This window comes from Panthera tigris, chromosome B1, assembly GCF_018350195.1.
Source record: "Panthera tigris isolate Pti1 chromosome B1, P.tigris_Pti1_mat1.1, whole genome shotgun sequence".
Lineage (NCBI taxonomy): Eukaryota > Metazoa > Chordata > Mammalia > Carnivora > Felidae > Panthera > Panthera tigris.
The window spans coordinates 147,899,675-148,043,853 of NC_056663.1; the positions used below are offsets into that span (position 1 = coordinate 147,899,675).

General features: G+C 35.5%; 1 protein-coding gene, 2 long non-coding RNA genes, 1 other non-coding gene and 1 pseudogene across 6 annotated transcripts; 1 reads left to right on the plus strand and 4 right to left on the minus strand.

Annotated features, from left to right (window-relative positions):
* Positions 1-12,860: 12,860 nt before the first annotated feature.
* On the minus strand, positions 12,861-29,912 carry LOC122237724. 3 transcript variants are annotated; one of them, XR_006216343.1, is made up of 4 exons: positions 29,748-29,912; positions 26,042-26,184; positions 14,785-14,833; positions 12,861-12,949 (listed from the first exon to the last, which is right to left on the minus strand). It is a non-coding gene; the product is annotated as an uncharacterized LOC122237724 (long non-coding RNA). The 3 variants fall into 3 exon arrangements; XR_006216342.1 differs by lacking the exons at positions 12,861-12,949; positions 14,785-14,833 and adding an exon at positions 22,899-23,025; XR_006216341.1 differs by lacking the exons at positions 12,861-12,949; positions 14,785-14,833 and adding an exon at positions 25,455-25,813.
* Positions 29,913-30,887: 975 nt separating this feature from the next.
* LOC122238090 (alpha-S2-casein-like) lies at positions 30,888-64,327 on the minus strand. The gene is made up of 8 exons (XM_042984777.1): positions 64,232-64,327; positions 39,208-39,336; positions 38,668-38,694; positions 37,437-37,463; positions 35,272-35,295; positions 34,170-34,298; positions 33,361-33,404; positions 30,888-31,085 (listed from the first exon to the last, which is right to left on the minus strand). Exons 1-7 carry the CDS (start codon positions 64,325-64,327, stop codon positions 33,393-33,395), a joined length of 444 nt encoding a protein of 147 aa, XP_042840711.1. The 3' UTR covers positions 30,888-31,085; positions 33,361-33,392.
* On the minus strand, positions 50,634-50,750 carry LOC122238296 (annotated as a pseudogene).
* Positions 64,328-72,246: 7,919 nt separating the features above from the next.
* Positions 72,247-80,564, minus strand: LOC122237725. The gene is made up of 6 exons (XR_006216344.1): positions 80,420-80,564; positions 78,394-78,457; positions 77,024-77,044; positions 76,920-76,949; positions 75,711-75,827; positions 72,247-72,660 (listed from the first exon to the last, which is right to left on the minus strand). It is a non-coding gene; the product is annotated as an uncharacterized LOC122237725 (long non-coding RNA).
* Positions 80,565-94,301: 13,737 nt separating this feature from the next.
* On the plus strand, positions 94,302-94,409 carry LOC122238229. The gene has a single exon (XR_006217188.1). It is a non-coding gene; the product is annotated as a U6 spliceosomal RNA (small nuclear RNA).
* Positions 94,410-144,179: the final 49,770 nt, after the last annotated feature.

Sequence of the window (144,179 nt, forward strand, 5' to 3'; positions counted from 1 at the left end):
AGGAAGGTGAGAACCAAGACAAGACCACTGATTTGGTAGCATGGATATCACTGGTAACTGGCCAGAAATTTGGAGTGAGGTTTAGTTTAGAAACCCCAATGGAGCATGCTTAAGGGAGATTCAGAAGCAAAAGGTCTAGGAAATATTTCAAGTGACAGAATGGCCACAGATACGTATCGAGCAGGGTCCAGTCAGAAGAGAAAACACAAGGATTTGAACAGAAGGAACATAATATAACTGATCGTGTTAACCAGGTAATTAGAGAAGTGAAAAGGCAAAAAAGAAACTTTAGGAAGCACCTACCATCCATGGGTTTAGGGGAACTGAGAGAAGACATGGTTTTAAAAGCTTACTGTTTTGGACTTAGACTTTTTGGGGCTGGGACCCAGAATTCTGATGATGAGGCACAGACTGGCTACTGTCACTACCTCTGAGAGGCAGTGATGAGATTGGTTTGGGGTGTAATGGAAAAATTGCAAACGTGGACCAAACGTGTTGCTACTACAATGATTTGTCGCTGCTGTGATAAAGATACATTGTTGGGGAGAGCTGATAGGCAGAGAAAGGAATAGAAGGAGTGTCTGTTACCTCTTTCTGAGTACCCGTTATGGAAAAAGTCTAGTAGATCACTGGCAGAAGGAGGAAAGGAATATGGTTTGGTAAGGTGTTCAGCCTTACCTTCACAAAGAAGAGTACAGAAGGATGGTTGTGAGCTGAGAGAGTAGCTTAATGACAGTTACAGTTCATCTCTTTGGTTGCTCAGCATTTAACACTCCCTTATACATATATTTTAATTTCCATACAACAAATGAACTTCATGCCTTCACTTAAGAAGGTCCAACTGTCCTGCATGTTTATTTTGCTTTCTGCTCAGGCTTCAGGTGATTGGGGCTCTTCACCTGAGTTGGGGAAGTGACCTAGACTTTTGTTTCTGGAAGGTCAGGATCCTCACTGGTCCCATCTTTTCTCTTTCATGTTATATAATTTTCAATTAGCTTTTCCTATTAGAAAAGAAGAAAAGAAGCACCAAAACCCCCATCCCCACCCCTGGGCTGTAGGCTAAGTGTATCTTGGGTCCATTGTCTGGGGAGACCTGATTTTGTGTCTCTCTGTGTGTGCTTATAGATTCAGTGGTAGTCTGGAGTCATCCCAAGTTCAAACTCAGTTGGAACATTTTGATTCTCAAGCATTTATTCTTCTCATGGGACGTAAGATCTCTGAATCAGCAGAGTGCAGAACTATGGAGTTGAGAAACAACACTTCTATTGACTGGGTTCCTAAGCATCAAAGGTAGAGAAGCTACTCACAATTCCACCCCACTATTCCAGAAGCTATGTAGTATAATCATGGTGGAAAAGAATCATATATTTGAAGCCAATACTGCAGCTTATACTGCAGCTTATAAGATAGAAGCTCATCTTTTGGGGAATCTTTGTCTACCAACCGGCACCATAACTAGTTGCTAGTAGAACATTCTATCTACCATTCTATCAGACCAGGTGCTTTTGACGATGGGTTACCTGGCAAGACCTGTGAATCCCTTGGCTGTTCTTCTTTTCCTGTGAAATGAGTCCTAGAAGGGAGACAGTATTATGTAGAATATTATTGTGGCAAATAAGGTATTTTGTAAGTCTGTGGATGACGTTGCTGGCAGAATATTATGAGACTGGAGAATTAGTAGCTATCAAGGATACAAACCTATGTCTGTGAGAACAAAACGTTGCTCCTTTCATAATGGGAATAGTCTCATAGAATCAGTCTGTCACCAGCTAGGCCCATTGATTTCTTTGGGGACTGATGCCGTAGTGAGGTCTCACTTTGGTCTCTACTGAGGCCAGGAGTAGTTGAGTCACATCAGACTATATATAAGTGAAAATCCATGTTTTCAACGCCTTGTCGGCCTCCATCTGCCATTGTGGTCACTTTTGCCTGAGCCTCTTAAATAAGCTTGTGATGACTGGGGGAAAATGATGGCCAACGTTCCCAAGCATGCCGTCATGTGCTGTTGAATATTGACAACTTCAAGCCCTTGATTAGCATTCACATCATTTTCCAGAAGCTAAATGGAACAATATACAGCAAAGAAAACTATAAAATCGAGATAACACCCATAGGGAACCCTGCAAGTGTACTTTTCTAATAGTGATCAAAAGAAGCAAGAGTCAAAATAGGTATGTAGTAGCATTTGTTTTATAAAATGTTAAAAAATAGGCAAAACTAAATGATAGTAGTTTAGGGAATGCATCCAAGGTGGTAATATTAAAAAGAAAAACAGAATTAATTACCTTAGCCCACCAGGAGTTTTTAACTCTAGAGATAAGGAAGGGGGTAGATTGATAAAAGGACACATAAAGGTGTCCCATGAGGTGGTAGAAATGCTTTATAACCTGATGTGAAATTCCCAATTGGTGGTGGCTTCATGTGTCTTTGTGTTAGAATTGTTTACTGTAATGTATATCGAATGGACTTTTTTGAAGTGCCATGGATCTCAACAACAACAACAAAGCTTTAAAATGTAAAGCTAAAATTTTTGACAATTTGAATGTAATAAAACAATGAGGGAGACAAAGAATTGGAAATTCTTTGGAAATTGGAAAAGTTCCTAGTCTTCTGGTTTGGAGGAATTTCCTGTGTCTCAGACCTGATCCCTGTCTTCTCACTCCATGCTTTGTGCTTCACAAAGGACCTGACATCAATTCAGAACATGAGCATTTACTTTTCACTCACCTAACCCCCGTCAATACAGTCAAAAGAGAAAGAGTGAACAGTAATGAAAGAAACCAAAATATTATTGTAATGATAGGTGTAACTCAAATTTCATACACTCGCAAATAATGAATCAGAACATTTCACAGTACTTTGCAATAAAAGCATAAAAAAGATGACACTTCCTCTATGATAAAATGTCATGTTTGTTCAAAAATGCCACGTTCTGTTGGATGAAAACTTTTCTTCCACCCTATGAAAAGCTCAACGAAAGACTGTGTTCCAAAGGTGATACTATTATGTCACATAATGTTCCACTAGCAATTATGATTTGAGAAGGTTTTCTATTGTCTTGATATTTACACTTTAGTTCATCTTCTTCAGCTTGTCTTTTAGCTACTCACATTTGTAAATTCTTTCACAGGGCTGCAATTTATACCGAAGAAAAGAGCCCGAGTCTTGACAACAAAATCATTAAAACTGACTTCAACGTGTGATCACAAATGTATCGTAAAATATTTAGAAGTGGATAGTGAATATATAATGAAAGAAAAGATACCATTACATTGGTCTTAGTGTCAGATTATTGGCTAATTCAAATTCAGATTAGTCCCTATTTGACTCTAGGATGGGGAGGCAAATTTATCTCAAACAAAAAATTTTCTTAGTTTCTCACTTAAAAAAAATCTATCTCCTAATGGCTACACAGAATATTAGTGCTAATATTCTGATCCACCATAAGATTTGGGGCAAAATTACATACACAAGAAATGTTCCTAAGAAATTATTTCAGACTAACTATACGATAAAGGTTTTTAAGAATCCCTTCCTCCTTCATTCCTCAAGTCCTTTTTATCTCATTCTCTCTCTCTCTCTCTCTCTCTCTCTCTTTTTGTTAATAAAAAGATTGATCACCCAGTATATCCCAGGCATTGTTGTCGACCCTGATAACAAAATGGTGAATAAGACACAGAAATTTCTACCTTATGGAGCTGATTTTTGTGGAGGGTAGATGAGGCTGACAATAAGACAAATACGCAAATAAATAACAACTTATAAAAGGATACTCATAGGGGTGCCTGCCTGGCTCAGTTGAAGAACAAATGACTCTTGATCTTCGAGTCATGGGCTCGAGGCCCATATTGGGTGTAGAGATTACAAAAAAAAAAAGTAGACTTTAAAAAACAGAGAACTACTTGGGCACCTGGGTGGTTCAGTCACTTAAACGTTGGACTTCGGGTCAGGTCATGATCTCAAGTTCAGGAGTTGGAGCCCCGCATCAGGCTCTGTGCTGACAACTCAGAGCCTGGAGCCTGGTTTGATTCTGTGTCTCCCTCTCTCTCTGCCCCTCCCCTGCACTCTCTCTCTGTCTCTTCAAAACAAATAAATAAACTTAAAAAAGAAAAAAAAAAGATAAGACCACAGGTGGAAAAGAGGAAAAGAGAAATCCACTGTTACTTCTTGCTTCTACTCTTACCCACCATAACTGCCCCCACATGAGCCTAATCCACTCTGCTGTAGAAATAATGTTAAATAAAACATTATTCAAATCATATCACTTCTCCACTTATAAGCCTCCTATGCCTTCTCTATTAACACAGAAGATACGTGAAGCCACTCACCATGGACACAAGAATTACCTGTTCTAATTAATGACTTTTCTGACTTCGATTTCTGCCATATTTTCCATCTGGCTCAAGGTCTGAGGGCTCTCTGTCTTTCTCCAACTGTTTTGTGTTTGAGCTTATCCAAGAATCTCTGCACTGATTTTTAAATGGCCAGGTGCCTCGTTACCTTTGGGTCTTGCATAAATACCTTGTTTCTGAGGATCTCTAAATAAGTACCCACCAATCCAGCAGTTTTATGTCACTGCCTTCTTTTCCTCATTGCACTATTAGTAGTTCTCTTTTTTTTATTAAAAATTTTTTTAATTTATTTATTTTTTACAGCTAAAGAGATACAGTGCGAGTGGGAGAGGGGGAGAGAGAGAGAGAGAGAGAGAGAGAGAATCTGAAGCAGGCTCCGGGCTCTGCTCAGACACTTAACCTACTGAGCCACCAGGTGTGCCATAGAAGTTCTTTTTTCTTTTCTCTTTCTAATGTTTTTATTTATTTTTGAGAGAGGGAGAGAGAGAGACAGAGTACAAGCAGAGAAGGGTCAGAGAGAGAGGCAAACACAGAATCAATCGGAAGCAGGCTCTAAGCTGTGAGCTGTCAGCACAGAGCCCACTGGGGGCTGGAATTCTTGAACTGCAAGATCATGACCTGAGCTGAACTGCAATGCTTAACCCACTGAGCCACCCAGGTACCCCCGAGCAATGACAGTTCTAAAGAGGTAGAGTTTAGGTTGAGAAAATCATTTTCTAGTGACATGACCTTATCCATTACTTAATTTGCTCTCATCTAAAAAGCTCGTAAGTGAAGTGCTTTGGGAAATAAGGAAGTCTAGGTAAAACATTGTGTACACATGAGACCATTTCATTTTCCTTTCTTATTTTAACTCTCCCTTTTGTGTTCCTTGTAATCAGATGATTTGCTGCCGGTATAAATTTCCACTTTATTGAAGCACATACGTTAATGTTTTTCCCCCACAGAAATCTACAATGAAATTCCTGGTCTTGATTAGTATTTTGAGTGTGCTCATGCAAAGAACAGTAAGTAAAAGAAGAATATGAGTGAGACCTTTACAACTGTTTTTTCAAAAATGTCTAAGGAGGCAATTTGTGTATGGTGAGACCGTGTCTTAAGTTATAAATTCAGTAATGAAACGTGCATTGCTTTGACCTGAATATTTAAAAGGAATTTCTAAAAATCCATTTTCTCACCACTTATATTGTACAAATGTAAACAACTTACCACATTGAACTTTATAGTTCGTGGTGAAAGAAACATATGTTGTCGGCCCTGCTGAAGTTTCCCCCGGAAATTTGATTGTCCTTTGCCTCATCCCAGATGTCAACCATTGTGAAGTCTGTGTAGATGCCCCCCTGGCTTGTTTGTAGCATTTTAGCATGTGTGTATATGGCACTTAAGGGGACCATTTTACCATGCATGTATATGGCACTTAAAGGGGGGTTTGTGAGGGCTTAAAATTTTACATAAACAAGACATGCAATTGTATGTGTCTTTCTGCAACTTGCTTTTTTCCCTCAATCTTAATGTTGTTGAGACTTATCCACGTTGACGAATGGATCAATACTTTCACTTTAATTGATCGTTGTTATGCTAGATCAAAGATATAATGCATTATATCTGAGTAAAACATGGACTGTATTTCCTATATGATCCTATCAATTTGATGATCCTTATTCAAGACCTTTGCAGGTATCTAAAAACATTGTGTTAATTATGTCTGCTATCAGCTAAAAAGTGGAGTATTCAATAAAATACAATAGGTGTGTTCATCCATGTGTGTATTATATTTATATATGTGTGTGCGTAGTCAAAATCTTAATCCAAAATAGAAATTAAAAATTATCAGAGAAAATACTATTTTCTATCAGCAACACAATGCATTATCTTTTTTTTTTTTTTTTTGAGAGAGAGAGAGAGTGTGAGGGGAGCAAGGGGAGAAGCATAGGGAAAAGGAGAGAGAGAATCTTAAGCAGGCTCCATGCCCGGAGTGGATCCCAAATAGGGGCTCGACATCACGACCCTGAGATCACAACCTGAGTTTACATCAAGAGTTGTTCACTTAACTGACTGAGCCACCCAGGTGTCCCGAGATAATCTTTTTTAATGACTACACAATGTAATTAATTATGAGACCCAGACAAGTGTATTTTGTTAACAATTTCTTCTGTAACCATTTTCAATATAAAATAACTATGTATTCGGGACACCTGGGTGGCTCAATTGGCTAAATATCTGACTTCTGCTCCAGTCATGATCTCACAGTTCATGGGTTCAAGTCCCAGGTCAGGCTCTGTGCTGACAGCTCAGAGCCTGGAGCCTGCTTCCGATGTGTCTCCTTCCCTTTCTGCCCTTCCCCTGTTCACACTCTGTGTCTCTCTCAAAAATAAATAAACATTAAAAAAATAAAATAACTATATTCCAATGACAAATATTCTAAAAAGAAAAATATTAAAATAACTAAGTGAAGAATACCACTTTTTTCTTTTTCCTTGGTGGGGAAATGTTCAAAGCAACTATGTTCCCTTCAGTGACAAGGCAACATTTTAATATTATTATGTTTAAATATAACTTTTAGTTTTAGTTTTTCTAATGCCACATTTGCAGCAACTCATTTTTTAAATCTCAAGAAAATCATTTTATTAAAGCTGATGTATTATAGTTACTGTAAAAATTTTAACTAATGTAGTATTAATGCTATCTTCATACACCTTAAAAACTTTAAATTCAGACAGTAGAGTCCTTTTACTTTTTTTCCACAGAGCATTCGATTGCATTTATTTGGCACTCTGAAATAGGCTCATTCTAGTCCATTTGCTTCTTTTTTCTTTTTAAAGTAATCTCTATGCCCAGTATGGGGCTCAAAATCATGACCCCAAGATCAAAAGTCACCTGCTCTATTGACTGAGCCAGCCTGGCACCCCCATTTGCTTCTTAGAGTCCTTTACTTTTGATTGAGCTCTTTGTAAGACAACATAATCTATAAATTCCTCCTATTTATGCCCTCAAATTTAAATCAGAGGGTGCAAAGTGGTAACATGAATGCTAAATCCTACCTGTGTGTTTTGATGTTTTTTTTTAATTGAAATATTAATCTACCTATTTTTGTGACTGGCTAATGGATCAATGGTACATCTTGCTTAGAAATATACTAGTAATTACAAAGGGCTGAACTTTACCACTCCTCTGTTCCTCAATGATGGGATATCTTTTCAGGTCATCTTTATTCAAATCTGGATAAGGAAGTATATTCACCTATAAAAATGATTACTTAGCCTCAAATGAAACTATGAAGTTATTGCAAAAATACTGTAAGAGATACAAAAGGATATTGACATTGTAAAGCAAGTATATGGACACTCTCCCTTTCAACTGAAGGGATTATTAAAAAATGTCCTCATTAAAAAAATGTTTATTTATTTATTTTGAGAGAGAGAGAATGAGCAAGCATGTGAGCGGGGTAGAGAGAGAATTCCAAGTGGGCTGTCAGAGCAGAGCCTGAGGAGGGTTTTGATCTGACAAATCGGGAGATTATGACCTGAACTGAAATCCAGAGTTGGACACTTAACCGACTGAGCCACCTACATACCCGCAAACAAATGTTTTAAAGTAATTCAGGAAAAAAAGTCAGATTAATGGTGTCATATTTCCACATATTTTCCTTCAAGACTTTATTGAAGTCACCGACAAATTAAGAGAGAGAAGCAGAGGGTAACAAAATTAGTTTAGAAAAGGGCATTCAAAAAAAAAAAAAAAGAAGGAAGAAAAAGGGCATTCAATATAGTCACTGGTATGTATAATTGACTAGAGGCAAATAGATCATATTCCTACAAGACTTTTTATTGAATTGGATTGTCAAAGAAATCTTGAGCTCAGACTAAAAAAAAATCATTTGGCTATTTGAGACCTAAAATAACAAATTCCACAGCAGAAGACAGGCATTGAAAGCCACCAAGAATGGAAAATCCACTTTAAGTATGACTGAAGAGAACAATGGATCTAGTATTTATTTCCAGAGTGAAAGAAAAATCGGGGAACTTTCCTCATCTCAAGTCTTTATAATTTCTGCTGAGTGAGATTTTACTATTGTTATGGACAGTGATCATTATATCCAAATGGAGGTGGGTTTTTTTGGTATTTTTTTTGTTTGTTTTTTTTAATGCCCATCTCAGTTTTATCACTGTTTGTTGGGTATGTTTGTGGGGCAGATAACTTGTCTTTTCGGTTCACTTTTCAGGAGCAGAAGGAGTCCTGAGTTTTGGTAGAGAGTTGGAATCCTGAATTTTGTCTTACTTGGCAAGAAAGTCACAGTGCTTTATGCTTGGGAGGAAGAGTAAAATGGATGCTTTTTATTTAGTGAGGGGAGGTGTGCAGATACAGGTTCTATATTTACCAACTAGTTTTTCTTAATCATCATTATTATTACATTGGGAACATGTGACTGCCTAATAAATAATCGAAGATGGGCAGAAGCGTAGTTCCTTTTTCAGTCCCGGCCACAAAACTTCTTGAAATCTTTCACTTCCTTCCCCTATCAGCTTCTATGGAAGCAGCATATTTTGAGATAATGACATACAGTGAAAGGAACACAGATTTTTCGATTCACTATTTGAAGGAAAGGCCCCTACCAGAACCATCCAACTTCCAATGGACTGTGGTATAATTGAGAAAAAATTATTAGGTGAAACTGCTGAGATTTGGGGTTCTATTTTATAGGAATCAGTTTAACTATTGCTGGAGAGAAGCCGTAAGGTAAACAAATATATAAAATCATAAGGGTAGTGACAAGTCCTGTTATTGCGGATAAGGATTAGGAATTATTCTGATACTGGGAGTCATGCAACTCTTTAGGTAGGGGAGTGACACGATCTAACCTAGGGTTGAAAGAGAGGATGGATGGACAAAGGTGTCTGCAGGGGCAGCAGTTAGGAATCTGTTGCAGTAATTCAGGTAAGAAATGATGATGGCTTTGGACAGATGGTAGCAGTGGAAATGGTGAGAATGTGTTCTGTTGTGCATGGATCCCAAAGGTAGAACTGACAGCACGTACAGACAGCCTAGATGTGGTTTATGAGTGAAAGGGATGGGTAAAGGAGGCCCCAAGAATTGTGTGGCAGTTTCCTGACATGGGAAGGATAGCAGGAGAGACAGTTTGCCATGTCTTTAGAACACGAAAGGTGAGCAGTTCCATTTTTATTCCTAGAAGGCTCAGGAATAAGTCAAACTGAATGTTTCTCAAGCCTACCTAGTTAAGGTTGACTTACGATCAGTGATTAAAAAACAAAATTGCACATTGGGGCGCCTGAGTGGCTCAGTCCGTTGAGTGTCCAACTTCAGTTCGGGTCACGATCTCCAGACAGTGAGTTCGAGCCCTGCTTAGGGCTATGTGCTGACAGCTCAGAGCCTGAAACCTGCTTCGGCTTTCCCTCTCTCTCTGCCCCGCCCCTGCTCCTGGTCTGTTCTGTCTCTCAAAAATGAATAAACATTAAAAGAATTTTTTTAAATGCACTGAAATTAAGTAATACAAATTCCTTCAAGTTAATAAGCTCTCAAAAAATTAAATTTCTTTCTCCTTATAAAGTTATCTTTAAAATTAAAAATAAGGCTCCCTCACTTTTTTATTGCAGTGAGTCTGAGCATTGCATTAGCCCTGCTGGATGGAGTTAGATCTTGTCCTCAGCAACAGCAATCAAGGCCATAAATTCTCATTCTTACAGGTTTCCAAGAGAGTTCCCAGAAGTGAGTGTAGTGTTGATCTCTGTCGTATTGCTTTTGCTTGTCAAAACTTAGTATGTCAGAGGGTAGAGAGATAATGAAAAAGCGGAAAAGACTAATGTTACCACTATTCTGTAGGCTAGTAGCTAGTTTGTGCCAGTTATTTTAATTTATAACTATGTAAGTGCTGTCATCAGGAGTTTCTCAGATGATTGTCATTTGTAGCTTCATCTATTTCATTGGGGGAAATTTTACCCATGCATAGGGTCTTTTTAGACAGTGGCATTGAGATTTCAAAATTTTTGAGTATTTTTGCATGTTGGGACATTGATGTTATTTAACTTTTATCCAAGGTTTCCTTTGTCCTTTTAGCATTCCTCCCTCCATCTTTTTCTTTAAATTTTATTTACTAACTTTGAAAGGGAGAGAGAGAGGGCAAGAGAGAGCACAAGTCGGGGAGGGACAGAGAGAGAATCCCAAGCAGTCTCCAAGCTCAGCGCAGAGCCCAATGCAGGGCTCACACTCACAAATTGTGGGATCATAACGTGAGCCAAAGTCAGGAGTCCAATGCTTAATCAACAGAGCCACCCAGGTGCCCCTTAAAGATCTTAATTACATGTTTGTTGCTCCTTTTGTGTTACTAAATACACAATCCTACGATGAATCAAATTAAAGAGATGTCAAAGTTTGTGCCCTTTTGGGCCCCAAAGAATCAAAATTCAAAATCTTTTTCTCAGCTTCTGAATTTTCTGGGTCACTAGAAACCCATGTCACCATATGAGCAGCAGGAACCTCACTTCTGGCACACTTTTCCACCAGAAGTAGTGTATGACTCCAGCCTCCCTGTGCCCTCAATTCTTCTACTATTGTACGCAGTTCCAGGGGAGCCTTAAAAATGTTAACTGATTTCTTAATTAAGTTCTTTTTCTTCCTACCTCATGTAGGATCAACTCTATTTGCAGGCTCTCAGTCGTTCACATTTTCTTTCCCCTGATTATCAGGTTCAAATAGACTTCACTAGGAACTGATTTATGGGGATTCGCGTATTTGTAGATATGACACTGTGAGTTTGCCAAAGCATTTGTTCATTGCCCAAATACAGTCCATCTTCTCATGTCTGAGTTACTCTTATCAGCCCAATACCTAATTTCAGCCTGATTTCTATCTGTTGTCACTGTGGTAGGGTGTGAAATGGCTCCAACTTTGTTCTAATCCCTAGAATCCGTGAATGTTACCTTATTTGGCAATTCGTAGGTCTTTGAGAGATGTGATTAAATGGAATTGTGAATTTAAATGTTGAAATGGAGAGACTGTCCTGGATTATCTGAGTGGGTCCTAAATGTAATCAGAACATATTCCTATAGAGGGAGGCAGAGGAACATTTGAACACACCCAGGAGGGAAAACCTTGGAAAGCACAGAGCAGACAGAGGTTTGATGGTGCATTCCTTGAAGACTGGAATGATGCAGAGGCAAGTTAAAGAATGCTAGCAGCCACAGGAAGAAGCTGGAAGAGCCAGAGCTCTCCAAAAGCCTATCGAGGGGTTCATGGCCCTGCCAATACATTAATTTCAGCCCAGTAAAGCTGATTTTCGACCTCCAGAACTGTGAGAGAATGAATTTTTGTTGGCTTATGCCTCCAACTTATTGAGAATTTGTTGCGACAAAAAAATGAAGATAGCCATCATGTTTAACTTCATGCCAGTTTGTGTGTCTTCTAATTTCTAACAAAGTTCTAATTCCATGTACTTTGGTATGCTTTCTCATCCTCCTGCTGATACTTTTCTAAATGAGTAATCTTTGGTAAACCATTTATCTTCTCTGTGACTCATTTTCCTAATGTTTAGGATGGGAGTGATAATAATATCTACTTCATGGTTATTATACAAGCTTAAGTTAATATTTGTTAGGAGCTCAGAACAGTGCCTAGCACTGGCAAACATTATGTAAATTGATATTAAATACATGTTTTATTTATATATATATAAAATGTATTGTCAAATTGGTTTCCATACAATACCCAGCGCTCATCCCAACAGGTGCCTTCCTCAATGCCCATCACCCACTTTCCCCTCTCCCCACCCCTCATCAACCCTCAGTTTGTTCTCAGTATTTAAGAGTCTCTTATGGTTTGTCTCCTTCCCTCTCTGTAACTTTTTTTTTTTTTCCCCTTCCCCTCCCCCCTGGTCTTCTGTTGAGTTTCTCAGGATCCACATATGAGTGAAAACATATGGTATCTGTCTTTCTCTGCCTGACTTATTTCACTTAGCACAATACTCTTCAGTTCATCCATGTTGCTACAAATGGCCAGATTTCATTTTTTCTCATTGCCAAGTAGTATTCCATTGTATATTAAACCTCATCTTCTTTATTCATTCATCACTTAATGGACATTTAGGCTCTTTCCAAAATTTGGCTGTTGTTGAAAGTGCTGCTATAAACATTGGGGTACAAGTGTCCCTATGCATCAGCACTCCTGTTTAAACAGTAGATGAAACATTTGGAGGGAAGGATAATGGGGGAGAGCCGTGGAATGATGGTTGTCTCCCCTTTAACTGCCTTATGTCACATTTTCAAAAGAAATAATTTGGAAACAAACAATTAAAAAATTCTATTTGTATGTATGGGGTTTTTTTAGATAGTGTTTATTCAAAACAAAGACATATTGCCATTATATATTTAAATCTCTAAAAATTATTTACATATTTAGGAAATAGCCGTTTAAAATTTTGGATGGAAAAAGTACATCATAAACATCATTTCTATATAAATGAAGTCTGATGAAAAAAATACCACAAGCCAATCAATATGTGAGACTGGTGGTTTTAATATACTAAATAAAAGTCTTTGGAAAAGAAAGTAAATATTTGTAGATTTCATTGATTTCTGCAACAGAATCTGAAAAAAAGGAAAAGAATATATTAGTTTTATATAATAAAATTACAAAATTACTCACACAGCAAAATTGCTTTTGTTTTTTTTATGATTTTAATGTTAAAGGACTCTATTGAAACAAGTCCATGTTATGATTAAAATGCACATTTAAGACAATCAAGTTTTTCTTCTATCTTCTTGTATATATTATGCACAGTCTTATAACTATTTTACAATGTAATTTTAATTCAATATTTTTTATTATTAAAAAAATTTTTTTTAATGTTTATTTGTTTCTGAGAGAAAGAGAGAGAGAGACAGAGACAGAGACAGAGACAGAGTGTGAGTAGGGGAGGGGCAGACAGAGTAGAGGAAGACACAGAATCTGAAACAGGTTCCAGGCTCTGAGCTGTCAGCACAGAGCCTGATGCAGGGCTTGAACTCAGGAATGGCAAGATTATGACCTAGGCCAAAGTCAAACACTTAACCAACTGAGCCACCCAGGAGCCCCTTAATTCAATATTATGCTTTATTTGCATGCATGTATGTATTATACAGGATTCCTTTGTGTGAGGTCTTGGGTTCAGATCAACACAATCTTCTGATACTGAATGATTTGAAATAGAATTCCTTCTCTGCCTTGAGAGACTTTTAGAAAATAGCATACTTTCTAAGTTAGAAACTAAGTGAATATAGTAAGAAACTAAACATAAATGCTTACTGAAAATGTGACATTATTAAATTTGTCTAATATCTTGAACTAGTTCATCAACAATAATCTTTGTCTTATATAATAATAAAATAAGTAAAAACCCAAGGAATATAGTAGTATTAAAATTTGGAGTCTTTTAATTTCCTTGGCAAGAGCTGTCATTAAGAGGCATCACCAACAGTATTAACTCCCATCACATTTGATTTTCAATTCTACTTTAACTGCTGATATCACTTCAGTAGAAATTCTGATTTGACTGACAGTAAAACAAAGCCTTGCCATTTTCCTGTCCAATTTTATAACAGTACAATTAAAGCCGATTTGGGAAGGAATGGAAGAGAACTTGCAACGAGGGTAACCAAGTTTTTTGTTCAACAAGAGTAACCAACTCAGGTGGAATGAGTCCAAATGAGCTTTTTGAACAATGCCTTTCTTCCCAGGACAATGTTTAATGGGGGATGGATGTAGTTTTGTGGAGGAAAGGGGTGGGGACTGGGAGATTTCAGATCTAAATTTTTGTGTTTGTTTTCTGAGACAGTGGCTTTTGGTGTGGGGTAAGGATGGAACTTGATTGGATAGCATACAGAACGATCTGTGACAACTTTAGCGATGGTTCCTCTTCTCCACAATTCAACCCCCATACCTCCTATGGAAGTTTCTTCCTTATACAGACCACTATTATTTTAGAATATTTATCGTAATCAATTTGGTTCAGTTTAAGAAAGATCTATCTATGCAGTTCCTGAACTTCTTACACAGGACATGAGTTCATAATTGCAGAGATTTTCAGATGCAGGGTATCAATGCCTCTCCACACTCCACTTTCTTGGTTTCATGTCATAAAAATATATTCCCAGGTGATTTAAAATGATGAGATTTAGTCTATTTAATGTGTGATTTATTTATTTTAATGTTTATTTATTTTTGAAACAGACAGAAGGTGTGAGCAGGGAAGGGCAGAGAGCTAGGAAAACAGGATCCAAAACGGGCTCCATGCTGTTAGCAGAGAGCCCAATGCGGGGCTCAAACTCTTGAACTCATGAACTGTCAGATCATGACTTGAGCTGAAGTCAAATGCTCAACGGACTGAACCACCCACGTGCCCCATAAGGTGTGATTTTAAATCTCAGTATCATATATGACTTACAGAAACAAATGATTGTTACTCTCTTCTCCAGAAAATTTCATTTCTTTACCTAAAAAATAAATGTCATGCATGCTAAATATACTTTATTTCATAATACTGGGCCTACATTTTCTGAATAATCTTCATTCTCTAAGAAATTGTATCCTGGTGATCTCTTTATAACTCGTATTTAGAATACTGTATATTGCCATCATATTTAGTTTTTGAAAACAGAGAGTTGTTCAAAGCATTCTTCTCAATGAAGCTCCTTGATAAATTCCTTTGACTACAGGATAAAGTCCAAGTATTTGGCAGTGTTTTCAAGTCCCGTTTTTATCATACGTCTTATTTCTTTTTATCCATACGCTCCAACATTTCCCCTCTACCCCCATGTGGGCCACAAGCCTATGCTTGTAAATGGAACGTGCTTTAGGTCAAAGCAACCCACTGAATGACTATGTTAACGTGTGGAGCATTGTAGAATAAGGCTAGCTCTTTACACTCCTCTGGTGCCATGTCAAACCAGCTTTTAACTTGATCCTGATCTTTATCAAAAACAAAGGAACAGGAAGAGAATTTGTATCTCTTTGTAGGAAGCAGATGCTAAGAGTATTCCATTAATGGCAATGTACTGAAGAAATTATTCACTGGTGGATTTAAGCTCCCATTTCTTTTCTGCCTGTGCCCAGAATTTAGAGTATCTTCTACGTAGTTTGGAATCCCACTTTCCCTTTTATAAAATAGGCCAGTTGCTTGGACCACATATACTAAAACTTAGGGAATAGGTGTTTCCTAAAGATTTTTTAAAGACTGATTGTCTTAAAAAAGTCTAGAGAACTATACTTTAGGTCAAGATGAGTAACAGGAATTGGATTTACACCCTTACTTGAAGTAAATTTTAAAAAATGTACCACATATATGAGAAACAACAGTTTCTCGAGATCTGAACATTAAGCTAGGAAAGACAGCGATCCCTAAGAGACGGGAAACAAATGAAGTGAACCCTACGATCGCCCTAGCTTACTGCCTGGAGAGTTTCCAGGCCTTATTAAGGGAGATGGAGCTAGGAGCCCAGGAAGACAAGGTAGCTGAAATTCACAGGGCAGAGCATTGGAGCAGAAAAAGAGGGACAAAGATATACATACAAAGATCTAAAGAGGTTATCCTCATATTTTCAACTAAGTATAGATTATTCATATGAATATACCACCTGAGGCCAGGTAAAGAACCACCTGAAAGACAAAATGGAACAATATCTGGTGTTCACATAGGGCAGGGGAAAGTTTTTGATCTCATAAGAGTAAAAAAAAAATCTCAAAATTCACAGGGCATAAGCTTGAGTACTCAGAACGGTTTGATCCCCGTAATGGGAAAAATTAGCCTTAGATAAGAATATTCCTTTGTTCCTGCTTAATAAGGCTTGTAACCTAATGCCATCTTAAAATAAGGCCCTTGAATATGTGTATATGTGAAGACCAATGGTTTCCCCTAATTTCAAAATAATTACACTGAGTGAAAGAAGCCAGACACAAGAGTATTTACAGTCTTGTCCTACTTCCGTGCAGTTCTAGAAAATGCAAACCAACCTGTGGTGACAGAAAAGAGGTTGGGGATAAGAGAAAGGGGAGGGTGGGATTTTTTTTTCTATTGATATGTACATATGTGAAAACTTATCAAAGTGTACCTTTTCAGTACCTATAGTGTGCTGTATGCTAACTGTATCTTAATAAAGCTGTTCAAAATGTTTAAGCTGATATTTGTTTGCTTATGGAGAGATTCAGTTTCTTTCTCTCTCCTTCAAATTCCGTGCATCACAGGAGTTAAGACTTAGGCAACCCACCTAGTCAAAAGTGGAAGGCTGAGGTTCCGGGGCAACAGGTTCGGCATCATCAGGCTCAATCGCCCCAGGGTCAACTGCAACAGGTTCTGCGTTTGGAGGTGGTGTAGTACGTGTGCATACTTGAGGTATAGCTACATAAGGTTCGGCAGCAGTAGGCAGGGGAGCATTGAGAAGAAAGGTCCTTCGGGTTTATGTGAGTTAGGGACAAAGTGGGGAGATTCCCTAGGAGGAGGAGAGGGGATCCACCAAGTAGTTGCAGGAAAACTAGGAATGTGGTGGAAGGGGTCTCCAGGAGAGGTGAGAATCCAGGGAAATGAGGGCACCCCTGTATCAGGGTCAGGATTCCCAGGGTAAGGGGGGATTTTATTCTCTGAAGGACGAAAAGGAGGAGCAAAATCCCTGTCTGACAGGGGATAAGGAATATTCAGAGATGGGTTAAGTGGGTAATGATTGCCACCATAATCCTAAAGGAGCAGCAAAGAAGTCAAAGTTGATTGTTTTTATCTATCCTATCTATATATTACTTACATTATGACTGTAATGATATATGATGAGTGAAGATTATTTTTGTAACAATTCCAATGGAATCTCTTTCTCAAGGCTAATACGCTTCTGTAATTTTTGAATTAGGAGACTAATAATTTCTGGAGAAAAGTGAATAAATCTCAAATTAGGGAGAAATATTTTGTGTTTCGGCAAATCAGAGTGTTTTAAACTGCACAATATGCCAGCTTAGGCCAGGACAAAAAGAGAAGGAGAGAGTGTGTGCAGTATAGGATTGGTATTTCCAGGCCTCCTTCTCTGTACCCTCCGCCCAGCCCACTGATCTCATTGCCGGCTCCCGAGAAGTCCAAAGTTCTCCACCAAAGCATTCACTTTGTTATACCTCTTCCAGGTGCCCTTTTGATCTCCTTCCCATCCAGCAGCATCCAATTCCACTCATCAAAGCCTAATATCTCAAACTGTTATTAAGAAGGAAAGCAGACTGGATGTGAATGAGTGACTACTGGCGTTTTTTTTTTTTTAATTGAGATATAATTGACTATAGTTAATACTGTATTGTATATTTGAAAACTGTTAGGACAGTAGAGCTTAAAAGTATTTGTCACACACACACACACACACACACACACACACACAAAATAAATAAATAACAAAAGCTTTCACCACAAGGAAAAAATTGTAACTGTGGTAATGGATGTTAACTCAATGTGGTGATCATTTTGCAACATATACTGCTGGCTTTCATATTTAGTTTTCCCTGTGGTGTTTGTGTTTTAAATGAGATTATTAATGTTACTGATGCATTTACTGTTAAATTTCACATGATTTCTTTCAGTATAAGTGTTGACACATTTTCCTCCAGTTGCTATCCAGATTTGTCTATTACATGTATGTAAGATTATTGGGGCGCTGCAAGGTCACAAAATTACGTAGAAATTTACAAAAAGTTAAGACATGTCTTGGTCTCATCTACATGACATTTTATTTCCTATCATAAATTTGTCAGTTTCCATGAGCAATTTTGACACATATTGGTTTATATATCAAGTTCCTAGATTCTTTGATACATTGCATAGTTCAATTATAATTTAAGGAATTTTAAATGTGTATAACATAAATATTTTAAAATATAATAAACTATATATATAATATTTTTAATGTGTTTATGTTAATGCTAATCAGTTGATGAACTTATTTCATTTACATGTATGCCAAGTTAACTAGTCAATGGCAGACACCATTTATGAACTAGACCCAATTTCATATTTGTTAGAAGATATGTTAGATAAATTCTTTATCATCAGTACTTTTCTATTATATATAACTTTATACAGCTAATTTTCAGTTTAAAGCATTTAATCTTAAGTGCGGGGAGTGTAACTGGGCAAGATATCAGTATGAATAAGAAAATTACAGGATGTATAAATATACATGTGCCTATATTTATACATGCATTTTAAATGAGCCCATCATAGCAAGAAAAGAGAACATGTTTCTAAATTACTTTCCAAGCCTGTCAAGGAAAAACATAATACTGAATTACAGTAAAACCTTGGTTTCAGAGCATAATTCATTCCAGAACAAGCTAGTAATCCAAAGCACTTATATATCAAAGAGAATTTCAAAAACCATTGTGATCATGTAACATTCAGCATCACGTACTATTCGTATTGCAAGACTTCTCTCGTTTGTTAAGTTAAAATTTATTAGAAATGTTTGCTCATCTTGCGGAACACTCGCAGAACAAATTACTCGCAATCCAAGGTTTTACTATATTTAACATCATTAGAAAATACTATTTTAAAAAGAAAATAATAGAGAATACATTTTAATATCTTACAAGCAAATATGAATATATTTTTTACCCTTTCACCAGATGTGAGAAATTTCTAAAACAACAAAGAAAATAGTGTTTTTAAACTTCATGCCCCTGAAAAATATTGTTCTTTAGATCTCTACCTATATTCAGTGATCATAACTGACAAAACTCTCTAAGTAACTTAGGATTTTCTTTCTTAAGTGGTACAGTTATTTGCCTTGTTTTCCCGTGACTATGTAGACTCTTCTGTTATTCTAAATACTTCTTAAAAACTAGATACTGAATAACCAATATTAATGTTCTATTAGTGACAATATTTCATACAATCATTAAATTTCTCATACATATTTATTTATAAACTTTCATACATAGGGCACCAAATATTTTGATTCAATTTTGTGACTAGTTGCTTGTATATACCAGTTATTTACATTAGAACATTATTTGTGTTTACCACAAAATCCCCTGTGACTAAACTAGGCTTTGCAATATAAATTCTCAGAAAATACAGATGTTTCCTCAGCAGCTTTGGGATATTTAAGCTTTTTGTCGATGGATATTCAAGGATTTATTTTTTAAAAGTATAAAATGAGTGCCTACTATGTGCTCTCTGAGTGCTAGACATTGGGTTCCTAGGTACTGGAAAGAACAAACAAGGTTTCTTTGTTCAGGGATGATTTCTAGGCCTCCCAGCTAGTCCAGCTTCCTCATTAAAATTTAATATTGTATAAAAACAAAACACATGAATAAAAAGTAAAGTCAGGGGGCGCCTGGGTGGCGCAGTCGGTTAAGCGTCCGACTTCAGCCAAGTCACGATCTCGTGGTCTGTGAGTTTGAGCCCCGTGTCGGGCTCTGGGCTGATGGCTCGGAGCCTGGAGCCTGTTTCCGATTCTGTGTCTCCCTCTCTCTCTGCCCCTCCCCCGTTCATGCTCTGTCTCTCTCTGTCCCAAAAATAAATAAAAAAACGTTGAAAAAAAAAAAAAGTAAAGTCAGATCTATAAATACAGAGAACAAATTGATTCTTGCCAGAGGGAAGGGGTAGAAGGGATGGGTAAAATGGGTGAATGGGAGAGGCGCCTGGGTGGGTCAGTCAGTTAAGCCTTGGCCTTTGACTCAGGTCATGATCTGGCTGCTCATGGGTTTGAGCTCCTCATGGGGCTCTGTGCTGACAGCTCAGAGCCTGGAGCCTGTTTTAGGTTCTGTGTGTCTGGTCTCATTTTGCCCCTCCTCTGCTCATGCTCTGTATCTCTCTCTCTCTCTCATAACAGTAAAAAAATTAAAATAAAAAAATGGGTGAATGGGAGAGAGAGATAGAGACTTATGAAATGAGTAAGTCATGGGAATCAATGGCACAGCATTGGGAACATGGTGAATGGTGTTACGTAGCACTGTGTGGTGACAGATGGTGGCTAACCCTGCAGTGGGCACAGCATAGCATAAAGAGAAGTTGACTCACTATGTTGTATACCCAAAACTAATGTAACATTGTGTGCCAACTATACTCCAATAAAAAATTGACGAAAAAGAATTTAATATCGTATCTGATATTTCTTCCCAATTTTAGGTTGGTTTCTTGAATTACTGAGTTAAAAATGTTTGCTTATGCATCATATTTTCATCTTAAGGTATGATGCGTGATGCACAAGTGATACATGTTCCAGAGTGTTCACACAGACACATGTCAGTGAGTTGTATTTGTGACCACACAGCCCTAGACTCTTATAATTAAAATATCAATTCTTATAAGAAATTCAAAGTAACACCTCCTACTGTTCTCATTTTAATGATTATTTCAAAACCTTTCCATTCCTTTGCCATATATCTCATGGAAAAGTGTGCACATCCAGACCGTATCTCTTGGCTTTCCTTTGCTGGATTGTCATGTTTCTCTACAGCATACTTGTAGATGGTACAAGTATAGTTTTTTTAGCACACTCCTGTTATCAGCCCTTGAGGCAAAAATGACAACTTACAAAAAGTCATATACTAGTCAATCAATGAATGCTGTGGCCTCATACATAGGGGTAATTTGTGGGTATTTTCTGCACAGAAATCATCTAGCTGTTTGGGACACATTCTTCCTATTAGTAATTCCTAGATCATGCTATCTTCTACTGTAATCTTTCATACAGGCAAAATCTTTCTGGATTCATTCCTTAATTTGTTCAAATAAATTTAGTACCTTGTCATAAATTTTATTGGGCATAGGAAAATATTTATCACTCTGCAGAGGGAGTGCCCTTACTTAATACTTCTGCTCATTGAAAAGAAATAAAGACCCCATGGGAAATATGTTAAACACAAATATATTTGTACTCCATAAACATTTTTCAATCAAATTTAACAGCAACAGCAACAGTAGTCATAAAATTGTATTGTAAAGAAATCCAAGACTTTTAAAATGTAAGATACACTTTAAGATAAAAACAAGCACATTCATATGCAAATTAAAAAAGTTTTACCTCATGAACATGGAAGAAGCACTTCTAAAACAAAGGAAAAATTAATTCCCTATGGTTATTTGACAACATCTGCACCCAGATTTCCATATTACTGAAGAATTTGTACAGTCTTATTAGTATAGTTTCTTTATTTTTGAAGTATGAATCACTAGTATAAATTGTTTGTTATTGTTATCAACATATGGTTTAGAACTAGGTACGTGCTCTCAAAAGTTTTACTTTGGCTGATGGATTTTGGTTTGTAATTTTCTACGTGTACATCAGTCTTCCCAACCAACTGAAAGATGATTCAGCTGTTATTCATATACCTTTCACCTCTCAGGTTTTGCTTGCATTAGGTGTGTGTGTGTGTGTGTGTGTGTGTGTGTGCACTTGCACTTGTGTGTATATGTGTCACTTCTTTACAGTTGCAGTTGTTCTTCAATATTCAGTTGTTCTTCAATTAAGCTTCAATATATTTTAGAAATTCACCACAGATTATGCACAAGATAAGAATAAAAAATAGTGGAAAACTCATCATTTGCTATTTTAAGAATTAGAATTTAATTAATTTTAAGAGATAGGATAATATCTTGAAATTTGCACAGGATGACAATAATAATTGTAAAATAGTTAACAATATCAAATAGCATTTAAGTTCCTATTGTATCCTAAGTATTCTGCCAAGCACTTTAGGTAATTATTTAATTCCCAAAATGATTCTATGAGGTAGGTGTCATAATTTTCTCCTTTTACAAAGGACAATGTTTAGCACACTCATTGGCTAGGATTAAAAATTTTCCTACAGCTATTTTTTTTTTTTTTTTGCAGCACAGTCTCATTTGTTTATGCCATGTTGAAGGTTGCTATGTCCATTTAAGCATTAAGTATATTTAAGTATACTCCACCAAATATTCCTTATGACTCTACCTAAATACCTTCAGCAATGAAACATCACTCCCACAGGAAGCCCAAGCCAGCTTTCCATAATTTGAAGACATAGACTCTTAAAATAATCTACATGGGATTCTGATTCCATGTAAGTTTATCTTCCTGTAGCCCAGTGCATTTTTGTACTAACCTCTTCTCCTTGCTGGGTAGCCATTTTCAGTTAACACAACTTTATTATTTTATTTTTTAAAATTTCTTTTGAAAAGTTTGTCACAACACAGGGACCTGGCTGGCTCAGTCAGTTAAGCATCCAAATCTTGATTTCTGCTCAGATCATGATCTCTCTGTTCCTGGGATCCAGCCCCGTGTGTTGGACTTTCGCAGAGCCTGCTTGGGATTCTGTCTCTGTCTCTCTTTTCTCCTCCCCCCACTCCTATGTGCTCTCGTTCTCTCAAAATATATAAACTTTTTTTTTTAAAGAAAAGTTTGTTATAACAAAACTCATGCCTATTAACATGTCTCTCTGCTGCACTGTTATCAAGACTATAATAACTTATGTCATTAACATGAATCTCTCCTTATCTACAATTATTCAATGGTTGTACTGTGGCTATAATTTTAGGAGTCTATTTACTTGCCTTTGTAAAAGCAACACACAAGATGCAAGACCATAATAGAAGCTTCATTTTGAGTGATCTTATGAAGATTAATTTTATAGTGGTTGTTTCAGAAAATATACAATATATATCTTAGTTATTTCTCTTTTCCTAGAGAGAGACAAAAGAATGCATGGCTTTATTAGTCTGAGTAGAAGCACCCTTAGCAGAAAATTTGGTCCTGCTATTAACTACTGTCCCCATGACCTAACAGGAATGATGCTACAACTCAAATTACCTGCTTTTGCAAATGTCCTTCAATAATTAATTGGCTTCTATCCAAACTTCTTTAAGTGGGAGTGAATTGATTTAGTTACATAGGGATACATTTTTGCAATTAATTTGTCATGGAGGGCTTAGCATAAACCATAACCAAGGTATGTGCCTTGGTTAGGCTCAGTCTTCTTCAAAGATAGTAAACTCAATCTCTGGTTGGTTGAATATTGGTTTATGTCTTCTCCCTTCTTCAAAATCATAAATTATCTCCCCTCTTAACAAAAAGTCAACATACAGACTTTTATATAATTTTATATATTAATATTTAATAATATATTTAATATATTATTTATTACTTATATATACCATACATATATAATTACACATTATTATATTATATATTTCTTATTTATATATTATGTATTATTATTAATATATATTATTAAATAATGTATTATTTAATAATATATACAATTTAATAATATATATTACAATATATTACAATATATTACAATATATTACAATATACAATATGTTACAATATATTATAATATATATTATTATAGACATTTATTAATATTATTTAGTACCTCAAATTTGAAAAAATATGAATGCTCAATACGGAGTAATTTATTAGGAGTAATAATATCAGGTTCATGATATATTGCCAAATGAATATTCAGATGTTAAATATAGCTAACATATTTAATGGACTATTTCTAGTTATGGGTGATTTTAAAAATAATTTAAGTAATTCATTTTATCTTCTATAATCTATAATGTTTTTGTGAAGTGAAAATGTATTACTTGTATGCTAACTATACAAAGCATATTCTAATAATACAAAATGTTTTCAAGTTTTAGTTGAGACTGTGAATGCTTAATTACCTAATTTGTAACAAGACCTAGGCTGCAAAATTATATTCATGGGCAAAGCCCTGGAAATTATATACTCCATCCATTTCTCAAAACATATGTTTTATTTTAGGTCGCTTGTTTACATGTTCAACATGGTTTTGACCACATATTGGATGATCTTTGCTGTAATGTTCTTTGGTATTATACATCTGTTTTTTTGTTTTGCTTTGTGGTTTTTTTTTTTTTTTGAGAGACTATGTACGAAAGACATCAATAGGTTTTATATTGTTTTTAGGTAGTAAAAATATAGGAGACAAAGATCCGTGCCTCATTCTCTCTCCCAATAAGTAGCACTGAAGAAATTCCTGACAGGCCTGAACACTTAGCTTTTCTTCAGCTATGGATACACTTTCATGTCCTAGCTACATTGATATTACTTATCTCTTGTTTTTGCATTTATTTTTGTTTTTTGCTTACCATCAATTTCATAGTCAAATATCTTGGCCATATTTAGAACTCTACAGGGCATGTGGCACCTCATTTGGAGATGCTTACTTCATCTCTGGCTTTATCTTATTTCCCCCAGTCTTGTTTTGTCCTCATCAAAATACTTATATCTTTTTTAAAAAATCCTGTTTTACTTATTTTGCAAGCTGTCTTAAGTCCTTTCAAAATGGGTTATATTATAAACAGAGGAACAAATTAACCAAACAAATCTCCTAAAATTGTTTACAGTGCCAAAATTCCCTTCTGCTATATTTTAACATTTTTGTAAAAAGAACATAAAAATGTTAGTTGGTGAAACAAAAATATCATGAATGTATACCTAAAGAAGACAACATTGTAGCCTTCAATATAGACCAATTATTTTTAAAGTGGCCTGTGCTTCATGGTAGACCCTAAAGATTAACAATATAAAGTTAACTGATGTATTCATTGATCTCTCTAAAACCATTCCTTTTAGCTTTTTCTGGGTTTCTGAAACAGAGTATTTAATTGGCTGGTTCCAGATTTTCATATACATATTATATGACAAATGTCTAATTTGCCATAATACTGTCATATTGTCTAATAATTATCTAATAATTGTCATATTACATGGCACTAGAATAACTTAGAAGAACCCATCCCTTATCCCAGTATTATTTTGGGAACCTATCAATTTGATTATATACAAAGGCTCCAAAACATAGATAAATATAGATAAAAAAACTATGAAAGAAAATGCATATTCACCTTTTTAAATGTGGTTTAGAAAGAAATTCTATATTAGTAGTTCAAATAATGCTATCTTAAATTATTATATTACAGATAACCCAATAAGCATAGTTTTACTTCATTTATATTTTGTCTTAATGTGGCTATTAAGTTAACAAAGCTCTTATGCGTTAGAAATTCTATTAAAGATGAATAAGCATTTCTTCTTCATAAAGAATTTAAAGAATAAAGTTTTCCTATAAGAATAATAACAAAGGATAGCTCAATTATAATTTTAGAGTTCTAAAAAATCAAAAATGGAAAAATTCCAGATTTATCAATGTTTAAAAATCCCTCCCTTGTCCCACTGTCTAAATTTATTTATCTACTCATATATCACTTGTGATTTAGTCTTTTGAATCCTCCAGAAGAAAAAAAGAACATTTATGTCTCATTCAATTAATAATTTTCCATTCTCCTTTTCCTCAATTTTTTTTTCCTTCCAATAGCTTTTAAGTGAGAGGGGATTATTTGACCCCACTCTTCAGTTCTTCAGAACATGAGAATTCCGGAGTAGAACAAACCCATCCTTTTAGGGTTTATGTGAACTCCTGAGTCCAGTCTGAACCTAAAGAATAAAAAAAAATCCTGTACTTAGTCTTCTCTTATGTAGTCTTGAAGTGATATTCAGATATATGGTGGATTAGATTTACATACCACACTGTGTTAATAACTTCTTCAAACCTGGAGAGAACGTAAATATGACATGCATTTATAGTCACCCTATTAACTGAGACCTAAGGGAGAATCTTTCAATAATGGAAGCATCTTTATATGAGGGTGGAGGGAAGAATACCTTGTTTCCAGGATGGAAACTAATGGCTGTAGATTTGGTCTTGCTCTGGACACTGTGCCTCAGTCCCTTTCCTCCGGGGGTACTTATAAGAAGTTTTTAATTTAATGTTACTTCTTTTGTTTTGAAATAAATCAGCTTCATATCTGAAAAAATAAAAAACTATGAGTTTTACTTATTTGGCTGGAAATTATTCCCCTTATTTCACAGCATCATAAAATCAGGGAAATTCCCATAATGTGGCAGTAAAAGACAAATTGAGAACTGTATTAAACTTAAATACTAAATGCATTTTGAAATATTGATTACTGGATTGTTGACATTAGAAAGGGTGATGAAGGAATTTTATAGTTTATTTTATGTTAAATACGGAATAAAATGGTTTAACATAAATATTTTTTTAAAATACCAGTGTGGTGGGGGTGCCTGGGTGGCTCAGTTGGTTAAGCATCTAACTTCAGCTCAGGTCATGATCTTGCAGTTCGTAGGTTAGAGCCCTGCGTCAGGTTCTGTGCTGACAGCTCAGGGCCTGGTGCCTGCTTCAGATTCTGTGTCTCCCTCTGTCTCTGCCCCTCCTCTGCTTGCTCTCTCTCTCTCAAAAATAAATAAACATTAAAAAATAAAATAAAATAAATAAAATAAAACAAAATAAAAACAGTGTGGTGTATTTTTGCATATTAGTGTTACAAACATGAATTACCAACTATGAATAAATATTAAAAACTTAAAGAGCTCTTCTGTCTTGTATATTTATTATTGACAACCATGTATTTCTAGCAATATGCAATATAAATAAGAAATGATAAAAGACAGTACTGGCTGGCAGTGCCCAAGTCATAAAGTAATGTGAAGTGATTTAGCTTGAATCATAGACAGGACTGTAGTATTTGTTAGAGTGAGAGAACCCTCCTTTCCAAATATGTAACTTTCTTTCTGTGGAATCAATTAGCATAAACCCCCCTCACTAATGGCCTCACAGAAGGAAAAGTGCTCACATACAACCATAAAAATTTTAATCGTATTATCTACTAAACTACAACATATTTCTGACATTCAGCCAAAAAAAATGATGTGTGTGTGTGTGTGTGTGTGTGTGTACATGACAAACAGGAAGGCAAGAAAGAGCAGTCTACAGATTAAAAAAAGCAATCGTCAGAACATGGGTGAGTTATTACAGTGACTTGTTGGAACCAACAAACAGAGAATGTAAATAATTTTGAATAATATATTGAAGAATCTAATGGTAAGGTAGACAAGACTCAGGATCACATAGGTAATTTCAGCACAGAGAGGGAAACTATAAGAAAGAATGAAATGGAAATGCTAGAAATAAAGGTTGACTAACAAAGAAAAAAAATGTATTTGGTTAGCTCATCAGTAGGCTCAACGCAGCCCAGGAAAGATGCAGAGAACTTGAAGATAAGTTTCCTTCTTTCTTTCCTCCCTCCTTCCCTTCCTCCCTCCCTCCCTTTCTTACTTCCATCCTTCCTTTTTTCTTTCTTTCCTTTCTTTTTTTTCCTTGCTTTTTTTCCTTCACCTGATCATTCACTTAGACACATAGTACTGTTCTAGACCCTAGAGAATATGAGAAATGCAACCCAGTGGATAAAAAATAATCTGGGAACAAAATTAAAATAAGGTCTTTGGAATTTAAAGCTCCAAAGATGCCACTTTTTTATGTACGAAGAAGTTAAAAAGGCGTAACGTAATTAATCCTCTGTCTCAGACTGTTATACTAAAAACATGGGTGCTATTAATTCTACTTCATGATTCAACAGGATGGGAAACCTATGGATTATATTTGACAGTTGGATAGAATGGACATGAAAAATAAGCTTACCAGTAGCTTTCTTTTGTTATATACAATATCGTACTTCACAAACAGTAGGTGATTTTAGAATAGTGATGGACCAGAACATACCCTGTGCTTTTGTAGTAATGGAAATAGGATGCCTTTTCCTCCATTACTGACAGCTACTCTCTTGGAATGGTCAAGGTTTTTAATTTACTAGAGAAATAACAATATACTACTGGGGTATCTGGGTGGCTCAGTTGGTTACGCATTTGACTTCAGCTCAGGTCATGATCTCAGTTTGTGAATTCGAGCCCCATATCGGGCCCTCTGCTGACAGCTCAGAGCCTGGAGCCTGCTTCGGATTCTGGGTCTCCTTCTCTCTCTGCCCCTCCCCTGCTCATACTCTGTCTCTCTCTCTCTCTCTTTCTCAAAAATGAATAAACATTTAAAAAAAAAAATATATATATATATATACTACTAAGTATTATTGCTATAAGTATGCAAAAAATGGCCATATTTTTGTAATGTTTTCCTACTTCAATATTTTCAAAATCTCTTCTAATCGCCAATGAAATAAACTTCGATCTGGAGAGACTGAATCATTGACAAATCTTTGAAAATTATTTAGAAATCACCAAAAGGAGCTGTAATAGCTGCTATGTTCCAGTTTAATTTACTATAATAAAATATTAGGTCAGGGCATCTGGGTGGCTCAGTTGGTTGAGTGTCTGACTCTTGATTTTGACTCAGGTCATGATCCCAGGATGGGATGGAGCCCTGCACCAGGCTTCATGCTGAGCATTGAGCCTGCTTGGGATCCCTCACTCTGCCCTCTCCCTCTCCCTCTGCCCCTCTCCCCGAGTCACTCTCTCCCTCATGTGCGTGGCTCTCTCTCTCTCTTTCTCTCTCAAATAAATAAATAAATTTAAAAAATTAGGTCTAAAATATATAGAGTAACTGAGACTTTATCTGAATACTGGATAATGTTTTGTCTACTAGGGAGTCAAGTGAAACTCTGCTTACACATTACTCCTCATATCGCTCACATTTTAATTTGGGAAGCCAACAAATATATACATATTTAGGAGTCAGCTGGGTTCCCCTCCCTAAATTTGAGGGACAGCAGTTATAGAGCTGAATCTAGAGAACTGGGAGCTGATTTTAATTGGCTGATTACATGTGGCAATTAAAATGGTTAAAGTGGATAAGATCATATAGGAAAAAAATGTACAGTTAAAAAGAAGTGGTTGAAGTCAGAGTCCTAGAGAACATTACTGTTTTATTCAAGGAGAGGAGTGCATGCAAAATACCTGGAAGAAATAGCTAAAGAAAGATTTAAAAAAATTACCAGGAAATAAATCTTAAGCGATAGTTACAAATAGAATAGTGCCCTGGAGGCAATTTACTCATTTTCTACTACAATTTCCTCATCTGCAAGGAATATTAATCTTTATTAGTAATGTAATGGTAATATTAATGGTTGTAAGTTTAACTGAGGCAAAATATAATGTACCCTGCATATAGATGCTCAGTCGGTTTCAGATATTATAATCACCCTTATTATTTTTGCCACAATCTGTTAAAAAGGAGAGATTACAGAGGAAATTTTTAAAAGCATCAAAAGAGTTATTATCTTTGACATAGAGGAAGGTCACCATATTCGTAGAGACTTGAAGGAGACAGTTAAAGTCATATTGAGAGTTATCAAGTTATTGGTATATTGTACTAGGTAGTGGGTAGTATTTAGGCTGGATGGGCTCAATATAGTCTATGAAATAAAAAGGGAAGTTATTTTCTAGTAAGATGAATTGGAAGCGTAAGAAGAGTTGAGGAAGGCAGATAACTCTAATGCCAATAAGACAAAGTTTGGTAAGTGGTCTTTGGTGACCAAAAAAGTTTAGAAAACTAACTTACTTTAGGATTCATCTGCTTGGATGGAGTGACAGTAGAAATCAAGTTCATGTTTGGGTGTTTTCCAGGTAAGACTTAATTACAGAGAGGCAGGAGGGTTATAGGTACCATCGAGATAATATTTGAAATAAGGATAAAGTCTGGGCTGTATAAGAAAGGGAGTGAGGCCAATAGGGAATAGAGAGAATGGAATATAATCAGAGTGTTAAGGCATGGAGTATTCTGTGAAGACAAAGAACAATTCTCTTAGCTTCTTCCTGTTCCACCATTTCAAAGTATATGTCATATGTTACTTCCTTCTGAAAAAAACTTTGTGTTCGTATTGAGTAAGAAAGGACATGAGGATAAGAAGGATTGGATAGAATGGAGTATAATGGAAGGATTAAAAGATTGGAATATTCTATGAAATCAAAGGAAAAGTCTCAAATTTTCAAATCTTTTCACCAAAGACACATGTCGTATAATGTCATTATCCTGTGTACACCCCTCCCGTGTCTTCCCATCACAACCAAATGCATAACACAAATTTCTAAGCTCAATAACCTTCATCTTTATCCCCTACTTTCTGATCTCTAATGTAGTTTTCTTTAACTTTCTCTTCCCTCTGTCTTCTCTGGGTATTTTCATCCAGAGTTTTTCCTTATAATACATGCATGTACCCACTTATTTGCATTTTGTGTTTCTTCATTTGTCAGATACCAATAAAAGGGGGGGGGGTGCTTAGAAAGTTTGTGTTCCCAATGCCTGACTCCCTTCTTCAGTAAGACAATGTAAACTGAGAGGAGTGAGGGTCTGTGGTTGAGGCTATGGCAATTTATGAGCATGAATGAGAGAGATGGTAGAATTATAGCTGAATACAACTTTGAACCCAACTGTGGTTGGAGAATATAATCTGTAGTGTTCCAAGTTATCCATTATGAGAAGTAAAATCTAAGTGTACAGTTATGTCAGTGAGCCAAGCTCATTTAAAGTCAATTGTTACAGGACTCTTTATAATATTAAAAGCCTAGTGGGCCAGTCTGAACAATGGAAATGATGATTACACACCAAAGACTGCAATTGAAATTTTATTTTGGGGGAAAAAAGGCAGTTCTATAACTCAGAAAGAATGATGAAAATATCTTAAATAATCATCAGCCCAGTTTGTATGAAACCACAATACAGACCCAATACACTCAACATGAACTAACAGGAAAAGTATAAACTATTCGGGAAATATTCTGCACAGTCTTCCTTTGGCTCAACATTTCTGCCCTATTAATAGGTCTGTCCAAGCATGCTGGTAGTAATGAAGTAATATGGTAGATAAGAAAATGTAGAAGATAGATTTTCCAGCCAAACCTAAAAGAAAAAAAGACAATCCTGTATTACCTATTAGATTTATTTCCAGAAATAATGTATGTCTGTATATAGAACACACAAATACGCAACCATTCTCGTCTGGCAGAATGTTATTATTTATAAGCATTTTTAGTTATTTCCTACTACCCAAATGATATCTAGCATGTAGTAGGATTTTAATAACTATTTGTTGAATAATTAATGAGTGGATGAAAGTTAATAGCCAGGTTCTTTAATCTAGCATACAAAAGGAATGTTCACATTTATTTATTAAATGGTAAACATTTACATTTTCAGCCAACTTTAATGGAATACTTACTTTTATTTTCCAAAATGTTTATTAGTCATAAAATATTGCTGTTTCCTATATTTTAATTCTTTTGATCTAAGTGCAATATAGATTTTAGTAAAGGAATTTTATTGTGATGAATGACTTTGGGCTGATATTTTAAGAAATCACTTTACAATTATTAAAGTCTTCAGAATCTATTGTACATTTTTTTTTAGTTTCTCTGTTTCTTTTGTAATTATTGTAATTTTTCTGTCAATTCAGTATCTTCTGCCTTATTCCTGCCCGCCCCCCCCCCCCACCATTGGCTTGCTTAGTCTATTTCTAATTATATGAGAGGACTTAGTTGAGGACTTAACTCCAATACATCACTTGATCTTCCTGTACTACCATATCTTCATGCCTCTAACTTAGCATTTAGTACATTGTATTGTCATTTTTGCGTCCTTGTGTAGAACAGAGCTTAACGAGGGCAAATTTGGGATCTTATTTCTATCTCTTTCATGTGTCTCACATGATAGAGCACATGATCAGCATTTTAGAAATGTAGAAAATATATAAATGATGATAGCAAGGGGAGTATTGCTATTTATAAAATACAACTGTATTTTCAGCTCTTACCCATAGTAGTTACATTAGTATTTTGTAAGTTTATTTTTATTTATTTTGAGAGAGAAAGATAGAGAACAGGTTGGGGAGGGTCAGAGAGAGCGGGGGACAGAAAACCAAGCAGGTTCCTGCTGTCAGTGCAGAGCTGGATGCAGGTTTAAACTCACGAACCATGAGATCATGACCTGAGTCAAAATGGAGTTGGACACTTAACCAACTGAGCCACCCAGGCACTGCTGTATTTTTCTCATAGAAGATTGTTTAGTGAATCTGACTCTTTTTCATTATTAGAAGGACAAAAATGACATGACAAAGCAAATCAAGTTTGTGACAATGTACCTAAAGTTAAAGTATCCTCTCAAAAAATAGCTTATCTGGACTTTGGGTACAGTGTGGCATTGGTAGTGGAAGGTTTGAGCCCTAGGGCCAGAAATCTGTATTAGACTCTTGGCTCTTCAACTTTTGCGGGGTGATCACTAACAACTTAACTTCCATGGGCCTCAGTTTTCTTATTTCAAATTGGCTGATCATATTAACTACCTCATAGGTTTTTTTTGTAAGCATGAAAGTAGTTAATGTAGGCAAAGGACTTAGAACAGTGACCAGCACATGGTAAATGCCTTAATACATTACTGTTATTACTAATTTCTCTGAAGCCTACTTTGCTCTGTTGCGTATAAAAAGAACAAAGCGATAAACTGAAGGAGACAAAATTCTAAGACAGGAAATAACATATACTGTAAGGAAAATATAAGAAAAATTAAAGGTGAGTACATAAAAGCAACACTGATGTTCATTGGTTTCCTTGGATCTCCACCATGGCTTTAAAGCAGTGGTTACAATATCAAAAAAGTAAACTAGGAAAAGTAGGTTTTGGGTATCAAAAAAAAAAAATGATGATTTTTTCTCCAGAGAAAATGATGCAGAGAATTTATTTTAAAATGGCTTGACTTGTGCAGGAAACTCCCTTGATAATTATATATTTTCCAAACAGAAATGCTGAGTCTTCACTTCTTGGCTCAACTCAAAGATATGGGTAAACATCTTTGTGGACATTAAGTTTGTGACAGTTTCCACTCAATGCCATTGCTTCTGGCTGAATGCATCATCAGCTACAGAGAAAATTTCTTATAATTTATTTTCTTAATTTATTTATTATATGTTTTATAAAATATTTATAAAACACACGAAATAGGTACACAGGTAACTTACATTTATGAATCAACAATTCTTATACAAAGTATAAAGTATTTCACAAGCCAAATTATTATTTAATTAAAATGGAAACTACATTGCTTAACGATATTAAGGTCACATTCTTCACATAAAAATTCTATTTTAAATAATTGTTTATGTTTTAAGCCTAAAGGCACTTACCAAAAGAAGTAGAAGCTGTTAATTCAAGATTCTTAAAAGTGTCTCTTTAAAAGAGAAATAAATGACATGTTTTAGCTAAATGTTTATAATAACAAACAAAAATAATATTTAAATCTCCATGGAAATATTTAGAACAGATTTTAGGTATCTCATAGTCAAACTATAGATACCAAATTCTTATTTTCTCTAATAATGTGGAAGATATCTTTAAATGCTACATGTATATCTAAGAAACTAAATCATGTTTTAAAAATATCTGAGGAATGAAGTGACTTATTCAAAATCAAAAGCTTAGTTATGTCAGGTCTTCTGACTCTAAATTCTATATTACTTATATTAAATTGTCAGTTCTCTGGGTTCAATTTCTTGCTCTCTCATTTATTGTTCATGTTGAAAAAGAATGTTTCCTAAGTCACATTTTTAAAAAAACAATTAAATAAAGGAGAAATGTTAAATAGAGTATGGACTACTTTTTAGAATTTCAGATACTTACGTAAAATGGAAATAGTATTCTCTGTTAACTACCGCTAAAAACTGCTGTAGGTATCAATTGAAATTTTATAAGCAAATACATCAGAAATTTAAATCTAATGTAAATGCAATTTATCACTATAATTATTTTTATTATAGCTGCATTTGCACCATATCATTTATAATTCAATTTCCAGCCTAGAAATATTTAATTTTGTTTTATCTTCTACTAAATAGAATCTGTTGGAATTTTACTTCTCTATTTCATTTCCTCAGCTTATTTTTACTACAAAAGATAAGTCCATTTTTTAAATTAAAAATGAAAAGGGAGAACTTACCAGAGTAGGGGTAATTTGGTAAGCATTTATCTTATTGTGATTCCATGGTTTCAATGCTGCCTGATATTGCTGAACAGTCTTGAGATATTGGGGCAGGGTGAACTTCTGATAATATTGGTTGATTTTGTTCTAGAAAAAATGTAAGTAATTGTCTTAATATTTCATGTACCAGAGCATACCTGGACATAACCAAAAAAAAACTAAAACTTGGTTTGTTTGGGTAAATTCTAAATGATACTAAAAGACCTAAACCAAAGAAAGCTAATTCATGAAATGTTATTTCTATATTTGCATTCATAGAATGAACTATAGAATTGAGAAGATTCTTGGTTAATTCAGACTTCAAGCCCAAAATACTTAAAGAAGAAGTACTTGTAAGAAAGCAAGAGGATAATATTCTTTGCTAAAATAAGTTTCTCAGATTGTGGTTGCATTTCCAGGATCAGTAGAAAAACATGGTTTCCTTACAGTCATATACATAGAATGTGTGATTAGATTTAGTAGAATCTGTGACACTGAACCAATTATTAATCTGAGTGTCACCTTGTAGAAGTAAATGAATTCATAGAGAGCAATTTGCAGAGAGCCTGTCACCTATTTTATGATTAATATATATTTCCCTCCTCCATGTTCTATTTTGAAGCATCTATGTGGGCCTGACTGTAGATTACTATAGGGATTAAAACGGGAATTAAGCACAAAGGCATCTCCCTTCAGGATAATTTCCTGTTTTTCCAAAATGGACAGTTGGTGGGTTTTTAGAATAACCAGAGGATAATGGCTAGGTGGATACATGCAATGCAATGGTACAGTTGATTCTATGGGAGAATATTTTTCCAACAGTTTTGACAGAGTATAAGGAAGAGTTTTATTGAAATTAGAATTTATTAAAAACAGTTGTTGAGAGGAATGGAGTTCAGCGATGTTCATCTAGTCCAGTTATGTTATAAATGTTTGTATGGAAAATTTACCCAAAGTGTTAGGTACTTCTTTTCTTCTTCAGTCAGCTCAATTTTCTGTTAATGACAAAAATAAACTGTGACAAATAAAAAAAAAAATGGGATGGTATTCAGTTAATTTGGTTTGAATGAAAATTACTTACTTTGGTGAGTACTTCAGTTGACTCCTTAAGGAAAGAAAATAAGAATCAGCTTTACTTGGATAGCCCACCAGTAATTTCATCTATGTCATTACAGTAGGGAACTAGAGCTAATTATTTTAATAATTAAAGGCCAAGCCATGGCTGCCAAGAAACAAAGTGCTATTTTATAGGACTTTATTATGACTTAAGTGAGTTTTAATATTCATTATCAGAACATTCTTTATGTCAACATAAAGATCCTGGGCTGAAAATATATTTTGTTTCAGATATTCTATTTACATTGTTCATATAATGTCAAATTCTCATACAGTATAGGCAGATGCAAACTAAATAGAGGGAGAATGAGTCAGAGAGAAAGAGAGAGAAGAAAGAAAAATGATGCAGGCCTGTGGAGGTATGTGGCAAAACCTGTTTGCCATTTCCAGAAAGACTACTGTTTTTTCTTAGTGCCCACGGGCCCAAGCTTGAGTTTGAGAGAAAGGGTAACACATGCTTGTGAGGCATTGAGGAAGAAGATGTTGGACTGTGCCTCAGGTCACAAGACTCTGGGCCATAATCCATGCTTCATTTTCTCTTGAGATGTTTTCCCACTATGTTCATGGATTTGATTCATTCTACTACAGCAGGTGTTCTTGTACCTGTGATTTACATGATACATAACCCAAACCAATATTCAACCCCTAAACAATATGAGAGGGAATCAGGGTAAATTGCAAGATCCTGATTTGCCATTGACTTATTTAAAAAATGCATATTTGCAATGAACCAGAGTTCAGCTATACATTATCAAAAGTATGAGATAGAACAAAACACTTGACTGTGTACATAATTCATTTCAAATCTCTAAAATGATTTTGAGTCTGTATATATTTCTTATGAAGGTTTGTCTTTATTGCCAATATTTCCTTATTGGATATTTTGATATGGCTCTGTTTAAAAATTAGCAATACTTAATTTACTTAAAATAATTAACCAGTACCAGGGAAGCACAGTATTTCTCAATAAACTATTAGGTTATTTTATTTTGTTTTATTTATTTTATTTTATTTTTTAAAATGTTTATTTATTTTTGAGAGAGAGTGCGTGAACAGGGGAGGGGAAGAAAGAGAGGGAGACAAGAGACAGCAGAATTCCAAGCAGGTCCTGTGCTGTCAACACAGAGCTTGATGTGGGGCTGGAAACCAGGAACCAGGAGATCATCAAGACTGATGTTTAACCGACTGAGCCACCCAGGTGACCCTTGGCTGTTTCATTCTAAAAGTATCATTTCCTGGGGTGCCCAGGTGGCTCAGTCAGTTGAGCATCCGACTCTTGACTTTAGCTCAGGTCATGATCTCAAGATTTGTGGGTTTGAGACCCACCTTGGTCTCTGCACTGAGAGCATGGAGGCTGCTTGGGATTCTGTCTCCCTCCCCTCCCTCCCCACCCCTTTCTTTGTCTCATGAAGTAAATTTTTTTAAAAAGTATCATTTCCCTCACTAGATGAGCTGCTAGAAGATTTCTTAAGAAATAAGATCATCATTATACTTATCATCAAAATTTGGGGACCAAGGTAATTAAATCCTTAACAGTATATTCTTAATATTCATGAAATTAAAGATCTTTTTGGGGGCACGTGGATGGCTCAGTAGGTTGGGCTTCTGACTTCGGCTCAGGTAGTGATCTCACGGTCTGTGAGTTCGAGCCCCCAGTCTGGCTCTGTGCTGACAGCTCGGATCCTGGAGCCTGCTTTGGACTCTGTGTCTCCCTCTCTCTCTGCCCTTCCCCCACTCACACTCTGTCTCTCAAAAATGAATAAATGTTAAAAAAATTAAATAAAAGATCTTTCTCATATTACAAGCATATTAGTACGATAGGTGAAAAAGGATTGCAGTAAAATTTCAGTTAAAAAAACAATAAAAACTAGTTTTTTTTTTTTAAGAAGCAGTGGAAATCGCATATTTATGCCACAAGGAAGAGTCTTGTTTACATGCAAGAAAGAATTTAAGCTACTTGAGAAACCCAACATTAAAAGGTAGAGAGAAATTATATTTTTAAGTAACTTAAAAATATCACTCTGTTTCATTAAAAGAAGAGCATTTTATATAGGCCTAATTATTACTATTTTAATATTAGCTTTGAAAAAATATGAATTAAATATAGCTTTATATAGTATCAATACTTACCATATCAACAGTCTTCCCTGAGGTTTCCTTAAAGAAATAAAAAAAGAATTAGATACTTTATTCCCACTGTATTGATTATACATAATTTACTCTTGAATATATAGGGAAAAAACTCCTCTTTCATAAAGAGGAAGAATATAATTAAACTTATTTTTATTGATTCTTTTAATCGTGGTTACATACCTAAGATCTAAGATCACGTAAGATCTAAGATCTAAGATCACGTAAATATATATACATTTAAAAATTTGTTTTTTAATGTTTATTTACTTTTGAGAGAGCAGGGGAGGAACAGAGAGAGAGGGTGACAAGGAATCTGCAGCAGGCTCCAGGCTCTCAGCTGTCAGCACAGAGCCAGGTGTGGGGCTTGAACCCATGAACTGTGAGATCATAACCTGAGCCAGAGTCTGGAGCTTAACCAACTAAGCCACCCAGGTGCCCCTATATTTCTTAAACGAATGATGAATGACATATCTCATTAATGAAACAACAAATAGATAAATAAATCTTATCTGACTGGTATGCATAACTACATTATTTTCCTGCCTATGTAAATATAAAATAAATAATACTTATTGTATAGCCATAACAAAATAAAAAATAATTTCTTAAATATATTTAGTATAAATGGTTTTGATTTATTTCCTGAGATAAGCCGCCAGATTCCTTTAAAATTTCTTAAATTACACATTTTAATCTTATTTTAAAAATTGTTATATTTTCGTTTCTTTTTTGGACTTTTATTCATTCTCAGAGACAAAATAAGCAAGACAAAACTAGGCTATTTCTTGGATGATATGAAAATGACTTTAGTCATTTGTGGTATGCAGGAAGACATTTGGAAAATAACACTTTGTATAGATCGGAATGAACAAGAGTCCTTATCGAGAATGATACTTTGGATTGCTCCCACTTCATTTGCAAATTTTAAGATATACACCAGATCTCTTGGTGTGGTAGCAGTATTAATGAGTGACCTTTAAAAAAGTAGTAGTATTAAAATAAAGTCTCCTAGCACAAATCTAATCTTCATTATCTTTGGGTGTGTACATTTTTTTTCTGCCCTCCCCAAATTTTTCATGGAGATCTGAAGTGCCAATTCTCCCATATTCTGTAAGTCTAAATTTATTGCTTAAGAAAACTGGAACAAAGACTGTTTAGGGCAGTGCATATTAAGTGTCTAATATCTTGCTAGTTACTGAGATATTATCTTTATAGTAAAATGCCTTACCTCACTGGTGGAGAGCTGTTCTCTGTTCTGTATATATGTATATTAAAAAGAAAAAGGCCAAGGGAGATTTCGTTATTTATTTTTGAAATGAAGAAAAGCTCCTTAATACAAAACTGTTTTATAAAACAAAATGGAAGAGTACTTGGAACTTGGGCAAGTTACTTCACTTCCCTGCATTTTCTTACATTATTGTCTTTTTTGCTACATAAAGATAATGATAATCTATCTCTCTCCTACATTAAAGAATTGTTTGAGGAACCAAGAAAAATGATATATGAGCAAACATTAAGGACATGGATACTAAATTTAAATGAAATTACTTATTTTTCATTATGGTTACAATTGTATATGTTACTACAATTTGGACTGTATTGTTTGTAATTTAATTTCTGGACTATAATATTTTATTGTTCTGTGTTCTCAGAACTTGTTGGGTATCTAGCTATTTTACATATCTTTATCCTGATCTCATCCCTTACCAAAAACAAAAATAAAAGCAAATAAAAAAGAAAAACAGTAAATCAAAAAAGCAGCACTTACCACAGTGGGAATAAAGGAATAGGCCATTCTCTCAATCTGATCCCATGGGTTCATAACAATCTGAGGTTGATGAAGAGCTTGGAGATATTGGAGGAAGTTCAAATTCCGATAAAATTGGTTGATTTTGTCCTAGAAAGAAGGAAAATGATCAATATTGAGTCCAATAATAAGTCCAATATTGAACCTCCTCCATGAGTCAAAGCAGGTCTCCACAGAACCAAATTACACAGATAATTTGTAAATGGTGGCAAATTTACCTAACAAAAGAATAATCTAGTCACTTAAAACTTGTTGTAACTGTGTTTACATTTGTAGTAAATTGCAGAATTAAAGAAATCATCTGTTTAATTAAGGCCTCCAGAACAATACCTTGTGTGAAAAGAACAAATGCATAAGGAAAGAAAAAGACATTTTTTTGAATTAAAGGTAAGTGTCTGTCATTTCTTTCCCATGTGTATAAAAATTCTGGTCTGCAGTCAGATAGAACTGAAGTTTAATTCCCTTGATCCTGGTCCCTGGAATCCATGACCCTGATCATATTGCTTAATCTCTCTGAGCATTACTTACCATGCAGGATTATAGCTGGTAAAATATATAGCAGTTTTCATAGTACCTACTATTTATAAGAATATAATATAAATAAGGTAAAATGAAATATCTATCATCTATATCTATCTATCATTTAACTATGTCTATCCTGCTCAATAAAAATTCTAGTAAATGCCAAAGCCTTTGATCTGACTCTAAAGATTTTTTTTTAGAGATTAAATATGAAATGACAATAGTATCTTTCCTTAAAATTTTCATTTCATAGAGATTGAAAGTAAATGGGTATATAAAATATCATTTGGTAGAATTGCCTGAGTATAATTATTGGATAAATCCACAACATTAAGAGTGGTACAAGGCAGAAAGCTACTGGAAGCATTTTTAACAAAGTATAAGAATGGCCTTTACAGTAATTACAGTTTCCTAAAAAGGGAAGGTTTATTTGGAGGGTGCCATTTTTAGTGTTCAAAGAAAGACTATTTCTGTTTAAAAAAAGTTTAGAAGGAATGTCTATTCTGTATAGCGATATGATAACAATATTTACCACTTTTTTAGATGCATCTACTGTGTTCCAAACATTTTTAAACATAATTCATGTACATATCATCTAATATTATTCTGCAGGGTCAATATGACTATCTTCACTTATAGTTGAAGAAACTATAGCTTGGAGAAATTAAGTAATAATTTGAGAAATTATGAATGGAACACAAATTGCTGAACTCCAAAGTGTGCGCTCTTCCCTTGTGCCTATGGCAAACTTTTCTAGTTCATAGAGGATGGGTTATATGATGTATGGCATAGAAACCTTTACTCTTGAGATATCTATCTATGATGCCATTGTCAAAAGTTGAGTGGGCAATAATGTCATACTTCAATTATGCTGGTATCTAACTTCCATCATTTAAACTTGAAACTAATCTTCGAGGTTTGTAACTCTTTCAACATCGGCCGGATAATTGTTCAACACTTATTTTTCTTAAAACACATTCACAAATTTGACAAGATAGCAGCCAGAAATTAAAGTAACAAAAATAGAAAAAAAAATGCCTACTATAAATTTGAGGGTAAATATCTGATCGGTATATAATGAGTTATGTGAACATTTGGGAGAAGACATAGCCGTAGTTAGATGGTTGAAACTGTGATTTGTATGAGAAATTTACCAGTTGCTGTAGGTAGATCTTCTTTTCCACAGTGGGCTTAGCTTTCTGTTAGGAAAACAAAAGCACTTGCTATAAAAATTCACAAAAAGAAAACATTGCTAAGTGACATAAATCCATTTTGTTTGAATGAACGTTGCTTACCTCTGTGAGAACTTCAGCAGACTCCTTAGGGGAAGAAGAGAAGAACTACTGTAACTGCATGACTTCACCTTAGAGTTGTACTAGAGTGGTAAGGGTCAATTTATTGGAATATTTGGGGCCCATGCCACCGCTACTGAGAAATATACCGTTTGTATCATGAATTCAATAAATTAAAACATTCATCATCAGAGCCCTTGCTTTGTGTCAAACTCATAGCATGCAACTGAAAGTATGTTTCGTTTCAAAATTTTCAACAATTCTACATTATTCATACAATATCAAGGCCCTAGAATGAATGTAAGTGACAAAAAAAAAATGAAAATTGCAAAGTAGGCCTAGTGAGGTGTGTGGCAAAGTAAATCCTACACATTCTTTCTGGAAGATATAAAGTTATTTATAAGTGACCATTGGCTCTCCATTTGAGTTACCCATTTGCAGTTTAGGAAAGAGTAAAACATGCTTCCTAGACATATGTAGAAAGATTTCAGGATGGGCCTCAGGCCACAGGGCTCAGGGCCACAACTAGGCCTCTTATTTTCCCGGGCATGTTTTCACATTATGCTTTTTGCTTGGATATTTCTACCATATGAGTTATTTCTGAAACCAGTGACCCACACATCTTAATGCCTTCCCTTAATCACCCCCTTTAGACAAGAGGTTCTCAAATTTAAAGTATATCAGAACAATGCCTGGGCGATTCTGATGCTGCTAGTTGAGAAGTAACACTTTGAGAACTACTGCACTAAGCAATATTGAGAGGCTTTTCAGGATAAAACTATGTTGAAGGCAAATGGTAGGCTCTTGATGTGACACGAGCTTGATTTAAAATGCACTTTTCTCTGGAGTCAGATATCTGATGCCTCTATGAAAGGCACCAATGTACATTGTGGTGTAGATAGCCACTTTCAATCCATTTGGGTAAGTGATTTCTCCATTGTTTACCCTATTTGTGACTTTAATAAGTTAATGCACACTTTGCTGGAAATCTGGTATTTCTTGATGAACTTGCTATTTGATGTTAAAAGAAAAGGGCTCTTACTTCACTAGATGACCTGCTAGAATATTCCTTGAAAGATAATAATAAATATCAAAATCCAGCCACCATAAGAAATCCTCAGGATTATTCTTGAATATTAGTAGTTATTGGGGATATTTTTCATATCACCTAGATGGTCATTAATATGATAAGTTAAAAGGATTAACATAACAGCAATAAAACCAGGTTCATGGTTGCTCATTATTAATCACCTTTGGAAAACAAGTGGAAGAGATAAAAATCATCTTGTGATTAAATGGAAGTGTCTCAAAAGAATATGGACCAATTTAGGTGGATACTACTAAGGTGAGCAGGGAAAAATTGTCATTTTTAAGAACTTATATATCTCTTTCCAGTTTTATTAAAAGAGGATACTTACAGATATTCCCAATTCATTTATGTTTCTTGTGATTTCCTTGAAGAGAGAAGAAAAATAATTATATTTTTTATCTCCACAGCATTGTTTATAAACATTTTATCCTGATCATAAAGGGAAAAATTCCTCTTCCATAAAAAGAAATGTTAAATAGATTCATTTTAATTGTATGGGTTTTGTATGAATTATATTAGAATTTCCCATTTGGTGACAAACATACAATCAGCAGTATTTATTGTCATATTTATTGTATGTATTGTATCTCCAGAGAATGTTCTATTTATTATTGTATCCCTACAGACTAAACTAGTGTTTGAGACATAGTTCTTGTTCAGTAAATTGGCCAAAAGAATGAATGAACACACAAGATTAATTTAGGCAATGCATGGATAAACTTTTTTTTTTCATTTTAGTAGTCACTATTTATTTCATTCTGAATTGTAAAAAATATATCAGGTCAACTAACATTTGTCTTGGAAGTAAATATATATATGCTTCTATAGTAAATTCATTTAAGTTTAAATGAGTCAATTTCAAGAAAATATTACAATAGGAAATAGCTTTTAAAAAAGAAAATGTTAGGGGTGCCTGGGTGGCTCAGTCGGTTGAGTGTCCAACTTCGGTTCAGGTCATGATGTCATGGGTTGTGGTTTCGAGCCCCACATCAGGCTCGCTGCTGTCAGTGCAGAGCCCACTTTAGATCCTCTGTCCCTCTCTCCTGCCCCCCCCGCCCCCCGCCACTCACACACACTCTCTCTCAAAAATAAACAAACAAACATTTAAAGAAGAGAGAATAGTTTAAAAAAAAAAAAAAAGAGAAAGGCGAATGTTAAGTTTGAAGCTTTTAGGAATGAAAACCATTAAAAGATAAGTCCTCCATTCCTCACAGAATGTGGAAATCAGTGTATTAGTTGATCCATGCAAAAATATATTTCCTCCAATTTAATTATTGGTAGAATTAGGATAAGAGGGTGCAATTTTAGTGTCATTCTTTTAAAAAATCTTGGTTTTCAAATTTCATTCACTTGGAATATGTTTTCCAAATCTAGGTTAATGTCAATGTTTTTTTTTTTCAAAATAATATAATATTTTTGCTTCACATTGTCCTACAGATGTGAAATCAATATATACTTCACAGGATGTGGGACAAATGTCTCCCCCCAAAAAGAAAATAATACCAAGAAAGATCGCATTTACTGAAATGAAGTATAATATTCTTGGTCATAATGTGATATCAAGAAAAATCAACTTTGTAAACAAAGTGTACAGAATTAGGGAAGAAAGGTAAAGATGATGGACCATTAAAAAGAAACTCAAAGATATTCTGCTTTAATAGCATGTCTTGCACGTTCTAGCCCACAAATCTTTTCCTACTATCCCTTTCATGTTAGTCCACAGCATTTTGGTAAAGCAATGGAAAGCCTCGCCATTTTTACAATTATAATTAAAAATAATACTCATTTTGAGTTAATGAGAAAATGACCTATGTTTGAGAGAAAAAGATACCTCATCAATCAGGAGTAATAGATTAAAAAATTAAACTTTACCTTACTGGGATGAATGAACACTTTCTTTTCCTGTTTAAATTTCTACAGAACAAATAACTTCTTTTATAGTGTTGATTAAATACAAAAGTAAAATTATATGTAATTTAAGTTAGGACTTACTTCTTGGGAGATGCTGGTAGATTCCTTCGAAAAAGAAAAACAATATGACTTACTTACCTAGATTATATTCATACTAGCAATAAATTGTCAATCAACAACCATTAGGTAGATAACATTGAGTCTCTGCCTAGGTTAAAGAACAAAATTGATCAAAGTTTCACTCCCTGTATGTAATTAACTTACTATATTTCAGATAATGAGCTCATTCCACACTATTTTCAGTTATGAATAGCTGAATCAAAAACTTTCCTAAATATCATCCACAGAGAAGAAAAGAGAAGATTTTCTATTTTCACTGTACAATTTCCAATTTTCTTTTATTTTCATTACTTTTTCTTTGGTATTTTTTAAAGAGACAAAATATATCACAGGAGACAAGAAAATCCTTTAGTAACATTGAAAATTCTGTGGACACCTGTTATGCACCTATGGATAGAGTCATTTGGAAATTAGCACTTAATATGGATCCAGAAAAACATGAGTCTTTATTGCAGAAACATAAAGTGGATTCACAAAATATACAGTGTTTATCGTGACTTCTGAGCGAATATCATTAATATTGAGACAACTTAGGAAAAACCCAGAAATTTAATCTTGGTAGTTAGAATTTATAGAGCTTTGGTCTTGGTCTTTATTCATCTCTTTTTTTTTTTTTTTTTTTTTTTTTTTATGGTTGCACTTCCAATTTTTTTTCTGGCACTATAGTTGTAGTCTTATTGGTAAAAAAAATATTGTAAATACTTACAAGTTCAGTGCATTTATGTTTTGACTAGGTGAAAGGATTTTATGTTTTATTAAAGTGTCTTACCTCACTGGAGGAGTGATGTTCCATCTTTTGCATTAAAAAAAAAAACAAATTTCAGTTTTATTGGTTATTTTAAAGTGAAAATCTGTCTTGTTGTTGTTCTTGTTTTGGGGATATGGAGCTTCTAGAAATCCATTTCTGGGAATGCTTAGGGTTTAGTGGGATGTTTCCCATAATATTAATAGATAAATCATTTTATACATCAAATAAGTCATTGTTATGGCTTAACATATTTCTTACTTTTAGGAAATGATTGGGTTCTTGGTTTTTAAGTATTAATCCTGTCACAGCCTAAAATACAAATGTAGATGTGCTACAGAATATTAAAATGTTATAACACCATGATATTATATTTTATTTAGTTTATGTTGATTTCTAGATTTAATTAATCTTTTTTTTTTTAATTTTTTTTCAACGTTTTTTATTTATTTTTGGGACAGAGAGAGACAGAGCATGAACGGGGGAGGGGCAGAGAGAGAGGGAGACACAGAATCGGAAACAGGCTCCAGGCTCCCAGCCATCAGCCCAGAGCCTGACGCGGGGCTAGAGCTCACGGACGGCGAGATCGTGACCTGAGCTGAAGTCGGACGCTTAACCGACTGCGCCACCCAGGCGCCCCTAGATTTAATTAATCTTAAAGGAAAGTTTGAGGACAATTACTGACTTAGAGAGAAAGGGAGAAGTGTGGCTAAGACTAGTAGATTATAGGCAGAAGAAATAATCAAACTTGGTGTAAGATTGCTCATTGAAGTGTTATTATGATTATTTTTTTCTATTTACCTAAATGGAATTCTTACCCTAATTTTGCTCCCGAATTGGCTTTGAATTTAAGAAATAACAAAAAACTCTTCAAGATATATATGTGAGATAGGAAACAGAGGATGCAGAGAATTCTGATCCCCTTAACGTATGGTGCAGTTGTGGGGAGGGAGATATTGGGTATGGAAGAGGGATTGACAGTGGGGGTAGAAGGGAAAGGAAAAAATCAGTTACTTCTGAGGAATTTAGTAGATTCCACGTGTGTGTTTTCAAAGCACTTCATTGACATGACATATCTAGTCCACTGTATCATTTTGTGGTATATTTACTATATTCTCACTGGAAGAATACGATGCCTTGAGAAGTTAAGGGATTATTTTGCAGTAAGTTATTTGGCAGTGATTTTCAAAGAGAACCACTCTTTAACACATCACTGTTTCCTGTCTAAACAGATTCTGAACTACTGTAACCAAGAATAGTGAAATTCTGACTCTTCCTTGAGAGATGGTTTTTGAGTCTACATTTTCTCTGTGGCTTTCCTACACTTTTCAAGGTATCCTTGTTTCATCTCAATATATTTCTTACGTTTAGGAAGCGGTTCTTGGAGTCAAAAAATGTTCCCCAGTACATTCAAGCAGATATGGGAGGAAGTTCATGCCTTTTAACCTATAGCTGACATCTCCTTCATCCTATAAGGAGAGTACTTTATAAAAAGTGTTTTTGTCCACCTTGATACCTTGTATAAGGCAAGGCCAATGAAACCTCTGATTATAGGTTTTAAAAGTCACACACTTGTCTCTATTTCTTGCTCCCTACCCTTGCCATCGTCTGCATAAAAGATTCACTCTTCTTATATTTAAATAAGAATAGATAATCATAAACATGTCATTATACTTACATGCTTTGCAAGAGCAGTAGCCAAAAGGCAGGTAAGAAGGAAGAACTTCATGTTTACTTAGTTCTGTAAAATAGGTATATAGCAAGTTAATAAGTTTTATTCTCCTGAAAAATTACACATTTTCTCAATAATTGTACATTAATTTAGCTTTGTTCCAGGCAGTTAGGAAAGTCTAATGAAAACTTTGATAAAAGCAGATTCACTTGAGAAACACATGGATATGAATATGACAAGTTCTTTATAAAGAGAAATTTTATTAACAGAATATAATGTGAAATCTTGGTTTCTAAAATGTCGAAGTTCCTTTTTGGGTATAGCAAGTTAGTAGGGTTTTTTTTTTTTTTGCCCTATATGTAATTGGTTAGTTTACTAACTTACTCATTCAATGACTAGTTGCTACATACAACATATCAGACATGAAGATACAGTGATGAAAAATAAGTACACTCTATCAGGCCATTTATTTATAACTCTTCCTCAATCTTGTGGACAAGGACTATCAGAAATGTAAAATAGAAGAGAAACTCATGTTTAAACAGATATCAGGTGCATCAAAACATGCAGTCTGGCTCCTTCATGAGAAGTAGCAGGTGGAAATAATATTGTGATGGGTGCAAGGAGGTCTGGGTGCCTCCCAGTCTGAGACAGGCTGCTGAAGCTTGAATAAATCATTAAACATCACTGCACCTCATATATGTAGCAAAAGAGAGACTGCTAATAAGACTGATTTCTGTAATCCCTTCCAGCTCAATCTCTAATACCATGACTATGTGTTAGTCCATAAGGTTTGCTGACTACATATCAACTTCACTTTCCTATTTGTTAAACAAAGAACTGAAAAGTGAAATAATTATTCTAATGCATTGTTTATATATAACAGTGTCTTACTGTCTAGATCAACACATTAAATTGATTATTTTTAAAGAGTAAGATTTTGTTTTACTCAAATAGTATTAAATTTGCTGGTGATCTTTACCTATGCACTTCTGGGGAATGTGTACATATAGGCATTACTCTGTCCTAGGATTTACATTGCCTAAATTTCTAATTAATTTCTCATTTTTACTAAGAATATCAGGTATATTTGTTTACTGTTACAAGATGATGCATAGGATGTTCATTTTAGAAGCATTTCATAGTGATAATGCTTTATAATATTATAAACATCATTTTGCCTCTTAAAATATGAAATAAATTTATTTTATAACAGCTTACTTCAATTTTACTTAGACATTTGGTTCTCCAGGGATAAAAGAAATTGGAACGTAGATGCTGAGAGTTAAAGTAATGTTTTTAGCATATTGATAAATGAGAAACATAGAAATTGTTGCAGTTACTAAATACCTGCTATATGCCAGACATTGTAGTAGTTACATTGCAAATATTATCTCTGGTCTCCAGAGCAGCTATGTTGGGTTACTGTGTCTGATTAACACATGAAAGAAGTGATCCAGGAGTCCACATCCTAAATACACAGTACCCTGGATTTCCAAAAACCTCATTATGATGACCTAGCTCTTAAAATAAGACTTTGGCACTTCGTAATAAGATAGAGTAGTATAATAAGCATTTTACGGTGTCTATACATTAATTGTACCCAGAAGCACTGAAAAGTAGCTAAATCAGTAGCTTACGCTCTAAAACAATTTCTCAAAGGACCTTAAAGTACACTGACATTAATTTCTTTAAAAATATTTTTTAGAACTATGTTATTATATTTTACAATATTATAATGCATGTAGAATAACAAAAAGGATAAGTGAAAAATATTACCTTGCTTCTTAAATGGAAGACAAGAAGTACAGGCAGTCAGATATCTGAAATGGGTTATCACTCACTATTTAAACCTAGTTCCTCCACGATATGGTAATTCTGTGGTTTAAAATACCTGAAAAGGATTTGAATTCTGAGAAGCCATGATGATTAGAAGTAGTTTCTCCATCCAATATTTGTACCACATATTCCAAGGAGCACTTCCACTTAGCTTGATTTAGAACATGATAACAGGAAATGAGGATGTTGTAATGTGTAGTGATTATTCCGTGTTTGTGCAGCTTACCTCTGCTATGTACTGGTTAAGTGGTTCATGATAAGTATTTATTTTTTTCCTAGAGGCACACCAGTGTCCCTTCTTATCAAAAACATCTTGAATAAATACCTAAAGTGACATTTGGGATATGTTAATTAAAATTTCATTAACGTATGAAAAATAATACTCCTTATATTTATTGCTTACCATTTGCCACCACTAAACATGGTTATCGTATGTAAGTCCATGCGATATAACGGGAAATTCAGCAGTCCTACGAACTAGCGGTAACTTTAATAAGGATTTACAGTCTTAACTTGTCTCAGTAGTTTCTGAATCTGTAAAATATTAATAGTCATGCTGAATCCAATTATAAATTGTAACAATTAGCCACAATTTATGCAAAGTGAATTGGTATCTACATGGCACCTACTTTTTCACAAGTCACAAAATGAAATGGCTGTGGTAACCAATCAGATTACATGTGTACTGAAGGTAGGTCCAGGTTTAAGGAAAATAAAGTATTGTGGGGACTGTAGCCTTCCTGAAAGTTCAAGCCTAGCCTGAAGGGAAAAGCCAATACTCAGCTCCAGTCAGTTTTGACATGTAATATACATGCTCTATAGCTGCCACATCTTCCATTTTTTTTAAAGATAAGCCAAGCGCTTCATTACTTATTCAGAATTCTTTGTATATTGATTGTAACGAATTAAAATTCTTTAAAAATATTGTGTCTGCTGACAGAACCAAAACACAACTGGATCTTGCCCAAGTGCTGCCAATTTGAGATTTCTGGAGAAAATGCTAGGTCCTAGGCTCACGTAATTATTAGAAACGGAATCATTTTGGAAAACCAAGTCTTCTGATTTGCTGAAGCATTGATGTTTAAGTATCAAGAAGGTAAAATCCCTAATAATTTTGTGTAGAAATCTTTGCAAAATTTACCACACACATGACTACACTCTCAACACTAGGGAAGACCAATTATTAATATTTGGTATTAACCACAGATAGCTTTTCCCCCATGGGATTATGTTTCATGGAACTGCCATTTTTTCATCTGTTTCAGATTTTTAATTTTTTTTAATGTTTATTTTTGAGAGAGAGACAAAGCACAAACAGGGGAGGGGCAGAGAGAGAGAGGGGAAGACACAATCTGAAGTAGGCTCCAGGCTCTGAGCTGTCAGCACAGAGCCCGATGCGGGGCTCAAACTCACGGACTGTGAGATTGTGACCTGAGCCGAAGTCAGAGGCTCAACTGACTGAGCCACCCAGGTGCTCCATTTCAGATTTTTATGACTCTTTTTCTGCTGCCTATCAATCATCTTTTGTTTGTTTGTTTGTTTTGTTTTTGTTTTTGTTTTTGAAATCATTTAAGTAACTTTGTCCTCTGGAGAAGAAGAAATCGGACTTTTCATTGTTGCATATCTGCCACTTTAGTTGGTCTGACACTTGGTTGATATTTAGTAAATGCTTTCATTTCACTTAACAACCAGGACTACTTGCCTTCAGCAGCAACAGCTTCTGCTCTTATTGCTTTCAGTTTTTGAGACCATAGAAACCAGACAACCATGCTTGTTGATTTCTGTGACTCTCCCAGTAACTGTTCTATGGGTTCCTTCATTATAAGACATGAGTCCATCTGCTCCTCTCCCAACCCCTAAGAACTTACCTATATGTCTATCCCCTTCTCCTCTTAAAGTTTTATTTGCTTCATTTGTACTTGCTCCTTTGCTTAGTCTACAGGATCCTCAATTCTTCAGTCTACAGGTCCCATGTCATCATTCTGTGCCACCCACACTGGCTACATTATGCATTTCTCCTTTCACTCATCACCAAACTTCCTGAAGGACTTCATACTTGTAGCTTCTTCCTTCTAACCTTCAATCCATTGCTTCTGCACCAGTTTATCTTCCATTGGCTAGATAATTGCAATGAATTTCTTATATGTCTTCCATTTTCTTGTTATCTCTAAAATGCACTTTCCACACCTTTCTCACAAATATTCTCTTTCTAAAATGTATGTAACAAATCATGTTACTCAACCAAAACATTTGTATAGTTTCTGATAAGAACAGATACTACACTTGATCTTAGCCGAAAGGCCAAGGAGCGCTGTATGGTTTCTTATACTGTCTACGGTAATGTTCAAGATATTTAACAGAGAATTCAAGATCATTCAGAATCTTCCCAGGAGTCATTTCTGACCCCACTTCCTGACATTTCTTATGCCTTATCACAATCTTTCCAGAGCACGCTATGGATGTGTGTTAGAGCACACTATGACTGGGAATGGCCTTCTATCACATTCTCTGCCTTGTAAATGCAAATGAAATTTGAACCATCTCTGAATAGGTCTCCCAAATCTTTTATATACTTGAATTTTTCATATATGCTATCAACAAAATATTTGTACAGATGCTGAAGTTGAAAATGTAGTTAATACTCTCTACTTAATTCAGTGAACAATTCTTGAGTACTTAGTGTGTGCCAGGAGTTATCCTAAACATCTGGAAGAAAGCTATGAACAAAAGAAAACGTGGTTTTCATGAAGTTTATATTTTAATTGTTTAAGATATTAACACATGATAAATAATAAAGCATTGGTTCCATCACTGCATGCTATGGGAAAACTGAATTGAAGATACTGGATAGAAAACAGTCGTAGGGATGAGGTGTTCATTATCTAGTAAGATGGCCATGAAAGGACTCCCTGAGCAGAAAAGTAAAAATTTGAAGGAAGTGAGAAAGTAAACCTTGCAGATATTTCAGAAGGCACTCATCTGCAAAGGTCCTAGAATATAAGTATGCCTGGCAAGATTCAGAAATATTGAATAGATCAGTATGGTTGGAAAATAGTAAATTTGGTGGAAACAAAGAGAAAAAATGAGGCCAATGATACAGGGCTCTTGAGTATTGCCAGGACTTCAAGAAAGCAACTACACTGAATGGAAACTGATGTCAAGCAGAAGATAACTCGGGAAAAAGCAGACTGAAGAGGTTAAGAGAAGAGACATGGCCCATTTAGAGACTGGAATAATAATCCAGACACATGATTATGGCAGCAGTGAGGGTGATGAGAAATTGTCACATTCTAATTATACTTTGAAGTTAGAGCAAATGGAATTTAATAGATTAGAAGTGAGGCATGAGAGAAAGGAAAATTTCACTAATTACTCCAGATTTTTGGCTTGATCACCTGGAATAACCTGGTTACCATTGACTGAGATGGAAAAGATAGAGACAAGGCTGGTTTGTGGGGAAAACATGAGGAGCTCAGTTTTCTAAGAAGTTAAGTTTCAGGTGCCAATTATAAATTTCATTAGAATATAGAGTAAACAGTGTACAATTACACTTACTTACCTAATGGAATTGATGACAATACTAATGGACATACTGAATACAAAACCCTTCTCAGTGTCAACTATCAACATCCCAGCCTTTGCTGATACGACTGATATGCAGCTAATAGGAGAATGGAAAGAAAAGGAAACTCTTACCATTAGTTAGAAATAAAAGGCTCGGAATGGGGCGCCTGGGTGGCGCAGTCGGTTAAGCGTCCGACTTCAGCCAGGTCACGATCTCGTGGTCCGTGAGTTTGAGCCCCGCGTCAGGCTCTGGGCTGATGGCTCGGAGCCTGGAGCCTGTTTCCGACTCTGTGTCTCCCTCTCTCTCTGCCCCTCCCCCGTTCATGCTCTGTCTCTCTCTGTCCCAAAAATAAATAAATTAAAAAAAAAAAAAAGAAATAAAAGGCTCGGAGTAGACAAGTTCAGTAGGCTATAAATACACTGAGAGAAAGGAAGTTCTATAGTATAGGAAGTCCTATATTATTTCACTGGGAATGTGTATGTACTTGTTGTCATATGTTTAATATCTTACAGTGATTATATCTATAGTTCATCAAGACACTCACACACAGAATGTCCTTAGGTATAAGAATGAGGTGGTCCAGAAAGAAAATAATGTGTGGAGGAGTTTGTACAAAGTTGAGAGAATTAAGAGGTAGGTCATGACAAAACAGGTACAAAGGCCAACAGTTCTGTGAGAATGGAAGAAAACTCAAACACGGGTTAATAAGAGCTAGGAATAATTCAAGAAATTTCAATTATTAAAAATGTCATAAATAGATTAGTGCATAAGATTAGTGAATATCATTAAAAATGTCAATAATTGGCTAGTGAATGTTGATGCCTTGGAAATAATTTGGAACCTTTCATTAATTTCTAAGTCTGAGAGGAAGTGGCCTCCGGTAGGAAAACAAACATGAAATTAATGTGAGCGATGAAGAATGATTTGTGAGAAATATATATAACTACTTCTATTTCTATAAAGGTTTAATTCAGTATTTTTTTGTATGTTTTGAGAAATCTATTAATACATTCTTACGCACGTTCCAAAAATACTTTTAAATTAAACATCTACTGTCTATTGTAATAGCAATGTGCATGTGTAGTACAAATATAAAGTAATGCCAGGGAAGGAGACAAATTTCAGAATCATGCTTACCGCTGAGGAGCTTGGTTGGAAATGGAACTGAGTGGGGAAAACAACACTTCAGTTGTATTGATAACAATTTCTCTTTTCATTAACTAAGAGTTTTTAAAAAATTAAGGTATAATTTATGTTCAGTGAAATACACATATTCTAAGGTGTTGGAAGGCTGAGCAGACATGAAAATGAGAGAGACTGTGGGGGATCCTGGGGGCTCAGTCAGTTAAGTGCCCAACTCTTGATTTCGCCTCAGGTCACAATCTCAGGGTTCCTGAGACGGAGCCTTGCGTGGGCTCTGCACTGACAGCGTGGAGCCTGCTTGAGATTCTCTCTCTCCCTCTCTCTTGGCCCCTTCCCTGCTCACATGCGTGCATGAACATTTGTGTGCTCTCTCTCAAAATAATTAACTAACTAAATACATAAATAAATAAACATTAAAAGAGAGAGAGAGAAAGAGAGAGAGACTGACATATGGGAGAAGAACCAAGTTTGATTGTGAGAGAAAGATTGGCAGGACCTGAGGTAAAGGCCCACAGGAGCTAAGGGTTTATATTTCATTTTGGGGACAGTGGGCAGTATGAAATACTTTAAGCTGACATGTGACATGGGGAGAATTGCATTTTAAATTAATCATCATGGCATAAATATAGAAAAGGACCGAAGAACAGGCGAAACAGAGGCCGCATAACCATCTAAGAGGGTGTGAATAGATTGCTATGTAATTATAAGGGCTCATTTGTAGAAACGGCATTAGGGGTGATGATTAAGACACAGACTGGAGAAATGTTTAGAGCAAGAGGTGGCAGACTGCTAAACAATCAATCAAACATTGCACAACACTTTTTCTTCTACTATGAGAAATAGAATTGGGGAAAATTATTAACTTCTTTCTACTAATTTCTTAAAAAGAAAATAAAAACATTTTTTACTGGCTTTACTGTAGTTCTCTAGCTCAATTGTAAGCAAGGGAATTTAGAGCCAGTACAGTTAAAAATGAACCATATGTGAATTGGACATGTAAAAATTAAAAGTTAACACGAGGAATATTTTATAATTACAAAACTTACAAAACTTTTATATTTCATCTAGTTAAGAAATGTTAGAGAATAGTAAGTGGATTTCTCCTGCAATTTGTGTCGATAATGATAAAAGATTATGGAATGATATTACACCTGAAAATGGAAATATTACATTTCTGCTATCAGCATTTTTTCCATTTTAAGAGGTATTTATGTAGAGAAAAGTGCACCGTTTATAAGTATACAGTAGATAAACTTTTTATATGCATTTACCTGTGTAACCTCCACTTAGATCAAGGTATAGAAACTTTCAAGCACCACAGAGGCTCACCCCTAACCCCTGTCAATAATCCATCCAAAAGGCGACTACTGTTATAACTTCTAAATCATGTTTAGTGGCACCTGATTTTGAACTTCATATAAATGGCATTATATAGTATATATCCTTTGTATTTGGTTTCTTTCACTCATATCTGTGAGGGTCATCCATATTATTGCATGTAGTGATAGTTGGTTTATTTCCATTGCTGAGTAATAATCCATTGTAGGAGTAAACTATAAATCATCTATTTTCCTACTGATAGACATCTGGGTTGCTTGCATTTGTTTTTGCCTTTTGTGAATAGCACTGCTATGAACTTTCTTCAGTATGTCTATTGATGGGTGTTAGTACATATTTCTTTTGGTTATTAGAAAATTTTAATGATCAAACCTGTGAAAAAGTGGTAATGACTCATGTATTATTTTACTTACCACTTATCTGCCAGTTTTCACCATTTATTTACATTAAGAACATTGGGTGTTATTCAGAATATAAACTATTAAGAATATCTTAATGAAGTTTTCCAACATGCAAACGCTGTTCATAATTTTTAACAATGTCATGATGTAAGAAAAAAATGCAAACATAGTCCTACTTTTCTTTGATATTATATTTAAATTAGAATAAGGAAGAAACTTGGAAAAACTGGTCTTTTCCTATCAAAAAATCTTATTTGCTGGCTTTGGAAAAACATTTTCAAGGATACAATTTTAAACATTTAAATAAGTGAAATTTTCTTCTTTTTAAACAATTAAGATGTTAAGTATGCTGGTTGAGTAAAACAAGGATGAACAGTTAGTGTGTGTTATTAATAATGCAAAATAAAGGAAACTTTTTAATGATGAAAATAAAAATATAAAAAGGATGCAAAACTTAGATATGAGAATAAAATAACTTAAAAATGTCATGTCAAACTTTAAAACAATAGTTAATTTTGGGGCACCTGGGTGGCTCAGTTGGTTAAGCGTCCGACTTCGGCTCAGATCGTGATTTCAGAGTTCATGAGTTTGGCCCTGCATCGGGCTTCCTACTCTTAGTACAGAGCCTACTTTGGATCCTCTGTCTCCCTCTCTCTGCCCCTCCCCTGTTTGCTCTCTCTCTCTCAAAAAATAAAAATAAATAAAAATAAGTAAAAATAAAAAATAAACAAATAAATATTTAAAAACAAAACAAAACAAAAGTTAATTTTGCAAAAAGACTATGGAAGCCAAGAGATAACATACATAAATTCTGAGTATAAATTCCGAATTTACCTTGAGGCTAAAAGTACAATTAATCATGGGGTGCCTCAGTGGCTCAGTTGGTTAATCATCCAACTCGATTTTGACTCAGGTCATGATCTCACAGTTTGAGACTGAGCCCCGTGTGGGGTCCTGAGCTGACAACATGGAGCCTGGTTGGGATTCTTTCTCTTCCTCTTTCTCTGCCCCTCCCCTGTTTGTGCATGCACACTCTCGCTCTCTCTCAAAACAAACAAGGAAATAAACAGATTTAAAACTACAAACAAAGGTATAATTAATCACAACAAAATATATATTAGACTTTTAGGTAATAAATAAACTTACAAGCACTCACAAAAATAAATTAGTAACTCATCCTCCCTATTGGAAAGTGTCCTCTTTTTGGATCATAAAAAAAATCTATATAACTATCTATATTTATCTATATCTATATCTGTATCTATATCTATATCTATATCTATCTATATCTACATATGATTGAGGGAGCTAAATAATTTAAATAAATTATTTTGCATTTGTTTTCTAAGTGTTCTAGCTAAGTAGGCTTCCTTTAAATAACTATTGAATAAATCTGACTTTTAAAATATGCATTGCTCGGGGCGCCTGGGTGGCTCAGTTGGTTAAGCATCCGACTTCGGCTCAGGTCATGATCTCACGGTCTGTGAGTTCCAGCCCCGTCAGGCTCTGTGCTGACAGCCCAGAGCCTGGAGCCTGTTTCAGATTCTGTGTCTCCCTCTCTCTCTGCCCCTCCCCTGTTCACACTCTGTCTCTCTCTGTCTCAAAAATAAATAAACGTTAAAAAAAATATAAAAAAAAAATAAAATAAAATATGCATTGCTAAGTCATGTACAATGTTCATTCTAATGTGATTATATTCTTTTTTTCCCCAGTTTTTCTTTATTCACTTTTTTCTTCTCTCTCTCTCCCTTCCTTTTTATATTTCCTTCTCTACTGTATCAAACAACAGATATTCAGCACTATTATAGGCACTGAGATCACATTACTGAATAGATAAAAACATATGGATAAAGTGAACATAAGGGATTTGGAATTAAAATTCAAATAATACTACTTTAATGTAAATGGAGATGTTTATAAACCACACTGAAATTTAACTCATCCTATATTTTATATTGGAATACTAAAGTGTTATATATTCTGTAAGGTATATTCAAATTACACTTAACAAAATAGGAAGTATGTGGAAAATGTTTGACATTCAAAAATAACAACTGGTGATTGTAAGCAAAGGAGTGGCATTCTTATTTTATATATTATCTTATATTCCATGACTAGTGGGTGATCTTAAAAAATCGATAGATCAGAATTTATACTGCTGTCTTCAAATAAAGAAGGAATGATTCATTTTCCTCCAAGACTAAATACTATGCCCTTGAAAATTTCAAGGTGTTTTATTTATAGAATAGCTCAACAAAGAGATACTGATATCTCAAAGAATGGTACTCTAAGGGTGTAGCCCATAGACAACTGTTATAATGAATTTTCTTGTTCTGTTTTGTAATCTCCTTTAATGACAAGATGACCTTTATTATCAATTCATACTAATGAGAGAAAGCTGGAGAGTCCCTGACAAATTCTTAGAGTATATTTTTAAGCCCCCAGAGCTTAGATACATATTATATTACGTTTCATTCTCTTGTAATATAGAAATATGAGAGGAAAAATTTGAAACAATTTTTGAGTGCAACTACATATAAGATATAGTTTTGAGTACAAAGAATTCCAATGAAAACATATCGACACTGTGCTCAAGGTACTTACATATTAATCTGGAACATAAACAAATATATAGAGACATTTAGGAGATAGTTGAGTATATTTGGGGAGTCATAAGATATAGATAGATGGTAGTTAATGTGGGTAAGTGATATAGGAAAAATGCAATCAGATAAGAAGTAGACCAAGGTCAGGGGCGCCTGGGTGGCTCAGTCGGTAGAGCGTCCGACTTCGGTTCAGGTCATGATCTCACTGTCTGTGAGCTCGAGCCCCGCATCTGGCTCTGTGCTGAAGTCTCAGAGCCTGGAGCCTGCTTCAGATTCTGTGTCTCCCCTTCTCTCTGTCCCTCCCCTGCTCATGCTCTGTCTCTCTCAATAATAAATAAATGTTAAAAAAATTTATTAAAAAAAAGAGAAGTAGACCAAGGTCAGAACCTTAGAGAACATTAATGTTATGTATGGGAAAAAGAAGATGAATCCGTGAAAACACCTGGAGGAAGTAACTACATGAAGAGATTTATGAGGAGAATTTCCAAGAAGACAAACATAACTAACAGAACTGAATAAAATAGGCATTACAAAGATAATTACTTATCTCTTTCAGCTTCAATTTTCTCATTTGCAAGATGTTATAATAACAGTTTTGAGGGAAAAAATGGTGAAAAAATGCATATAAATCACACTGCACAATAAAGTTGATCAGTAAATTTTAGAATTTATAACTGTCATTCTTATTTTTATCACTGTTATTATCATAATAAGAAAACAGATTGAGTAGGGAACAAACAGGCAGAGAAGTTCCCTTCAATGTAGAGGAGAACCACACATCTTTTGAGACTGGAGAAAAAGCTAATATTCAGATATAGACTGAGCTATAGAAGGCTCTGACTAAAAGGTTGATTGTCTATAGGTCTCAATATTTTCCACAAAGGAGGGCAATGAGAAAAACTATTAGAATAAAGCAAGTATAGAAATGAATTGAAATGTGGACACCTGGGTGGCTCAGTCTGTTAAGTGTCTGACTTTGGCTCAGGCTGTGATCTCACAGTTCGTGGGTTCGAGCCTCACATGGGGCTCTGTACTGACAGCTCAGAGGCTGGAGCCTGAATTGGATTCTGTGTCTCCCTCTCTCTCTGCCCCTCCCCACTCGTACTTTGTCTCTATCTCTCCCTCAAAAATAAATAAACATTAGAAAAATTTAAAAAAATAAATGAATTGAAATACTGTGTGGCTATAAAATATCATCTTTTATATTTTAAAAATATTATGTGGAAGATGGACACCCGTGTATCAGAAGGAAAATCCACAATTTTGTTAACTCTATCCATTTTCTCATATATGGAGATAAATGTCGCAATAAAATTGGAGCCTTGTTACTTATTTTAACTATTTAAATTAATATTTGACTATTGACTGTGCTTATTTTGACTTATTAAAGTTAATATTTATTTTTTGTTATTTCATTTCCTGTCAACATTTTATAACAATAAAATAGATAGAGCTTCTGCCAAAATCCAATGTTCCACGAAGTTTGATCTGATAAATTTGTCTTCAACAAAATGTGTGCTTTGAGATCAGAACTTTATTCATGTCTCACTTAAGAAGTTGAACCCTATCAAATGAAATTTAATCTACTCAGTTTGGGTGTTGGAAGACTCATGTCCTTCAAGTGAGGCTGGTGACAAGTTTACATGTGATAGAAAAATAACTTTTCACTGCCTCTCCAAACAAATTCACTTACTTAATTTAATTATTTTTGGTTGGATGATCACGTGTACTGAAAACAATCTTAATCCAAAGCAGGATCCAGGCTCTGAGCTGTCAGCACAGAGCCCGATGCGGGGCTTGAACTCATGAATTATGAAATCATGACCTGAGATGAGGTTGGAAGCTCAACCAACTGAGCCACCCAGATGCCCCTTGAAGTTTGATTTTGTATGTTTTAAGGAAATATTTCCAGAGCATATTAAAAAAGCCCACTGGAATTCTCTCCCTTAGCCCCCTTTCAGCTAATATAAAGGAGAAGGTGTATATTTGAAGGAGGCAGCTAGATAATTTATATCAATAATTTTCACAAGAGGTTCCTAAACATTGTACATAGATGCATATAGGCTTTTCCCCAATGAACATCATCTTTTAAAAAAAATTTTAACGTTTATTTATTTTTGAGACAGAGAGAGACAGAGCATGAACGGGGGAGGGGCAGAGAGAGAGGGAGACACAGAATCGGAGCAGGCTCCAGGCTCTGAGCTGTCAGCACAGAGCCTGACGCAGGTCTTGAACTCACAAACCGTGGGATCATGACCTGAGCCGAAGTCGGACACTTAACCGACTGAGCCACCCAGGAGCCCCAAAAACTAATTTTAAATGTAACTGGATCCTTATTTTAGCTTGTAACATTGAAATATATAGGTATTATTGATTCAAACTATATGGGAAGTGTGCAGATTATGCTTAACAGAAGTAACAGATGACAGACACAAAAGTAGCATTTTTATGTTATCTATAATCTCATACTCATGAACAGGAGATGGTTTTAGAAGACCGATGAGCAAGGGCATGTCCTACAACTTTGCAATAAAGGGGGAAATAAAGTATTTTTATCTCCAGTACTCAGTTCCATGTCCTTGAAAATGAAAGAGTGTTTCATTTGGAAGACAAATAAAGAAGAGCCAATGCAATTTCATAAAGATGGTGACCTAAGGATGCAGTACATGTGGAGGTTTTATCCTACTTTTCCCATTTTAATTGAACTACTCCAATTAGTAGGAAAAGAGTCTCTTACTGCCAACCTATCCAAGTGACAAAAGTTAGTCTGGTGAGTGCTGGGGGAGAGCTCAAATCCTAGAAGCCTATTTAGTTATCTGCAAAAGCAACTACATTAAATAATGTATTCCTATTTCATATTAATATAATAAAAAATAGAGACAACAGATTTGGGACAAAATGCGAGTTCACTTGGATGTATTGGCTATTGTAAATATGCTGCAATAAACAGGGGTGCATATATCTTTTCAAGTTAGTGCTTTCTGCTTTCTTTGGGTAAATAGTAGTGGAATTACTGGATCATACAGTATTTTTATTTTTAATTTTTTGAGGAAACTCTGTACTGTTTTCCACAGTGACTGCACCAATATACACATTCCTACCAACAGTACACGAGGGTTCTTTTTTCTCTATATCCTCGCCAAGACTTGTTATTTCCTGTCTTTTTGATTCTAGCCATTCTGACAGGCATAATGTAATAGCTCATTGTGGTTTGATTTGTATTTCTCTGATGATTAGTGATGTTGAACATCTTTTTATGTGTCGGCCACATTTCTTCTTTAGAAAAATGTCTGTCCAGGTCCTCTGCCCATTTTTAAATGGATTATTTGTGTTGTCTATATTGAGTTTTAAATTCTTTATATATTTTGGTTACCAATCCCTTATCCGATATATCTGACTCACTTCATCTGGAGTGATATTGTGGGCTCTCTTGTGCGCAGACAGGAACTGTGACTGCCTACTTGAGAATTTAGGTGAAAGTTGTTTGGAATACACACATGGGAGTAGGAACAAATTATAAAGATGTTACAGTGAGGACTAAATTTTCCTGAGAGATAGCTGTAGTGGGGCTTCTAAGCTGAAGCTTCCAAGGCACTGGGTCTACGAGGCACATGCGAGATAGAAGGCCCTGTGAGTTTACAAAGTTACTCCAGTGCCATCCACATGGCCTTAGTTGTTAGAGAACTGGTTATTTTGGTTACAGTGGCCTGGTCTCTAAATGTGAGGAATGGAAATAGAAAGACCACACAGATAAAAATACATCCGATGAAATATGGCCTTTTGTAGCAACATGGATGGAACTGGAGAGTGTTATGCTAAGTGAAATAAGCCATACAGAGAAAGACAGATACCATATGTTTTCACTCTTATGTGGATCCTGAGAAACTTAACAGAAACCCATGGGGGAGGGGAAGGAAAAAAAAAAGAGGTTAGAGTGGAAGAGAGCCAAAGCATAAGAGACTCTTAAAAACTGAGAACAAACTGAGGGTTGATGGAGGGTGGGAGGGAGGGGAGGGTGGGTGATGGGTATTGAGGAGGGCACCTTTTGGGATGAGCACTGGGTGTTGTATGGAAACCAATTTGACAATAAACTTCATATATTGAAAAAAAAATAAAAATAAATAAATAAATAAATAAATAAATAAAATAAGAAAATCCATTAGCGAAAAAGAAAAAGCATCCGAAATTTTAATGTTTTGGCAAGAGATGTGGGCTTCTGTGTCTCAGCCAGAGGCCTAGACACTGCAGTTAAGCGTCGATACAGTTAAAATGATAGCACAATCCAGATCTAGCATATCCAACATGAACGGAAAGGAGGCATACAAACAATACAATGTTACATACAATCTTCCTTTGGCTCAGGAGTTTTGCCTTTTCAACAAGCAAACATATTGATATATTAAGTGATATGATAGATAAGGAAACTATGCAGAAATGACTTTTCCAATCAAACCTATCAATAAAAAGAACATATATGATTAGCTATAAAATTTATATTGCAGAATGTACATATGTAATACGTATGCATTGTATGTGTACATATATGTATGCTTAATACATATAAGCATGCAAAGATACATTCTGGCTTAGCAGAAATATAATTGTTTATATATATTACTAAATAATATTTACTAGTGCCAGCTATTTATTTTAATTATTCTTTTCTGAAATATCCAGATGAAGAAAGTGGTCTCGGGATCAGAAACTAAGCAGTTGCTGGATTTCTAGAAGCATTTTAGAACGTTACAACCCCTAGGATAGGTTATCTCAGAACTATTCAAACATTGTTTTTTCATGATATGGTAATTCTGTGGTTCAAAATACTTAAAAAACCAGTTGAATTCTAAGAAGACACTATGATTAGAAATTTTTTTCCAGATTACTTCCCTACAGATTCCAAGGAGTGCTTTAACACAGTTTGATTTAGAACGTGATAACAGGAAACGAGGATGTTGTTATGTATAATGATTACCTATATTTTGTGTGAAGTTTCTTCTGCTATGAACTAGTTTTTTGATTGAAGAAAAGTTTCTTTGTACTTTTTCTTCTTTTTGTCCTGGCACCTCCTTTCCTGTAAAACAGTATGGTGTTTTGGATAAAAATATGTCTCTAATGCTTTTCCAGCTGAATAAATATCTGGAATGAATTCTTAGTTTTCTTTTTATCTCTTGTTTTGCTTCTATAAAAATGAAATAATGATGATAAAAATAACAATATTACCTAATGTAAAGACTGTTGAAAAGTTGGTAATAATGAGTATAAAATACATATACATTTCTATGGAAACCCCTAAAGCGGATTACAAATTCAAAAACCTACATTGACATTGCAGATGATATAAATGTATAATGAAGGTCCAGGTGTAAAAAAAATAAGACATGGTGGGACCATGGCTTCCCTAAGAGTGGTCTTCATCTTGTAAAATGAAGAGTTAATAGTCTGCTCTAGAAAATTTTGACTTATACAATTAATGTCCTTGTCTTAGTACATCTTCTAATTTTGAAGGATAGGAAAATAGTTAATTTATTCATTATATATTGTGATTAAAAATATTTGAAATATTGTGCAAACCAATCAAACACAACTAAGTTTTGCCTAAGGGATGCCAGTATGAGGCTTTTATGCAAAATACCTGTATATAATGGTTTGTGTTTATTGGAGAGCTAGTCATGTTTGGAAAGCCAATATGCTGGTTATCTGGCAAATGCGGAAGCTTCATTATGTTAACTTATCATTTTGTGTAAGAGTTTTTCTAAAATTTATCCCACACACTATCCTTGTAAACAATAAAGGACAATGTATATGAAATTTAGCAGCTGGTGACAAAGTGCTTTCTCTTAACGTAGTATTGTCTAGCACTTAAAAAATTGTGTTTGATTTTACATCTTCTTTGTTACTGTCAGTCAATTATGTTGCATTATGTCAAACTATTTCACTAAATCACTTTTCCATCCAGAGTGGAGGAAACCGGACTAAACCACCTTTGTAGTTCCAGCACCTGCGCTGACCTGGCGTGTTGTGCTGTTCAGTAAATTCTTTACTGCCTCGCTTGCTTTTTGAGCCACCTCTTTGACTCTTATTTGCGACTTCTAATTCAAAAAGACTAGAACTCACGCAACCGTGCTTTTCCAATTCTCCCCCCTCTAAAAAAGTTTTCTATGACTTACAAATTACTGAGTGCCTACCTACTTGTCTTCTCTCCTCTAAGACCTTTTCATGCGGTTAACTTCTTTCTCATGTATCTTCGCTTCCTTTGTACATGATCGTGATCATTCCCTAAGTCTACAATGTTCTTTGGGATTCTCTCTCTGCCCCTCCCCTGCTCTCTCTCTCTCTCTCTCTCTCAAAATGAATAAAATAAACCTAAGTAAATGAATAAATAAACAAGCACCTGGGTGGCTCGTTTGGTTAAGCAGCTCTTGATTTCAGTTTAGGCAATGATTTCATGGTTCATGAGTTTGGGCCTTGTATCAGGTTCTGTGCTGGCAATGAGGACCCTGCTTGGGGTTCTCTCTATCTGCCCCTCCCCTGTTTTCTCTCTCTCTCTCTTTCTATCAAAATGAATAAAATAAACTTTAAAATAAGTAAATAAAAACAATGTTCTTTAGTTCTCTCTTATCTCAGATACCATCCCTTCAATTTGTGCCCCCGCAAGTCACACCACAAATTCACTCTTTGCACTGACCCCCCCCCCCCCCAGCTTCTTGGAAGACTCCATGTATGTGCTTTCTTCTCCCTAACCCTCCAGCCCACTGCTTTTGCACCAGACATCTCATCATCTCCTGCACGGAGAGTCCCTCTGGCTTCCAAATTGGTCTCCAAATTTTTATCAGTCATTTCCAAAATATATTTCTACAGCACCCCCACAATACTTTTTAAAACAATGGATATTTCAGGTAACTTAACTGCGTAAAAACATTTCTCTGGCTTCTTATCATGTCTGAGGTAATACTGAAGCTTTTTCACATCATATTCAAGGCCCTTTGAATTTTACACAGCAGATATTGGTGGCTCCCATTCTTGTTCATCCGGTGCCATTCCACTCTTCCTGAGAACACTACGGATGTTCACATCTCTGTGACACTCCATTTTGCCTCTGACCGAGGATGCCCCACTGACTTTCCTGACGGGGTACCTGATAAATTTCTGTAGTCTTTCAGATCAAGTTCAAACTTGAACACAGCTGTGAAAATATCCTGCAAATACCACAGAACACAATTCCTTATATTGTTTATGTAAAATGTCTTCTATTTAATAAAAACAATAAACAAAAATGAATATGAAGTTAGAAGCTGCTATATAACTGAAGATTACTAAATACTTACTGAGGACTTAATATATGTTGGGAACCCTTTACACATTGAGAATAGACAGTGAACAACAGTGGCAAAAATCTCAGACTTCATGGAAGTTATACACTAACTGGAAGGAGACAGAACAAATGTGATAAGCAATAGGTGGTGGGTTTGCTAGTGATATATACTAAGAGAAAGATGGTATGGAGGAAGATTAGACGTTTTGGTAGGAATGTATTTCCAATATTAGGTAGTGTGGCCATGAAGTGCCTTCCTGAGCGGAAGAGTAAGACTTCAAGGAAATAAAAAGTAGAGTATAAAGATAGAGAGAAGGGAGCACTCCAATCCAGGCCATGGGACTGGCCAGAGAGGGGAGCACACCTGGAACACTTAAAATAATAGCAAATAGAACCAGTGTGGTTGGAATTGAGGATATTTGGTGAATCAAGGTCAAAAAAGCAAAAAGGGCCAGATAATACAGGATTTTTAGGACACTGTAAGGACTTCAAAAGGCTTTTAATCCAGAAAACAGCTTCTGGTGATGACTGCATTTCAGAGACTACATTCACCCTCATGCCTTAAGTACCTTAGGAGAGAAAACAATATATGATATCTCAATTTTAACATATTGTACATTAGGAATTTAGAATGTATCCTCCAGAGAAGAGAATAAAGGCAAGATAAATCCCGTGATTGCCCCAGCCTGTTGGCTAGAGAAAATTTACCAACTGTACACAACAAGGTGGTGCCTAAAAGGAATCCACAATTCCCCTGACTTGAGGAGAAATAGTTGAGATTAGTGTAGGCATGGGTCTGCAATTAACGTAGCCAAACACTGAGAAGGAGAACATTCTAAAAGCAGGAGAAAACTTCCCAGAGAAAGAATACTGGAGATCTGAATCTTCGGCTGACGTTTGATTAGTAGAAATAAATGTGAAGGAACCCCATGAGGCAGGGACTGAACATCAGAAAGGAGCATGTATATAGTCATTGGGAAACAGATCAAAGAGATGTGATCAGTGACAGACCTGATATATATTGGTATATGTAAAAGATGAAACAGCAGAGGAGAAAAAAAAATCACTCATTTCTCTTAGGCTAAAGTCTATACAAGGACAGGTGAAATTAACTAAAACTCAGGAAGAGAAACAACAAAAAGTTCTATTTGGAGTTTGTTAAGTTTCAGGTCTTGTAGGGCTGGTTCAGGACAGAACACACAACACACTCAACTCAACATTCTACCAGCTTCCCTTCATCTTCCCTTCATTCCTCAGCCTCTGAGTCTCAGCACCCTCCTTTTGTTCCTTTCAAATGTCTTTGGCCCTTCACATTTCTCTCTGCTGTGTGCAACCCTGTGGGGTTGGCTTTAGTTTGGGCTGCTTTTCTCTGGAAGAGAAGCCCTGTCTGCATGAATTTTGGTGAATAAAACGTTCTATCTCATAAAAATTGTCATTCAGTGTAATTTGTAAACTTTAAGCTGTCAATATTTACAACCAGTAAAGTATAGCTAAAAAAAGCACAGCTGAGATTTTCTTCTAAGCCACTTGCTAAATGTGCATTAGTTTTCCTTATGCGTATGATTAAAATTAAAGGCAAGATTTTGATTAGTATTCTAGAGGTTTCATGAAAATTGCATGAATTGGAATGTCTTCTAGTACAGAAGATTTCAAGGATAAAATGAAATTGCTTAGATGATTTTCATGCCCCTTAAATAACCACTCAGGTATGTTAAGAATTGCTATGTCATAAACTACTTTATTTCATAATCATTGTCCCAGAAGGTTATGAAATAGCACTGTGTGTCTTTTCTTTAGAAATTTTGGTACAGTAAAGACTATTATGAGTTTGGGCCTATAATGGTTGCAGAAAAATTATATTGGGAATCAAAATAAAGATGGGAGGAATGGGTTCAGTTGTGTCCCTCCCACAGAAGATACACTGAAGCCACTAACCCCAGTAACTCAGAATGTGACCTTATCTGGAAATACGGGCCACTGCAGATGCAATTGTGATGAGTTCGTATTGGAGTAGAGTGGGCACTTAATCCATTTGACTGGTGTATTCCTAAGAAGAGAGAGACTCACAGGGAGAAGATTGCTTTGAGGCAAGAGAGGCAGAGATTGAAATAAAGCATTTACAAATCCAAGAATTCCAAGATTGCCAATAAATTGCTAGAAACTAGGTAGAGGTGAAGAAAGATTGTGCCCTAGAGATGTCAGAAAGAACAAGGCTCTACCGATAGAATATGAGAACATAAATTTCTGTTGCTTTTAGCCACCAGTTTTGATATTCTCTTATGCACCCCTGGAAACAAATACAATGAGAGAACCAGTAATTGCTTGATAAATCAATTTATTATTAATGACAATTTTCTTTTTAAATTTTATAATTTAATTAAAACAGAGGGAAAAAAAGGAAATTTCAAATAGGAGACTCCCATGACTATTGTTTTAAAAATATTAATCATTGATCTCAGGTGTGGATTGTTCATGTAATACTATTTGATTGGAATTCTCTTTTGTTTTGAAAAGTTAGAATTTATTGATGGGTCCAGTTTTTTGGGGGGGGGATTTTTTTTCTTTTAATGAAAACATTATATAGAAAAGACGCAATTATATAGAAAATATTTATTTTGTAATATCACAGCATGTCTGAAATAGCTATAGTTTTAGCTACAGTAGGAGCTGGCTTTGATCTCTAATAACTAAAGTAGAAGTTTTAGTTTTTGAAGTTTTATGATTTTTCTTTGAGCTATTGGAAGTAGTGATCTGGGAAAGAATGGAGATAATGGATCAGAAAGTCATCAGGACTAGAACATAAGGCTTCCAAAAGCACTATGATGTTGATACAATCCAAAGAATAATGATAATATGAAAGTATAATAATAAGAGCTATTTGTAGTTTCTTTGGGTTTCCTAGCACCTGAATCTCTCCTATGCTTCGAGACTTCCTCAGATGGGTCCAGTTATTTTTAAATTCTGATATACTACATACCATAATAAAAGTAAAAGTGTAGTGTTTTAATTACTTTTCAAAACATGATTTTAAAAGCACTTTGAGAGTGTTTATTATATCCGGGCTACAAAATTTTGCTAGGTGGGTAAAGGACTTTTGAATAGGAAGAATCATCAGGAAAGACAGCAAATAAGACTTTCCACCAAGTCTGTGGATAAAGAGAAAGCATTCTTTTTATTAAATTTGAACTACAGATCAAGTCATTGCTAATACCCTTATGCTTTCTTGTTTTTTGATTTGTATCTAAATATATTCCTCTGTGACTGACCAGGTGTTCACAGTTGCCCATTTGTTACCCTTTGCTTGGTCTGGATTAGAGGCTTAAGAGGCTTCTCTCCTTCCTATAGGCTCTGAGCTCTGTTTAGCCCAAGTCTGAAGAAGCAGTAAGGATGGAGCGTGCCCCCCTATAAACTTATCCTGAGAATCAGCTAACCACAGTGCACACTTTCTCTCAGATCCTACTGGTTTCCCCCTGCTTGCCCAAGCTCCCTTCAAAAGTTTCTGCTGATCTTTGCTTACTTCTCTTTAGGCAGTGAAAGAAAAGGTTTCTCTGTTGGATTTTGAGACACTTGGCAGATTTCTGAGGTTTAAGCATTCTCCTCATTTAGGCAATGGGTTCCGTTCCGAATAAAGTCTTTCCTTAACTAAGTTTGGGTTTGCTTTGATTTGACATGACACAAGATCCCTTACCAAAAACTGGGCCTTGGTTAAAATCATCCACAGAGAAAAGCTGACTAGAATTATTCTCAAATACTTATATAATCAGACTCTGCTTTAGAGTAAATTGCTACCATCTCGATTAGTTTTTTTTTTTCCCTTAAGCTCTTATATCTTGTCCTAAATTATTTTGGTAGTTTCTCAGTGGCCTTCTTCCTTGTCTTTCTAGATTCCTCTCTCTCCAGCTGCCATAAACCTGCTGGTAACATAGTCTTAAATACACATGCAGTCACCTCACTTCTTTATTAAGTGATATTCTGACTGATGATTGTTTATACATTCATTTTTAAAACTAAATAGTAAGCTGTGGAGTACAGAGAATCTGGCTAATGGTCTTTATATTTCCAATGGCTGTCTCACTGTATGATCCTTTTGTGGTCAAGTAACAGCCCATGCCTGCATGAACACGAATTTCAGTATGACCCGTATGTTCGCAGATGATTATACAAGGAGTTGTATTTATTCGCAATTGTTTCTTTCTTATCTTTGAAAGAGCTTCTTTATTTCTATTGTTGTAGGGTCCCCTCCCTAAAAAAACAAACAAAACAAACAAACAAACAAACAAAACAAACACATGATATAGGAATTCCACTTTGGCTATTTATCCAAAGCAACTGAAATCAGGATATCAAAGAGACACCTACATTCCCATGTTCATTGTAGCATGATTGTGCAACAGCAGCCACAGTAGCAAGATGTGGAAATAGAAGTGCCTTGATGGATGAATACAGAAAGAATATGGAGTATATACACACACTGGAATATTATTCCTCTTTTTTTAATGAAATCATGCCATTTGGGGGAACATGGGTGGTCCTGAAAGATATTATGGTCAATGCAATAAGCCAGACCTTAGAAATGCTTAGAAATGCTTAGAAAGATAAGCATTGTGTGGCCTCACTTATTTGGAGAATCTAAAGAGTCAAACTTACAGAAGCATAGGGTAGAATGGTGGTTCCAGGGGCTGGTGTTGGGGCAATGGGAACGTGATGGTCAGAAAGCACTGTTGTGGTCCTGCCTGATAAGCAAGTTCTGGAGACTTCCTGTGCAGGGTAGCAGAGTATCTATAGTCACCAAACTGTACAACATACTTCCAATTTGCTAAGTGATTAGATCTTATGCTAAGTGTTCTTACCACACACATGCACACAAAATTATAATCGCAATAAATGATGAAGGGGGTGGGAGAAAATGGGAGGCAATAGATAGGTCTCTGATTTTGATAGTGGTGATGGTTTCCTGGGTGTTTACTTATCCCCAAACTCATCAAATTGTATACGTTAAATGTGTACCGCTTTTGCATCTCAAACTCTATCTCAGTGAAATGGTTTTAAAAATAAAAAATAAGTGGGGCGCCTGGGTGGCTTGGTCGGTTAAGCGTCCGACTTCGGCTTAGGTCATGATCTCACGGCCCGTGGGTTCGAGCCCCACGTCGGGCTCTGTGCTGACAGCTCAGAGCCTGGAGCCTGTTTCAGATTCTGTGTCTCCCTCTCTCTCTGCTCCTCCCCTGTTCATGCTCTGTCTCTCTCTGTCTCAAAAATAAATAAATGTTAAAAAAAATTAAAAATTTAAAAAAAATAAAAAAATAAGTTTGTATTGTTTTAAGCCCCTAGGTTAGTGATAATTTGTTGCAGCTGCCATAGGAAATGAATACAGGTGGTGTGGGGGTATTATAAATAGCCTGGGCTTTGGAATCCAACGGACCCAAGTATTGATTTTTTTTCTCTAACAATATACCTATTGTGCAATTTGGGATGAGTAACTTAATTCTGTTCAGTGCTGGATTCTTTCTCTGGATGTAATCATACTACTTCAGCAGGATTGGGTACAGATTTAATAAAATTACTTCTGGGAAAGCATAGAAAGTGATAATCTCAAGTATAGAAACTGTTCTTACCACACACCTGCTGCCATTTTTAAGCTTTTGCTCTTTGTCAGACTGTGTATATGTGCCTTACGTTCGTTATTACGTTAATTCTCCAGCAACACCTTTAAGTTGTCATCACACAAGAGAAAATAGGGTTCAGACAGGCTTAATTCCTTGGCCAGAATCATGTCACCAGGAGATGAGAGCCATAATTGAAACGTGAAAAAAATATGTCCATGTAAGTTTATCTACAGGAGAGATAGGCCACACCGATCAGATTCTTTAAGGCTCATACTTGAAAGTGCCCTCTTTCAAAGAAAACCACAAAGCAGAGTTATTTCTAGATGCCTAATGCATTCATTGTGTAACTGAGACATAGGTCATTGGAGTCACACTGCATTTGATCTTCTGTATAAGTAACATTTTCATTGTGGTCACAAATACTGGGTGTATATAGTGTGTGTGTGTGTGTGTGTGTGCGCGCGCGTGTGTGTTACAGGGACAACCTACCAGATATACATTGGGTGTATGTAAAGAGTGAAAGGCAGAGGGGACAAAAATCACTGTTTTCATTCAGGTTAGATTCTGTATAAGGACAAGGTGAAAATCACTAAGATTCAAGGAGGAGAACACCAAAGAGCTCTTTGGTATCCGTTAAATTTCAGAAGTCTCTTACACACCCAGTGTGTAAGGTGGAGGGCTTAAAGGCCCATAACACACCCAACTCAACATTCTGCCAACTTCCTTTCCTCTCTGCTTCTTTCCTCAGCTTCTGAGTCTCAGCACCCTCTTTTTTGCTCCTTTCAAATATCTCCGGTCCCTTCACACCTCTCTCTGCTGTGTGCAACCCTATAGGGTTTGGGGATTGGCCTTTAGTTTGGGCTGATTTTCTCTGGAACAGAAGCCCTGTATCCATGAATTTTGGTGAGTAAAATGTTGCAGCAAAATATTGTCATTCAGCATAATTTGTAAACTTTAAGTTGTCAATATTTACAACCATTGTACAGCTGAGATGATCTTTCCAGCCACTTGCTAAAGTGGCTTGCTCATTAGTTTTCCTTGTGAGTATGTTTTAAATGAAAGGCAAGATTTTGAATAGTATCCCAGTGATTTCATGCAGGTTGCATGAACTGGAAAGTCCTCTAGCAGAAAGCATTTCAAGGCTAAAATGAGATTGCTTAGATGATTTTCATGCCCCTTAAATAACCACCCAGGTATGTCATGAATTGCTATGTCATAAACTACTTTCTTCCATAATTATTGTCCCAGAAAGTTATGAAATAACCACTTGCCATTCTCTGGAAATGTTGAGATGGTAAAGAATATTATGAGTTTTGGCATATAATAGTTGCAGTAAAATTATACTGGGAATCAAAATAAAGATAGGTGGAAAAAGTTCAGTGTGTCTCTCCCACCAATGATATACTGACATCCTTACCCCAGTAACTCAGAATGTGACCTTATTTGGAAATATGTGCTGCTATGGATGTAATTATTTGGGAGAAGTTCACACTAGGGTGGAGTGGGCACTAAATTTGACTGCTATCCATTTGACTGCTGTCTTTATAAGAAGATATGTATATATATATATATATATATAGAGAGAGAGAGAGAGAGAGAGAAGATAGATTTGAGATAAGAGAAACAGATTGAAATCATGAATTTACAAACCATGGAATTTTAGGATTGCCAGTAAGTTGCTAGAAAGTATGTAGAGTTGAGGAAAAATTTTGCCCTGTCAGAAAGAGCAAGTCTTTTCCAACAGTTCTATGAGAGCATAAATTTCTGTTGTTTTTAGCCACGAGTTTTGAAAATCTGTTATGGCAACCCATGGAACCAAATACAATGGGAGAACCAGTACATGCTTGATCAATCAATTTATTATGGGTGATGAGTTTTTAGACCAATTTTATAATGCAATTAACACAGAAAGAAAAAGGGAAATTTCAAAGAGTTCAGAGACTACCATTGCTTTTGCTTTAAAAATATTGAACATTGATCTCAGGTCATGTTGCTCTTGTAACACTATTTGATTGGACTTCTTTTTTATTTTGAAACGCCAGAATTTACTGATGGCTCCATTATTTTTAAATTCTGATATACTACATACCATAATAAAAGTAAAACTGTAGTGTTTTAATTACTTTTCACATGATTTTAAAAGTACTTTGGGTGTATTCATTATACCCGGGCTACAAAATTTTGCTAGGTGGGTAAAGGACTTTTGAATAGGAAGAATCATCAGGAAAGACAGCAAATAGGACTTTCCACCAAGCCTGTGGATAAAGAGAAAACATTCTTTTTATTAAATTTGAACTACAGATCAAGTCATTGCTAATACCCTTATGCTTTCTTGTTTTTTGATTTGTATCTAAATATATTCCCCTGTGACTGACCAGGTGTTCACAGTTGCCCATTTGTTACCCTTTGCTTGGTCTGGATTAGAGGCTTAAGAGGCTTCTCTCCTTCCTATAGGCTCTGAGCTCTGTTTAGCCCAAGTCTGAAGAAGCAGTAAGGATGGAGCGTGCCCCCCTATAAACTTATCCTGAGAATCAGCTAACCACAGTGCACACTTTCTCTCAGATCCTACTGGTTTCCCCCTGCTTGCCCAAGTTCCCTTCAAAAGTTTCTGCTGATCTTTGCTTACTTCTCTTTAGGCAGTGAAAGAAAAGGTTTCTCTGTTGGATTTTGAGACACTTGGCAGATTTCTGAGGTTTAAGCATTCTCCCCATTTAGGCAATGGGTTCCGTTCCGAATAAAGTCTTTCCTTAACTAAGTTTGGGTTTGCTTTGATTTGACATGACACAAGATCCCTTACCAAAAACTGGGCCTTGGTTAAAATCATCCACAGAGAAAAGCTGACTAGAATTGTTCTCAAATACTTATATAATCAGACTCTGCTTTAGAGTAAATTGCTACCATCTCGATTAGTTTTTTAAATTTTCCTCAAGCTTTTATATCTCATCCTGAATTATTTTGGTAGTTTCTCAACGGCCTTCTTCATTGTCTATCTAGATTCCTCTCTCTCCAGCTGCTATAGACCTGCTGGTAAAATAGGCCCAAATACTTCTTTCTGAAATGATTTTCTGTGTGTGTTTTTTTACATCCATCTTTAAAACTAGATAATGAGCTGTGGAGTGCAGAGATTCTGGCTAATGGTATTTATATCTCTAATGGCTGTCTCACTGTTGCTCGTGATCTGGTCAATTAATAGCCCATGCCTGAATGAACATGAATTTCATTTCAAACCTTATTTTCTCAAATAATGACAGAAGGATTTTTATATATTTCCAATTGTTTCTTTCAATCTTTTAAAGAACTCCTTGATTTCCATATCTTCAAATTTACTATGCAAACTAATTACATACTAAGTAATTACATTTCTTGGTACTTTAGGGGGTTAAGGAATATTGAATCATTATTGAAAAATTGATTAAATGAATTTTTATCTTTTTTGTTCCCTAGTCACTTTTCAATCTGAATACTATGATTTCACACTTAACATAACCAGAGTATTTTTAACATTCCCTACTTAGACCAAGCAAAACATAGGCACACGGCAAAATTCCCTGAGGGAAAACACCACCACCACCACCACCACCACCACCACCAACAACAACCAAAGCCAAGAAACAGATGGGAAACAGCAGAGCACTGTCTTTCTGAAAGGAATATTGCTGAGCACTTTTACTTGCTAATGCAATGTTGACAACTTCATCCATTTTTTTTAATCCTTCCTTGATTTAGTCTTTCATTCAACTTATCATCAAATCTGTTGATTGCCTTTACTAAGGGTCTCTTTCTCATATTTCATGCAGACTCTTTCTATCACCGACCTATTTCTGTCTCTCCGCCCTTCAGCATAACTATAGCCTACTCGTTTCATCCATGTTAATCTCTCCCAAACAATATTTTATTTAATTACTTAAATTTCTTTTAAGTTTATTTATTTATTTTGAGAGAGATGGACAGAGCATGAGCAGGGGAGGGGCAGAGAGAGGGAGAGAGTGTGTTCGTACTGTCAGTGCAGTGCCAGACATGGGGCTTGAACTCACGAACCGTGAGATCATGACTTGAACTGAAATCAAGAGTCAGTGGCTTAATTGACTGAGCCACCCAGGCACCCCATCTCCCAAAAGATATTTTAATATATCCTTCCTTGATCAAATATTATTCATCTATTACCTAATGGTTAGGGAGTCAAGTTCAGATTCTTTGCCCTATCTTTAATGGCAATAGGGAATTAAATTTGAATGAAAACCCCATGTGCATTTAATTATAATTCAAATCCTTGGGAACTATTTTTACTCTGAAATGTAGGGCAGTCTTATTTTTCCCCCAAAATATTGCTTAATTTTATGGTGAAATATTGAATCATTCATAGAATTCATAACATTCAATGTTGAGTTAGATAAAATTGACATTCTAAAAGCAAATTGGTAATATCTCCTTTCCTTCTTGTTGGCATTATATTCGACCAGTTGTCCCTATCCTATTGCTTTTCAGAATCCCCAAGGAAAAGTTTCAAACTTTATTGTGTTATGAATCTTATAAAAATACAGGTTCTGATTGTATAGGTCAGGGTGTGGCCTCAGACACTAACTTTCTGACAATTGATACAGCTGCTATAAAGATTAAATTTTAGAAGAAAACGTTTTTTTTTTAATTTTTTTTAACGTTTATTTATTTTTGAGGCAGAGAGAGACAGAGCATGAACGGGGGAGGGGCAGAGAGAGAGGGAGACACAGAATCAGAAGCAGGCTCCAGGCTCTGAGCTGTCAGCACAGAGCCAGACACGGGGCTCGAACTCACGGACCATGAGATCGTGACCTGAGCTGAAGTCGGACGCTTAACCGACTGAGCCACCCAGGCGCCCCAAGAAAACGTTTTAAACAATATTAGGCACAGATTTAGGGGCAGGACAGCCTGCCACCTGCAATTATAACAATTCTGACCAAGGTCGTTTATGAAATGTGTCTTAATAGTTTCACCAATTCAATGAATTGGCTCAATATCATCATAATGCCTGTTTTGTCCATGAGAAAATGAAGATTAGGAAAGATTAGGAATAGCTCAAGGTCGTGAAACAGTAATTATCATAAGCAGGACGAAGATAATGGTGTTTCCATTCTCACATCCCAGCCCTTAACCATACCAGGACAGAAGATTTCTTTTGGAAACATGTTAGTAAATAACTTACATTTTAGGAGAGCCACACCAGCAACTGGGGCTGCTTTTGGTTTAATACCTGGCTTTTGTTTTTTCTTGTTTTCATGTCACCATTGATAGTTCTGAAGAATATAAAATGTTACTAGACCCAATTTACCTCTGGAATCATATCCTGGGATTACGGAGCAAAATTGAAAGGAGGTGGATAAGGAACTGGTAGGTCATTTATTGGAAGTATCCAAGGATATTGACGTGGCTGATTTAAATACCATCTCTAGATAGAAACAAAATAAAGGGACAATTGCAGAGAATTGAGACAATGACCGTGTAAACCTATTTCACAATAATTTTCATTAAAAACTTAGGTTGTTAATGTTGGTAGGAACTTATACATCATCTACATGATTGTTTTTTTTTAAACTTGGGTTAGGCTTCCCTTTTTTAAATGTTTAGAAGAAGATAAAAATGATAAAACATTTACTTTTTACCGTTTGTTGACAATTTGCCATTTCATAATACATGTGGGGCCATTGATTATAGCCAACCACTTACAAAAGGTTTCCATATTCTTTATAATATTACCTTCAAGCTCCTACTTCAAGCTTCCTACCCCCTTGAATATTCCAGGGAGAAGGAAAGTTACTAATCCAGGTCAGGTTGGGCTGCTACTTTGACTTTTGACTTACAATAAGCCTCCTCTCTCTTAGTAGTCCCATATTCTTTAATATTAACTCTGTTAATCCAAATGTCCCTCATCTCTCTTTCTAATTCTTTTTATTTGGTGCCAATTGGCCAATTTTGGTGCCAATTTATCTATTTATTATATTACTAAGAATTTTTGAGACCTTATCTCACTGATATGACATGTCAAAATAATAAGGGATATCAATAGTACATTTTACTAAGAAAAATGTTAAGTAACTGAGGTTTTCTATCTTACTTAACATGGTCATTTAACTTAACCTAATGACTTTATCACTCTCCAAAAGAATCAGAGGGTGGAGACACCACTTCATACATGTTATTAGCAGCCTCTATGCTCCGTTAGGCATGTATTGTACTTAAAAGAATTACAATTTCAGCTCTTTTTCTGGCCGTTGCAATTATTTGTCAGACAGAGATACTTAAGTATCAAGAGAATAGTTGGCTTCTTCAGGGTGGCCTTACAAGTTTCCATTTAATTGTTACTAGTTGCACAAGACTTGGGGTCTTTTACCAGTGTATCATAAATAAGTAAAATCAATGTGTACTTTAATCATTAATTATATGGAGATGATTCAGAGATGAGTATTGATTCTTCTCATAGAATAAATATTCACGAACAGAATACGTCTGTACAATACCACATTATCAAGGGAATACTCACAAACCATGGAGGATACCTTCCATGTCTCTGCTAAAAAAAAAAACAAATTAAAATGTTAATACATGCTTAATTATCAAGTTTACCAGTGAATGAAAGTGTCTTACCTCTTCAGATGAATCAGCTCCCTGGGAAAAAAAGAAAAAATAATAATGAACACCTTCATTTTATAACTCCAAATTGAGTGTAAAAATGCACCAAGCTGCCATAATTATGATTAAACATAATGAAGACAAAGTCTTAGTTGCTGATACACTAAACTAGTTTTTGTTGTTGTTGTAGTTGTCTAATGACATCTTTAAAATGAATGAAGAGTAGGTTTTGTTATAGTTAATTTATTACATTCTAATATCAACTCACACTTGCCCAATTTTGTGTGTGTGTGTGTGTGAAAGGAAGAAATACCAGTCATGTATGAATGGTAGAGAAATTGAAAAGCTATACTTTGGACTTGTTTAAAACAATTTTTTTAACAGATATGTTTCATGTAGGTTAAGAGCTACTTACATGAAAATGTTTTATGTGATTATTAATAGAGTCTGGTATTATGTTTTTCTCTATTCTTGAATTTTTATTTTTCCAACTTCTGTCATTTTACAAAAAATAAATTTACTGTGATACCATACACAATCTTTTTGAAACATCCACTAGACTTTGTCGGATTAGTTGGAAAAGTATTATTATTTCTTGATGAATTTCTCTGTAACTAGACACAAAGAATACCAAAGCAAAAGGGACCATTAATTTGAAAAGAATAATAAAAAAAAAAGATAGAGGGAGGACAATGAGGAGGATATAAAGGAGGAGTAAGAGGAAGAAGAGAGGGAGGATGAGGGGAAGAACATAAGGAGGAGGCTGATGAAGAGGAAAAGAGAGAGGGGACTGAAGGCGTTAGGAGGAAAAGGAGGAGGAGAAGGAAGTGAAAAAGGAGCAGGGGAATCAGGAGGGGTGTAGGTAGAGTAAGAAGACAAGGAGGAAAGGAGAGGGCTGAAGAGCAAAAGGGGAAGGAGAAGAAGGGGGAGGTTAGAAGATGGAGGAGGAAAGGGAGGAGGTAGAGGAAAAGGAAGAAGTGGAAGAAAAAGAAAGCTTCTAACAGGGCAGTTTTACCTGGTGACACACAAGTAAATGACAATACAGGCAGGAGCTCCTGAAATTTGTTTGGCCTAGACCTTATAATATTTAAATGTCTTTTATTAGCTTCTCAGTCCCACATCTTTATGAAGTTCTTTAAAAATTTTTATTTTTACATTAAATTGATTACATTTGAGTGTCCGTGTTAGTTTAGTGTGTGTACTCAAGATTTATTGTAAATCCTTAATGAACATATTTAGATTGATTAAATGAAAATGCCCATATAAAAACTTTAAAATTGTTAAAGCCATGTTCAGGAAAATGCAAACATAGGTGAAAATACAATAAGGAGAATCCTTGGATAACTACTAAAAACATATTCTTCAAAATTCCCGGATATACTTACGATCATGGCAACCATGAGAGCCATGATAAAGGCAAAGACAAGGATCTTCATATTTGGCTGAGTCCTGTGAAAGCATATGTGAAAATCAGTAGCACATTCATTCCTATATTTATAATACTGGAAATGCAAAGACAATTGAAACACATTGCCTGACATCAGGGAACCTTAGAGACTGGTGGGGACCTTGATTAGTAAAGATAAGCACCATGATGTGGAAATAGTAAGGGCTATGGAAACACTCAAAAGGGACATCTTGAACAGACCAAGAGGATGGGGGCATTAAAGTAAAGCAAAAGCGAAAATTGTGCTAGGCTATATAGGATAAGTAAGGAGAGGTGCTGGGAACCAGCCAAGGGACACAAACGAGAGAGAGGATTGCATGTTGGAAATGACATCACTCAGCATGTAAGGGGGACACTGATGGAAACAGACTGGCTCCTTAGATTGTTGTGAGATTATAGGGTCCACAGAATGACAGGAAGAGAGTTAAAGCAGTGTTTAAAGAAATGTTTAGAAGGAAAAAAAGCAAGCAACAGGGACTGATTTTATAACAGAGTGCAGGAAAATGAGCCAGGTTCCTGGCTTGAGAATGGTGTAGATGATGTGACCCTGGTATTAGAGCATGAATGATACCTGGCAGAGAAAAATCAATTTGAAAAGAAGTTTCAGGGAGAACATCTGTAGATACTATGACAAATTGAATTTGTAAAAACGATATGCTTCTCCAAATTTTCTTCTTTAACCAAATTAATGCTATCTCAGATTATTTGGTATTGGTTTGTAATTCTCTCTATGCAAGTGAGCACAATTTTACTGCTGTTGAAAAAGAAAGAAAATAGATTACTTATTTCTGAATTGAAGACATATAAATAAAAACATTTTCAAACTATAAAATAAATAATAGGTATTGTCTTTTTTTTTTTTTTGAAGCCACCAGTTTAGGCAGAACAAATAGTAACAACTAATATCTAGTGATGGAAGAGACTGTTTTTCTGCTAAATAACTCTAAATATTTAACATATGAAATAGAACTAAGGCTGATGGCATTTTCCATGTTCCTAACTGCTTATTTGGCCTTATTGGTTTAAACCAGAACTGTTACATTACATTAAACAAATTATAAAAATTAAATCTTCTTGGTGAAGTTTTTCTATCATCTACTAGTTAAACCAAATATTCAGTCATATGATACAATACAGGGTGTAACTTTTAGTGTTATTACTGGCATTTTGTTGAAAGTAGAGGATTGAGAGAAATTTGCAGAAGGCAGTCTTGCATAGATAGATAGATGATAGATAGATAATAGATACACAGAATGATAGATAATACATAGATAGAATGATAGATAGATGATAGATAGACAGAGGTGGGCCTTTGAAAAAATATTTCTCAAGGAACACAATGATACATAGTATAAACTTTTTTAAGCCAAATTATGATTAAAATGAAAATGAGTTAAATGAAAGAAATTATTAAATTAAATAGTCCTTTATGCCATGTTAATGATGCAGAAAAACAACTATTTTGAATGATGAAAAGAACAAAGAAAATGTTATGGACAATGAATTAATGCTGGGAATAAAGTGATATTTAAAAAAAGATGACTTAAACCTTTGAAATACACACATTTCCAAAGGAGAGCTGACAGTATTCAAGAATTCATTTTCTCATGAAATTTAAACTCCAACTTTAAGCTACAGGTAAAAGTAATTATTAACAAAGTCAATGTCACATATTTAGTCAAAGAAATAAAAAGGCTTTTAGAAAATCCCACCAGCAGAGGTGATGGACCATATCTCTTCTATTTTCCACATCATTCTCTTTATACAATCATTGCTGTCAATTCAGAGGCACTGAAATCCTGAACTCAAATTTAGATCCTCACATCAGGTTATGATGTCTTTCAATTGTTTCTTTATGACAAATTATCAGTCAGTAATATACATTTTATAAATGGTTTTCAACTGATTCTAGCAAACAAAGATAAAAATAAGACATCATATTTGATTGTACATGAATATATTACCTGATATCCAAGATAAGACTCAAGAGTCAGAGGCTGAAATTCTGAAGCCCTGAGAGATGATGTGCTTTTCCTGAGAACTGATTTAAATACACTAATCCTCCATGTGTTATTCTAAATCATGTCAAATATGAGATCATATTATAAAACTGAAAATAATGCCGAAAATCTGTCCCCATAGAAACCAAGATAAACAGAACACAGTGATTCACAATAGAAGGTTGTAAAGCAGATGGCCAGGAAACAAATGGATCCATTCAGTAAGAATCTCAGTGCTAGTCTAGGCATTTGTAAATAAGACAAAAGGAAAAGTTAGGCAAAAGAGTCAATCAAATGTAAAATGATGGAAATGGAAAAAAACTTTCTTTGGAACACCATCTACCTTATTCCAACAAATATATGTCTGAAATAGAACTACTCAATGCCAAAAATGGTATCATTTAAAAAATTTTATCTGTCTAAAATGTGGTGGCAACTGTCATAATAAAATTAGTCTTCACTTATTTCAGTATGTTTGCTGCAATTTATTAAACTGTGCTTTTATTCTACTGACTTTAGAATATTTTAAATCTTAATGTGTATCCAAAATTTGGCAAAACTCACTAATCCACTAAGTGCTGTATGACAAAATAATTCTTATTTTCAAATCAAATGGCCATAGATGCTTAGTACCACAAATCTCACAGGTAACTGAAGCTATTTGTGGATTTAATTTATTTCCTCTGAATCTTTAAGGGTTCGTGTTTCTCTGTGAAAGCCATGTGTACATGATTACAGTAGATAGAAGGGAAGTTTCCTTTCACTTAATCTCTAGGTAAATTTGTATAACAATTCATGTCTTTTCTACTGGTTAAATAATTCACTGTAGTTAGAGCCGAATATGAGAAAATCACTTTAGGGTTTGTAGATTTTTTGTCCTAGTCCATTATTACTCAAAATGTGATCAGAGGAACCATCAGAATCAGAATCACCTGAGAGTTTGTGGAAATGCAAGTTAATAGGCCTTCTTTCAAGACTGACTGCATCAGAAGCTTGGAGGCAATTATTTGTGTACCATAAAGTTTTAAAAACCAAATGATAGACTCATAAATGTATTATTTGTTTATAGTTATAGACTAGATACTATAAAGAAAATTTAAGGTTTAATTATTCTCAGGTGTTTTAAGAAAATATTCATTAGGTAAATCTTCTGTGCTATATTTGAGCCATCTATTAGAAATTGTTGTTATTCTCTGGGTAGTATACAAAACATTACAAATGTTTTATAAGGTGAAGAAAGAATTGTGATCAAATTCAATTTATTTTATATTCTTCATTGATTTCTAAGCCCTATAGATATAAGGTTTCTTCTCAAATGCAAAGCAAAACTAATCTTTAGTATATTCTCAATGGAAAAAAAAAGATATATAGGGTTTAGTAAGTATAAGTCTGATTTTTAATTTTTTTTAATGTTTATTCATTTCTGAGAGACAGAGAGAACAGAGCGTGAGCTGGGGAGGGACAGAAAGAGAGGGAGACAGAATCCAAAGCAGGCTCCAGTATCTGAGCTGTTGGCACAGAAAGTGACACGGGGCTGGAACTCATGATTGCAAGATCATGACCTGAGTTGAAGTCGGATGCTTAATTGACTGAGCTACCTAAGCACCCTGAAACAGGTCTGATTTTTAAAATAAGTCCTGCTTATTAATTTTGGAATTGTCATATGACTTCCTTCCTAAGTATTCTCTTTCTCTGTCCCTCCAAGTCTCACTTACTTTCTTCTTTCACTTAGGAAGAGAAGCATGGGGATTATGTGTGACAGTGGGAAATAAGAAGGTGGAATTTAAGCACTATAACCTTTTTGTATTTACTATGGTGCCGCCCTCAGGGACAGTAGTTCATTTTATAATATTGATGGGCCAGAACATGTCCTGATATTTTATAATTAAGTAAGACAGTTATCATTTCTTCTATAATCAATCACCATTCTGTTTGAAAATGTCAGGGTTTACATTTACAAAGGAAAAATAAATAAAGAGCTATTGCTATATCAAAATGTGACCTTCATTTGGAGGCATTATTATGTAAACAATGATGGGTATTTGTGGTGGTATTTTGCCGGATATATTTTCTCCCTCTCTTTCTCCTCCACATGTTATTTTTCCTCCTTATTCTTCATTTGTCTCACAATGAAAAAGTCTATGACAAAATCCATGATGTTTATTTATTTAACGTAAAAAACATTTTGTGCATATTCTCTTGTGAGTCATGAAAATGAAGAGGGAATCCACAGTAGATTAGCAGATGTAGAGGAATGCATCAGTGGTCTGGAAGACAGGGTAATGGAAAACCCCCAAACTAGACAGCAAAAAGCATAAAAAATTTTAATAAGTGAATATAGGTTAAGTGATCTCTTAGACAACATCAAAAAAAATGATCATTTGCATTATAAAGGTCTAAGAGGAAGACAAAGAGAAAGGGACAGAAAACTTTGTTATTTATCTATCTATCTATCTATTTATTTATTTATTTATATTATTTGAAGAAATAATACCTCAAAACTTCTCCAACCTAGCAAAAGAAATGGACATCCAGGTTTAAATGCATAGAGAATTCTGGACAAGATGAACCCATAGAGGTCCACTCCAGGAAACACTAATTGAAATGTCAAAGATTAAAGATAAGAGAGAATTTTAAAGCACCAGAGAGAACCAAATGTCACATACAAAGGAAACCCTGTAAGTCTATTAAGTGATTTTTCAGCAGAAACTTTGTAGGCCAGAAAGGGATTGTATGATATATACAAAGTGTTGAAAGGAGAAACTCTATAACCAAGAATACTCAACCCTTCAAGGTTATCATTCACAACTGAAGGAGAGATAAAAAGTTTCCCAGAAAAACAAAAGGTAAAAGAGTTGGTCAACACTAAACTAGCCTTATAAGAAATGTTAAAGGGAGTTTTCTAATTGGAAAACAAATGACCATAATTCGATGTAAGAAAATGTGGATAAAAAGATGTAAAATATGATAGCATATACATAAAAAGTAGAAAGTAAAAAAAAGAAGTTTTTTTTAGAATGTGTTTGAACTTAAATGATCATCAACTTAATATAGACTGCTATCCATTCAGGATGGTGTTTATAATACTCACGGTTAACTGCAAAACCCCAAACTTATAAGAGATGCACAAAAAAAGAGAGAAAAAAACCTAAACATAACTACAGAAATCCATGAAGATTGAGAGCAAACAAGAGGGAAAGAATTGGTATATACACACACAGGTGCATGTATACATATGCATGCACACACATACGCACAAACACAAACAGGAATATTACACCGCCATAAAAAGAATTAGATGCTGACATTTACAGCAACATGTATGGACGTAGAGGGTATTATGGTATGTGAAATAAGTCTAATAGAGAAAAACAAATACCATATGATGTTACTATATGTAATCTCTGAAAACAAAAAAACAATAAATAAACATGCAAAAAAGGCAGATTCAAACCTATCAATTCAGAGAACAATCTGATTGTTTCCAGAGGGAAAGGGATGGGAATGATGGACAATGGGGATTGCTAGTTACATGCTTCCAGTAATGGAATGAATGACCCATGGGAATAAAAGACACAGCATAGGGAATATAGTCAATGGAATTATAGTAGCATTCTATGGCGACAGATGGTAGCTACACTTGTGGTGAACGCAGCATAACATGTAGAGGGGTGTATCTGTGTTGTACACCTGAAACTAATGTACCACTGTGTGTCAAATATGATCAAATTTTAAAAAGAGAAATGGAAAAATTAGATCTTTTGTTCCTATAGCATTTATTATAGGATGTGTCCTTTTATCATAAGAGAAAAATTGTTTTTTAAAATAATTTCAGCACTATTTGCAGTGGCAGAAATATTGTCAGTTCATGGACTGTTGTATCTTCAGAGTCTTAGAATAATGTCAGGTATGTAGTACCTACTCTATGGATATTTGAATAAATAGATTTAAAGATGAAAGTAGGCAGTACATGAATAGAAGAATTTTCAAAAACTTTTTGTTTATATTAATAAGCGTCTGAAAACTGTACATGTAAGTACATGATAACCTTGTGACTTGGGTTATGATTATATAAAGTTTCTCTTAAAAAAACACTGGTAACCAGTCTGGGGTAAAAATATTAGATTGTCAAAGGCAGGGAGTCCATGTGAACTCTGAAATAAGTGTTTAAAATGATCCAGGATGAAGCCCACGTGAATGGGAAAGTTGATGCCCAGTGGAAACAGGTGGGATGGAATGCTAAGGGGTAACCTCAAAACAAGATGATTCTTTGAAGTCCAGCAAAAAGTCCTCTTGATGTACTTGTTTCCCCTTCTCCAATATACATCACAAAGTGACTCTTTAGGCACAAATTGCAAGGCCATCAAGGCCTGTGCCCGGCCCTTTGAGCGCCTCCCAGCCCCCACTGCTCTCAAGCCATGCTCAGCTCCCTGGAGTTCTCTCCTTACTCTGCACAGAAACCAGCCTCAGTGAAGTTGCTCTTTCTGTGCTCTTCCTCTGATGATTAGAATGTGAGCACCGTGAAGCCAGGATCTTTGTTTGGTTTTCTGTTGTACAATAACAACCAGAAAACATGTTTGGCACATCATATGTGCTCAACATTTGTTGGAAAACAGTCTAACCACCAATGGAGGGCCTTAAAATGTTTAGGTTCCCAGTGCCTGACTCACTTCTTATTGGGGTGATATTGTGGGCTCTCGTGTGGGCAGACAGGGACTGTGACTGCTGACTTGAGAATTTGGGTGAAAGTTGTTTAGAGTAGACACGTGGGAGCAGGAAGAAATCACAGAGATGTTATAGTGAGGACTAACCTGTGCTGAGGAACCACTGTAGTTGGGCCTATACACTGAAGCTTCTAAGGCATTAAGTCTACGAGGCACATGTAAGATAGAAGGCCCTGTGAGTTTACAAAGTTACTCCAGTGCCGTCCACATGGCCTTAGTTAGTTGTTAGAGAACTGGTTATTGTGGTAATAGTTGCCTGGTCTCTAAATATGAGGATTGGAAATAAAAACACCACACAGATAAAAATGCATCTGAAATTTTAATGTTTTGGCATTGTGGGGTTCTGTGACTCAGCCATCATGCTGCAGACTTCAGTTAATCGTCGATACAGTTAAAATGATACCGCAATCCAGATCTAGCATATCCAACATGAACCGAAAGGAGGAATACAAACAGTGTTACACAATCTTCCTTTGGCTCAGGAGTGTTGCCCTTTCAAGAAGCAGTCAACATATTGGTATGAGGTGATATGATAGATGAAGAAACTATATAGAAATGATTTTTCCAGTCAAGCCTATAAAGAGAAAATTCTAGATTAGCCATAAAATTTATATTCTAAAATATGCATATGTAATATGTGTACATTGTATGTGTACACATGTGTGCATAATACATATAAACATGCTAACCGGCATTCAGACAAGTAGAAATATAATTATTTACATTTAATAATAATTAATATTTATAAGTGCCAACAGAAAAGATTCTTAGCACGTATTATATATTCCAAATGAATAAATGATTGACAGATAATAGCCAGATTCTGCAATGGTTCTATTTACTGCCTGAAATAAGTGAGAAATATTTATATCTTTTAACACATTTGAAGGAATATTTTAATTTCCATCTACTGTTTTCAGCATAAAACACATTACTACTTCTTAAATGACTATGTCTTGACTTAATTTGAATCTATCTTTAAACACTTGTATTAAGCAAAATGTCCTTTGAATTTTTTTTTTAAATCTCTGTAAAAATAAATCCTTCATGCTTAATTTTATTAGATGCTTTTATGTATAGGTTTATTTTGTAAATCTTAACACTTAGGAAACTTCTTTATAAAGTTGTTTCTCTTTCTGAAGATAAAGTTGAGGATATGTGAGTCAGCATCTCATTTCTATCTATCAAGTCTCTCAATTAGTGGTATTCATGATAAGCTATTGCAAAATAGAAAATGAATGAATGAATGAATGAATGACATCAAAGTGAATGTTCCTATTCAGAAAATACCACCACAGCCAAGCTTTTATCCATATCAATCATGTTTTTTTCTTCACATACAGTTATTTGGAAAAGTAGTCTAATCCCTTTTCATCATCAGGAGGACCAAACTGGTTCCGAGAGCCAAGCTGTGGACCAAAGCCATGAAAGGTAAAAACCACCCCTCCATGTCATCTCCAGCTGGCATGTGTGTGCAGCGTAGCCTCAGTCGTGGAGAGTTTCAGAGGCAGGACACTAGGGCTTGACTCCTGGGTTGGAATCCTGCCTCTTGCACTGATTACATGCACTGTGATCACGGGCATTTTTTAAACCTCCCTGTGCATTGTTTACACCACCTACAAATTGCTGTTAATGGTACTACCCTCAATGATGTGAGCATGACAGAGGGTTTAGAACTGTGGCTGATGCATGCTAAGCACTCAGTAAATATCAGGCTTTACCACAGGATTTGCCATTGCCCATTTTGCCATGTTGGCCACTTTATTATTTATTATTTTATTATGAACATATATGGGTTTTGACCAGGAATTTAAATTTGAAGATGTAACTTAAGAGAGTTGACACTAGAGTTCTCTTCACAAAAGAGAATTTTTTTGTTTTTGTTTTGTTTTTGCGTCTATATGAGATGATGGATACTTGCTAAATTTATTACAGCTATTTCACTTCCTTAATTTCAAGTGTTTTTATAAAATAAACTAATACATTCTATATCTTCTCATCTCAAGGAATGGCTGCCAGAATCAAGCAAAATATATACACCAGTGATTAGGAAATTAAAATTCAATACAATCCAAATCTTTATCACTATTGTTATGATTTTACATTGTTAAATTTAACTGTATGATTTTTAATTTTAACTGCTGGCCTAGGTTTTAAGTTAAATTGGATTTAATTTCTATGTGAGAATTTAGGATTTTTACTTATTTTATATCTTTATATGCTTTTTATCAGAAGGCCAGAAGGGGCACCTGGGTGGCTCAGTGGGTTAAGCCTCTGACTTCAGCTCAGGTCATGATCTCATGGCTCCTGAGTCTGAGCCCCTCATCAGGCTCTGTGCTGACAGCTCAGAGCCTGGAGCCTGCTTCAGATTGTGTGTCTCCCTCTCTACCCCTCCCCTGCTCATGCTCTGTCTCTCTCTCTCTCATTCTCAAAAATAAACATTAAAAATATTTTTAAAAAGGCCACGACATCTTACTTATTTAAAAATGAAACATACCAAAGTGAGAATGAATGGGTAAGTATTTTCCTTAAGGCGATTCCAAGGGTTCAGAGCTATCTGCTGTGGATGAACAGCCTGGAAATAGTGGGGGAAGGTGAACTTCTGTTGATACTGGTTGATTTTGACCTACAGAGAAATAAAATTATGAATCACTACTCACATAATCTCTGGCAGGGTGCAAAAGACAGACAAAGGCAAATGAACTCTAGCATTACCTATTTAGATAACTTATAAATTATTCTAAGTAGACCTGGCAAAAAGAGAGTGAAGTTACATAGAAATTACTGTAAACATATTTACATTATAATATTGAAAAAATCTGATGGGCATAGAGATCTGGCATATTGCCAGTCACATATTTTATGTACATAGAATCTTCCTGCTTTCAAGTTCTTTAAGCCTATTCCATAAGCCTTATCATAGGTTCTTGTATGGAATAAAGGTAGAATTAAAATAACTATGTCCCAGAGAATAATTTCCAGTGCTTATGAATGGGAAGCTATGTTTTGAATTGCAAAGGACCAAGTTTTGGGTAGATCCATGGCTATAATACACAATTCAGAAGAATGCTACTGGAATCATGTTGACAAAATATAAAGGGAAGTCTAAATACCAAAGAGAATTTCCTAAAATCAGACTGGTTTTCAGTTGGGAGGATTATGGTTGGAGATCACTGAAGGAAATCCTGCTTCCATTATAAAACCTCCAGAGGACATCTTGGCATTGTATAGGACAAAGATTAGAATAATACCTAATGCTGTTGGTGCATTTATTGTGTCCCTGGCATTCTCTTATGTAGTTTACATATATTACCCGAAATGATCTTCACAAAAGCCCCTCAGTCAACAGTTTATTTCTATGTTTACATTTCAGGTGACGGTAGTGTAGCTGACAGAGATTACGTACTTAAGAAATGTTACACACATAAAAAGTGGTGCAGCTGGAGTTGGAATACAAATATCCTGACCCCTAGCCTGTGTCCTTTCACTGAGATACATGTGCCTCCAGCCACAATATTTGGTCTAAGAATGCCTGTGGTTCCAAAATAGTCTCCAAAAGACGTTAGTTTTGAGACATCAGGTCATGGCATCCTGTCCAAGAGAAGATGAAGCATAGTCACTGTACATGGGTTCCAGGGTAGGTCGTTTGGAAAAACGAAATATGATCCATTTTTGAGGTGTGCAACCGTTTCAAAGTCACTCAGATAATTGCTCAAAATCATTTTTCTTAGAGATCAATCCATACGTAGCCACAAAAACAATGATTTCATATCCAGGATGGATACAGAAATATGTAACAGAAATAAGATTTATGTTGAATGTGATGTAAAACATTTATTTGGAATGAAATTATTTGTTATGACTTATTTGGAATAAACTATAATTTGTGTGAAGGAAAAGTATAAGTTTATTAAAAGTTACCAGCTGTTTCAGGTAATTCTTTTCTTCATCATTCAGCTGAACTTCCTGTTAAGAACCAAAAGCAACTTTGGTTATAAAAGTACAAAGGAAATCACTACCCGAGAAATTAAATGTATTTCATTTCAGGAAACACTGCTTACCTCAGGGGACCCCTCAGTGGATTCCTTAGGGAAAGAAAGTACAAAGCAGCTTCACTTGGGTGACACAATTGTATTTGCGTCCAGCTACTTACGGCAGAGGAGCTAGGGCTGATGGAACACCTGAGAGCCAAGCCACTGTTTTCAAATCACAGTCCTAATTTGTGATGTCGGATTTAACCAGGAGCCAAAACACCGAAACTTTCACTGTGAGAGCCACACTGTGTGTTAACATGCTAACACATTGCTGAAGGATGTTTTCTTACAGTCTCCTTCATGTGCATCCAAACAAGGAAGAATGACCACCAAGAGGAGCAGACAACTCAGCGAGCACACAGAGCTGGTGAGGTGTGAGGGAAATGAGAGCCCGCAGGTCATTTCTGAAAGTGGTATGGGCTCTCAGTATGAGATCAGACGTGAAAGGACAGGAACGGTTCCTAGTATGACTCCTAGGGCTCTGATGAGGAAGACCTCTGTCCGGGCCACAGGCCACAGGACACCAAGCCACATCCAGGCTTCACCACCTCGCAGCAACCTTCCCATGGTGCTCCCCACCCAGCTCTTTCTGTCACAAGAGGTACTTGTGTACCACTCACCTCCACAGCTCTAATGACCCACTCTGCTATTTAATCTCCTAAACCATGTGGGGAGAGGAAAACCATGGGGAAAGCAATTTACAGACTCTTTTGTTCCTATGGGCTCTTGTTAAAAAGTGACGTTTCCGAAGAGTCAGAAGGAAAGTGCGTATTTATCTGAGAAGTTACACTAGAACAGTTAATCTTGGCTAAGTAATACTTAGTACCATACCCCCAAGTAACTTTGAGTTGAGCATTTTTGTCACACGCTTTTTCTTTATCTTTGTTGTATATTTTTATTACAACATTATTATTATTTTTATTGTATTGTATTATTTTTATTGTTGTATATATTTTATTTGTTAAAAAGTTGGCAGCTTCTCATTTCTGTGAGATAACATACGAGCTGAAAATGTGCTGTCCTGGAGAGACCAGTTGTTTCTTTATTTTAAAAGAAAGCAGCTTAGAAAGTGAGCTGCTAAAAGTCTTCTTAAGAAATTAAAACGATGAGTAAAAGCAACCAAACTCTAAAGACCACGAGAGCGGAGTCTGCAGCATTGCCATGTTGTTTGAATTGCCAGTAGAGATAGGCAAGTGTATGTCACCAACATGACCGTTACTGTGACAGGCAAAAATAAGCAATAACCCGAGAAAAAAAATGAGGCTTTCAAAAAATTGTAAAAATCGGTCCGATTTTTAAAAGTAGTGTAAAAGACAGAAAATATAATTAGATGTAAATGAAAACGTCGGATGGAGAGAATTGAGAACAATTATAGGAAATACAATCCAGGGGCCAAAGAAAAATTGCATTTCTTAGGCAATTAAAATGATGATTTTTGGGTTTATTAAGAGACCAAATTTGCAGGCATGCCACTTCTTCTCATTAACATTTTAAACCCGATGTAGCAGTATATAAATAAAAACAGCTTACCATATCAACAATCTTCCCTGAAGTTTCCTTAAAGAAAGCAGAGAAAAGTGAAACCCATTTCATTCCATCGGGTATACAGAATTTCCTTTGGAATACAACAAGAAAACCAATGTTCCATAAAGAAAGAAGAATAATGCATTCATTTCCATTCTTTGAGTTGTATCTGAGTTCCCCAACCGGGAAACACACTGATTGTGTTGTATTAGAATGCAAACTCCAGGTGGAATATGATTCCCTTCTTTTAGTTGTTGTATCTCCAAGCCCTAGAGTCATGTAAGGAACATAGTACTTGAGAAATACATATTTCTGAAATAAATATCTACTTGAATTTAATGACTTCTAGTATGAAGTGTGCGTTTAAATGTGTGTGTTTGTTGCAAAGTACAGTAAGTGGGTGTTTGCATAGAGAAGTATTTCTTCAAATCTGTGTTTTGGGTGGCTTTTATGTAAAATTTCTACTAGAATAAATTTCAGGAAAAATATTTGCTCAGCATTTGCTTACATGAGCAAAGATAGTCACAATAAATGAAAAAGTCAGGATTTTGTAAAAATCAAAACCACGAAATGCTGAGATCACCTCTCCTCATGGGACACATGGATTTTAGTCCATGATTTGAGTCTTGTGCTCCTTAAAGCAAGGTACATGCCATGTATTTTATAACCATTATGACATTTGAAAGTAACTTTAAAAGTTGATTTAATTTTAGTGGTTCTGACTCACCTCCTGGGAGACGCTGGTAGATTCCTTGAAGAAGAAAGAAAGAAACAATGCATTTCAGTTATGTATTCGTATAAATGTCATTTTGCCCCAAGCAGCTTCCCACTTTCTCATAAAGGAAATACAAGGAGCCAAAGTAGGCCTAGCCTTAGGTGGTATCAGGGTGTCTTTAGGCATTTAGCTTATGCAGCATTGGTAGGAAGATATTTGGAAATTAGAACTTGATGTATGAAGTTGAGTCCTTACCCCAAGTCGGATGCCTCTCAGCCATTTTGTCAAATTGAGGATGGGCACCAGGACTCCTGGAGTCACATTATTATTCAGTGACCTCTAGCAAAGGAAATGGTGTTGAACATTTTTGCTCGGTCCCTTAGCACACAAATCTGATCTTGCTCACTTTGACTATGTAGGGTTTTAGTCTGCTCCCCTAAATGTTTGTGATCATTGCCACAATTTATGTCTTCTTTTTCTGTAATTCCCTAACCAACTTGATGCATGCAAAATAGAAATTGAGAATCAAGACTGTCTTGTACAGACCTTAATCTCTGTTTCCGGATGCCATGTTTCTGTCCTCACAGGAAAGCCCCTCACCTCACTGGAGGACAGGTACTCTTTTTCCTATATAGAAACAAACATAAGTTTCAATTGTATGGTCCAATGAAATGACTATCATGTGGAAATACCGTTTCCTTTTTAGGAGGACTTTAGTTGAATTGGGCTTCCTTTGCCAAAGTCTCATGGTTTCCTACATAGTAATACACAAACAACTGTACACGAAAGAAATTATTGTTCTAACTTAACGTATTTTTATATTTAGGAGCTGCTTGAAGTGTTGCATTGTAGATATTAAAGTTGCCATAGTTTTTTAACGTACGATATTATCGGTGGAAATTAGACAATAGTGCATGAGGAAATACTACAGTAATTTAACATAATTATGGGTTCTCAGGTAGGAAATATACACTTAGTTTGATGATCAATGCTAAATATATAATATTGGGCAGGTGTTCTCTATCAGAGGCAAGTCCTAAAGATGAAAGCATTTTCTTGATATACATCACTGACATAAAATTCCAACCATGGCAGAAGCACTTGTGTATTAGTCACCTGCTAGTGACTGCAGTTCATGATTAGGTGAGCAAAAGTGTAGAGGAGAAGGAATGACTGAGGCCACCTACAGAATCAAAAAAAGGGAAGAAGGTGGTTAAGACTAGTGAAGTCTATGGGAAAAGGAACTGTTGTCCCATGTAAAATTGATCACTGAAGTAGCTTGCTTCTCTTTGCCTGCATTGAATTTATTAGCATTTGCAATTGTCTACCTCCTCTTGACTATTGAATTGGCTTTAATGTTAAGGAGACATCAAGTCTCATCAAGTAAATGAGGCAAGAAAGATTCTGAGTGCCTTAGGTAGATGGTGGTCTTCTGAGATGTAAATTGAGGGTCAGAGGAGGGGTTGGTATGGAGTTTCTTAGGCTTTGCAGAGTAAAGGAGTAATTGGAAATTCTTTTTAAGTGACAATTACATAACACTGACATATTATATGTATATAGCTATTTTTATTTACTCTAAGATCACTGAAGCTTTTTCCTATGTAAACTGGTAAATTTCACGTGATATTGACATATGACTTCACATAGCTTCCTTGTTTTACCCAGAATGAATGCTATGGAAACAAGCTGACTCTCATCCTATTTCAGGTGGGGTCACTGCTTTCTTTGTTGGTTAATAGCTCAAATCCACATAATCTATGGATTTTGCTTCCCAAATCTGCCATCTTCTGGACACAAGAGTTTTTCCGCCCAAATGAAGAAACGTTTTGACCTTTAGGTTGTTCCTTAGGCATGTGGCATTCAAACCAAGGTACTAAAGCTTACTTCCCCTCATGGTGGTGATGGTATCTTTAACCTCCATGGGTCTCCTAAGCAAATCATTCCCATTCAAGAAATAGGAAGCACAGAGAGGGAGGTGATTTCCCTAAAGTCTCATATCTTGTTCATGGCAGGTCTGGCACTCTTTTCCAGGCCTTCTGACTCCACATCTCACATCGTTTACAGTTAAGTGCCCTCTCCTATGGTCAGTTTTCTGCTCTGCCACTTAGTCCTTCTGTTTGACAAAGTCCCTTAGCCAAAGATGATTTATGAATGCAAGTGGAGATGTGAACTGGACTGTTGACAAATGATTTCATGTCTTTCATTTCAGTTCCCTTAGTACAATGGAGATGATATTCTCTTGGTCTGCCTCCTTCAAAGACAACTGCCAGATTCAAGTAAAATGACCTAGAAATGAATACTTAGGACAGTTCAACTTATTCCTACTCAAAATTGGTATTACTAATGCTATATATATAGGATTTTGAGTATATGATTTGTGACTTCATTTGCGACCTAAAGAATTACATTTAAGTTTGTTGCACTTTCTACATTTAAAGGGATTGACGCATTGTTTCTCTCCTGTTAATTTTTTTTTCTTTTACAAGAATGTCAGAAACCAACAAACAAAAAGTAGAACTCACCAGAAGGGGAAATAGTTGATAGCCATTTGTCTTAATGTGATTCCATGGGTTCCTAACACTGTGCTGTTGATGATAAGCCTCAAGATACTGGGGAAGATTCCATGCCTGATAAAACTGGTTGATTTTGCTCTGTAAGAAAAGAAATATGCCAATATTTAACATCAGAATGGAATCTTTTCTATGGGCCAGAGCTTATATGGACAAGACAAAGTGAATTAAAACTTGATTTAGATAAAATCTCAGTGATGCCAAACTGATCAAAGACATTTCTAACCCAAAATTGACTGTTACAGATATTTACTATCTCCATTCATGGAGTGAACTTCAGTGCTTGCTTCTGTAGCACATACACTAAAATTGGAAGGATACAGGGAAGATTGGCTTGGCCCTTGCACAAGGATGACATAGACTGAACCTCAGAATTAAAGATGCAGTCTAGCTACTTGAACGCTTCCACATGGAAATAACTGAATGTACAAAAGGAACAGAAAGTATAAGAAATGGAGTGGAGAATCGTTTAAAAAATCAAACAAAACCACCGTCTGAGTTTTCATTTCTGTTTCCATAGCTGGTTAAGAAAGCCTGGTTCTCATGTCACGGAACACTCACCTTCTATTCCCATGGCCCTGGGCTGGTCCTATGCCTGTTATGAAGTTACCCTTTAGTGAACTGATGATATATGTGGAGTGATTTGGATCCTACAGGTCACATTTGTCTAGCTGAACAAATTCTACCTTGATTTGGCTTTGGGTGTTTGCCCATATGTTAGTGTAGAAATTGAATGTGAAATCACTTAATTCTTAGAAAGATTCACTTCATACTGATGATAAGAAAATCAGTATGTAAAAATCAACATGTCTTTAGAATCGCATGTGGATAAGTGTCAGATGGACACATGATTATGATAAGGATGATAGAAGGAATGTTATTAGAAATATCTAGAAAGACTAGTAGAGCTATTAGAATGTTCTAAGAATAAATGGTTTCATTTGGGAGATCTCGCTTTTAAATGCTCAATGGGAAGCAGTTCCTGTTAGAATGCATTTAGAGCATATTTTTCCTATGTGTATAAATTCAATAGCAATTGGGACCTTTGGTGCACATTTTTGTGTTTTGAGGATTCTGTTAAATAGTTTACATATCTAACTCCAGAGAGGGGTTACCAGATCTCTTACAGTTGGGGTAATAATAGTTAAAAGCTTTTTACCTTAACATATCAGGTTTTGCTACTTGAAAGAGAAGTTCAGTGAGCAGTTATGTACTTTGAGACCACAGTGATAGATCACTTAAATTTAAGAACACTCTTCCTGAGGCTTGTAACTCTTCCTAATTTATTGGGTCATACATTTTACTGAAAACTTCTGTTTGTTAAGATAATCTTTACATATCCTGATCACAACAATTGAACAAAGTAATTTTTAACACAAATTTGGTGTGAACTATGTCATAGGGAACATCCAATAAGTGATCATCTGGGAGAGAAAAGAGTTGTCAAACAGATTCTTTCACTGGAAGTAATTAATTATCTGAGAAATTACCAGTTGATTGAGGTAGACCTTTTCTTCCTCAGTCAGCTCAATTGTCTATCAAAAAATAAAGCACATATTAGACAAAGATAAGCAAAACCCCAATTCATAATGTTGTTAAGTTAATTTTTAAAAATAATGATTACTTACATCAGTAGGGACATCACCAGTTTCCTAGTGTGACAAATAAAGAAATAGCTTATTTAAATGATGTAGCAGTAGTTGTCTCTAAACAATATGATAGAAAGGGAGGGGCAATAACTGAATAGCCAGAGTCCAAGCTACTAGCCTGAGAAATCAAGTATATATTAGCAATTCAGTAAGCTAAACTATTAATTTTCACAACTGTCTCTCTCATTTTGCACCACTATAAAACCATGACTCTAAATATGTCTTATTTCAAAAACATTATCAATCTTAAGTTGCCAATTTTACATGCTGCCAGTGTAGACAGGTTTCCCCAAATAGCAAAATAGACCAGGTGGGCTGTGTGGGAAATGAGGCCTTGTGGCTATTTGTGGAAATGACAGTCATGGCCTGAGACTCTCAGTTTGCATCTGGAATGTGGACGTGGACAAAAGATCAAGCAAGTTTCCCAAGCCACAAGCTGGGAAGAATCCAGGCAGTGCCCAAGGCACAATGGTCTGGACTGTGACCCATGAAGATGTTTCCTGCTCCTTCGGAACACTCTCACACTGTGACTTTTGCTACCATAGAAGGTGTTTCTTGTACTGGTGACCTACACATGTCTTCGCTCCAACGCTCAACTCAAGCTCCTTAAAAGTGGTTCCCAAAGCTTAATGTGATCCATATCACATAGTGGCCTGCCTGAAATGCAGATTGCCTAGTTGCAACTCAAACTTTCTGATTCAGTATGTGTGAGGTAGGGCCGATGACTTTGTGTTTCTCATAATTTCTCAGGTGCTTCTGATATTACTTACATCGTGACAATCTGTATGAACTGCTTCTCTAAAGAATCCTGAGAAGTTTTCGGAAGTGAAACCACAGTGAAGGCAATTGGCAAGCTCTTGATTTGGCACAGGGTTGATTTAAAATGCAGTTTCTTATGGATTCATCTACGTATTTTCAGAGGATCAGGGTAGAACAAACAATTCTTCTCAGGAAGATTGTCAATTGCAGTCACCAAAGATATTTTTAGAACTTTTCCATTACATCCTTTAAATGTTTAGACATGGATTTGCTAAGGATTATCAAAGTACTGACTAACAGGAAAGCTGCTGTTTCTTGAAATAGCTCTTTGGCTTTAACATAAACAGGATCTTACCTCACTAGATGAACTGGTGGCAGATTCCTGAGAAGTGAAAAGATAATATAATAATACAAATCTGGCACAAAAGAAATTGAATCTTCAACGTTATTTTTGAATATCAGTAGTTACTTTATATGTGTTTCGTAGTAATTACCTACTTGATGATTAGTAGGAAACATCAAAATGTATTGAAATAGAACACTTAAATCGATTTTTAGAGATAATTATTGCAAATGACCTTGGTAAACCAATGGGAAGACAACAATATACTTTATATATGCTCCTCATGCTTTTATTTTAATATGTACTTATTTTAATGTATATTAGAAAGTATATAACCAAGTCAATCAAACCAGTGACTAGGGTAGACTTGATAGAGACTTTCAATTAAAAGCAAATTTAGTTACTACTAAAAGGGTAAATTTTTGAGAAACTATAAATATCAGCCTAACTCATTAAAACACAAAAGGACCAGGTCAAGGACTGTATTTCTCCTGGCAACTAACTGCGGAGGAATTTACTGGATATGTTGATTCATGCGCAAATAAAAATTCAATTAATTAGTCCTCAAATTAGGACAAGTGCATGATTTTGCCTTGTTTTTCCAATATTCTTGATATCGAATATATTTGTCATCTCTGCTAACGTGTAACTTTACTCAAAGCAATTTTATACTAAACGATATGATGAGATTTGAAATCAAGATTTTTATCTTAATGGGAATGCAGCGAGTGTCCTCCTTGAGAGCAGCCAAAATCAGGGCTGATCTAATCTTGAGTCAAGAGAGAGTTGCTTCTCCATCATCTCTATATCGAATTTTTTGGCAGAAAGTGATGCTTATAAAATATAATGGTCATGAGGTCCGGAATTGGGACGGAGAAGGGAACGTGATGGACCATATATAAGAACCCCTGTAGAGAAATGGCATTTTGAAAACTTGGGTCACAAATGGAACACAAATGCTTCCCTGGAATCCTTTTCACATAGTTTCACAACAAATAAGACCATGAAAACATCACCCATTTCACACTCAGAGGTGAACAAACACTACTTATATGAGCAAAAGCAAAAAGAACATAATTGTTAGAAAAGATACCATATTCATCAAGCAAAAAGATATGAATGAATAACTTTTACCTGATTGGTTTGGATGACCACATTATTGTCCTGCCTATATTTCTGCAAAAAAAATACATACTGTTTATTTCAGAGCCTATGTGAAAATGAAAAAGTACTTGAAATGTATTTAATGACAAGAGTTCTGACTTACTTCTTCAGGGAGGATGGCAGAGTCCTTAGCAAAAGAAATTGATAATGAATTTTTATTCCTTAATTATGGAATTTTTACTTATCCTCCCTAAGAAAGTACCCTTTCACATACATTATCCAGGATGTCAAGATAAAATATTAGTCTTTGACAGAATTAAAAAGTGAATTTGACCTAATTTTTTTTCTCCTTAGATACCTAGCTCATTATGTTTTAGTTAAGTAACTTATACTGCACTCTCGTATTATAAGATTGCACAACTATAACATTTTTTGCAAATACCGACAGCAGGGAAGAAACAATTTATTACTCCTCTGCATAGAACACTTTCCCTTCTTTCTTTCTCTCTTTCTTTCTCTCCCTCTCTTTCTGCCTTCCTTCCTCCCTTTTGTTCTTTTCTCTCCTTTCTTTTTCTCTCTTTCTTTCCTTTTATTTCTCTTTCTTTCTTTCTTTCTTTCTTTCTTTCTTTCTCTTTTTGAAATGGAATACAAAGCAAGGGAGCACGGTAATTCTTTGAGTGACTTTAAAGAAGTTTTGTGCACATGTTGTGTATCCCTGGGCAACAAGAAAATTAAGAAATTAGCACTTAATGTGGATTCAAATGTGCGGGAGTCTCCTACTCCAGAAGAGGATAAAATAGATCCTGTCATTGCGTTCACGACATGCAAAATGCTCACTGTTCTTCCTGTGCTGTTATTACTATTATTGGATAGTGGCTTGAGAAATAAATGAAAAAAAAGGTATAAATCTCATCCTAGTATAAGTGGAAGCACAGAGTTTGGTTTACTCTTTTCAAATTTTGTAGCAATGACTACACTTCTTGTTTTTCAGGATTCCGTAGCTCTAGTGTTATTGATCACAAAAATGAAGATAATTAACCCAGTACATGTTATGTGCTACTAGGTGCCAGGAATTGTCTTCACAATAATGCGCCTTACCTCACTGGAGGAGAGCTGCTTTAGCTCCTATATAAATAACAAAAACAAACAGAAATTTAACTTTTATGGCTTATTTAAAATGCCAAGTTGATTCTCTGCCTCTACTGTTCAATAGCAATGATTAAAACAATTTCTTTGTAACCTAGGGAAATAGGGAATAGAAATCAGGCCTCCTTCAAAATATTGTTCCAAATACAATCAGTAAACAATGATACTGTTACTTATAAGTTGCCAGGACAACTGTGACAGTCCTTTTGAATATCCTGATCTAGCACTGGCTAGTGGCACCTCCCAAACTGTAGCCTAGTAACCTTGTGAATTAAGAGGTATGATTAAGGCCAATGACTCTGTAGAAAGAAAAGCAGAAGGGTGATTATGTCTAGTGGAGTTTAAGAGCAAAGAGGTCATTGATGCTATACAGTATTGATAACTGAAGCCTTTTGTTGTTTTTTGAAGTAACTTGTTCTTATCAGAAATAAGTCTCACTTTAGATTTATTCTTAAATTGGCTACAAATGGAAGAAGGCACAAATCCCTGTCTGCATGTGTCTCCTGGATGTGGGGACACACGTTAGGGCAAAGACTCTGAGCACCACAAGGAAACTTGCCCTTGTCACACAGTTTGATGTTGGGGTGGGAGGGAAGTGGGCATGTGAGTTCCTCCGAGAACAGTGTGGGAATAATGTTGATAGACCGGCATGATATATACTAAAATACATACGTAAACATGTGTATGTATATCTGTGTTTGTGAAGCTCTTTCATATGCTTTATATCTGATATACTCATTATTTTGTGACATGAATGTTACTATTGTATTCTCGCTAGGTCATTGGGTGAATAATTTACAAAGTTTCCACTCAAATCCAGAGCTACAAATTGTCCCCTGTCACTGGTCCTTGTTTTGTATTTTAACATCATGATTTCTCAACTGCTTGTATCAAGAATGGTGAAATTCTGTCATTTCATTGACAGCTGACTGTCGAATTCCAAATTGTAGTGGTGGGACCTGCTTACAATTCGAGAGACATGCCAGGGAGTGGAGAAAGCTCTTCCGGAAAATTCCATCAATTAGCCAACATAGGATGCAGGGGAATTTATGCCTCTCTCCCTATGGCGATAGCTTCCTTGTCATTATCGCGAAATCACTTCATAAACGTTTGTTCTTCTTCACAGTCTGCATAATGCAGGCCCGTACTATCCTTGGTCATACATTAAAGGGTTACATCCTTAGCCTCTCTTCCATTGCTGCCCACATCTGCATCTTCTGCGTGTAGTAAAAAGGTCACTCTGATGTATCTAAGTAAGAAAGGATCCCATTATATGTCCCATTATCCTTACTTACATGCTTTGCCAGAGCCACAGCCAAAAGGCAGGTAAAGAGGAGGAACTTCATGGTTACTCGGGGCTGCAAAAACATACATGGAAGACCAAGAAAAGATTTCAGCTTCTACAAATTACATTCTCTGACATTTCATGTTCTATTATTATCTTTACACCAGGTAATGGAGAAAGGGCACTGAAGAGGACTAAAAGTAGATGCTTTTAAGGAGCTCGTGAATATGAATGTATCAGTTTATTTTGGAAGAGCCATTTATGTCGTTCTCAATCAACAAGACATAATGTAATGCCATACTTGCTGAAATGTGGAAGGTTCATTCAGACATAGTCAGTTCAAGGGATTATTCTCACTGACAGGCCTTTTGTGAAGATCAACTATCAGAAACACAAAGCACAAGGGACACTCTTTTAAATCAGATACAGGTGAGGCAAAATGCAGCCTGGCTCCCTCCTAAGAAGTAGCAGGTGGCAGTGATTGGGTTAGACATCAGGTGTCCTCCTAGTTCCAGCTTGACCCTGGACTTGGCTGCTGAAGTGTTCGCTAGCCTGGGACAACACTAGGTGTCATTGACCGCATTCAACAAATGGGACTATGACTCTAAGTTTGCCTCTAGCCAGCTCACTCTCTAATTCTATGGCTACAAACAAATCCATGAGGTATTTGACCGATTCGAGTTTTTTCCCTGTGATTAAGTGAATAAGCAAAGATTAAAATAAGGTTATTCTATTGTATTTTCCATATATTTTACTTATCATAGTTTGCATATTTAAAATCTACTTTGAAGAGTAATTTTAATGTTTACCCAAACAACTTCAAAATGTCTGTGACCCATACTTATGTGAATGAAGACGGCATATATGTACATGTACTAAATTATCTGTCTTAATCCTGGATTGTATAATATTAAAATAATTCCAAATCTATAATATAAAACCTCTCAGCTTTACACTGAGTAGTAATGGCATAGAGTTGATGTGATATTTTTCTCTTCTAAACAAAAATAATGTTTCATCCATACGGTATGCAGAAGACATATTTCACATTGCCAAAGGATTATTTAAAATTGTAAGGGATATTTCATTGCTTTTGATGAAATAAGTGCATTTTATATATCTGTTTGCATATCATTCTTACTTAGAGATAGTATTTCACATAGGTGAAAGAAATGAAACGTGTAAAACTGCGAGCTCTTAATTAGACATATATTTAACATGTTAGATGGACATTTGAAAGAGTTGTAGGGATTCAACAACTGCTATACGGCAAATACTGTGCCTGACTCCATATAATATTCAATGTATTCTTCAAAATAGCTTTGTGTTTTCTGTATCATCTCCAATTTCTAAATAAAAATATGGTCCCGGAACTACACACCAAATAATCAGTTGCTGGCGATCTAGAAGCCTGGTACTTTGGTCCTTCCTCCAGAAAGAAACATTGCACTTTATGAGATAGAGAGTCATGGGAAATATTGCAGTGTCTACATATTAATTGCATATTTATTTATTAATTACTTTATTATTTTGTTTTATTTTAGAGAGAGAAAGAGTAATTGATGGAGAAGTGCAGAGGGAGAGAGAAAGAGAGAAACTGAGAGAGAGAGAGAGAGAGAGAGAGAGAGAGAATCTTAAGTAGGCTCCAGGCCCAGTACAGAGCCTGACACTGGGTTTGATCGCACAACCATGGGATCACGACCTGAGCCAAAATCAAGAGTCAGATACTCGACCGACTGAGACACCTAGGAGCCCCTAATTTCAAAACAAAACAAAACAAAACAAAAACCCAAAAAAACTAAAAAGAAGATAAATGATTAGCTTGTATTAATTAAAAGAAAATTCCTCAAAATTATAACTTTTTATAAGTACTTAAATATTTTTTAATATGTTTGAAATATCTTTTACCAGGCCATCATAGGAGAGAAAGAACATATATAAACATTACCTTGCTCCCCAAATGGAAGACCAGAGGACCAGGCAGGGAATGATCTCTGATGGGTTATGTCAGTACTATTTAAATGTTGTTCCTCCATGATATGTTAATTTTGTGGTTCAAAATCCTTAAAAAGCCAGTTGAATTCTAAGAAGTCCCTCTGATTAGAAATTGTTTTTCTTCCAGATTTTTTTCCCCCGCAGATTCCAAGGAGTGCTTTAACACACTTTGATTTAGAGCATGATAGCAGGTAATGAGGATGTTGTAATCTACAATGATAATCTGTATTTTGTATGTGGCCTTCCTCTGCTATGAATTAGTTTGTTGATTCAAACAAGTTTCTTTTTTTTTTTTCTTTTCTCCTGGCACCTCCTTTGCTGCACAAGAATATGGTGTTTTCGACAAAAAAATAGTTCTCTAATGCTTTTCCAGCTGTCAAATACCCTGGAAAAAAATTCTGGAATGAATTTTTTCTTTTTCTCTCTGGATTTTGCTTCTATAAAAACGCTATCATCATAATAAAAATAATAATATTGTCTAATCTAATGTAATGATTTTACAACTTGGCACTAATGTGTATGAAGTAGATACATATTTCTATGGAAATGGCTAAAACAGATTACAAATTCATAAAACAACATTTTCATTGCAGGTGTTAAAAATGTATAATAAAGGTCCAGGTGTAAGAAAATAAGATATAATGATACCATGGCTTCCCTAGGAGTGCCAGCTTCTTGTGAAAGGCAGAGTTAATACTCAGAAGACTATTTTGACTTCTACAGTTAATGTCCCAATCATGACATGTCTTCTAATTTTTAACATTAGGACAAGAGTTGAATATTTATGTGAATCTGATTTTCATATATTGCTAACTGTTTAACACGTTTGAAATATTGTGCAGTCCAATCAAACACAACATTATAGCCCCTGCCTAAGTGCCACCAGGATGAGACTCTTGTGCAAATGCCTACATGTAATTATTTGTGTTTATTGAGGAACTAGTCGCATTAGGAAACCCAATTTGCTGGTTAGCTGACAATAAATGTTTAAGCTTCAATATGTTAACATATTTTTTGCAAGAGTTTTTCTAAAATTTATCATGCATACCATATGCTTGTAAACAATAAAGAACAATTAGAGTATATGGTACTTAGCTGCCATTGAGAAATGATTTCTCCTAAAGTTATAATTTTTGGCCTTAAAAAATTGTGTTTGATTTTCTATTTTCTTTGTTGCTGTCAGTCAATTACATTGCATTGTATGAAACTATTTCATTGAATCACTTTTCCATCCAGAGTGGAGGAAACCTGACTAGTTCCAGCACATGCCCTGACACCTGGCATGTTGTGGTATTCAGTAAATTCTTTATTTTTACAGCTGGCCTTGCTTGCTTTTTCAGCCACCTTTTTGACTCGTATTTGATACTTTAAATTTCAAAGAGACTGGAGATCATGCAACCATGCTTTTTCATTTCTTTAAACGCCAATGAACTTTACTTTTCCTCTGACTTAGAAATTACTATGAATGCACATGTACTTGTCGTCTTTCTCTAAGACCTTTTCATGTGGGTAACTTCTTTCTCCTATATCTTCACTTCCTTTGTTTGCATTTGATCATCCCCTTAGTCTACAATGTTCTTGAGTTCTCTCTGGTCTCTGATGCCAACGCTTCAATTTGTGCTCCCAGGAGTCACACCACTAATTCACTCTTTACACTGACCCCCCAGCCTCTTGAAAGATGACATATGTGCAGCTTCTTCTCACTAACTTCCCAGTCCACTGCCTCTGCACCGGACATCTCATCATCTCCCGCACAGTCAGTCCCCTCTAGTTTCAAACAGGTCTCCAACTTTTTATCAGCCATTTCCAAAATCTATGTCCCACAACGCCCTCACAAAACTTTTTAAAATAATAGATATTTCAGGTAAGTCAACTGCCTAAAAACATTTCTCTGGCTTCTTATCACGTCTAAGGTAATACCGAAGATTGTTCTAATCATCTTCAAGGCCATCTGAATTTTGCACAGTAGATATCTGTGGCCTCAATTCTTGCTCCTTGTTGAGTCATTGACCCTCTTTCCTGAGGTCACCATGGATGTTCACATCTCTGTGACTCCACATTTTGTCTCTGACCAAGGTGCCCACTCACATTTTCTGTGACAATACATGATAACTTCCTATGTGTTCTTTCAGATCAAACTCAAAATTGAACACACCTTTTTATTTTGTTTTGTTTTTAAAACTAGAAACACTTATTTATTTATTTAAAAAATGTTTTTAAAGTTTTTATTTATTTTTGAGAGAGAGAGAGACAGAGCATGAGCAGGGGAGGGGCAGAGAGAGAGGGAGACACAGAATCTGAAGGAGGCTCCAGGCTCTGGGCTGTCAGCTCAGAGCATGATGCGGGGCTTGACTCACAGAGTGTGAGATCATGACCTGAGCTAAAGTCGGATGCTTAACTGACTGAGCCTCCCAGGTGCCCCTTATTTATTTATTTTACAGGTTATTTCTTTATTTGAGAGATACAGAGAGAGAATGAGAGAGAGAGGGAGAGCAGGAGGAGAAGAGGGAGGACAGAGAGAATCCCAAGCAGGTTCCACACTGTCAGCATGGAGCTCATTGTGGGCCAAGCCCATGAACCATGAAGTCATGACCTGAGCAGAAACCAAGAGTCAGATACTTAACAGACTGAACCGCCGAGGTACCCTTTGAATACAACTTTGAAATTACTCTCCAAATATCACAGAAACACAAATCCTTATATTTCTTGTGCAAATTTCTTCTATTTAATAAAAATAATATATACATATAAATAAAAAATTGATGCTGATATGTAACTGTAATTCATTTAAGGTCGCAGACTTTGAGTCTGGAGTTCTCTTTTGTCCAGCAAGAGAGCAGATGAAGAATTGAATATGAGAGAGGCTGATAGCTAGGAGGAGACAAGAGCCCTGAGTAAGGGTCCTTGCTCTGTACTTATTAGGATCAGAAAGCTTATAAGTGTGATGGATGTGCAGAAGGAGACAATGAAACAGTGATCATTAACTCAAGTGTGTGAGAGAATGGGGTTTTGATGCTATGCAGTGTGAGGGATTTGGGTCAATACAAAACAAAATCAAGGCACTGAGCAGATGGCTGTTTATGGTAGGCAGTAGGCACCTTGTCTGTTTATCTTAACTTGCTTAGAGGATAAGACAGAACATGCTACCTCAGGGTCAACAAGGCACTTGTTGTTTTTTTGTTTGTTTGTTTTGCTAACTAGTTCAGGGCAATTTCACCCTGCTGCCATGGTCTTTCACCCTGTTTACCTGTTTTTGGTCTTTCACCCTGTTTACCTGTTTACCTATTCTCCAATGCTTTCATCTTGTGGAAATGGCTTCCTGATCTATGCTTTTTTTTCTACACTGGGGTCACTTTTGCCCCGTGGCCGCTTTCTGCTCTAAGCCTTGTCGACCCACTGGTGCAAGCTCAGGGTATTCCTAAACTTATTCCCCACACTTTAACAAATAATTATTGAGAGCTAATATGTGCTGGGAGCTCCAATAGACACTTAGAATAGACCATGCAGACAAGCAGCAAAAATCTTAGACTTCAGGGAAGTTATACTGTAACTGGAAAGAGACATAACAAACATGATAATTAAATAATAGGTGGTTGGTCTGATTGTGATATACACTAAGAGAAAATTGATTTGGAGAAGGGAGTTAAGAAATTTGGGAGGGAAGGCTTTTCAGTATTAGATAGTGTGGCCAGGAAATGCCTTCCTGAGCAGGAGAGTAACAACTCAAGAACATAAGAAGTATACTATAGACATAGCTGGGAGAAGAGACTCCACTCCAGGCTGTGGGAGGGGAGCACGCCTGGTACTCTTAAAAACTACAACAAATAGAACAGTGCAGCTGGAGTTGAGGATATTTAGTGGATGAGTTCAGAGAAGCCATATGCCCAGGAACTACAGGATTTGGGGGCATCACGATGACTTTAAAAGAGTTTTACTCCATCATTTAGCTGCTGGCCATAATTGTGTATCAGGGACTAGATTCATCTTCTTGCTTTAAAGAACGAAAAAAACCCCTCAAAATATATGATACAACAATTTTAAGACCTTATACTACAGGAAAGGAAAATATAATCCCCAGGAAGAGAGAGAAAAGCCAGATAAGTCCTGTGATTAACCCAGCTCATCACCTGGAAAGAATTTACAAACTGTGGCACAAGAATTTGGGGCTTTAAAGCAATAGGCAATTCCCCTCAGTGGAGAAGAAGTTGTTGAGATTGCTGGAGGAAAGGACTGCACTTAATGTAGCAGAATACTGAGAAGGAGAGCATTTCAAAGGCTGGAGAGGACTGCCCAGAGAAAAGACTTCTGGACATCTACAGAGGGTTGCTCTTATTCTTCTGCTGAGTTTTCACGAGTACAAATACATGTGAGGAAACCCCATGAGGCTGGGGGCTGTACATCACAAAGGAGCATGTTGTGCAATCCCTTGAATCCCTTGAACTCAAACGGGACTAAGATAGACCAGGTTAGCTACAGCCAGGGTGGAAATAGCCTGTAAAGCACCTGGCATTGGTAGCATGCTTTAATAGAAGTGTAAATTTATGTGGAAATGAAAGCCTCTAATTGCCTCGATTGTCTAATAAAGCTTAAAAGCAAGCCTCTACAGTGAAAAATTGTTTACAGGTAGCTTCATTGTGACCCACAACATAAATCAATAACATTCAAGGGAATAAAAAAATATTCAGCACCCCCTCTCAAAAAGGCAAAATTCAATGCTTGGCATCCACTCAAATTTACATGGCATGGAGCAAAGAAGAAATATATGACTCACAATGAAGAGAAGTTTACATTGATAGAAACAGACTCAGCAATGACAAATAAGATGGAATTAGCAAACAAGCCTATTAAGAATCTTAGTGTAACTGTATCTGATGTGTTTAAGTAGAGGAAATCCTGAGCGTATTCGAAACACATGATGGTAAGATGAAAAGTACACTGAATGTAGGTAGTAGCATGTGTAAATGAAAAGAGTCAGGAACTTGAATATATAGCAAAAAAGTATCCAAAATAACATGATAAAAGAAAGTGCTAAAAGAAAAAACAGTCCCTTGAAATATCTCTGGGGAAACCGTTTGTGAATACATATGTAATTGTAACAAAGAGGAAAAGGAAGGAACAATATTTGAATAAATAAATGGCTGACATTTTCTAAATATTAGGAAAGTCTGATACCGTAGATTAAGAAGCTCAACAAAATGGCAGGTGAGAGAACATGAAAAATGTACATCAAACAACATAATCAAATTGCTTAAAAGCAGTTATAAAGAGAACATCCTAAGTAGCCAGAGTTGCAAAGATGCAAATGACAACTGACTTAATTTTGAAAAAAATAATAGAAGGAAAAGAGAATAGGAAAACTTTTTAAGCACTGAAAATATATCTGTCAAATAAATAGCGCTCAATGCCATGACCTTGGGATCAAGAGTCACATGCTCAACCTACTGAGCCACCCAGGTGACCTGAAATTATACTTTGAAGTGAAGATACAATAAATCTTTCATACTCCCAAAGGTGAAAAATCAATGACAGCCGGCTTACTTTGTAAGAAATATTAAAGGAAATACCTACAGGTAGAAGTAATAACACCTGGAAATCTGTAAACTACTCAAAGGAAGCACATTAGAAATGATAGAAATAGGGTAAATATGAATCGTCTTAATACTTACGTCTTAAAACTCTATAAAGGGTAAATTTTTTTTTTAAAAATAACAACATATAGGACAGTCTGCAACACATAGAAAACTGAACATATAAGGCAACATCACCACAAAGGGTGTGAGATGGAAAAGGAAGACTATCCTTGTAAAGTTCTCTTTAGAAGGACTATTGTAAAAAAAAAAAAAAAAAAAAAAAAGATAACAAGTGTTGGTGAGGATGAGGAGAAAAGGGAACTGTGGAGAAAAGGTGTACAGTGTAAATTGCACAGCTATTACAGAAAACAGTAGGGAGGTTCCTCAAAAAGTTAAAAATAAAACTGCCATTAGATCTTGCAATCCCATTGGCATTGACTTGAAATTAATATGATGCAGTATTTGTTTTGTACCTCAATGAAACAGTGTGGTTGATCTATTAAAAAACTAGAACTATCACATGATCTAGGAATTCCACTTTGGCTATTTATCCAAAGCAACTGAAATCAGGATATCAAAGAGACACCTACATTCCCATGTTCATTGTAGCATGATTGTGCAACAGCAGCCACAGTAGCAAGATGTGGAAATAGAAGTGCCTTGATGGATGAATACAGAAAGAATATGGAGTATATACACACACTGGAATATTATTCCTCTTTTTTTAATGAAATCATGCCATTTGGGGGAACATGGGTGGTCCTGAAAGATATTATGGTCAATGCAATAAGCCAGACCTTAGAAATGCTTAGAAATGCTTAGAAAGATAAGCATTGTGTGGCCTCACTTATTTGGAGAATCTAAAGAGTCAAACTTACAGAAGCATAGGGTAGAATGGTGGTTCCAGGGGCTGGTGTTGGGGCAATGGGAACGTGATGGTCAGAAAGCACTGTTGTGGTCCTGCCTGATAAGCAAGTTCTGGAGACTTCCTGTGCAGGGTAGCAGAGTATCTATAGTCACCAAACTGTACAACATACTTCCAATTTGCTAAGTGATTAGATCTTATGCTAAGTGTTCTTACCACACACATGCACACAAAATTATAATCGCAATAAATGATGAAGGGGGTGGGAGAAAATGGGAGGCAATAGATAGGTCTCTGATTTTGATAGTGGTGATGGTTTCCTGGGTGTGTACTTATCCCCAAACTCATCAAATTGTATACGTTAAATGTGTACCGCTTTTGCATCTCAAACTCTATCTCAGTGAAATGGTTTTAAAAATAAAAAATAAGTGGGGCGCCTGGGAGGCTTGGTCGGTTAAGCGTCCGACTTCGGTTCAGGTCATGATCTCACGGTCCGTGGGTTCGAGTCCCGCATCTGGCTCTGTGCTGACAGCTCAGAGCCTGGAGCCTGTTTCAGATTCTGTGTCTCCCTCTCTCTCTGCTCCTCCCCTGTTCATGCTCTGTCTCTCTCTGTCTCAAAAATAAATAAATGTTAAAAAAAATTAAAAATTTTAAAAAAATAAAAAAATAAGTTTGTATTGTTTTAAGCCCCTAGGTTAGTGATAATTTGTTGCAGCTGCCATAGGAAATGAATACAGGTGGTGTGGGGGTATTATAAATAGCCTGGGCTTTGGAATCCAACGGACCCAAATATTGATTTTTTTTCTCTAACAATATACCTATTGTGCAATTTGGGATGAGTAACTTAATTCTGTTCAGTGCTGGATTCTTTCTCTGGATGTAATCATACTACTTCAGCAGGACTGGGTACAGATTTAATAAAATTACTTCTGGGAAAGCATAGAAAGTGATAATCTCAAGTATAGAAACTGTTCTTACCACACACCTGCTGCCATTTTTAAGCTTTTGCTCTTTGTCAGACTGTGTATATGTGCCTTACGTTCGTTATTACGTTAATTCTCCAGCAACACCTTTAAGTTGTCATCACACAAGAGAAAATAGGGTTCAGACAGGCTTAATTCCTTGGCCAGAATCATGTCACCAGGAGATGAGAGCCATAATTGAAACGTGAAAAAAATATGTCCATGTAAGTTTATCTACAGGAGAGATAGGCCACACCGATCAGATTCTTTAAGGCTCATACTTGAAAGTGCCCTCTTTCAAAGAAAACCACAAAGCAGAGTTATTTCTAGATGCCTAATGCATTCATTGTGTAACTGAGACATAGGTCATTGGAGTCACACTGCATTTGATCTTCTGTATAAGTAACATTTTCATTGTGGTCACAAATACTGGGTGTATATAGTGTGCGTGTGTGTGTGTGTGTGTGCGCGCGCGTGTGTGTTACAGGGACAACCTACCAGATATACATTGGGTATATGTAAAGAGTGAAAGGCAGAGGGGACGAAAATCACTATTTTCATTCAGGTTAGATTCTGTATAAGGACAAGGTGAAAATCACTAAGATTCAAGGAGGAGAACACCAAAGAGCTCTTTGGTATCCGTTAAATTTCAGAAGTCTCTTACACACCCAGTGTGTAAGGTGGAGGGCTTAAAGGCCCATAACACACCCAACTCAACATTCTGCCAACTTCCTTTCCTCTCTGCTTCTTTCCTCAGCTTCTGAGTCTCAGCACCCTCTTTTTTGCTCCTTTCAAATATCTCCGGTCCCTTCACACCTCTCTCTGCTGTGTGCAACCCTATAGGGTTTGGGGATTGGCCTTTAGTTTGGGCTGATTTTCTCTGGAACAGAAGCCCTGTATCCATGAATTTTGGTGAGTAAAATGTTGCAGCAAAATATTGTCATTCAGCGTAATTTGTAAACTTTAAGTTGTCAATATTTACAACCATTGTACAGCTGAGATGATCTTTCCAGCCACTTGCTAAAGTGGCTTGCTCATTAGTTTTCCTTGTGAGTATGTTTTAAATGAAAGGCAAGATTTTGAATAGTATCCCAGTGATTTCATGCAGGTTGCATGAACTGGAAAGTCCTCTAGCAGAAAGCATTTCAAGGTTAAAATGAGATTGCTTAGATGATTTTCATGCCCCTTAAATAACCACCCAGGTATGTCATGAATTGCTATGTCATAAACTACTTTCTTCCATAATTATTGTCCCAGAAAGTTATGAAATAACCACTTGCCATTCTCTGGAAATGTTGAGATGGTAAAGAATATTATGAGTTTTGGCATATAATAGTTGCAGTAAAATTATACTGGGAATCAAAATAAAGATAGGTGGAAAAAGTTCAGTGTGTCTCTCCCACCAACGATATACTGACATCCTTACCCCAGTAACTCAGAATGTGACCTTATTTGGAAATATGTGCTGCTATGGATGTAATTATTTGGGAGAAGTTCACACTAGGGTGGAGTGGGCACTAAATTTGACTGCTATCCATTTGACTGCTGTCTTTATAAGAAGATATGTATATATATATATATATATATATAGAGAGAGAGAGAGAGAGAGAGAGAAGATAGATTTGAGATAAGAGAAACAGATTGAAATCATGAATTTACAAACCATGGAATTTTAGGATTGCCAGTAAGTTGCTAGAAAGTATGTAGAGTTGAGGAAAAATTTTGCCCTGTCAGAAAGAGCAAGTCTTTTCCAACAGTTCTATGAGAGCATAAATTTCTGTTGTTTTTAGCCACGAGTTTTGAAAATCTGTTATGGCAACCCATGGAACCAAATACAATGGGAGAACCAGTACATGCTTGATCAATCAATTTATTATGGGTGATGAGTTTTTAGACCAATTTTATAATGCAATTAACACAGAAAGAAAAAGGGAAATTTCAAAGAGTTCAGAGACTACCATTGCTTTTGCTTTAAAAATATTGAACTTTGATCTCAGGTCGTGTTGCTCTTGTAACACTATTTGATTGGACTTCTTTTTTATTTTGAAACGCCAGAATTTACTGATGGCTCCATTATTTTTAAATTCTGATATACTACATACCATAATAAAAGTAAAACTGTAGTGTTTTAATTACTTTTCACATGATTTTATTTATTTATTTATTTATTTTTTATTTTTTAATATATGAAATTTACTGTCAAATTGGTTTCCATACAACACCCAGTGCTCATCCCAAAAGGTGCCCTCCTCAATACCCATCACCCACCCTGCCCTCCCTCCCACCCTGCCCTCCCTCCCACCCCCCATCAACCCTCAGTTTGTTCTCAGTTTTTAACAGTCTCTAATGCTTTGGCTCTCTCCCACTCTAACCTCTTTTTTTTTTTTTTTTTTCCTTCCCCTCCCCCATGGGTTTCTGTTATGTTTCTCAGGATCCACATAAGAGTGAAACCATATGGTATCTGTCTTTCTCTGTATGGCTTATTTCACTTAGCATCACACTCTCCAGTTCCATCCATGTTGCTACAAAAGGCCATATTTCATTTTTTCTCATTGCCACGTAGTATTCCATTGTGTATATAAACCACAATTTCTTTATCCATTCATCAGTTGATGGACATTTAGGCTCTTTCCATAATTTGGCTATTGTTGAGAGTGCCGCTATAAACATTGGGGTACAGGTGCCCCTATGCATCAGTACTCCTGTATCCCTTGGATAAATTCCTAGCAGGAGAAACTTTTCACATGATTTTAAAAGTACTTTGGGTGTATTCATTATACCCGGGCTACAAAATTTTGCTAGGTGGGTAAAGGACTTTTGAATAGGAAGAATCATCAGGAAAGACAGCAAATAGGACTTTCCACCAAGCCTGTGGATAAAGAGAAAACATTCTTTTTATTAAATTTGAACTACAGATCAAGTCATTGCTAATACCCTTATGCTTTCTTGTTTTTTGATTTGTATCTAAATATATTCCCCTGTGACTGGCCAGGTGTTCACAGTTGCCCATTTGTTACCCTTTGCTTGGTCTGGATTAGAGGCTTAAGAGGCTTCTCTCCTTCCTATAGGCTCTGAGCTCTGTTTAGCCCAAGTCTGAAGAAGCAGTAAGGATGGAGCGTGCCCCCTTATCAACTTACCCTGAGAATCAGCTAACCACAGTGCACACTTTCTCTCAGATCCTACTGGTTTCCCCTGCTTGCCCAAGCTCCCCTCAAAAGTTTCTGCTGATCTTTGCTTACTTCTCTTTAGGCAGTGAAAGAAAAGGTTTCTCTGTTGGATTTTGAGATACTTGGCAGATTTCTGAGGTTTAAGCATTCTCCCCATTTAGGCAATGGGTTCCGTTCCGAATAAAGTCTTTCCTTAACTAAGTTTGGGTTTGCTTTGATTTGACATGACACAAGATCCCTTACCAAAAACTGGGCCTTGGTTAAAATCATCCACAGAGAAAAGCTGACTAGAATTGTTCTCAAGTACTTATATAATCAGACTCTGCTTTAGAGTAAATTGCTACCATCTCGATTAGTTTTTTTTTTTTTCCCTCAAGCTCTTATATCTTGTCCTAAATTATTTTGATAGTTTCTCAGTGGCCTTCTTCATTGTCTTTCTAGATTCCTCTCTCTCCAGCTGCCATAAACCTGCTGGTAACATAGTCTTAAATACACATGCAGTCACCTCACTTCTTTATTAAGTGATATTCTGACTGATGATTGTTTATACATTCATTTTTAAAACTAAATAGTAAGCTGTGGAGTACGGAGAATCTGGCTAATGGTCTTTATATTTCCAATGGCTGTCTCACTGTATGATCCTTCTGTGGTCAAGTAACAGCCTATGCCTGCATGAACACGAATTTCAGTATGACCCGTATGTTCGCAAATGATTATACAAGGAGTTGTATTTATTCGCAATTGTTTCTTTCTTATCTTTGAAAGAGCTTCTTTATTTCTATTGTTGTAGGGTCCCCTCCCTAAAAACAAACAAACAAAACAAACAAACAAACAAACAAAAAAACAAAAACAAACAAAAAAAACAAACAAAAAACCCTCAAGGCAACCTGGAGGTGTGCATAAGTGACAATATCCTTCACAACCTTGAGACGATTTAATCAGACTACATGTTTGTGTGTTACCATGGACGGGAAACCAAAAAAATTAAAAAGTGCATGCAACACTATGCCATGTGGTGTTGGGGCTCAATTCTTCGGGTACAAACCCGACTGAGTAGTGCCGGCCTAAATAAAGTTGCTTCCTGGAGAGAAAAGCCTAGGTGTCACAACTTTTGTGCGAAAATCCTGCCACACTATGTCTTTAGATCTCTATGCCAAACTAATTGTATCCTAAGGGATTACATTTCTTAGTACTTTGGGGAATTAGAAACCAGTGAGTCATTATTGAAAAATAGATTAAATGAATTTGCATCCTGCAGTTACAAATCTGATCAAGGTCTTTTATGTAATATGTCTTTTAATAGTCTCACAACTTCTATGAATTGGTTTAAGTGTCATCACAATCACATTTTGTCCTAGAGAAAATGAAGTCTAGAAAAAATTAGGAATAGTTCAAGGTCATAAAACAGTAATGTTTGGAACCAGAGGCAAGCAATGGTATTCCCAGCCCTAACCCCGACTCCTTAACCATACCAGGACAGGAGTTTTCTTTTGGAAACATTTAAATAAACAATTATCGTTAGGAGAGCTACTGCATTTCCTAAACTGGGACTGCTTTTGACTTAAAACCTTGCTTTTGTTTTCTCTTGTTTTAATGTCACCATTGATACCTCTGGAGAATATCAAATGTAACTAAACCCAGCTTACCTCTGGAATGTAATGGAAAAGGGATTTCCTATGGATATGGAGCTGGGTAACGTTGAAAATAAAGTTGTCCTGTTTTTGGAAATTGTTGGGAATACCTCCCCTGTATGCAAGGAAAAGGAAATGGACAATAGCAGAGAATTGAGACAATGACAGTGCAAATATTTCACAATAATTTTCATTCAAAACTTTGATTAAAGTTAAAGTTGGTAGGAACTTATGTATCATCTACTTCATTGTTCTTTAAAACTTGGGCATAGGTTTTCACTTTTTTAAGAGGGAAATGTTGAAAGAAGGTAAAAATGATCAAGGATTCACATTTTTACTGTTGCTGACAATTTTGTCAGTTTATAATACATGCAGGGGCCTTGATTACAGCCAATCACTTACAAAAGGTTTCCGTATTCTTTATAATAGTACCTCCAAGTTCCTACTTTGCCCATCCTTGAATATTCCAAACAGAAAGAAGTTACTGATACCAGGTCAGGTAGAGCTCTTTTGATTCTTGAGTCATAAGAAGCTTACTATCTCTTAGAAGTCCCTTACAAACTTCTATTAAATGAAATATCCCTCATCTCTCCTTCTGATTCTTTTTGTTTGGTGCCATTTTAAACTAATCTATTTACTACGGTACTAAGTATTTTTGAGACCTGATCACACTGATATGACATGTCAAAATAATAAAGGATATCAATGTTGCATTCATTTAAAAAAATGTTAAGGACGCCTGGGTGGCTCAGTAGGTTGAGCATCTGACTCTTGATTTTTGCTTCGGTCATGATCTCAAGTTCCTTGCCTTTAGCCCCACATCAGGGTTGGTGTTGTTACCTTGGGATTCTCTCTCTAGGTCTCCCTCTGCCACCCCCCCCACTCACATTCACTCTCCCTCACAAAATAAAGAAATAAAGTTTTTAAAAATGTTAAATGAATGAAGTTTTCTCTGTTATTTAACATGGTCCATTAACTTAAGCTAAGGACTTCATCACTGTCCCAAAGCATCAGAAGGTGGAGATTTACCACCTCATATGTGTTTTTAGCAGCCTCTATACTCCATGAGGCATATATTATACTTAATATCATTAAATTTTCAGCTATTCTTTTGACCAAGGCAATTATGTGACAGAGATACTTAAGTAGAGAGAAGAGTTAGCTTCTATTGTGTGGCCTTATGAGTTTCCATTTAGTCATTACTAGTGCACAAGACTTGGAGTCTTTTACCAGTGCATCATAAATAAGTAAAATCAATGTGTACTATAACCATTCACTATATAAATATATTTAAGAGGTAAGCATTGATTCTTCTTATAGAATAAATACTCAGGGACAGAAAATGTTTGTACATTACCGGATAATCACTGGGAATTTCAGGATATGGATACTCAGGAGATACAGATTTCTGTTAAAAGCAGAACAGATTAAAATGTTAATACATGCTTACTTATCAAGCTTACCAGTTACATGACAGTGTCTTACCTCTTCAGATGAATCAGCTCCCTGGGAAAAAAGAAAAATAATAATGAACATCTTCATTATATAATTCCAAACTGAAGGTTACAATGCACTAAGCTGTCATAATGGGGATTAAACAAAATAAAGACAAAGTCTTAGTAACTGACACACTAAAGTAGTTTTTTCTTGTTGTTGGTTTAATGACATCTTTAAAGTGACTGAGGAGATCAAGGAGGATACAATGGCTTTGAAGGACACACTGAACCTGATGGACTTAACAGATATATTCAGAGCATTTTCCTAGAGCAGCAAATACACATTCTTTTCGAGTGTACATGGAACATTCTCCAGATTGGATCCCATACTGGGTCACAAATGAGACCTCAACTAGTACAAAAAACGATTGAGATCATACCATGCAAACTTTCAGGCCACAATACTATGAAACTTGAAATCAATCACAAGAAAAAAAAATTGGAAAGACCACAAACACATGGAAGATAGAGAAGATCCTCCTAAAGATAGGATGGGTTAGCTAGGAACCTAAAGAAGAAATAAAAATATACACGGAAGCAAATGAAAATGAAAATATGGCAGTCCTAAAACTTTGGTATGCCACAAAGCTGGTCATAAGAGAGAAATATATAGCAATTCAGGCCTTCCTGAAGAAGTAAGAAAAGTCTCAAACACACAACCTAACCTGACACCTAAAGGAGCTGAAAGAAGAACAGCACATAAAGTACAAAACCAGCAGAGGAAGGGAAAGAATAAGGATTAGAACAGAAATAAATGATGTAGAAGCAATAAGAATCCAGTAGAACTGATCAACAAATCTAAACACTGGTTCTGTGAGAGAATTAATAAAACTGACAAACCCGTAGCCAGAATTATCAAAAAGAAAAGAGATAAGACCCAAATAAGTAAAATCATGAAGGAAAGAGGAAAGATCACAACCAACACCACAGTAACACAATTATAAGAGAATATTATGAGCAATTGTATACCAACAAATTGGGCAATCTTGAAGAACTGGATACATTTCTAACAACATATAAAATACTGGAACTGAAGTGGGAAGAAATAGAAAATTTGAACAGATGTATAACCAGCAACGAAGTTGAGTCAGTCATCAAAAATCTCCCTCAAGAGTCCAGAGCAAGATGGATGCCCAGGGGACTTCTACCAAACATTTAAAAAGGAATGAATACGTAGTCTTCCGAAGCTGTTCCAAACAATAGAAATGGAAGGAAAACATCCAAAATCATTCAATGAAAACAGCTTTACCTTGATTCCAAAACCAGGCAACGACCCCACCCAAAAGCAGAAATACAGACCAGAATCCTTGATGAACACGGGTGAAAAAAAAACCTCAACAAGATATTACATATCAAATAGAACAGTACACTGAAAGAATTATTCAGCATGATCCAGTAAGTGGGATTTATTTCTGGGATGTAAGGGTGGTTCAATATTCACAAATCAATCAACATGATATACCACATTAATAAGAGAAAGGATAAAAATTCTATGATCCCCCCCACCCATAGATGCAGAAAAGGCATTTGACAAAATATTGTATTCTTTCTTGATAAAAACGCTCGAGAAAGTAGGGGTAGAAAGTAATGTTGCAAAAGCAAAACAAAGTGGGAGGCATCACAGTTCTGGATTTCAAGCTGTATTAAAAAGTTGTAATCATCAAGACTGTATGGTACTGGCAGAAAAATAGACACATAGATCAGAACAGAATAGAGGACCCAGAATCGGATGCTCACTAATTTGGTCAACTGATCTTCAACAAAGCAGGAAGGAATATCCAATGGACAAAGACTGTCTCTTCAACAAACAATGTTGGGAAACTTGGAAAGCAACGTGCAGAAGAATGAACCTAGACCACATTCTTACACCATACACCCAAGAATATTCCAAATGGACGAAAGACCTAAATTGAGACAGGAAACCATCAAGATCCTAGAGAGGAACTCAGGAGGAAATCTTTGGCATCAACCAGAGCAACTTCTCACTAGACCCGTCACCAGAGTAGAGGGAAACTAAAGCAAAAATGAACTATTGGGACTTCATCAAGATAAAATGTTCCTGCTCAGTGAAGGAAACAATCAATCAACTTAAAAGGCCACCTACAGAATGGGAGAAGATATTTGCAAATGACACGTCAGATAAAACACTAGTATCCAAACTGTATAAAACACTTATCAAAGTCCACATCCCCAAAACAAACAATCCAGTGAAGAAATGAGCAGAAGACATGAAAAAATATTTCACCAAAGAAGACATACAAATGGCTAGGAGACTGATTAAAAAATGTTCAACATCACTCATCATGAGGGAATACATATCCAGACTACAATGAGATACCACTTCACACCTGTCAGAATGGCTAAAATTGACAACTCAGGAACCTACAGATGCTGGCAAGGATGTGGAGAAAGGGGAACCCTCTTACACTGTTGGTGGGAATGCAGGCTGGTATAGCCACTGTGAAACAGAAGATGGAGGTGTCTCAAAAAAGTTAAAAATAGAACTACCCTACAATTCCGCAATTGCACAACTAGGTATTTGCACAAAAGATACAAAAAAATAAGGGGCACATGCACCCCAATGTTTACAGCAGAATGATCAACAATAGCCAATTTAAGAGAAGAGTCCAAATGTCTATTGATTGATGAATGGATAAAGAAACAGTGGTATATCCATGCAATGGAATATTACTAAGCCATCAAAAAGAATTAAGTCTTGCCATTTGCAATCATGAGGATGGAACTAGAGTATATTATGCTAAGTGAAATAAGTCAATCAGAGGAGACAAACACCATCAGGGGAAGGGAAGGAAAAATAAAATAGGATAGAAGCAGAGAGGGAGGCAAACCATAAGAGACTCTGAAATATAGAGAACAAACTGACGGTTGCTGGAGGGGAGTGGGTGGAAGGATGAGCTAACTGATGATGGGCCTTATGGAGGGCCCTTGCTGGGATTTGCTGGGATTTGATCCAGAAATCAATACTATGTTTTATGCTGTATGTTAACTAATTTGAATTCAAATAAAATCTTGAACGTAAAAAAATAAATAAAATGAGTGATGAGTAGGTTTTTGCTGTAATTAGATTGGAGAGCAATTGAAAGACTAAGCTTTGTATTTCCTAAAAACAAATGCTTGTTTTAAACACATGGATATATTTTCTGTAGATTAAGAGCTAGTTATCTGCAAATATTTTATGTGCTAGTAGAGTCTGGTATTGTTTTTCTCTTTGTTCTTCAAATTTTATTCCTTCCACTTTTGTTCGTTTGCAAATAAATATAAAGTGATACACTGTGATGTCATAAACACATTTTCAGAAACATCAAATAGAACTTGTTGGATTAGTTGAAGAAGTATTCTTAATTCTTAATGAATTTCTCAATAATTAGAAAGAATACCAAAGCAAAAGGGACTCACTTTAACTTGAACAGACTAAGAAACAAAGGTAAGACTAGGACAATGAGGAGGAGGTAAGTAATGAGGAGGGAAAGAAGAGAGTGAGGATAAGGGAAGGACATAAGGTGGAGGCTGATGAAAGGGAAGTGAGAGAGGAGACTGAAGAGGTTAAGAGGTGGAGGAGGAGGGGAAGGAAGGCAAACAGGAGGAGGGGGAGTAGGTAGAGGAGGAGGAAGCAAGAGAGAAGAGAAGGGGAAGAAGGAAAGGAGGAGGCTGGAAGGAGGAGGGGAGAGAGGAGAACAAAGAGGTTAGAGAGTGGAAGAGGAGAGGGAGGAGGGAAGGAAGAGGATAAAGAAGAGGAGGCAGATGGAAAGATGAAGGAGAAAGAAGAAAATTTCAGAGAAGTCAATTTTCACTGGTGACCCACGAGAAAATGACAACGTAGGTAAGAGCTTCTGAAAATTAGTTAGTCTAGTGCTGATAATATGTGTTTTTCATTAGCCTCTCCTTCCCACATCTTTATGGATCTCTTTTAAAAAAATATTTTTATATCAAGCTAATTGTTTTCAGTGTCCATATATGTTTAGTGTGTTTGTGTACCCAAGATTTATTCTAAATTCCTAGTGAGCTTACTATATTAATTCAAGGCAAGTGTCCATATAAAACCATTAAAATCTAGTAAGCCGTGTTCAGGAAAATGCAAAAACATAGGTGAAAATGCAAATAAGGAGACTCCTTGGAGAACCACTAAAAACGTAATCTTCAAAATTCCCGGATATACTTACAGTCATGGCAACCATGAGAGCCATGATAAAAGCAAAGAGAAGGATCTTCATATTTGGCTGGGTCCTGTGAAAGCATATGTGAAAATCAGTAGCATATTCATTCTTTATTTACAAGTCCAACATTTCTTGACTGAACTATACTCCAAAGCCTTGGGAAACATACTGGAAATGCAAAGACAATTGAAACACATGCCTGACATCAGGGAACTTGGAGACTGGTGGGGACCTTGATAAGTAAAGATAAACGCTGAGATTTGCAAATAGTAAAGTGTTATCGAAACCCCCAAAAGTGACAGCATGAAAAGACCAAGAGGATGGGGGCATGAAAGTAAAGCAAAAGGAGAAGCAGTTGTAGATTCTATAGGGTAGGTAAGGAGAGGTGTTGGGAGCCAGCCAAGAAACACAACCAAGAGAGAAGATTGCATGTGGGAAGTGATATCGTTCAGCACGTAAGGAAGACAGTGATGGAGACAGGCTGGCCCCTTAGATTGCTGTGAGATTACAGGGCCCACAGAATGTCATGAGGAGGGATAGGGCAGAGTTTAAAGAAATGTTTAGAAAGTAGAGCGACAAGCAACAGGGACTGGTTTTATAACAGAATGAGTGAAGATGAGCCAGGCTCCTGGCTTGAGAATGGTGTAAATGGTGTGACCCTGGTATTAGAGCATGAATGATACTTGGTAGGGAAAAATCTAATTAAAAGGTTTCAGTGAAAACATTTGTAAACACTTTGACAGATTGAATCAGTAAACATAATGTAATCTTGCAAATAACCTTATCGAACCGAAGTAATGGAATCTGGGACCATTTGTCATATGTTTGTAATTCTCTCCATACAAGTAAATTCAGTTCTATTTCTCTTGAAAAAGAAATAGGTTATTTGTTTCTGAATTGAAGATATATAAATAAAGGCATTTTACAAACTGTAAGGTAAACAATAGGCAAAGCCTTTTTCTTTTTTCTTTTAGCCACCAGTTTTGATAGAACATACCTTAAGAATGTATGTCTAATGAGAGAAGAAGTTAGTATTTAGTCTTCCACTAAATGACTACGTTTTTAACATATGAAGCAGAACTTGGGACTGATGGAGTTTTCCTTCTTCCTTATCTGCTTCTTTTGCCTTACTGGTTTAAACTCAGGACTGTGGCCTTAGACAAATGATAAAAATTAAGTCTTTCTTGGTGTAGGTTTTCTATCATGTACAATCTAACCAAATATTTAGTCATTGTATGATACAAAATAGGATGTAGGTCTTAGTGTTGTGTATCCCTGGCATCCTATTGAAAGTAGAGGATTGAGAGACATTCATAGAAAGTGGTATTGCATTGATAGATAGATAAATGATAGATAGATAGATAGATAGATAGATAGATAGAGTTAGGGCTTTGAAAAATATTTCCCAAGGAACACAATGATAAAAGTCTGAAATATTGCAAAATTTTTTCCAGTCAAATTACAAAGAAACGGAAGATGAGTTAAATAAATGAGTCATTAAAATAAAATAATCCTTTATACTGTGTTAATTATGCACAAAAACAAACTATTTTGAATGATGAAAAGGACAATGAAAGGTAGTGGAAAATTGAAGCAGTACTGGGAATAAAGCAATGTTAAAAATGATGACTTAAAACTTTGAAATACACACATTTCCAAAAAGAGAGCTGATGCTATTCAAGAGTTCATTTTCTCATAAAATTTAAACTCCAACTTTAAGTGAAAGGTAAAAGTCATTATTGACAAAGCCAATGTCACATATGTAGCCAAGAAAATTAAGTCTTTTAGAAAATCCCACCAGTAGAGGTGATGGACCATATCTCTTCCATTTTCCACATCATTCTCTTTGTAATCATTGCTGTCAATGTACAGCTTTTACATCTCAATCTGAATACCAATGAAGTGGTTTTAAAAATAAAAAATAAGTTTGTTCTGTTTTGAACCTCTACATTAGTGGTAATTTGTTGCAGCCGTAATAGGAAACCAATACAGGCACTCTTGGAGTATGATAAATAGCCGGGGCTTTGGAATCTAATGGACCAGAATATTGATTGTTTTTTTCTCTAACAATTTACTAATTGTGTCATTTAGGGCAAATATCTTAATTCTGTTCAGTGTTGGATTCCTTCTCTGTATACAATTATACTGTTTCAGCAGGATTGTGTACAGATTTAATAAAATTACTTCTGGGAAAGCATTCAGTTCTCAAGCATATAAAGTGATAATGACTCCTGCTGAAATTTTTAAGTATTGTTCTTTGCCAGGCATCGTATAGGTGCCTATGTATGTTATTACATTAATTTTTCCAGCAACGCCTTTAAGTAGTCATCACACAAGACACAATAGGGTTCAGACAGGTTTAGTTACTTGGCCAAAATCATGTAACCAGAAAGTGAGAGTCATAATTAAAACATGAAAAAAAACATGTACATGCAAGGGAATCTACTTGAGAGCTAGGCCATTGATCAGAATCTTTAAGGCTCATACTTGAAAGTAGCCCCTTTTGGGGCACCTGGTGGCTCAGTCCGTTAAGGGACTGACTTCAGCTCAGTTCATGATCTCACAGTTCATGAATTCAATTCCACTTCAGTCTCTCTGCTGACAGCTCGGCACCTGGATCCTGCTTCAGATTCTGTGTCTCCCTCATTCTCTGCCCCTCCCCTTCTTTTCTCTCTCTCTTCCAAAAATAAATAAACATTACAACTAAAGAAAGAAGAAAGAAAGTAGCCCCTTTCAAAGAAAATCACAAAGCAGAATTATTTCTCAGTGCCTAATTTATTAGCAATGCCTCATTGAGACATATGTAATTGGAATCAAACTGTACTTGAAGTATTTGACAAATAAAACTTTCATTGTGGTCACAAATAGCAAGTGTGTGTGTGTGTGTGTGTGTGTGTGTGTGTGTAAAGAGTGAAGGGCAGAGGAGAAAAAAAAATCACTGTTTTCTTTAGGTTAGAATCTGTACAAGTACAAGGTGAAATTCTCTAAGACTCGAGGAGGAGAACAAGAAAGAGTTCTAGATCTGTTAAATTTCAGAAGTCCCTTACATACCAAAGTGTGTAAGGTGGAGGGCCAGAAGGCAGTTCAGGACACAAACACAACCCACCCAGCTCAGCATTCTACCAGTTTCCCTTTATCTCCCTTTCTTTCCTCAGCCTCTGAGTCTCAGCACCCTCCTTTTGTTCCTTTCAAATGTCTTTGGCCCTTCACACTTCTCTCCGCTGTGTGCAACCCTGTGGGGATTGGGGATTGGCCTTTAGTTTGGGCTGTTTTTCTCTGGAAGAGAAGCTGCCTCCATGAATTTTGGTGAATAAAACATTTTATCATAAACATTGTCATTCAGCATAATTTGTAAACTTTTAGCTGGCAATATTTACAACCAGGGCACAGCTGAGATTTTCTTCCAAGCCACTTGCTAAATGTGCATTAGTTTTCCTTATGCATATGATTAAAATTAAAGGAAAGATTTTGATTGGTATTCTAGGGATTTCATGCAAATTGCATGAATTGGAATGTCTTCTAGTACAGAAGATTTCAAGGCTAAAATGAGATTGCTTAGATAATTTTCATGCTCCTTAATTAACCACCTAGGTTTGTTGTGAATTGCTATGTCATAAACTATTTTCTTCCATAATCATTGTCCCAGAAGATTATGAAATAGCATTGCTTGTCGTTCCTTTAGAAATGTTGACATAGTGAAGAATATTATGAGTTTTTGACATATAATCATTGCAGAAAAATGTTATTGAGAACCAAAACAAAAATGGGTGGTATGGATTCAGTTGTGTCCCTCTCCCAAAGATATGTGGAAGTCCTAAGCCCAAAACATCAGAATGTGACCTTCTCTGGAAATATGGGCCACTGCTGATGTGATTAGTTATGATGAGGTCCTACTGGAGGGAGTAGAGTGAGCCCTTAACTGCATATGATGATTATCTGTATAAGAAGAGAGATGCACAGGAGAGGATTGCTTTGAGACAAGAGAGGCAGAGATTGAAATAATGCATTTACAAACCAAGGAATTCCAGGATTGTCAACAAATGCCAGAGATTAGGAAGAGGCGAAGAAAGATTGTACCCCAGAGCTGTTGGAAAGAGCAAGACTCTGTCAACAGAACTGTGAGATCACAAATTTCTGTTGTTCTTAACACCAGTTTTGGTGATTTGTTTGTTATGGCCACCCTAGAAACAAATACAATGGGAGAACCAGTATATGCTTGATAAATCAATTTATTATGCATGACCTTTTTAAAAAAGTTTTATAATGCTATGAATACAGAGCACAAAGTCAGGGAAAAATCAAATTGTTCAGAGACTAACATTACTACTCTTTTAAAAATATTGATCATTTACCTCAAGTTTGTGCATTTCATATAACACTATTTGATTGAAAGAGCTTTTTGTTGTTGTTGGGGAAGCTAGAAACTACTGATGGTTCAAACTATTTTTTAAAATTCCAATATAATACATAACATAATACAAACAGCACAGCGGGTAGTTCTATCTAATAAATAGATGGTCAAAGGACTTTTGAATAAGAAGAATCATCATCAGTAAGAGAGAAAATAGGACTTTCCGCCAAACCTGTGGATAAAGAAACATTCTTTTTATTAAATTTGAACGACAGACCAAGTCATTGCTAATACCCTTATGCTTTCTTGTTTTTTGATTTGTATCTAAATATATTCCTCCGTGAATGAGCAGGTGTTCACAGTTGCCCATTTGTTACCCTTTGCTTGGTCTGGATTTCATATTCATCAGGCTTCTCTCCCTCCTCTACGCTCTGAGCTCTGTGTGGCCCAAGTCTGAAGAAGCGCTAGGGATGGAGTGTGCCCCTTATCAACTTATCCTGAGAATTGACTAACCATAGCCTACACTTTCTCTTAGATCCTACTGGATTCCCCCTGCTTGCCCAAGTTCCCCTCAAAAGTTTCTGCTGATCCTTGCTTTCTTCTTTTTAGCCTGTGAAAGAAAAGCCTTTTCTGTTGGATTTTGAGACACTTGCAGATTTCTGAGATATAAGTGTTCTCCCCATTTAAGCAATGGAATTTGTTACCAATAAAGTCCCTCCTTATCTAAGTTTGGGTTCCGTTTGATTTGACATGACACAAGCTCCCTGACCAAAAACTGTGCCTTAGTTAAAAATCATCCACAGGGAAGAGCTGATGAGAATTATTCTCAAGTATTTATATAGTCAGACTCTGCTTTAGAGTAAATTGCTACTATCTCTATTACTTTGTTTTTCCTCAAGCTCTTATTTCTCATCCTAAATTATTTTGGTAGTTTCTTGATGGCCGTCTTCATTGTTTGTCTAGATCCCTCTCACTCCAGCTGCCACAGACCTGCTGGTAAAACAGTCCTAAATAACCCACCCAATCACCTCACTTCTTTATGCAATGACATTGTGACTGATGGTTGCTTGTTTTCATATCCATCTTTAAAACTAGATAATGAGCTGTGGTGTGAAGAGACTGGCATAACTGTATTTATATCTCCAGTGGCTGTCTCACTGCTGCTCATTATGAGGTCAAGTAATAACTCATGCCTGAATGAACATGAATTTCGTTTGGACCCTTATTTCCTCCAATAATAACAAAAGGAACCGTATTTATTTCCAATTGTTTCTTTCCAATCTATTAAAGAATTCCTTTATTTCTATGTCTTCAAATCTCCTAGCCAAACTACTTATATACTTTTCCTGGTACTTCACAGAGTTAAAAAAAAATTAAAATGAATATTGAAAAATTGATTGAATGAATTTCTAGTCTGTTTTTTTTTTTCTCTCCTGTCACTTCTCCCTTGAAGTTCAGTGGTTTAGTTCTACATTTTAGCCCACTTGTCTTTTCAGTTTGGATGCTATTCTCTTAGAAATTTAACATAGTCAAATTGTCTTTAACATCCCCTACTGAGACTGACACACACAAAGCAAAATTCCCTGAAGGAAAACAACAAAAGCCAAGAAACAGATGGACAACAGCAGAGCACTCTTTCTGAAAGACATATTTGCTCAGCACTTTTACTTGCTACTCCAATTCTGACAAGTTGTATCCATTTCTTCTTTTTTTTTTCCTTCTCTGATTTAGTCTTTCTTTCAATCCATCATCAAATCTATTGATTGCCTTTCTTTGGATCCCTTTCTCATATTTCTCTAGAGTCTTTCTATTGCCAATCTATTTCAGTTCCACCATCCCTCTGCTTAATTATAGCCTACTCTTTTCACCCATATTAATCCCTCCCAAACAATATTTTTAGTATATCCTTCCTTGCTGAAATATTACTCAGCTATTCCTTAATAATGCTCAAGAAGTCAAGTTCAGATTCGTTGCTCTGTCATTAATGGCAACAGGGAATTCAATTTGAAAGAAGTCTCTATGTATATTTAAAAACAATTGAAATCTTTTGGAACTATTTCAACTCTGAGATGTAGAACAGTCTTAGTTTTCTCCAGAAAACATTGCTTTATTTTATAGTGAAAGTTTGAATCTTTCATAGATTTTGGAATATTTAATATTATTTTAGATAAAATTGTCATTCTAAAAGCAAATTGGTAATGTTTCCTTCTCTCCTTGTTGATATTATATTAGAATATCGGTCCCTATTTCAATTGCTTATCAGAATCCCCAAAGCAAAGTTTTTGAAACTTGTTGTGTTTGAATCATAATGGGATCTTTTTAACATGCAGATTCTGACTCAATAGGTCTGGGTTGCCTTCAGACTCCCTATTTCTGACAATTTCCCAGACGCTGTTGTTGCAGCTACTCCAAAGACTACATTTTAGAAGGAAATGTTTAAACAATATCGAGGCATAGATTTAGTGGGAGGGCAGCCTGCAGTGACAATTCTGGGACAATTCTGATTAAGGTCTTCTATGTCGTTTGTCTTTTAATAGTCTCACCAATTCTATAAATTGGTTAAGTGTCACTGTAAGACTTGTTTATCCATGAGAAAATGAAGTTTAGAAAAGATTAGGAATAATTCAAGGTCATGACATAGTAGTTGTCAGGACCAGGATACAAACACAGCTGTTTCCATCCCCAAATGCCCTTTACCCATCCCAGGACTGAAGTTTTCTTTTGCAAACAGGTAAGTAACTACCCTTCAGGAGAGTTACACCAGGCTACATCTCCTAAACTGGGGTGCTTTGGGTTTGATGCCTTGCTTTTGTTTTTTCTTATTTAGACTGTCACCACTGATACTTCTGGAATATAGAATTTCACTAGACCCAGTTTACCTCTGTAATCTTGTCCTGGAGCAACTGGGAAGCATTGTAAGGTTATTTATCTCTGTGATATCTCTGAAATTGTGGATGCTGCCAATATTGCCAACTTGGGAAATATACTCCCTGTATACAAACAAAAGGAAAGGAACAATTGCAGAGAATTAAGACAATGGCCTTGCAAATATTTCACAATAATTTTGATGAAAAACTTAGGTTGTTAAACTTGGTAGGGGCTCATATATCATCTACATGGTTTTTTCTCAAACTTTTGGTCAGGTTTTCACTTTTTTATAAGAAAATATTTAAAAGAAGATAAAAATGATACAGCATTCACATTTTTTATACTGTTTGTTGATAATTTTGTTGTTTTATAATACTATGGGACCCCTTCTTACAGCCAAACACTCACAAAAGGTTTGGATATTCTTTAAAATAACCCTCCAACCTCCTACTTTGACCATCCTTGAATATTCCAGGAAGGAGGAATTTACTAGTTCGAGGTTAGATGGAATTGTTACTTCTCACTCTTGACTTTGGGTGATCTTGCTGTGTCTTACAACTCCCATATTCTTTAATATTTACTTCTGTCCAAATATCATTCATCCCTCCTTTGGAGTCTTACTTTGTGCTATTGTAAATTCACTTATTTACTATATTAGTAAGAATTTTTGAGAGCTTATCACATTGATATGACATGTGAAAATAATATGAGATATCAAGGATATATTTCATTAAGGAAAATGTTAAACAAATGAAATTTTTCAACTTATTTAACATGGTCAATTTAACTTAAGACTTCACCACCCTGTAAAAGAATCAGAAGGTGGAAACTTACCATATAATATGTGTTTTTAGCAGCCTCTATTCTCCAGTAGGCATATATTATACTTAAGAGAATCAGAATTTCAAATATTCTGTAGCCAAAGTAATTATTTGCCAGACTAAGGTACTTAAGTTCTGACGGAATAATTGGTCTCTTCAGGATGACATTATGAGTTTACATTTAAATGGTACTAGGGCACAAGACTTTTGCGTCTTTCACCAGTGCAACACAAAAAAAAATAAAATCAATATGTATTTTAGCCATTCGTTATATAGATATGTTGAGAGATAAGTAATGATCCTCCTTATAGAATAAATGCTTGGAGATGAAAATATAAAATATGTTTGTACATATTTTCACATTATCAGGAAAATACTTACATGGTGATGTTTTTTATGCCAATGATGCTTCTGTAAAAATAGAGAACAGATTAAAATTTTAATATATACTTAATTATCAACTTTTCCAGTGAATGAAAATGTGTCTTACCTCCTCAGATGAATCGGCTCCCTTGGGGGAAAAAAAAAGAGAAGAAAAGAAAAAATAGTGAACATCTTCATTTTATAACTCTAAATTGAGTATAAAAATGCATTAGTTGCCACAATTATGATTAAACATAATGGAGGCCAAGCCTTAGTAACTGATACATTAAACTAGTTTTTTCTTTTTTGTTTAATGCCATCTTTAAAAGGAGTGAAGAATAAATTTTTGCTATAACTAACTTGCTACATTTTAATATCAATTCACTCTGGTACAAATTATTTTGTGTGTATAAAAGGGAAGAAAATGTATCACGTGTGAATGAGAGTGAAATTCAGAAGCTAAGCTTTGGAATTGCTCAAAACAAATATTTTTTATGTGGATATGTTTTAAGTTGCTCAGAAGCTACTCACATTCAAATGTTTATGTGCTCATAGAGTCTGGTATTATATTTTTCTCTATTCTTAGATTTTTATTTTTCCCACTTGTATCCTTTATTAAAAATTATGTGATAAACTGTGTTAACCAAATGTTTTTAAACATGCACAAGAACTTGTTGGATTAGTTGAAGTATTATTACATATCTTAATGAATCTCTCAGTAACTGAACACGAAATACACCAACGTGAAAGAGGCCATTAATGTTAACAGAGTAAGAAATAAAGAAATGAGGAGGAGGTGGAGGAGGAAGAAAGAGCCTCAGAGAGGTCAAATTTACCTGGTGACAAACAGGTAAATGGCAATATAGGCAGGACATTTGGTTGGCCTGGAGCTTATAATATTTAAGTGTCTTTTATAATATAATATTTAAGTGCTTCTCAATCTCACAACTTTATGGAGCTCTTTTAAACATTTTATTTTTACATTAAACTAATTATACTTGAGTGTCTCTCTGTGTTTAGAATGTTTGTGTGTGTGTACCCAAGATTTATTTTAAATCGATAATGAACATTTCTAGGTTAATTCAAAGAAAATGTGTATATAAAACCATTAAAATCTATAAAACTGAGTTAAGGAAAATGCAAACACAAGCAAAAACACAAGAAATAAGGAGAATCCTTGGATAACTACAAAGACCATATTATTCAAAATTCCCGGGTATACTTACAATCATGGCAACCATGAGAGCCATGATAAAGGCAAAGACAAGGATCTTCATATTTGGCTGAGTCCTGTGAAAGCATATGTGAAAATCAGTAGCATTTCAGTAGCATAATCAGTAGCATAATTATCATTCCTTTATTTACAAGTTAAACATTTGTTGACCAAACTATGCTCCAAAGCCTTGGGAAACATACTGGAAATACAAAGACAATTGAAACACATTGCCTGACATCAAGGAACTTAGAGACTGGTGGGGACCTTGATAAGTAAAGATAAGTGCTGTGATATGGAAATAGTAAGTGCTATGGAAACACCCAAAAGGGACACCTTGAACAGACCAGAAGAACAGACCAAGCAAAAGCAGATGCTGTGCTAGATTATATAAGATTAGTAAGGAGAGATGTTGGGAGCTGGCCAAGAAATACAAAAGAGAGAGAGGCTTGCATGTTGAAAATGACACCGGTCAGCATGCAAGGAAGACAATAATGGAGACAGACTGGCCCCTTAGATTGTTGTGAGACTACAGGACCCACAGAATGACATGAGGAGAGTTAAGGCAGAGTTTAAAGAAATGTTTAGAAAGTAGAATGACAAGCAACAGGGACTGGTTTTATAAAGGAGTGAGTGAGAGTGAGCCAGGTTTCTGACTTGAGAATGGTGTGGATGTTGTGACCCTGGTATTAGAACATGAATGTTACTTGGCAGAAAAAATATATAATTAAAAAGAAGTTTCAGGATAAGTATTTATAAATACTTTGACAAATTGAATCAGTAAAAGTGATTTAATATTGTAAATAATCCTATTCAATCAAATTAATGTAATCTGGGGCCATTTGACATGTGTTTGTAATTCTTTCTATGCAAGTGAACCCAGTTCTTTTGCTGTTGAAAAGCAGATATTTATTTCTGAATTGAAGACATATAAGTAAAAATATTTTGCAAACTATAAGGTAAATAATGGGCAAAGGCTTTTTTTTTTTTTTATTGACCATCAGTTTTGGTAGAACATTATGGTAACAACTTTTGTCTAGGGATAGAAGAGACTGTTCTACTAAATAACCTCAAATCTTTAACATATGAAGCAGAACTCGGGGCTGATGGCATTTTCCTTGTTCTTATCTGCTTATTTTGCCACATTGGCTTTAACTCAGGACTGTGGCATTAGATAAATTATAAAAATTAAATCTTTCTTGGTAAAGTTTTTCTATCATCTACTAGTAAAACCAAATATTCAGTGATTTGATGATACAAAATAGAATGTAACTTTTGATGTTGTTTATAGCTGGCATTTTATTGAAAGTAGAAGACTGAGAGATATTCACAGTAATTGGTATGCCATAGGCAGATAGATAGATAGATAGAGAGATTTAAGGACTTTGAAAAAAAATTTCCCTAAAACCACAATAATAAAATTTTGAAACAGTCAAATTTTTTTCAGCCAAATTACAAACAAAATGAAAATATATCATAAAAAATGAATCATTGAAACAAAATAGCCTATTATACAGAGTTAATTATGCAGAAAAATAGAAACTATTTTGGATAATGAAAAGGTAATGGAAAATGCATTGGTGCTGGGGATAAAGTAACTTTGAAAAGGTTGCTTCATTTTTTTTATTTTTAAAAAATTTTAATTCCAATATAGTTAACATACAGTGTTATGTTAGATTCAAGTATGCTACATAGTGGTTCAACAACTCTCTACATTACTGAGTGCTCACATTGATGACTGTACACTTAATCCCCTTCAGCTATTTCATCCATCTCCCCAGTTACCTCCCCTCTGGTAACCATCAGGTAGTTCTCTACTATTAAGAGTCTATTTTTAAATTTTTGAAATAATACACATTTGCAAAAAAGAGAGCTTGATGCTACTCAATACAACATTTTCTTATAAAATTTAAACTTCAAGTTAAAGGTCAAAGTAATTATAAACAAAGTCAATGTCATATATTTAGTCAAAGAAATAAAAGAGATTTTAGAAAATCCCACAAGCAGAAATGATGGGGCACATGTTCTCCATTTTCCACACCATTCTCTTTGTACAATAATTGCTATCAATTCAGAAGGACTGAAATCCTGAACTCACCTTCAGATCCCAACATCAGGTCATTACTTCTTTAAATTTTTTTTGAAAAAATTATCAGTGAGTAATATACATTTTATAAATGGTTTTCAGCTTATTCTAACAAACAAAAGTTTAAAATCAGGTGATATTTGATTGTCCATGAATATATTACCTGTTATCCAAGATGAGACTCAAAAGTCAGAGAACCCAAAATTCTCAAGCCTTAATTAAGAGTATGATATGCTTTTCCTGAGGACTGATGTGTTTAAATACACTGAAATCCTCCATTTGTTTTTCTAAATCATGTCACATATGAGATCATATTATAGTACTGAAAATAATGCCCAAAATCTGTCTCCACAGAAACCAAGATAAACTGAACATGGTGATTTTATAATAGAAGATTGTGAAGAAGATGACCAGGAAACAAATGGACCTGTCAAATGTTAATCCTAGTATTAGTCTAGGCATATGTGAAAAAGACAAAAGGAAATGTACGCAAGGGTAAACCAAGTGTGGAAATGAATTGAAATGGTAAAAATGTCTCTGTAGAATGCCATCTACCCTGTTTCAACTATTGCATGTCCAAGATGGAACAACTCTATGCCAAAAATGATACCATCTTATTAAAAGTTTATCTGTTTTTCAATAAGTGGTAATAACCAGCATAATAATATAGGAGTCATCATTTATTTCAAGTATGTTTCCTACAAATTATTAAAATGTGCTTTTAGTCTGTTGACTTTGGCATATTTTAAGTCTGAATTCATGTTGCCAAAATTCAGTAGTTTTTGAGAATTGTATAATAAAGCAATTCTTATTTTCAAATCAAATTACTTTAGAAGCTTGGTATTACATAGCTCACATAGCAAACAGAGGAATATGTTTTGAAATTTGATTTACTTACTTTGATTCTCTAGAGGCCCATGTTCCTCAATGGAAGCCATGTGTTCATAAGATTACATTAGATAGAAGGAAAAACTGTTTTCACCAGTTTCTAGTCAAACTTTATAAAAATTCACCTCTTTGCTACTAGTTGATTAATTCAATGTAATCAGAACTGAATATCAGAAAATAACTTTTAAAGTTTAGGTAAGTTTTATGTCCCAGTCTATTATTACTCAAAGTGTGGTATGTGGGACTGTGTCAACACCACCTGAGAGCTTGTTGGAAATGCAAATTTTTTAGTCCCTCTTTCCAGACTCAGAATCTCAGAGGTGCACTGGGAATCTCATTTTAACAGTTTTTCCGGGAGATTATTTGGTACCATAAAGTTTGAAAAACTGCATGATAGGCTTATAAATGTATTATTTTCCTATAGACTTGATCCCATAAATAAAACTTAAGTTTTAATTTTTAACAGGTGTTTTAAGAAAATATTTATTTAAATTTAATGCAAATCTTGTATGCTATATTTGAATAACTCAGTCAGAAAGTATTGTTATTCTCTGGGTAGTATACAAAATATGAGTTTTATTAAGGCCAAAAAAAAAGAATTAAAGTCAAATTCAATTAATCATTGTTATATTTTTCACTGATTTCTAAGCGTCATAGATATATGGTCTCTTGTCAAATGCAAACACATCCAACTCTAGTATATTCTCAATGGGAAAAAGATATACAAGGTTTAGTAAGTATTGAAATAAGTCTGATTTTTAAAAATAAGTCCTGCTTATTCATTTTCGGATTGTCATATGACTTCCTTTTTTCCTCTTTTCTTTCTCTCTCCCTCCATGTCTCACTTTCTTTCCTCACTTATGTATTTATTGATTCATGTAAACAATGTTATGAGGCACTAACCTAATAGACCTATGAGATTCCTGGCCTCATCAACAAAAAGTGAACTAATGTTCCAAAGGCAATACCAAACAACACCAGAAACAACAACAAACTGCCAGGTAATGAAAAGAAATAGATGCTAATAATTATGCACATTTAAATATATACATTTAAAACCTACAATTAAAAACACATGTTAGATTCAGATATCAAAATGTAGGCATTATTCCACCCATCACTTTCCGCCTTAATGTGATAGGAAGTGTGAGGATTATGTGTGACGGTGGGAAACAAGAAGGTAGACTCTAAGCACCAGAATAGCCTTCTTGTGTTAGTTATGGTGCCACCCTCCAGAGACAGTAGGTCATTTTAGAATACTGATGGACCAGAACATGTCCTGATATTTTACAGTTAAGTAAAACAGATGTAATTTCCTCTATAACCAACCATACCATTTGAAAATGCCAGGGTTTACATTTACAAGGGAAATATCAATAAAGAGCTATTGCTAGATCACAAGTGTGGCATTAAATTGGTGGCATAAGGATGCAACCTGTGAATTGGTATTTATGACGGTATTTGTGCTGAATTTTCCTTCCCTTTCTCTTCCTTTCTCTCTTGTTGTTTCTCCCCCTGTCCCTCCTCCTCCTTCATTTCCCTTACAATGAAAACATGGTTAGCAGTCTATGACATAAGCCATGACGTGTACTTATTTAACTCAAAAAAACACTTTTGTTATATTCCTGTATGAATTACTAAAATAAAAAATACTGCAACTGAGAAATATAGAATAATGTATGACTGCCTACTAGATAACATAAAACCTCCTGGGCATTGGAAGTACAAAGTGGCAATCTCCTACTGCTGCCTTTGGGGGTTCACCTTATATTATGGATGTTTGTTTCCTCCCAGATTGATATGTTGAAGCCCTACTCCCGAATATGTTGTATTAGGAGGTAGGGCCCTAGGGAGATAATTAGGTTTAGATGAGTTCATGAGGGTGAAGCCCCCGTGATGGGATTATTGCTCTTATAAGAAGAAAAAGAGCTTCTTCTGTCCACCATGTGAAGAGACAGGCAGCTTTCTGGAAGCCAGGAAGAGGACTTGCATCATGAACCCAATCCTACTGGCACCCTGATATCAAAGTTCCCAGGCTCCATCAAGTCTATGGTATTTTTTATAGTAGCCTCAGCTGAATGAGAGATCTTTGTGAAACAGACAAGGAAAAAGGTGACTGCTGATAGAGTGTTTAATATGGTATTCTACATTTGGGAAGAAAAGGTCAAGAGTGGGCTTTAAGATTTAGAAGTAATCTGATTATTGATTATAGTGAAAACTATGAACATTAAAGAGAATATATAGGAAAAAGTAAGTGACAGGTCACTGGTCATCTGGAAACAGATGTAAAATCTTTTAACTGAAGTTATTGGTTTAGGTAGTGCTTTTCTCAGATCAAGCTTCTGCTAAGAATAAAAAAGCCCATGCTACAAAAACACACAAAAAGGTATTATACAATATTGAATTGATTTTATTGAATGAAAAATAATTATCTCAGTGACTATTTCTTCAGATTCTTTAGTAAAGAACAATAAGGAACAACTTAACTTCATCGGCATATCAGTACTTGCAACAAAATACTCTCCCAAATACTTGTCAATGATCAGAAACCACCTCCATTCAGAAATAAAAGCCAAACTTATTCAATATGGGCATTACTAATAGTTAAATATATTAAAATCTTCATTATCTAAACCCTTACTCTGGATTTAGAAAATGACACAAAAATGTGTTTTAAAGTCAGAATCAATTCTACATTTGTGTTCAGACAATGTTTAATATCCACAGGGGCAGGTAGGTGAAATAAATGAGCAAAAGGAGGTCTGGAGCTGCTGAAATGCATGTCATTTCGAAGGTGACAACTGCTAGCCTTTTATGGCCATGAATTCTCAGATTAAGTTCTCCAAATTAGGAGAAAGATAAAGTGTGTTCACTAATTTCTATACAGGAAGCCTCTAGACACAGATCACAGACTTTGTCCTGAGACACCCTTTCCAATGGTGCTCAACAACCTGGCGACTTCTCCTCCAGGTGTTTGCATAAGCAGCTCAACAACTAACCCATTCTTTTATTCAATAGTAAAAAAGTGGTGAAGCCAATTGCCATTAATTGGCACAAGCTCAGAGTCAGAGTTTAGATACATATTGCCAAAGACCAGGGAATAAAACAAACATTGAATATGAAATACTGAGAATATAGCTATGACAGCTAATTCCAGTCTTCCAATCAACTCTGATTCTGTGTTTGTGGCTTAAATAGCTTCTGCATTACTTTCTCCTGATTGCAAGTTTGGTTTAGCTGAAAATTAGCGACAGAGCACCACACAACAACAGGAATAAGTACTATATCTCTATTTTTTGGCTCTTTGACTTTGAAGAAGTTTTACCTCAGTAGATGAGCTTCTAGAAGTTTCCTTAAAGAATTTTTTTAAGTTAAAATCAGGTGCCAGGGGAAATCGAAATATTTGCATTATTTGTTAAATATCATAGGGACTTGAAATTTTTCTCATGATTAACAAGTAAAAGCGAAGATTGGATTATACTTTTAGCACAGAAAATCAATACAATCTGTTTACTTAACTCTTTATTGTCAACTACTTTTGGAAAGAAAGGGAGAAGAAATAATAAACACCTTACCTTTAGTGGAAGGATTGTAACTGAAGGAATTCAGGGCAATTGCAAAGGAATGTATTTGGCGGGAAGGGGGCAGGAAGTAATTCTATTTCTAAGGCAATTTAAAAACCTTTCTCTACCTTATTAACAATACTATAAATATTACAAATAGATTTTAAAGATATAAATTATATGTAGACTTCTAAAATATTTTCATAAATAGAAATGTCTTACTACATCATCTATCTTTGGGGGTTACTTAAAAAAAAATAGAACTATTATTCCTGTAGCATTTGTTATACAGTATATCTTTTTATCATAAAAAGATAAATTCATTCTTTTTGAAAAATCACTTCATTTCTGTTTGTAATGACGGAAATTTTGTCAGTTTGTGGACTGTTGTATCTTCAGAGGCTTGGAGTCATGTCTGGCATGTAGTATATACTCGATAAATATATGTTTCATGAACAAATAAATCTACAAGATGATTTTGGGCAGCACATGAATAAAAAGATTTTTAAAAATTTTTATGTTCAGGTTAATGTGTATTAAAATATTATACATATAACTACCTAGTAAATTTGTGACTTGAGTTACAATTATATAGTTAGTACTTAAACCATTTAGGGGCGCCTGTGTGGCTCAGCTGGTTAAGCGCCAGGCTCTAGATTTCGACTCAGGTCATGATCCCAGGGTCATGTGATTGAGACCCATGTCATGCTCCTCACCCTGGATCCTGCATGGCTCAGCATGGAGCCTGCTTGAGATTCTCTTTCTCTCCCTCTGCTCGTCTCCCCTGCTCACACTTTCTCTATTTAAAAAATAAAAGGAAAAAAAAAGGAAAGTAAGCCATTTAAATAATGTTAAGTTAAAAATATTCATTAAATATAGCCTAGATAGGAAATGCATATGGCAAACATTTGAAATGCCAAGCTGGAGTAATGAAGTCCACTCAATGACAAGATCTCCATTGCTCTAGAAAACTTGAGAAGTTAGATGATTAGTGGAGCAATGCAAGAATAAACCCCATTAACTGATTTATTCAAGGAATTAAACCTAAAAAAAGTGGTTTTTTTTGGTCTTCATAACTAAAAAAATGTAACTGTTTTAAGTTTACCCCTATTGTTTAGATGCCAGAATATACTATTAATGAAAAAAAACCCTTAATTTTCAATTGGTATGTTTATATTCAAAAAGTTATGCACACATCTACATACAATAATTTAGGCAAATACAGACATATATACCGTTGCCAAAAATAAGTATGTGATCTTAGTTCTTCCCACGTGTAAGAGTAGCTTCAGACCACAGGCTAAACTTATATAAGTTCACAGACTTCTATGCAGTTCTGATGAACACAGTGTTTCGTTTTTTTTTTCCCCCCTTAGGAAACATGTAGATATTTACAAAAAGAGTAAAATATTTAAAAGCTTTTTATTAAATCTGGAGTGGAACTCATCTGGAGTGAAATTCATCTCCGGAAGTAGAATTAGAAAAATCTCAGTTAAAAAAAAAATGACTGTCTTAAAGCAGAGTCAGCAAACTTTTTCTATAAAGGGCTAGATAACAAATAGTTCATACTTTGTAGGACATACGGTGTCTGCCATGTACTAAGCTCTGCTGTCATAGCATAAAAACCAAGTCATTACAGACAATATGGAAAAGAATAGGCATGGCTATGTGCCAATAAAATTTTGTTTATAGGCACTGAACTTTGAATTTCATATGCTTTTCGCATCACAAAACCTTATCCTTTTTTTTGACATTTTTCAACCATTTAAATATATTTTTAAAAAATTATTAGTTCTGACCTACAGGCTATAGCTACCAACAACTGCCTTACAGATTATGGAAAATGTATGAGAAGTAAACACAAAATCTATGGAGCAGTGGGAAGAAAAAAGGGGAAAGAAGAATGAAGGGCAAGTATTTGTGTGCCTTGTAGAAATACATTTTCTGGCCCTATTAACAAAATTATTAATAAAGATTTGTTTCGTGGAGGAATCAAGATTCTTACCCCAGCCTACAGAAATTCTGTCTAACATGCATAGCATCTTTGACTGAAGAAATATTGTTGCTCAGCCTTTCTGACTATAAATCAAAGACAATATCTAAAGTAAAATGAATAGATTAATTAAATGTGACAAAAACTCCCAGTTTTCTTCTTTTCTTTTTAATTTTTTTCATTTCATTTATTTTTAGAGAGAGTAAAAGAGAGCACAAGTGGGAGAGAGAGGCAGAGGGAGAGAGAGAAAATCTCCACATTCAGTGCGGAGCCTGGAACAGGGCTTGATCCCATGACGCTGGGATCATGACCTGAGCCTAAATCAAAAGTCGGACGCTTCAAAAGTCGGACGCTTAACTGAGTGACCAGTCACCTGCCAAAAATTCCTGGTTTTCGAATTTGCTTTGTCTTTTATACTTTTTACCCTTTAAAATTTTTTTATTTTTGTTTATTTGTTTTCTTTTTTTATATTAAATATAATTTATTGTCAAATTGGTTTCCATACAACACCCAGTGTTCATCCCAACAGGTGCCCTCTTTCCCCTCTCCCCCACCCCCATCAAACCCCAGTTTGTTCTCAGTATTTAGGAGTCTCTTATGGTTTGCCTCCTTCCCTCTCTGTAACTTTGGTCTTCTGTTAAGTTTCTCAGGATCCACATATGAGTGAAGATGTATGGTATCTGTCTTTCTCTGCCTGACTTATTTCACTTAGCATAATACTCTCCATTTCCATCTACATTGCTACAAATGGCCAGATTTCATTCTTTCTCATTGCCAAGTAGTATTCCATTTATATATAAACCACATCTTCTTTATCCATTCATCAGTTGATGGACTTCTTACCTTTTACCTTAATTTAAATCCAGGCAAAAGTGAGAATAATATTTTTAATTCATGTTATATTTTATTCAAGTCAAGGTGTTGTAACTAATGGAACATGAAGTGAATGTCCTTCTGTAAAGAAATAAAAATCAGTATTGATTTAACTCTTGATTTAAGAGCAAACTGCAGTATACAGAAATGCCAGAATAGTATGCTTTGGTATAAAATAAAATAGTAGATAGGAAAACACAAAATTGTGACCAAAAGTGTACAGAATTGAGAACAACAAATGAAGGCTGTCTAAGGTAAAATATTTTGCCTATTTAGTGTAAACTTGGTTATATTATAAACTCAATGTTTTTAATAGTGTAAAGTGAAATTTCTTCTAGGGCAACTAACTTGTTATATTCTGGATAGCTGACTCATTCTCTTCTTAGGCTCAGTCCTAGTGGGAGTAATTATAGCTCTTTTTGCAAATCAACAGCAAGTTTGGGAGCAATTTTTACATTTTTCCTCAAATTGCTTTCCTTTATTTTAGAGATAATGCATTTAGTATGAAAGTGAGACAAATCCTTCAGTGATATTGGGATTAGCTCTTTAATGGAACGGGAAAGACAGGAGTCTTTTTTTATAATCCACTTTGTCTCTGTTTCCAAGGTATATTTAATATGATGGCTCAAATGAACACATCACTACTATTAAATGACTTCCAAAAAGTTAAAGGGGAAAACTTTGAGGATTCTGACAGAACACAAGTTGGTACGTTTAGAAGCGTGTGTTGTTGGTGTTCCCTCCCTCTCTTTGCTGTGCTCTGTGGAGTGTGGAGTCTCACAGGATGTAGTCTCTGTTACTCGATGCCAGGATACTGTATGGCTTCTGATAAAGTTCCTTGTCTCAGTAGAGGAGGGGACCTCTGTGTTCTTCTAGATAGAAATAAAAAAGATAACAAATTATTTTTTTGCTCATTCATAAAGCCAAACTGGATCTCTGTGGGTTTTATTTTGTTCTGTTTTGTTTGTTTTATTTTTATTCAGTGGGAAAAGACCTTCAAAATACTTTACCGGGGGGAGCATTAGTTGATGTGTGTTCATTTACAAAGTTGTCTACTATATAAATATTCAAACTTCTATATTTGGAGTAAATCCTATTTCCTTCTTTTTGCAACCGCTTGGACACTTGGGATTTTAATAAAGTCAGTTAACTTGTCATATAGTTTAAATAGAGAATGGTATGTGAGCAAATGTGCCATAAGGCACTGAACTACTTTAGACATAATAGTAACTTCTTCAAGGGGAAAAACGTGTTTTATCATTTATGTTCCAATTAATAACCTTTAGCAAGTATCTCCTCTCGTACAGAAGTGAAAATTGAAAGCTGAAATAATTTTCTTCATGTGAATACTTGATATACAAATCCAACATTATCACTAAATTCTTAGAAAATGATGGCAAAAACGGTTCTTACGTCTCCTTATCTTATAACTGCTACTGGCTTCATTGTGTTCTTAGCTGAATAAAAAGATGTCATGAACAGAAATGATGGGGGCCAATACTGGAATCAAAAGAAAAAAGAGAATGGTTAAAGTATGACAGAGGGAAAAGAAGAGTAAACCTACTGATTTCTGTGAAAGATGAATTACTAACATATTTTTCTTTTTTCTTTTTCTTTTTTAAAGTAATCTCTATATCCATTGTGGGGCTTGAACTCATGACCATGAGACCAAGAGTTGGGTGCTCTACTGACTGAACCAGCCAAGTACCCCTAATACTGTTTTCTTTTTATCCACATTGTTTATATGTAGAATGCAAATCCTGAATGTTAATTTTGAATTGGCTGTACATTTCAGGAAGTGCCAAAGGCCTTCAAAATGTATGAATGGATACAGAATGCATGAGGTAGCAAAGGCACTGAGCAACATGAGACCTTGTGAGGAAAATGAGTGAACAGCCGAGGTGGGAGGGGAAAGCATGTTCCCTGTTGGTTAAGGGACTGAGTTGCTCCTATAATCTTTAGAATGATTATGAATAGAATGATTTATTATATTGATAGAGTTTTTTATATATAAAGCACTTTCATATCTCTTACCTACTTAAGTACTCAGTAATTTGTATGAATGTCTCACATCTGAGAAAGATGAAGCTCAGATAAATTGTACTTTTATTAGGCCACATGGCTAGTAAATTGCAAAATTCTGATACACACTCAGATATTTTCAGGGCAAGATTAGATCTTTGGCATGTATTGCTATCTTGGGTCTAATTATCTATTTATGCATAACCTAAATTCTATTTAATTTTAAAAATAAAACAATTTAAACTTTTGGGTTCTTTTTACTTTTTTTCTAAATTTATTCAATATTGAGAGAGAGACAGACAGACAGACAGAGACAGAGCATGAGTTGGGGAAGGGGCAGAGAGTGGGACACACAGAATCCAAAGCAGGCTCCAGGTTCCAAGCTGTGAGCACAGAGCCCGATGCAAGGCTTGAATGCAGATCATGACCTGAGTTGGATGCTTAACCAACTGAGCCACCTAGGCACCCCTAAACTCTTGGTTTCTAAGATGAACATTCTTTGAGCTAATGTCTTTTAACTAGGTAACTAGCCATAGATATAATTTATTTCACTTGTATTTATTTGTTTTAGTATTTCAACAGATATATTCTTAGTGACATTGTTGTGATGAGCGCCGGGTGCAGTATATAAGTATTGACTAACTAAGTTGTACACATGAAAGTAATATTACACTCTATGTTGACTAACTGGCATTTAAATAAAAATTTTAAATAAATAGATGATAGATAGAAAAGAAAAAAAATTAAGTAACAAAGAAATATTCTCAAAATGTCAGTTTAAAAAATAAAACAAGGAGAACCTGGGTAGCTCAAGTCAGTAAGATACACTTGATTTCAGCTCAGGTCATGATCTCACAGTTCATGTGATCCAGTGGGCTCTAGGCTGACAGCGCAGAGACTGCTTGGGAGTCTCTCTCACCTCCTCTCTCTCTCTCTCTTCCCCTCCCTCGTTTGTGCACTCTCTGTCACTCTCTCTCAAAAATAAATAAATAAACTTAAAAAACTTCTAATCCCTAACAGCTTTTGTTCTAGACACTGTGCTAGTCATGTATGTGTATTATCTACACAAGAATAATGCAAGGTGGATTATTTTTCACTATTTTAGAGATAAAGAGTTTCCTAAACTTCTAAAGTAATCATTTTGAATGTCCTGCCATCAAAAAGCAAGACCTTAGAATATAATAATAAAATAAAACCGACACAATAAACTGCTTCCAGTTTCTATTTGTCAATCCTGTTAAAGAAAAACTGGTAAAGAATGGTTAATAAGAGTATTGTGCTAATTAGAAAAAAACATTCTTAAAAATATCTTATTTTAGGGGTGCCTGGGTGGCTCAGTCAGTTAAGCATCCAACACTTGATTTTTGGCTCAGGTCGGGATTTCATGGTTTGTGAGATCCAGCCCCACATTAGGCTCTGACCTGATGATGTAGAGCCCCCTTAGGATTCTTTCTCTCTCTGACCCTCCCCCCTGCTCTCTTTCTCTCTCTCTCTCAAAATAAATAAATAAAACATTTAGAAATATATCTTATTTTAGTACCTTTAAAATATTGTTTGTATTTTTCTGCTAAATAATATTATTTGGTTGTATATACATTTTTCACAGATAAAAAATGTGAGAGAAAGGATATATGAAAATATATCTTGTTTTCTAAAGGGAAGACAAAAAGCCTGAGCAGTGGATAATCTCAACACTGTTGAAACCTTGTTTCTATTAATATGGTAGTTATGTGGTTTAAAATACCAGTAACCCATCTGGATTCTAAGAAATACTATGATCACCTATTATTTTTCTGCCCAATTTTTGTACCCACATATTCTAAGGAGTGTTTCATGCAGGATGATTCAGAACATGATAATAGGAAATGAAGATGTTATAGGTATATTGATTATTAACATTCTGTTTTTTACGTAGGCTCACCTCTGCCATGATCTAGTTCTGTGTTTCAAAGAAGTTCTTAATTCTCTCTTGGCCTCAATTTCTTATGTGTATAAGTTTAGCTGGATACAGGCAAAATGAATTTCCCAAACGTATTTTCTAATTTTATCTGAACATGTATCTCAAAAACATTTGGATATGTCATAAATTATATCCCTATTAAAATAAGTGTACTTCATTATTTGAATGAATGGAGAACTAAAGCTTGGTAGCCATCTACCGATTGTAAACACTTGTCTGCCTGAATGACAAGCCACATAATAGAATAGGACTCCTATCCACTATTTATTAGCACTGTAGATTGAAAAAATAATCTTTATCTTCAAGTTTTACATCTGTAAGATGTTGACAATATATACAATATGTGTGTATGTTTTATTGTAGTTTACTAATAATGTTTATAATAGAAAATACTATTATTTAAGTGAAAGATGCTAAATCAGAAAATACAAATTCAAGGAACTGTAGACTCCAGGTAAGTGAGTAAAACAGAATTAGATATCCAAAATCTATAAAGAACTCATCAAACTCAACAATCAAAAAACCAATAATCCAGTCAAGAAGACATGACATTTTCCAAACAAGACACAGACATTTTTCCAAAGACATCCAGATGGCCAACAGACTCATGAAAAGATGCTCAACGTCATTCATTATCAGAGTAATACAAATCAAAAACTACGAGATATCACCTCGCACCTGTCAGAATGGCTAAAATTAACAACACAGGAAACAACAGGTGTTAGGGAGGAGGTGGAGAAAGGGGAACCCTCTTACACTGTTGGTGGAAATGCAAACTGGTGCAGCCACTCTGAAAAACAATATGGAAGTTCTTCAAAAAGTTAAAAATAGAACTATCCTACAATTCAGCAATTGCACTACTAGGTATTTACCCAAAGATTATAAAAATACAGATTTGAAGGGACACATGCACCCCAATGTTTATAGCAGCATCATCAACAAGAGATAAATTATGGAGTCAAGTGTCCATCAACTGGTGAATGGATAAGAAGAGGTAGTATATATATGT

Excerpts from the sequence above, each read along its gene's own strand:
- LOC122238090 (XM_042984777.1), bottom strand. The coding sequence starts at position 64,327 with ATGACTGATAAAAATTTGGAGACCAATTTGGAAGCCAGAGGGACTCTC. Across the intron at positions 35,296-37,436 it reads CAGGGAAGACTGTTGATATG|GAGTCAACTGAAGTACTCAC; the intron begins GTAAGTATTGAT and ends TCTTTCCTTAAG. Across the intron at positions 34,299-35,271 it reads CAACTGAAGTACTCACCAAA|AACAAAATCAACCAATATTA; the intron begins GTAAGTAATTTT and ends CATTTTTTCTAG.